Source organism: Macaca mulatta, chromosome 1 (genome assembly GCF_049350105.2).
Source record: "Macaca mulatta isolate MMU2019108-1 chromosome 1, T2T-MMU8v2.0, whole genome shotgun sequence".
NCBI classification, from domain to species: Eukaryota; Metazoa; Chordata; class Mammalia; order Primates; family Cercopithecidae; genus Macaca; species Macaca mulatta.
In genome coordinates, this window is record NC_133406.1 from 135705086 (window position 1) to 135849264 (window position 144179).

Consider the following 144179-nt stretch of genomic DNA (forward strand, 5'->3'; position numbering starts at 1 on the left):
CAGGTTTATTACATATGTATACTTGTACCATGTTGGTGTGCTGCACCCATCAACTCATCAGCACACATCAACTCTTCATTTACATCAGGTATAACTCCCAATGCCATCCCTCCCCCCTCCCCCCTACCCATAATAGGCCCCGGTGTGTGATGTTCCCCTTCCCGAGTCCAAGTATTCTCATTGTTTAATTCCCACCTATGAGTGAGAACGTGCGGTGTTAGGTTTTCTGTTCTTGCTATAGTTTGCTGAGAATGATGGTTTCCAGCTGCATCCATGTCCCTACAAAGGACACAAACTCATCCTTTTTTTATGGCTACATAGTATTCCATGGTGTATATGTGCCACATTTTCTTAATCCAGTCTGTCACTGATGGACATTTGGGTTGATTCCAAGTCTTTGCTATTGTGAATAGTGCCACAATAAACATATGTGTGCATGTGTTTTTATAGCAGTATGATTTATAATCTTTTGGTGTAAGGAAGGGATCCAGTTTCAGCTTTCTACATATGGCTAGTCAGTTTTCCCAGCACCATTTATTAAATAGGGAATCCTTTCCCCATTGCTTGTTTTTGTCAGGTTTGTCAAAGATTAGATGGTTGTAGATGTGTGGTGTTATTTCTGAGGACTCTGTTCTGTTCCATTGTTCTATATCTCTGTTTTGGTACCAGTACAATGCTGTTTTGGTTACTGTAGACTTGTAGTATAGTTTGAAGTCAGGTAGCATGATGCCTCCAGCTTTGTTCTTTTGACTTAGGATTGTCTTGGCAATGCGGGCTCTTTTTTGGTTCCATATGAACTTTAAAGCAGTTTTTTCCAATTCTGTGAAGAAACTCATTGGTAGCTTGATGGGGATGCCATTGAATCTATAAATAACCTTGGGCAGTATGGTCATTTTCACGATATTGATTCTTCCTATCCATGAGCATGGTATGTTCTTCCATTTGTTTGTGTCCTCTTATATTTCACTGAGCAGTGGTTTGTAGTTCTCCTTGAAGAGGTCCTTTACATCCCTTGTAAGTTGGATTCCTAGGTATTTGATTCTCTTTGAAGCAATTGTGAATGGAAGTTCATTCCTGATTTGGCTCTCTGTTTGTCTGTTACTGGTGTATAAGAATGCTTGTGATTTTTGCACATTAATTTTGTATCCTGAGACTTTGCTGAAGTTGCTTATCAGCTTAAGGAGATTTTGGGCTGAGACAATGGGGTTTTCTAAATATACAATCATGTCATCTGCAAACAGGGGCAATTTGACTTCCTCCTTTCCTAAATGAGTACCCTTTATTTCTTTATCTTGCCTGATTGCCCTGGCTAGAACTTCCAACACTATGTTGAATAGGAGAGGTGAGAGAGGGCATCCCTGTCTTGTGCTGGTTTTCAAAGGGAATGCTTCCAGTTTTTGCTTGTTCAGTATGATATTCGCTGTAGGTTTGTCATAATTAGCTGTTATTATTTTGAGATATGTTCAATCAATACCTAGTTTATTGAGAGTTTTCAGCATGAAGAGCTGTTGAATTTTGTCAAAGGCCTTTTCTGCATCTGTTGAGATAATCATGTGGTTTTTGTCTTTGATTCTGTTCATGTGATGTATTATGTTTGTTGATTTGTGTATGTTGAACCAGCCTTGCATCCCAGGGATGAATCTGACCTGATCATGGTAGATAAGCTTTTTGATGTGCTGCTAGATTCAGTTTGCCAGTATTTTATAGAGGATTTTTGCATCAATGTTCATCAGCGATATTTATCTAAAATTTTCCCTCTCTTTCTTTTTTTTTTTTTTTTGTTGTGTATTTGCCAGGATTTGGTACCAAGATGATGTTAGCCTCATAAAATGATTTAGGTAGGATTCCCTCTTTTTCTATTGATTGAAATAGTTTCCGAAGGAATGGTACCAGCTCCTCTTTGTAGCTCTAGTAGAATTTGACTGTGAATCTGTCTGGTCCTGTACTTTCTTTGATTGGTAGGCTATTAATTATTTCTTCAATTTCAGAGGCTGTTGTTGGTCTATTCAGAGATTGAACTTCTACTTGGTTTAGTTTGGGAGGGTGTATGTGTCCTGGAATTTTTCCATTTCTTCTAGGTTTTCTAGCTTACTTGCATAGATGTGTTTATAGTGTTCTCTGATGGTAGTTTGTATTTCTGTGGTATCAGTGGTGATATCCCCTTTATCATTTTTTATTGTGTTTATTTGATTCTTCTCTCTTTTCTTGTTTATTAGTCTTGCTGATAGTCTATCAATTTTGTTGATCTTTTCAAAACACCAGCCCCTGGATTCATTGATTTTTTTAAGGGTTTTTTGTGTCTCTATCTATTTCAGTTTTGTTCTTATCTTAGTTATTTCTTGCATTCTGCTAGCTTTTGAATTTATTTGCTCTTGCTTCTGTAGTTCTTTTAACTGAGATGTGAGAGTGTCAATTTTAGATCTTTCCTGCTTTCTCTTGTGGGCATTTAATGCTATAAACTTCCCTCTACATACTGCGTTAAATGTGTCCCAGAGGTTCTGGTACGTTGTGTCTTTGTTCTTATTGGTTTCAAAGAACATTTTTATTTCTGCTTTCATTTCGTTATTTACCCAGTAGTCATTCAGGAGCAAGTTGTTCAGTTTCCATGTACTTGTGCAGTTTTGAGTGGATTTCTTAATCCTGAATTCTCATTTGATTGCACTGTGGTCTGATAGACAATTTGTTGTGATTTCCGTTCTTTTACATTTGCTGAGGAGTGCTTTGCTTTCAACTATGTGGTCAGTTTTCGAATAAGTGTATGCGGTGCTGAGAAGAATGTATGTTCTGTTGATTTGGGGTGGAGAGTTCTGTAGATGTCTATTAGGTCTGCTTGGTGCAGAACTGAGTTCAAGTCCTGGATATCCTTGTTAACCTTCCCTCTTATTGATCTAATATTGGCAGTGGGGTGTTAAAGTTTCCCACTACTATTGTGTTGGAATCTAAGTCTCTTTGTAGATCTCAAAGGACTTGCTTTCTGAATCTGGGTGCTCCTATATTGGGTGCATATATATTTAGGATAGTTAGTTCTTCTTGTTGAATTGATCTCTTTACCATTATGTAACGGCCTTTTTGTCTCTTTTGATCTTTGTTGGTTTAAAGAGATTAAGAGACTGAGATTGCAGAGATTGCAAACCCTGCTTTTTTTTTTTTTTTGGTTTTCATTTGCTTGGTACATCTTCCTCCATCTTTGCACATGAGATGGGTGTCCTGAGTACAACACACTGATGGGTGTTGACTCTATCCAATTTGCCAGTTTTGTCTTTAAATTGGTGCATTTAGCCCATTTACACTTAAGGTTAATATTGTTATGCGTGAATTTGTTCCTGTCATTGTGATGTTAGCTGGTTATTTTGCCTGTTAATTGATACTGTTTCTTCATAGCATTGATGGTCTTTACAATTTGGCATGTTTTTGCAGTGGCCGGTACCAGTTGTTCCTTTCCATGTTTAGTGCTTGCTTCAGGAGCTCTTTTAAGGCAGGCCTGGTGGTGACAAAATCTCTCAGCATTTGTTTGGCTGTAAAGAATTTTATTTCTCCTTCACTTATGAAGCTTAGTTGGGCTGGATATGAAAATCTGAATTGAAAATTCTTTTCTTTAAGAATGTTGAATATAGGCCCCCGCTCTCTTCTGGCTTGTAGGGTTTCTGCCAAGAGATCTGCTGTTAGTCTGATGGGCTTCCCTTTGTGAGTAACCCGACCTTTCTCTCTGGCTGCCATTAACAGTTTTTCCTTCATTTCAACCTTGGTGGATCTGACAATTATGTGTCTTGGGGTTGCTCTTCTCGAGGAGTATCTTTGTGGTGTTCTCTGTATTTCCTGGAGTTGAATGTTGGCCTGCCTTACTAGGTTGGGGAAGTTCTCCTGGATAATATTCTGAAGAATGTTTTCCAACTTGGTTCTATTCTCCTCATCACTTTCAGGTACACCAGTCAAACATAGATTTGGTCTTTTCACATAGTCCTATATTTATTGGAGACTTTGTTTGTTTCTTTTTATTCTCTTTCCTCTAAATTTCTCTCTCATTTTATTTCATTAATTTGATCTTCAATCACTGATACCCTTTCTTCCACTTGATCAAATCTGCTACTGAAGCTTGTGCATGCATCACAAAATTCTCATGCCATCGTTTTCAGCTCCATCAGTTAATTTAAAGTCTTCTCTACACTGTTTATTCTAGTTAGCCATTCGTCTAATCTTTTTTCAAAGTGTTTAGCTTCCTTGCGATGGGTTCGAATATGCTCCTTTAGCTCAGAGAAGTTTATTATTACCCACCTTCTGAAGCCTCCTTCTGTCAACTCTTCCAAGTCATTCCCCATGCAGCTTTGTTCCATTGCAGGCATGGAGCTGTGATCCCTTGGAGGAGAAGAGGTGCTCTGGTTTTTAGAATTTTCAGCTTTTCTGCTCTGGTTTTTCCCCATCTTTGTGGTTTTATCTACCTTTGGTCTTTGATGTTGGTGACCTACAGTTGGAGTTTTGGTGTGGATGCCCTTTTTGTTGATGTTAATGCTATTCCTTTCTGTTTGTTAGTTTTCCGTCTAACAGTCAGGTCCCTCAGCTACAGGTCTGTTGGAGTTTGCTGGAGGTCCACTCCAGACCGTGTTTACCTGGGTATCACCAACGGAGGCTGCAGAACAGCAAATATTACAGAACAGCAAGTATTGCTGCCTGATCCTTCCTCTGGAAGCTTTGCAGAGGGGCACGTGTGTATATGAGGTGTCTGTTGGCCCCTACTGGGAGGTGTCTCCCAGTTAGGCTACTGGGGGGTCAGGGACCAACTTGAGGAGGCAGTCTGTCCATTCTCAGAGCTCAAACGCCATGTTGGGAGAACCACTGCTCTCTTCAGAGTTCAGCTGGAAATGCAGAAATCATGCATCTTCTGTGTTGATCATGCTGGGAGCTGCAGATCAGAGCTGTTCCTATTCAGCCATCTTGAAATGGATCTCAAGTTTCATATCTTGAAATCTTTCATCCCTTAACTTTTTTGACATATCAGCAATGTTTTCCATAGTTTCCATTTTTGACTCTATCATAAATCCTGTGAAGTTATCGATGATATCTAGACACAGTTTTCCATAGTAGGAATTTATTGTTATGGGTTTGATGGCTTTCACAGCCTTTTCTGTAACAATGATGGCATCATCAATAGTGTAACCTCTCCAGACTTTCATGATGTTCTCTATTGGAGTTTTCTTTCATAATATTGACATAGAATAGACCACTGTGAATAATATGCCTTAAATATTCTTTCCAATACTGTGAATAATATCCCTTAAACATTCTTATTACCCCCTTATCTAGAGGCTGATTTTGAGACATTGTGTTTGGGTGTGAGGAGACCACTTTAATGTTTTGGTGTTAAAATCATGGGATACTGGGATGCCAGGGGCATTGTCTAATATAAAAATAATTTTAAATTTAATTCCTTACTGATAAGGTAATTTCTGACTTCAGGGACTAAGCATCAATTTAAACAATCTAGAAAAACAGTTCTCATTGTTCAAGACTTCTTGTAGTATAATCAAAAGATTGGTGACTGGTATTTTTCATTTTCCTTCACGGCTCCAGGGTTAACAATTTTATAGATAAAGTCAGTTCTGATCATAAACCTGTTTGTATTTGCAGAAAACAGTAGAGTTAGTTAGCATGTCCTTTCTTGCCTTAAATTTTAGTGCTTGCTTTTCTTCCTTACTAATAAGTGCTTTGATGGCATTATTTTACAGAACAATATATTTCTGTCTGCATTAAAACTTATTTAGGCAGTTATTAGTTATCTTTTCTTCTCAATGCTTTTTCAAGTGGCATCTAGGAACTCATCTGCTTTTTTTTTTTTTTTTTTTTTTCCCTCACCAGCTGCTTCTCTTGTTATCATGACATTTTTTTAGGTCAAACTTCTTTCCAAAATTATCAAACCATTCTTTACTGGCATTAAATTCACCAATCAGATCCTTAGACTTCCTCTTGCTTTAAGTTGTCATGTAATAATTTTGCTTTTTTTGAGTCATATTATCATCTATAAGTATGCCTTTCTTATAGGAATCATGCACCCACATAAAGGTACATATTTAATACAAGTTAAAAAGTTATTTAGCAAAAAGTGCAAGATTTTCATGCATGCAGTTGTAGCTGCAGCAATGGTTTCACAAACTTTCTTTCATTTTTTTACAATGGTCCTTGTGCTGGATTCATTTATCATGAAATATTGCCCAACCACAGATAGAAACCTCAACCAACTTTTATTGCTTGGTACATACCAAGCAATTCAACTTTTATTGTGATGTTGTGACTTTTCTTGCTTCCTGGACACACTTCTAGCATCACTAGTGACAGTTCCTATGGGTCTGATGGTGTTATTCAAGACCCACAGTATTGCATGAAATGTGATGAAAACATGAGAATGGTGAAAAACCCTTTTGTTTACTGCAATATGCAATTTACTGGAGAGAAGAACTGCTTATGTGGTAATAATTAGCATGACTTGGCATTTTAAGTGGATAGTCTCAACACTTGAGCTCATTGCAATAGCAACAGGAGGTGATTATGAAATTAATATCATAGTATAGTACGTATTACAATTCATTTTATGCTGTTATGATTTAATCCATCCTCACTAAATTTCTTTATATTTGTTTTAATTGTGAATGGGCCATGTAAGACCTGTAAATATTTGTGTGAATACGTTTTTATAAATTTTAACTTTTTAAAATAGGTTAGTATACATTTGGATTAGTGAATAACATTGACTAGTGTCTACATATACTAAAATATTTTATGCATAGACAACATACCTAAATTTTTAATCATTATTTTCAATATTTATAGGCTACATGGTTTCTCTGAAAGTGGTTTTCAAATTATTGCAAATCTTTGAAAAATATTCCAACTATTTATTGAAAAAAAAAAATTATGTGTTAGTAGGTCCATGCAGTTCAAGGGTCAATTGTGTGTTTACAGACACACATATATGTGTGTGTATATATAATAGCTAATATCTAATACATGGTTTTTTAAAGTTCTGCCACTTATGCCATAATTTAAGACATTTGAGGAAAAATATGAATTTATATAATATATACATATAAAGATATATGTAACATATAAAAATGTTATATTTTCTCAAATATCTTAATTAAATAATGGCATAAGTGGCAGAACTACCAAGGTGAAATTATATCCAGGCATCACTAACTATATCATCTAAAAGATTTATGAGACAATTTTACTCTCATATTTATTAATGAAGAAAATGAAAATGAATCCCTCATATACTTTAAACATGATTGACATTATTAATCAAAGAGTGAGTTTGCTTCACAACTACTTTTGAAATGTTCAGGAAGCAAAGTAGTCATTTATTTGAAATATATAGATTCAGTCACATTCAAATAATCTAAACTATGATTTATAAAACCTTCTGCTGTTTTGGAGGAAATAAAATTTTTATCAGAATTTGATAACCTGTAAACTTCTGTTTGTTTTTCATTTATAACACGTTTTCTTAATCATTATACTGTATAAGAAAAAAGTCTATATCTAGGTGTGTATGGTTGTACATTCAATATATTAGGGTACATTAAGACAAATGATACATGAAGTAATTTTAAGAAGTTGAAGCTAGAATTGTACCCATGGTGATAGAAATGGAACCCACTGAATAGTCAGTAGACTCAAATGGTCACAATACAAACAATCAAACACCTGCTAAATCGGGATTGCAAAGAATTTTGAGTACATGACATTTAGTGTAGAATTCAGTGTATTTATTGACTTAGTGATGTCAATTAGTTTTTCACTTCACCATAGACAGATATTTCCTACCCTCTTCAACTGTGAACAAATATTTTGCAAGATAGAAAAAGTTGAGGATGACATATAATAAAAAATAAAATATACGCTAACACAAAACAGTGGTTTAATCTTTTAATTTGTTCATTAAATAATCACTGATAAATTATTCAGGAATTATCTTTAAAATGTTTTGAAATTAGACTTTAATTACCAATTTTAATGTAGTAAAGAATTTTGCTTTGATAGATCAAAATTCATTGTTAAAAAATTACTGTAATGTCCATTTTTATTATACCACTATTAGAATTAAAATTTTGAATTTATAGTTAAATCAAAGTTTAGTAAGAATAACTTAAGGCCAAACATAGTTTTCTCTAGCTGGTCAAATAAAGCAAGTAAGCTCTCTTATGTGCACATAATTTTATTAGCATATCATTTGTTAACAGTTAATATACTTCCTATAATAGTATGTTGATGCTGTGTGCATTACTCAGATCAGGCTGCCATAACAAGACACCGCAGAATGGCTTAAGTAACAGACATTTTTTTTCTCACAGTTCTAGAGGCTATTCAAGATCACGTTGCCAGCTTGGTCAGGTTCAGATGAGGGCTGGTAGATGACTGTTTTCTTCTTGTGTGCTCATAAGGCAGAGAGAGGGCAAGAGCAATATCTCTGGTGCCTCTTCTTTTAAGACCACTAATCTCATCCTAAATTCCCCACCCTCATCTAAACCTGATTACCTACCAAAAACCCCATCTGCAAATGTTATTATATTTGAAGTTAGGGATTCAGCATAGGAATTGAGGTGAGGGGAACAATTCAGTCTATAGCACTGTGTATACAGTTTATATGTAAGACTACAATAAATGTGTCCTCCAAGTTAGAATACTTTTTTGAGCAAGAAATGCATGCTATTAATAATCATAATAGGGAGAGTTGCAAACCTGAATATTTCCAGGCAAATAGCTGTGATTATCCTTGTATATGTTATTACACTATAGTTAAGAACAGTTATATGATTTGGCTGTGTTCCCACTCAAATCTAATCTTGAATTGTAGTTCCCATAATTCCCACGAGTTGTGGGAGAGTCCTGGTGGGAAGTAATTTAATCATGGGGGTGGTTTTTCCTGTGTTGTTGTCATGATAGTAAATAAGTCTCACAAGAACTGGTGGTTTTATAAAAAAGCAGTTCCCCTGCACAAGCTCTCTTGCCTGACATCGTGTAAGACGTGTCTTTGCTCCTCCTTCACCTTCTCCCATGATTGTAAGGCCTCCGCAGCCATATGGAACTGTGAGTCCGTTAAACATCTTTTTTCTTTATAAATTACCCAGTCTCGGGTATTAGCAGTGTAAGAACAGATTAATACAAACAAAGATCATATTTTTCAGTTTGATATTTCTACTAAGATTTCTGTTTGACCGTCCAGAGTACCTGGTACTATAAACTTGAGTCCCTCCGAACAGAAAGCAGATACTATTTTTGCATACAGTAGGATAAGATAACGGTAAAAGGGGGACTAGTTGAGTGTTTATGCTAGATGTTGTGTTTGATGTTTTATAAACATCATGAATTAGAGAGATAGCTCATGTCTAAGCACTCTCTGTTTCTACTTATGAGGTAATACAGAAAAATATAACATACTGCTTAAAATTATGGATCATGGAAATGGACTTCTTGGGTTTAAATCATAGCTGTACTTCTACTACTACTAGTGACGTTATTGGATTGAAATCATAGCTCTACCTCTATTACTACCATGTGACATTATTCAAAATACTGTAACCTTGATAAAGTGCCTTAATTTTTATTTGCTTCAGTTTCATCATTTCCAACATATGGGTAGTAATAGCACCTGTACCACAAGATTAAATCAATTAAGTGTGTTTGCCGAGGGGGGATGCATTTAAAAGAGGGCCTCACAAATGCAATAGGTGTTTCCTATGAATATTACTTTTGTTTTCTATTAATGTAAGCATACCTGTACATACTTATCCTTGGTTTTATTTTGTTTCACCTCATAGTACCTCATGCCAGAGCTGATTTTGGGGTCTTTATCCATTATTTGTTCTGGCTTGAAAATAAAAACTGGGTTAATTCATTTTACAGTATGCTGAATAAGAAAACACCTAAGGATTGTTGTAGAATAAAGGATATCTAACAGTATGTTACTTATTGTAGCATGTGTAAACGTCATTGTGATAGAGTTACTTGACACAGAAATCAGATATCTCTATGTGGAAATTATATATGAGAACTAACTAAAAAATACGTTAACTTGAGTGAAATTATCATTGTAACTCGTATGGTCTAAGTCTGTATTTAGATTCACATACAGCTGAGTGAGATTTTTCCAGTTTCACAACATATTAATATTGTTTTTAAAACTTTCACAGTGTAGAGAACTTATATATAGAAGACTTGCAGATGTAGACACATTGTTTCAAAATGTAAATTGACTTAATTTTATGACCTCACATTCATCAAATGAAACAGGAGGAAGTAATCACATATTAGTTTTAAAATATTAATGTTTCCAAAGCCTTGGACAGTGAAATTCCATATGTGCTGATGTGTGATATTTACATAATATGATGTAGAATCTGGGAAAAATATAGTATGTTGGAAAAAATATTTAAGCTTAGTAAAAGGAGATTTAAACTAGTAAAAGCAAAACATATGTAAAATTAGGGAACAATTTTGTCTATCTATTAATTTATTTAAACTACTTACTAAATGTGTATTAGATGCCAGTTATTGATTGACTGTGTTTGTTGAGAGCCTCATCATATGTACTAAGAACATACTCTTGGGCATAGAGTATGTTAGTAATACTCCTTGTAAACTGGGGGTAACTCAGAGATACTAGGTAATACAAGTATGTTTTAAATCACATATCATTTTTAAATAGTTCAAAAAATAAGATATAAATATCAAAAATATAAATTGTTCTACCATAAAGACACATGCCTGCATATATTCATTGTGGTACTGTGTTCATTGCAGCACTATTCACAATAGCAAAGACATGGAGTCAACATAGATACCCATTAACGATGGACTGGATAAAGAAGGTGTGGTACATATACACTATAGAATACTGTGTAGCCATACAAAAAAACAAAATCATGTCTGTTACAGCAACATGGATGCAGCCGGAGACCATTATCATAAGCTAATTAATGTGGGAACAGAAAACTAAATACCTCATTTTCTCACTTACAAGTGGGAGCTAAACACTGAATACACATGAACACAAAAAATAAAGCAATAAACATAAGGGCCTACTTGAGGGCAGAGAGTGGGAGGAGGGTGAGTATAAAAAGATTACCTATCAGGTACTGTGCTTATTAATGGGATGATAAAATAATATGTATGCCAAACCCCTGTGACATGCAATTTACCCGTGTAACAAACCTGCACATGCACCCCCGAACCTAAATTTGGAAAGAAAAATAAATAAAAAATAAATATTAAAACTAAAAGATGTAGATTATTACGATGTATATTACCGGAAAATTGTACCCAGGGTAGAGTAATAAGAAAAAAAAAATAAGTAAATTGCAATCAGTTATCTTTCCTATCAAGAAAACTTGAGAAAAACAATAGATGATATTATATTCAGATAGTCACAGGACTTCTTAAAATACATTCAAAATTAAACTTAGTAAGGACTCTCTCCAGAAGCAGAATAATAAAAAGTTAACTATGAATTATTTTAATGAATAAAGTGTATAATATAACAAGTGCCAGGATGGGAATTGTAAAAATGACCATCCTCTATGAATTAATTTATAGACTTAATTCAATTAGGTGAAAAGCCAGTGGGATTTTCTTATAAAAAGATAAAATAACCTCAAAGAATATCTGAAATAATGAAGATGTAAAACTGTCCAGAAAAAACTAATTTTAAATAGTTTTTATTTAAATATAATACAGTGAAAAGTACACATATTATGTGTGTCCCACATTTATCTCACACACGTCTATTTTTACATTTTTTTTTTCTGTAGTTTCCCAGGATTTCTTTCTTTTTTTTTTTTTAATCACTCTTCCTTTCATGTAACTAATCTTAGCTGCTTCTTTGGCCACCATGTTGTGAAACAAATCTATTGGCTGCAGAGTTTCAAATGCAATGTTTATTTTTTAAGGTCTTCAATTTCTAGCATGATAATTGATTATTTCAAAAGTGAACATTCTAATAGTTTCTTCTATTTTGTCACTTTTTAAAGTTTCCTGGAACATATGTGTCATAGTAATTTTAAAGTCTTAGTGTGGTAACTCCAGACAAGGTCTCTAAAATTACTAAAATTACTTATTTTGGTCTGAGCTCAGTGGCTTGTGCCTGTAATCCCAGGACTTTGGGAGGCTGAGGTGAGCAAATCACCTGAGGTCGGGAGTTTGAGACCAGACTGACCAACACGGAGAAACCCCGTCTCAACTGAAAATACAAAATTAGATGGGCGTGGTGGTGCATGCCTGTAATCCTAGCTACTCGGGAGGCTGAGGCAGGAGAATCACTTGAACCCGGGAGGTGGAGGTTGCAGTGAACCGAGATTGTGCCACTGCACACCAGCCTGGGCAACAAGAGTGAAATTCCATCTCAAGAAAAAAAGAAAAAAAAAAACTTACTTTGTCATTTTTTCCCTTGGTTACTGGTCACCTAGTTTGTCCTCTTGTATGTACAATAATTGTTTAATTGTATGCCAGCTGTATAAAATGTATGTATAAAATGTGGTATGGAGGCAAAATTCTCAACACTAAAAAGGGCAGAGCTGCATCAGGGCAGAGCTGAATCAGGGCTGAGTTGAAGTTTCATTGTTTCTAATTTATTTCTTGTTTCTGGGGTTTCCGCTCTGAGCTCATTGCTTAGATTATGGGAGATTTAATTCTACCCCTCACCAGTGATCCTATGCAGCTTCAAATTTTGACAAATGCCTTACAATGGAGAATGCCGTGTTTTTGGGAAAGCCTCCGCCTTCACAGATCTTTGTTTCCAATTGACACTAGGTTGTAGACGATTTTACTGTGTGTAGCTTTTCGAAGCTTTTGGCCTAGCTCCTCTGTCTTCCAAATAGGCCCTGAACTCAGAAAATGTTCTTTTGAAAGAACTGGCAAATATCCATTACGAAAACAAGCAAGAAAAACAAACAGAAAACCAATCGGCTACACATTATCAGCTTACATCAAAACAGTTCTTCCCCCTCCAGAAGCTTTCATCATGTTTCCCATTGTTTATGCAATGCTCCCTGATGCCTTTCATAATATATTTTTTGTAACTAATCTGTCTTTCTTTTTTCTAGTTGTGACATCAGAAGTTTCAGGCTGCCATGATACACTGTATTTTATCAAGAAAGGGCACTCACTCCCTTAATAACCAAATGCAGTAGTCACTGATTCCATGGTAATTTATGATGAGAAGGCTTTTATTCTATTACTTCTTTTCCTGAGGTCTTTTTTCTCATTAAGAAATGATTACATGTTCGAGAAGTTTATCTTGTATTGGTTTGCTTGTTATTTAGTTCTTTCCTCAACATTAAACGTTTCTGCAGGATACTCCTCTGCCCTTTAGAAAAACCGCTCCTTATGTGTTGTATTTCCATCAGACCCTAGGCTGATGTCACCCATTTCTATAGACTTGTGGCCCATTTGGCACATAGGCCCTTCTCAATCTTCCAAATATAATTAAAGTTTTAAGGGTTAAAAACTTTTAATGACGATTTAAGATTTGAGTATAACAGAAAACATGACAAAGCATAAATAAAATATAAACCACATCTAGATGTAACTGTTTCCGGAGTGCATACAGTAATCTTTTACATGGTATTTCTCACCAAATATTATTGATATTTTTCCTGTCTCTGCTATTTTTATTGTTATATTGTTTTGTTTTTAATATGTTCTGTTTGATTATATCTAACTTTCCTAGAGCCCAATACCTACTCCAGTGTTTTAGGCTCATTGAGAGGTTTTCTTTCTTTTTTACCCCCTTCTCATTAAATATTGAAGCCTATTTTCTAGTCAACATATTTTCCTTGAGGTATTTCTTTAGCCAAAACAATTTACATTATCAGGCATGAAAGATATATTTGCCCTGTCTTGACACTCTAGAACATCTAGCATTCTAGAACAGTGTTTCCTTTTTACTGTGGTGTAATCAAATTTCCAATTTAAATATTGTTGCATAAAATAAATTGTTTTACAATTAAATCAAAAGTTTTACATCAGTTTTAGAAAGTGGAAGATTCCTTCAGTTCCCCAAAATCTTAAGGATTCAGTCACATATCCTCAATTCTAGCCACTCCTTGTACATAATACTTTGTTGAATTATCTATTAGTTTGTGTTTCCCAAGGTAGAATTAGAATTGAAAACTAAAGCTGTTTTATTTTCAATAAAAATCAGTACAATCATATTCTCCAAATTCTTCTGTGAAAATTTACATTTACATTTTCACAGAAGAATATGAGGGTGCCAATCCAACACAGAATGCCAAAGTTGAGTATAATAATCCTTAACTTCATTTGAAAATTATACTTGCTATTTTTTATTATTTTATTTTATTCACAGTTGGATTAAATGTATTAATATATTTTTCAGTCACTTGTCATTCCTCTATGATTTTGTGGGCATTGCATTGCCCGTTTTATTGAGTTTATAGTTTTATGATACGTTTGTGAGATACTTAGATATAAAGATTCTAATTTATTCTGTAACTTCTGAAATGCGTATTTAACTATTTATTGTTTGTATATGTATTTCAGTATTATAAAATAAAGTTTCTTGTGTTATTGTGTGTGCATGCATTTGTATTTAAAATAAAATAACTCTATTATAGAAAATTTAAATTTTCTTTAGAAATTGTCTGGAGGAGAAGTGAGAATCAAATTGCATATATATGTATATACATACATATATAAATTGTATATAATTTATATACTTTATCTTGTGTCCATATGTACACATAAAAATTATGTATTTATATATATAAATGTGTGTGTATATATAACTTAAGTGTCCGATTTTGCTAGTGTCAAGTATTGAATAATATTCTCTTTCGTAAGTGATTATTATACCACCTTTTCCCAATACTATGTTATTATTGTGTATAACTGAATCTGGACTGTTCTGTACCATTGAGTTGTCTCTGCTTTCAATGGTAACACTCTTTTTTATTTTAATTATAAAATACTTAATATACAACAGAAGATAGTAAAAATGTATCAGAAAATAAATATGGATTATAACACATCATAATTATTCATTTATATTGAGAAGGTAATATACTCTCAGTTGTCTTTTCCAAAAGTGTGTTGGCTTTTATCTTCTTCTTATTTATTTTTGGGTCACTTTCTTTTCATTTCTAAGAAAATACTATACTGGATTTTCTATTGAACATAAAGAAACCAGAAATACTCTCCATATTTTTTATAATCAGTGTTGACTATAATAAATAAGTAATGAGCTGAGATGTACATTTTTTCAATTGTTGACTTCTACTGCCTTGACCTACAGGTTTGAGTGGGTTTAAATTCTCTCATCATCTAGGTATCAGATCATTGCTATTTCAAAGAATTCAAATCCAGGCGATGAATTGATAGGTGTAGGAAACCACCACAGCACATGTTTACCTATGTAACAAACCTGCACGTTCTGTACATGTATCCCAGAACTTTAAATTATGACGAGTTAATGGGTGCAGCACACCAACATGGCACATGTATACATATGTAACAAACCTGCACGTTGTGCACATGTACCTTAGAACTTAAAGTATAATAAAATAAATAAATAAATAAATAAATAAATAAATAAATAAAAGAATTCAAATCTAATTTCCAGCCACTATCCTAGGAAACTTATTCCCACTATTTATATTCACACGGTAAAGGTCACTCATAGAACTTGGTGGCAACTGGAATGTACAAACATCTAGTTTATGTCATATTTGGACATGTTGGGGGAGGTTTGGGGGTTTTGCATTAGACAACTTGTTTCAGAGCATGGAGACCTAATAAAATTAATCTTATGTACAACTCTAAATCAATCTCTCAAGGTCTCTTTTCTTTGTACTATGAAATTCCTTTCAAAGAATGAACCAGTTAATCTTGCCAGTTATTACTGTTTACTTTAGTTGTAATAAATGTGGGAAGTTATCCTTCTTCAAAGGATATTTGAAAACTGGGAATGACATTCCAAAACTGGGAATGACATGTGACTTCTGATCTTTTTTGAGATTTTTTTCCCACATCTGTTCTTACTTTATTTCATTCTTGTTTTAATAAAAAAAGACCTGTTTGTTCATACAAATTGATTATGATTATTATTATATATCTGTAACCAACCCCCAACTTCTTGTTCTATCTCTCTGACTGACTTATACATATTTTACTGAATTCATGGTCTTATCTTGTTTGGTTTTTACGGAAAAAAAATAATAAAATACTCCCCCGATACAGTAGATTTGCCTTATGCGTAATATCACACAAAGGAATAATTATAACTTGATGTAAGAATGTATGCTTGTTTCCGCAAAATGTAGACCTACGTTCTTATTAACTAGGAAGACAGTGTTCAGATAAGTTATTTACTCAGGATGTACTAGCTGACGATATAGAACCACAATTTGAACTGGAAGACAAGATTTTTATTTCCAATTCTTTGTTCTTACTAGAATACTTTTAAGTGTAAAAACATAATTAACTAGGAAGACAGTGTTCAGATAAGTTATTTACTCAGGATGTACTAGCTGACAATATAGAACCACAATTTGAACTTGAAGACAAGATTTTTATTTCCAATTCTTTGTTCTTACTAGCATACTTTTAAATGTAAAAACATAATTTAAAAAGAAGAGGCTCCTTGATGTTACACATACAAAAATTAAGATCAATTGTTTTCTCATCATATAATATTCCACGGCTTTCTGTTCAAACGCCTGTTATGAGTTACCAAAGTAAGTATTATTTAGTTGTGATATTTATATAATAACATCCTATTATTTTCATTCCAATGACTTTTAAAAAGTTATTTTAACTGACGAGTTAAAATTGCATACATTTTTGGTGTACAACATGAGAGTTCCATATATGTATACATTGTAGAATGGGTAAATCAAGTTTTAACATACGTATTGCCTCATATATATATATATAAATCACCATTTTACCCTATTTCTATTGCATCTGCTTTTTTATATTTCACTCATAAGTGAGATTATGCAGTATTTTTTATGTCTGACATTTCATTTAACACAATGCCCTCCAGGTTTAGGCGTGTTGTGGTTAATGACAGGATTTTCTTATATTTTAAGGCTGTTATTCCATTGTGTATATGTATCATGTTTTCCTTATTAATTGACCCAATGATGATACAGGTTGAATCTCGTATCTTGGATATTATGAATAATGCTGCAATGAACATGGAAATGCAGATATCTCTTCTACAACTCATCTTATGTCCTTTCAGTGTATACACAGTAGTGGAATTGCTGGATCATATGATAGTTTCTTATTCAATATTTTGAGGACCTCCATATTGTTTTCTATATGGGCAGTACTAATTTACATTACCACCAATAGTGTATAAGGGTTCCCTTTTCTCCACATCCTCTCCAACATTTGCTGTCTCATCTTTTTGATAACAGCCATTTTAAGATGTGTAAGATGATAACTCATTGTGGTTTTAATTTTGATTTCCCTGATGCTTAGTGATCTTGATCATATTTTCAGATACCTGTTATTTACTTGTATTACTCTTTTTTAGAAATGTCTGTTTGGTCCTTGTCTTCATTTTAAAATCAGGTAACTATTTTCTTACTATTGAGTTGTATAATTTTCTTATATATTTTGAAAATTAACCTCTTATCAAATGTATAATTTGCAAATATTTTCTCAAATTCTATAGATTTCATTTTCACTCCATTGATTGTTTTCTATGCTGTGCAGAAGCATTTTTGTTTTATGTAATCCCACTTGTCTACTTCTGCTTTTGCTGAAGGCGCTTTTGGGGTCATATTTAAAATTATTTCCCAGGACCAGTGTCATAGAGTTTCCCCCTATGGTTTCATCTAGTCTTTCTACATTTGAGACTTTTTCCATTTTTAGTTGATTTTTATATACGGTGTGAGATGAGGGCATAATTGTATTCTTACGCATGTGGATATACAGTTTCCTCACAGTGTAATTTTGGCATTTTTGTTGAAAAACAATTGATAGTAAATGTGAAGATTTATTTCTGGGCTCTTGATTCTGTTCTGTTGGTTTATGTGTGAATGTCATGTTTTTATGCCAGTACCATGCTGTTTAGATTACCATAGCTTTGTAGTAGATTTCAAGGCCAGGTAATGTAATGCCTCTGCCTTTGTTTATTTTGCTCATGCTTGCTTAACTCTTTAGGGTTTTTGTGTGTGTGTGTGTGTGATTCCATCAAAATTTTAGAAAATGTTCATAGATAATTTATCTAATTACAATTTGATCAAAATAGTGTCACTAATATCTATATCCCTTTCACCATTTAAAATGAGTTTATGTATATTTACAATTTTACTCTCAGTAATCCTCTCTACCAAGAATTTTATAAATATTTTGTAGAGAGACAAATGAGGCTTTAAGAATTTAGGTCTCTTGCTCATCATTATATTAACAGAATTTAAATAAAAATTTTCCCATGTTTAGTGTTTCTTCAACTAAAGCAGCCATATAATAAAAATTTAAAAATAAAATTTTTGCTCTGAAAAAAAGCTCATTGTGACATGTAATAATAGTTTCTGTCAATAAGTCCTTTTTTAAACTTAGGGCAGTGTTTATATAAATACAAATATAACTGAGATAAAACTAAATTTAGAAAGTAAAGAATCTAACATTTCATGGATATTCCCTATATGATATTTTTAAAAGTTCACAACACTTTCTATTATATTTTGCTCCTATCATATCATATTTAAATGTATGTATATATTATAATTTATATTGTGAATAACTGTTTTTTTAAAATAATTGTTTTAACAGAATTAATTTGTCATTCCAGCTACAAAGACTTGAGTAATATAGCTGAAATTGGCATTGAGTGTGTGAATTAAAAACTTTATTTAGGCACTGAGATACAAACAAGATGATAATAGAAAATAATTACTTTCCTTTCCTTTTTCTCAGTAATATTTACCTCTGATAAATTTTGAATGCAAGGGGTAATTTACTTTTAGAATATTTTGGTACTTTAAGTGCCTTGCATCTCAAAGAAAAACAAATAGAAATAATTGTATAAAAGTACAGAAGGTAAGAAAAAAATATAAAATTGATTTCAAATTTCTGGCATTATTTACTCTTAGTTTTTATTTATAATCAATAAAATATTAAGCAGTTACTTTGACATTGGTATTTAGGGATTTATGTAAGGGAAATGGGAAGGGGAAAGTATGGTTCTACCTTGCTAAGATTATTAGATAGTATAAGATGGTCTAAATTATTATGAATCCCTTATGTTGCATGCATTTGCAAGGCAATTTGAAATCATGACCCATTTAAATATCTTTACTGAATTCAGAGTTGTTTGCTGTTTCTTGTATATATTCAATAGCAGTGTGCATTAGAGAAATGTATTCTAATTATTATTTACTTTTCCCTGCATATTTTTGAATCCTAGAAGAACTTCATCAGCCATGCTTGTATCAGTCTAATTTTGAAAGTGCTCTTGTGTAATTGTTTCTTATTCATTTTCTGTTTTCTGTATTTACTGGAATAAATTTTAATTACAGCCAATCCCCTACTAACTCTTCATACCAGAGTATTACAAAAGGCAAAGGGAACTTTATGCCATTGTCTTGGAATTTCAGGAAACTACTGTCTGTGGAGTTAAAAAATAATTTTGAAAACAACCAAAAGTTGTCTGTTTATTGTTATTACCATACATTGACATTTCCAGACAATAGCGGTAATAACATTGTGGCAGAGAGATGCCAGTATTCTTCCCTTGTTTGTGAAACAGTGTCATACCACTGCCAGATTAATATTCTTGTAGTATATATCTAGTCTTAACATTCCAATACTTATAAAACTTTTGTAGACTTTTTTACTCTTTCTATAGCATTTTCTTCAAATTTTAGTACCAATTATTATTTTTTTTAAATCTCATATTCGATATCCTACACTCAAATTAAGAACAAACATAAAACCACATATTTAAAGAATTGTGTATCATTTCTAACTATCCATTTTTTTTATACTGGTCTTCTTATTTTTCCTATATAAAGAGAATGTTCTCATTGTACTTAAATAAATTTAAGACCAATATAAAATTATCAGCCATCTCCCTAATTGATAATAATAAGATGAATAGTGACAATGGTAGTATGCACATGTATTGAGAAATTAAGAGGCAAAAGCATTGTGCAAAAATCAGTATATAAATTGTCTCATTTAATCTTCACAGAAAATTTAGGGGGGTGGACATTACAGTTGAGAAAACAAACTCATAAATTTAATAACATGCTCACAGTAAAACTAAATATAAAAACTGGCTAGTAATATATATATAAACTGGCTAGTAAATATAAAAACTGGAATTCAAACATAGATATGCCTAACTCTGTATTTGAGAGTTCATGCCCCCTATAAAGAAGTTTTATGTATTACCTATTTGTAGCAAAACATTATGTTCTTGATCATGGTAAAATGTAGAGATGAATCTGTTGGGGTACTTATTACAATGTGCCTTACGCTATAATCTGTGTCTATGTTTCTCCCATATATTGTACAGGAAGCAACTGGAGGACAAGACTTTGTTATCGGTTTTGTGTATCTCTAACATTGGTTCAATTTCTTATATTCATTGATGGTTTAATGGATGAATGGATTAACATCTGTAGAACACCTCTGATACTTAGATTGCTTGTTCAATAGGAATAAACATAGAGACAGATTTAAAATTAATTATAAGACAGGGAGCCAGGAGGGGTAGATAGTTTCAATAATCACTACCAACAGAGGTAAAACTCTGCAGAGGAAAAGTGGAAGAGAAAGTAAGACAGACTAAGACTGTAACTGAGACAATTATAAAAACTGAACTTTTACTCATTTCTACAAGTCCACATGAAAAATCAGGTGTTCTAAAAGTAAATGTAGTACAATTTTAGCCTTTTAAAAATGAATCAAGAATAGATTCTATTTTAAAACTGGAAGAAATTGCCATAAAAATATTTAATTATGATTGGTTTCACAATTCTCCAAAACTTCTGTCTCACTGAAGGAACAGATCAAACATATGGCAGTCATAGATAAATGATGAGCTGGTTCAGAAAGAATCTGCTCTTTTTAATGTAAAAGTTTTAAAAAGGAACATGCATAACTTTCATTATTAGTATTGTTACCTTAACAACACATTTTATTAGCATAGATAATTACAATCCTTGGAAATTTGTTGCTATTACTATTTATTGTGAATATTTGTTACTACCAATAGTTATCTGTGTATATCTAACCAACTAGCTAAGATTCATAATATGGTGCTTTGCACTGGAACTTTTTGTTGAAACACAGAAGAGGGACATAGCTTGCCTCTGAGGCAACCGGCTGGTGAATCCACATGGTCAAAATTTTTGAATTTTGTTAATGATATTAGCAAATAGTTAGTATTTATTTGTACATACAATGTCATTCTTTACATGCCTTATATTGCAAGCTTATTTTGAAGACAACATTTTACGAATATAAAAGCAGGGGTTGAAGTAAAAACAACTTTATTTTCTAAATAATGTAAAAGAAAAGAGGATTAGAATTGATTGAGAATTGTTTATTCAAGTGATAACAGTTTATTTTAAAATAAAATATTTTTTATATATTTCCCTACATTTTAAAACAAATTATCTAGGCAAAGTAATACTGAATAAATATTAATAAAAGAGCTTGAAAACTAAAAAAAATTCTACAGAATAAAGTTGCTTATATATTACTAGCCATTTTTAGTTTAATAGTTAATTTTCATATGAATTTTTTCTCTAAAATACTAGTCCATATGAGACAGTACATAAAAGTTCAGTACCCTTCTGTTAAAATCAAGTGACATTTTCTATTTTTCCTTTTTTGAGTGATAAGAAGTCAAGTGTTCTTGTGGTTTCAAAGAGGTGGAACAGCAATTTCCACTCATTTAAAACTTTCCATAGTGTAAAGGAATATGGTAACTAAAAAAAAAAAAAAAAGGAAAAAAGTTTGTTTCCAAATAAAATGGAAATCAAAATCAAAATCTATAGCTATCATGCAAGTTATACATAGCAAAAGTCATTTAAAAATAAAATTTTCAGATTTAGTCATGTAGCCAACATATTTCATGTATTTCATTATAGTAGAGGAGTCTCGCTCTGTTTCTCTGTCGCCCAGGCTGGAGTGCAGTGGCACCATCTCGGCTCACTGCAAGCTCCACCTCCCGGGTTCACACCATTCTCCTGCCTCAGCCGCCCAAGTAGCTGGGACTACAGACTCCCACCACCATGTCTGGCTACTTTGTGTGTGTGTGTGTATTTTTAGTAGGGATGGGGTTTCACCGTGTTAGTGTTAGCCAGGATGGTCTTGATCTCCTGACCTCGTGATCCGCCCACCTTGGCCTACCAAAGTGCTGGGATTACAGGCGTGAGCCACTGCACAACCTAAAAAAACTTTTGTCTATTATTTCTTACTACCACCACCGAACCACCACCAGTATTACGAGCAAGGCAAGATAATGGAGAGGGAACTGATACTGGACTGATTCATATATATATTTGAGATGGAGTCTTGCTCTGTTGCCCAGGCTGGAGTGCAGTGGCATGATCTCGGCTCACTGTAACCTCCGCCTCCCGGGTTTAAGAGAGTCTCCTGCCTCAGCCTTTGGAGTAGCCTGGATTACAGGCGTGCACTACCATGCCCAGCTAATTTAGGTATTTTTAATAGAGACCGGATTTTACCATGTTGGCCAGGCTGGTCATGAACTCCTGACCTCAGGTAATTCATCTGCTTTGTCTCCCAAAGTGCTGGGATTATGAGCGTGAGCCACCATGCCCGGACGCGATTCCTATATTTGGAATTACCATCACTTCTAATGAACTACCACCACCATTAGGAGCAAGGTGGGATAATAGGTGAGATACTGGACTGATTCCTTTGCATTTAATAGATGTGTAACATTAATCACTTATACTCATTGCTTTTGTCCTACTTTGTCTTTTATTAGGTGAGCATAAAATAACACCTGTTCAGTTGACGTCCTAAAAAAGTTGATAAAGTCTGTAACTAGTTTGGACAATAAAATTTTTAAGACCGAATGAATATGTCAATTTAGGGTTAAATATACTATTTTCGGACAGCTATAATGGGCCATATATAAGCAATACAGAGTAAAAGTGTACGTAGAATGAAAAAGAAAAAAGATACCACATTAAGCCAAAGAGATATAAGGTAAATTCTGACCCAATTGAAGCCAGCCACACTTAAATCTCTCTTGGACTTTAGTTTTTAAACTCAGAATGCTTAAAACCATTTCTTTTTATTTTAACAAAAAATTATCTCAATAAATAAATACTAGTAAGGATCCATAAATAATTGAAATTTATTTCCAGACTTGAATTTGGGAGAAAATTACATCTGATAAACTAAAGCATTAAAAGTATTTTCTCCAATAATACTAATTTGAATATATATCTTGAACAGAAGCTGGTTTTATGTTGATGTTGTCCCCAAGTAAAATGAGTAGTTTTATTCACCATTAAGCTACTATTTATTAAACATAACTTTTTCAAAAATTCTTCTCCTATTATCTCAGGTAGTCAATTATATTCCTAATTATTCCATTCATTATTCTTTTTTAAAATGAGGAAAAGTACACTCAGAAAGGCCAAGGAACTGGTCTAAGATCACACAGCTAGTAATGAAAAGATGGCCCAGATCTTTCTGAATCCCTAATGCATATACTCTTTCAAATACAGTTAGCTTTCATTTAGTCAATTTTGGTATACAAAATAATGACCTAAGATAATCCTGATTTATCTAGAAAAAAATAACATTCTTCAATAAGCTGTACTTACCAAGATTTCACATTTTATTGAAACTATTAAGATTTGTAGCAGCAAGATGTTTTCTAAAATAGTTTTCTAGACAAAGTTTATGTATAGAAAATCCAAACAAAATTACTCATTATTTTAACATGCTACTTAGTTAACGAAATGGGTGCTTTTAAATATTGGTTAAATTCTGTATATTAAATACTCCTTAATAAAAATGCACAGTCATACGACTATGACCAACTTTATAATTAGAATTCAGAAAATCCTGGGTGGGATGCTGTCATTTAAATTATTTTTAAAGGTCCACAAATGATTCTCAGTTGCAAAAATTGAGGACCATTGGATTCTGTTGTTTAAGAAAAGGGGAAAGTTCATAAGACAATTGTACACACATGAGGTGAACTATGTGTGTTCATTTTGTTACTTTATTTTTGTTTATTTAACACCCTTGAATTATCTCATTATTTCACTGTGAAAAGGACCCTTGGAGATATTGTCTTGGTCTGTTTGGGCTGCTGCAACAAAATACTATAAACTGGGTAGCTTCTAAACAACAGAAATTTATTTCCAATGGTTCTGTTAGCTGAGAAGTTCAAGATCAAGGTACAAGCTAATTTAGTGCCTGCTGAAGGTTCACTTTCCCGTAGATAGCAGCTTCTATGTCCTCAAATGATAGGGCCAAGTAAGCTCTTAGAGAAACAAATCTCATTCGTAAGGGCACTAGCTTCATGACCTCGTCATTTCCCAACCGACCTCACGGCCTAATATCATCCCATTCAGAATTAGGTCTGTCACATAAATTCTGTGCTACACAAACATTCAGACCATAGCAGATACACACTAATATTATTTTATTCCCATTTTATAGAATAGAAAATTAGTTTGAAGAGGTTATGACCTTGCCCAAAATTACTCAGCTAGAAAGCTAGAGTGTAGCTTTGAACCAGGCAGTCTTATTCCAGATTGCACATTCTTAATCAATATAATAAATGGCACCCCTCACTTCCATTGCCCTCACATACATAAGAAATAAGGGATTCATAAATGAAAATTTCCTAAGTTTCTAATAAATTTCCCAAGTTGCCTCCTGGGATATGTTTCTCTAGAATATCTTCTAGGAGAAAATGTTCTGATTTCTAGATAACTAGAATTTTCTATTTTGACATAAATGTGCTGTAGGGGGCATTTCTCTATTAAGAAATTGACAATTTCCATAATTATAAAGAATTTTTTTTTAATAGAAAATTCTCATTTAGTTTTTATCTTTTCAAATGTATTGCCACTGACATAGTTCTTTTTTTTCTGGAATTAAATTCAAAATTTTGTCCTGTAAGTTAATTTCTAAGTCATAATTCTCATGTTGTGTAAAATAATAAAGTAGATAATGACTTCAGTCATGCTGGTAAAATAAAGAATTTTTGAACAGTTAGAACTTTTTATCCTTGAGGTAAAAACTTAATGCCTACTGAATACCTTTTCTTCATGACACCACCCTAGCAGTTAAGTGATTTGCCCAAGACAGGAAGCTAGGTAGTGATGGAGCTGGATTTGAATCTCAGGCTGTTTAGTGTCAGAGCTGGTACTACTAGATTGTGACCTATTTGGCACAGCTTCCATCGTAACCCCAGGGCACAAAGAGTCATTCTTTAGTATCTTAATGAGTGTTGTTCCTCTGTATCCAGACATATTTCCATGAGTTTCTAGAATTAATGTACAGACAAAAGCCAAGCGCCAGAATTCAGGCAAATGTGCCTAGGGATTGACATTCTAGGTACTTTATCCAAACCACCCTGTCAAGCAGCAGTCAGTCTCACGTGGCGAATGTTGATCAGCTTCAGTCAGTTCTGCCTAAAGAGCAGATCTAGTGGTGGCATGGTGATTGTGCTGTTGCTCTCTTTGCAGCAGTGTCATGTTCACGAGGCCGTGCTTCTCAACAGACACGCCGTATTTCCTGCTTCCTGCTCTGTGATCCTGTGGAACGCACGTCGTTCTTGCTATGACTAGGCCTAACCACTGTGAGATCCAAAATCCTTCCAATAAATTCCTTTTGTAGGTTAGTCTGGGTTGCTTTCTGTTTTCTGCAATCAATACTTCTAAAGTGATAGACTCTGCTTGCCCTCAACAACAACTTGGAATGTTATGACGGCGATGTGTCTCACATAAAGGGCCTGATTTACAGGGTCGTAAAGAGGCTAAACACAATCTGTAACAGATTTCTTACAGGCTTCTGGCTAGGTGCCCAAGTTACTAAAGCAGGCTTGATGAAGCAGAGGGAGATAAGATAATGGGTCTAGATTACTTGCTGAATTCTTACTTATCTACTTATTGGAAAGAGTACATAGTGAGACTGATAAGATATTTTTACAAACACTGGAACAGTCTCTGGGTGTTACATGCATTTGGCCTCACAGGGCTTCAGGATACTTACCACCTTAGCTGAATGAGAAATATTAATAACTATTCTAGAGTAGAACGTTGCTGAAATAGGCATCCAAACAACTAGACTATTACAGTTGATACCTATGTGTTTGCTTCAATAAGTCTTTATAAATATCTGTATTTTGAGATGCTAACAAAATTAATTGCTAAATTGGAACTGTCTGAAGCTAAGAAAAAAACTGATTAAATCACATTTAAAGATATGGTAGCCATTTCTGTATGTCTAGTGTTTCTAGACTGTTAGGTCTTTGAAAGCAAAGCAGTCATCCTACCACTACAATTCAGCTCTGGCACATAGGAGATATTCAATAATGTATTGCTCAATGGATTCTGGAGAAGCTTGAATGATAGAGTCCTGTTCAGTCTGTTCAGTCTATTAACTTTTTTTTGTTTGTTTTTTTTTGAGACGGAGTCTCACTCTGTTGCCCAGGCTGGAGTACAGTGGCGTGATCTCAGCTCACTGAAACCATCATCCCGGGTTCAAGTGATTATCCTGCCTCAGCCTCCTCAGTAGCTGGGATTACAGGCACCTTCCACCGCAGCTGGCTAATTTTTGTATTTTTAGTAGAGATGGGGTTTCAACATCTTGGCCAGGCTGGTCTTGAACTCCTTACCTTGTGATCCACTTGCCTTGGTCTCCCAAAGTGCTGGGATTCCTGGTATGAGCCACCAAGGCTGGCCTACCATAACGTATTTTATGTGGCTCATAAATATATCTCAAATCCATGCACTGCTCCGGTTTTAACAAAATCATCTTTATCCTAGGTGAACTTCTAAAATATTTTCTAAATTTCTAAAATTTATCTACCTGCAACCATGTTTGCTTTTCTACAGTCTGTTATTTTTACTACAGCCATAATAATAATTTAAAAATATAAATGTGATTATAATACCTCCTTAACTAAAAGGCTTTGAAACTTTAAAATTAAAAAAAAAATAAAGATGAAGTCTAAAAAAGCTGTTCATCCACCTGTACGTCCTCTTGAAGCTTCACCTCTTACCACATTTGACATTACTCTCTACCCACTGTTCCTACCAGCCTTTTGAGGAACCTTGGAGTGCTCTTGCCTGCCTCTACCCCATCACATAGGCTGTTCTGTACTTCTCATTCTCTTTAGACAACATTTTTTTTCTTTATTCTGATATCAGTGCAAACATTATTTCCTCATAATCATCTTGTACCTATAAAATTATGACATCTCTGTAATTGTTTCTTCACAGTACTTTTTAGGGTTGAAAATAAGATGATAATTTGTATGAATAGTTGTTGATAGCTATCTTTTATCACTAGAATTCAGGTGCAATAAGGTCGTGAATCATATCCATTTTTGTTCCTCATTGTATACCTAGATTCTAGTACAGTATTTTGTATATATAAATAACTTTTGTCTGAAAAAAATTGAATGAACAGCCTTCTTACATGTTTCAACTGAACTAAGCATTCTAAATAGACATCTCAAAAAATGTCTTTTTATTTGAACAAAGAGGCAAACAGCGTTAACTTTCTAAATCCACTATTCTTTCATGTCTGGCCCGAGTATGAATGTTATGAACAAGTTTTTCCTTTATATGGGACAGGTATGCCTTAAAGTAGATGAACTATTAATGGCTCCTCAATGAGAACAACTTACCTGACCTTATGTCTTTTTTTTTTTTTCTTTTTCCTCTCAGAAATACTGGAGGAGTAGTAATGAGTTTTAGAAGATTAATCTAACCAGTATGAATTTAGCATCAATTATATGAGCCTACATCTGTGATTAGAATTTAATACTTTTGTAGTACTCTCTTCAAGAGTGTTAAAATCTTCTAATAAAAAAAAAAAAAAAAAAAAAAAGAAGGATGAGGACTGGACATGGTGGCTCATGCCTGTAATCCCTGCACCTTGTTAGGTCATTGTGAAAGGATCATTTGAAGTCAGGAGTTTGAGACTAGCCTGGACAATATAGTGAGAACCCCCACCTCACCTCTACCAAATAAATAAATAAATAAATAAATAAATAAATAAATAAATAAAAATTAGCTGGGCATGGTGGTGTGAAACTGTAGTCCTAGGTATTCTGAAGGCTAAGACAGGAGGATTGCTTGAGTCCAGGAATTTGAAGTTACAGTGAGCTATGATCATGACACTGCATTCTAGCCTAGGTGACAGAGTACTACCCTGTTTTTAAAAAATAATAATAGTGTTAAACACTATTATGCACTGAAGGAGGCCAAAATTTAAACACACGATGCAACAATTGTATGGTGAATTAAACAACAAATTACATAATATGTATGAAATATACTCAAAGATGTTTTGGAGGAAAACTATATTTAATAAACATACATATGTTGTGGAATAGATTGCAAAGTGGCATGATTAATGTATCCTTTTAGACTTTTTTACTTTTTCTGCAAAATATGTCTTTAGCTAAGTTTAGGAATGGGAAAATATTCTACAATATATCTGGTTTATACTCTTCTAAAGATCAAAGTCAAGAAAGACAAAGGCCAAATAATCATTTCAGAATAAAGGAGACTACCAGGAAGTAATAACTAAATGTGTGGCTTTGGATTAGATTATATGGAAGAAAACAGTGTAAAGGACATTACTGAGCAGTTGATAAACTGTTAGTATGAAGTATGAATTAAAATACAATATTAGATTAATAGTAAATTTTCTTATTTTAACTAGTGTGTTATCAGGTAAGAGAAAATTCCATTTTTATATTGATAAGCATTTAAGTATAAAAGAGTTAAGGGGCATGATATCTCCACGTTTCAGTATCTATAAATTGATAAACAGAGACAAACAGAGAGAAGAGATCAAGCGACAAGATGGAAGGGAAGAAAGAGAAGGGACAGGACAGAAGAAGAAAGTAAATAAGGCAAAATATAAGTAGTTGGTGAATCTGGATCAATGATATAATTGTATATATTTTGCAAACTTTCTTTAAATTTAAAATTATATATAATCAACAAGTTACGAAAAATGCATAGCAGACTACCAGTCCTATGATATGCATATAATAAAGAAAGCTCTCAATAAGTAGGTTTGTTATGTGCCGCCTATATTTTCTGTACTTTTAATTAACAAAAAAACTGAATCATCACGTGAAACTTTCCATTCATCAAGTTTGTTCATTAATCTCAAAGTACTATTAAATATGAACCTACATATTTATGACTATAATTACTTCTGCTTCTGTCTTTCTGTGTTTGAATACTTATTTTAGGCACTGTTATATTGAAACACAGCTATATACAATTACATAAAATATTCTTATTTAAATGAGATTTATAGATAACTAATAGCATGTATTTTACTATATTAAAAATATGACTATTGGCCGGGCGCAGTGGCTCACGTCTGTAATCCCAGCACTTTGGGAGGCTGAGGCGGGTGGATCACAAGGTCAGGAGATCGAGACCATCCTGGCTAAAACGGTGAAACCCCGTCTCTACTAAAAATACAAAAAATTAGCCGGGCGCGGAGGCGGGCGCCTGTGGTCCCAGCTACTCGGGAGGCTGAGGCAGAAGAATGGCGTCGGCCCGGGAGGCGGAGCTTGCAGTGAGCCGAGATCGCGCCACTGCACTCCAGCCTGGGCGACAGATCGAGACTCCGTCTCAAAAAAAATAAAAATAAAAAAATAAAAAAAATAAAAATATGACTATTATAATTACTTATTTAATTATAGATCAAATCATTTATTTTTATTGTAATTAGGTTCAAAAATATATTAAAGAATAATGGGCAATGATCTTTCTCCTAACTTTAGGAATTTTTAAGTAATTTCTGATGAACTTCCATGTATAATAATCAATCAAACTTAGCAGTCTATAAGAAATAGGTGTCTTTACACATACAAATACACAAAATTCACCATAATTACTTTGATAAAGAAATAAAAAGTATTTACATTAAGTAAATGATTACTTCTTTTTAATTCATGATTAAGGCATAAGTATTTAAAAAATATATATACTTGTCAACGTATAAGATACAATTTCTTCCATGACTTGACTATTTCTGTTCCTCTCATTTTATGTGCTTCATTTGTTCTTCACAATGAATTTGAGATTTAAGGTGGTTTTCAAATATGTTCTAGAGTATTTCAGCCCTATTACTGAGGTCAGCCCTATAATACTGCTATTTACGTTAAGGTTAATGTTCTATTTTTCCTTCTACCTGAAGGTTATTTCATCCATCGTTATCTTTGAACTTTTCTTTCTTAAAGAAGCATGAATTTTAATGCTTGAAATATTCCTTGGGCAGATCGTGAATATTAGGACATATCTGATATATTGACTATTTTAAATAAAATTTAATTAGTCCTTTAACCTTGAACTTCAGTGCCTTTCTTATATAAGGCAGTTGACAAAATGAGGTTTAATAACCATATTATTTAGGACAAAACCATTTATACAACAAATAATAATTGCTATCCCTTTTACTATTAGCTCCCAAGTTAGAAAACAGTATATCTTATGTAATTTATAGCAACTATAACCAGGAAAAGTAAATATGTGACCCATATTTTAATTTTTAAGTTATTCAAGTAGCAGTTTAATAATAATTATTATATCGAAGTGGGTGGATCACTTGAGGTCAATAGTTTGAGACCAACCTGTCCAATGTGGTGAAACACTATTTCTACTAAAAATACAAAATTTATCGAATTGGGAGGCTGAGGCAGGAGAATCACTTGAACCTGGGAGGCAGAGGTTGCAGTGAGTCGAGATAGCACCACTTCACTCCAGCCTGGGTGACAGAGCGAGACACTGTCTTAAAAATAAATAAATAAATTAATTAATTAATTAAATAAATAATTTTCCTTTATATTTTTTCAATAAAATATTTGAGGCTAAGCCTAAATAAGTATAAATAATCTGACTCATTTTTATTATAACAGATACTAAAATGTCAGTCTTATTACAAATAGATGAAATAAATTAGTGTATATACACATATTTATACATTTTCATCTATAGTACTCTATGTATAAGTATATATTTGAAAAATAACAAAGAGGCAATTAGATGATACAGTATTTTATAGACAAACAGGAAATTTATAACATAACTGTAACACAGCTTCTTATAAAAAATATTTAGAGTGAAATTATTATGCTTTTTGAAAAAAACACTCTTCTTAAACCAAATTTTTAGAGGAAGTAGTTTTCCTGAACATTTATTTTATTACATATGGGACTCATTGAAATAGTGCTCAATATTAAAAATAATACTTTGGCTCTTGCTCATGATTGGATGGCTATTCACATAATATTCTTTGGCCACTCAGCCTTCAGAATTGTGGCCCATCTGTGGGACAGATTTTATCGGAGTCTGTAAATCTCATATTAAATCATGAAAATCACATTAGTAATATGTTTGCTTTTCTGAGGTCAATCACGGTTGATTAGAGAAACAGTTTCAAGGTAGATTTGGGCATAATGCAATTCTCTTCTGGTTATAATTAACAAAAATGGTTGGTTGTAGTTTATACTAGTTTAGGAAGAAGAGAGGTCTACCTTGTGTCCACATTTAGAGTGAGGCATTAATCCATAACACATGACCATGGGCCATTATGGACAGGCATGATGGGCAACAGTGAAAAATGCATCATATAAAACTGATTCCCCAAAGATTTTTAGGATAGAGTCCTTTAGGTAGTGGTCATTTGAGATCATACATGTGGCTAAATTAGAGTTGATCCTACCAGAAGAGTGATTGGAATTGTAAAATTGTATTATATATCAGTGTAAGTACAAGATAATGTAAAGTTATATTTAAGGGAGACAGCAAATGAATACTTTTGTTTTTCTCAATTCCTAGGCTACTTCTTTTTCTACTGTGCAATATAGGTCTTTATAAGTTTTGCTTTGCATAACTTATGCTCAACATTATGAACTTAATAAAATGCAGGAGAAAAAATGATTTTTAAGGGTCAGTTATTCAAGCAGCAAAAATTTAAAATCTAGAGTGAGTGGAACAATAATAGTACTTTTAAAGGACAATTTTGTTTCCAGACATGAAGAACTAATTGCTACAGAACTAACTCTACTGCCTAAAACAACTAGAAAACATGGCAAATTATATGAAAGCTCTTTTCCGTCATTGTGAAACAGACATTTTAATACTGAGACACATCAGAAAATGAGCCCTAAAATGCTCTCAGATTTCTTTCTGGAGAGAATTTCATATACATATATAAACACATTTTTTGGGGGGCGGGGGGTAGCGGGGATGGAGTCTTGTTCTGTCACCCGGGCTGGAGTGCAGTGGTGCGATCTCCACTCACTGCAAGCTCCGCCCCCCCCCCCCCCCCCGGGTTCACGCCAATCTCCTGCCTCAGCCTCCGGAGTAGCTGGGACTGCAGGCACCCGCCAACAGGCCCAGCTAGTGTGTGTGTGTGTGTGTGTGTGTGTGTGTGTGTGTGTGTGTGGTTTTAGTAGAGATGGGGTTTCACCATGTTAGCCAGGATGGTCTCGATCTCCTGACCTCGTGATCTGCCCGCCTCGGCCTCCCAAGTTCTGGGATTACAGGCGTGAGCCATCGTGCCTGGCCACCAAACCATATTTTAAGTAGGAAAAATACACATGTGCCAAGTGGTCTTTCTATGTTGCAGATAATGTTCTTGGATTCTAGGGATGTCAACATGTCTAAAATGTTAGGGATAGTGTACAGAGGGAAGGAAATGCCACAGAGAAAGAGCTATAGAATTAGTCAAAGGGGTGCTGGAGTCTTTGAATATCAGTATGACAATGGATAACATAAAATTCCATAAGGTCAAACATAGAAAAGCTACTAGAGAAAGAAATATCATCGGATAGTTATAAGCTGCAATTTATTTTTCAGTTCACACAGGACTAGGAATCATTTGGGTTTCTGTGAGCCAGAGTGAAAAGAGCTCACTGAATATACAGAGTATTAAGTAGATTTCTTAACAGCCTTAAGATATTTTGGTTGAGCTAAAGAAGCACTAGTATCAAGGGTACTCCAGACTCAGTCTAATAAAACTTCTCACAAAACCTTCAAAGTGTTCTTCAGGCGATTGTGTGATGAACAAAGTTCAATAATTTAAAAAGGAATATAACAAGACCTTTCACTCAAAAACGTAAAATTCACTATGCCAAAGATCCAATAATATTAGGTATGAAAAGAAGTGGAAAATGTGACCAGTAATACAGGAAAAAGACAAGTCAAAATACAGTCAGAATTTTTTTAAAAAAGATAATGAAATTAGAAGACAAGGGTGTTAAGTATGCTCATTATGAATACTTTAAAGGTTGACCATAATTAAAAAATGAATGGAATGTTTGCAAACATACCTAAGAGCAATAATAAAGATGAAACAGAGATTATTCGTAGTGAATATTTTCTGTAAGTAAAAAACAGCAAACAGCAGATTGGATGATATGGAAGAAAACATTAGTCAGTCTGAAGACAGGCAATCAAAACTGTGAAAAACAAAAGACAATAAGATAAAAAGAGTGAAATAATAAATGTTTTTAAAAACAAGTAATTTCTATGTAGCCTAATATATGTGAAATTATAATGTTAGAAAGAAGGAGGGGCAAAATATTTAAAAAGAAATAGCAGAAATATTTTCCAACTGTTATAACCTAAAAACCTATAAATACAATGAACTCTAAGCAGGAAAGAAATTCAAAGAAAACTGCATCAAGACAGATGACAATTATCTTGATGAAAACCAATAATAAAATTAAAAATTAAATACAAATAGAAAAAAAGCCATATCTCCTGCAAAGGAACAAATATAAGTGAGTGCAGAATTTCTAATATAAATGTATAAGGCTAAAAGACAATGAAATAACATCTTTATAATACTGGGAGGAAAAGCTCACCTAAAATTCCATATTAAGTGAAAATATATTTCACTTACTTCTTTAGAAAACTGAGGGGAAAAGTTAACCTACATTCAATACTAAGTGAAAATATATTTCAGGATGAGGAAAAAGGTCTATTTTTCATACATACAAAAGCTGAGAGAATCTATTTCTAACAAACCTGCAGTACAAAAAAAAGTTTAAGAAATTCTTCAGGTGGAAGAAAATACTATATGATGAAAATTGAATATATACACATAATTAAATAAATATAATAATCATCTCAGAAATAAAAGTTTTACATACAATTCAGAAACAGTCAAGGGAATTCCCTATATTAAAAGAATAAGAGCAAAACATTTTTATTAAATAATTAGGAACAATTCAAAATTTTTTTAAGATTAAAAAGTAAGAAAATATATTAGGAGTGGAGCAAGATAAAGGAATTAAAATCTTTGATTGCTCCCCCTGCAGAGTGCCTGCAAGGACAAAAAGTTAACAACTATCTACCCAGAAAAACTACCTTCATAAGAAACAAAAATTAGTTGAGCCCTCATATTGACTGGTTTTAACTTCAAATGACTTAAAGAGTCACTGAAGTGATTAAAATAAAAAAACGTTATTAATCACCTGTGCCACCCATCCTTTACCCTCAGTGGCAGGGGTGCACTGTGGAGTGTCTGTGGGCACTGGGGGTGGGAGAACACAGCAACTGTGAGGCATTAAACTAAGTACTGTCCTATTAGAGCAGAAATAAAAACTGAACCAAACTCAGCTGATACCAGCCCACACAGGGAGCACTTAAACAAGCCCTACCCAGAGGGAAATCTTCAATCCCAGAGGTCAGAACTTGAGTGCCCATATACCTCACCACTGAGGGCCAAGGTGCTGTCAGTCTATAAGTAAACTTGAAAGGTAGCCTTAGCCATAAGGACTACAACTCTTAGGTGAGCCCTAAGGCTTAAGTACACCCAGAGACATTGCACTGGGGAGGGCACAGGACATACTGAGAAACCAGCTGGGGCAGCCAGAGGAGTGCTGGCCTCACTCATTCCTTAACCCCAGGTGCACAGGTCATGGCCCCAAAAGAGACCCCTTTCTTCAGATTGAGGAGAGGAGAAGAAAAACTAGGGAGGACTTTGTCTTGCATCATACATACCACCTCAGCCATAGCAGGATAGGGCACCAGTCAGAGTCATGAGACCCTTGTCCCAGGTCCTTAGTCCCAGATAACATTTCTGGACACACTCTAGGTCAGAAGAGAACTCACTGCCTTGAAGGAAAGGAGTCAGTCCTACCAGCAATAATCAACTGCTAACTGAAGAGCCCTGGGACCTAAATAACCAGCAGCAATACCCAGGTACTACATCGAGGGCCTTGGGGGAGCCTCTGAGACTTGTTGGCTTCAGGCAGGGCTCAGCATATTATCAACTGTGGTGGCTCTGGGGCAAAACTCCTGCTTGAAAAAAGCAGAGGGAAAGGAGACTTTGCCTTGTACCTTTGGTACCAGCATAGCCACAGGGGGCAGAACACCAAGCAGGCTCTTGGGGCCTCCAATTCCAGAAACTGACTCTTGGATAGGATTTCTGGACCCGCCCCTGGCCAAAGAGGAGACCACTGCCCTGAAGGGTGAGTCTCAGACGACCCAACATTTACAAAAAGCTGATTTAAGAGATCTTGAGCCTTAAGGAAATATCACCAGTAGTGTGGCAGTACTCCTCATAGCCAGGGGTGGCAGTGCCTATGGGGTGAAGCTCTTCTGCCTTTGGAAAGAAGAGTAAAGAATGGTAAGAACTGCATCTTGTGGTTCCAGTGCCAGCTAAGCTGCAACACAATGGAACTCCAAGTAGACTTCTAAGGTTTGTCTCTCTAGTCCCTGACTTCCAGATAACATGTCTGGACCCTCTCAAGGCTTGTGGGCTCTTGTCACCCTGAAGGGAAGGACACAGGACTGGCTGGCTCTGCACGAGGTGATTGTAGAACCCCAGGGCCTGAGCAAACATAGGCAGTAGCCAGAAAGTGGTTACAGCAAGTTTTGGGTGAGACCCAGCACTGTGCTTGCTTCAGATCTGACTCAGCATTGTCATAGTGGTAGTGGCAACAGGAGTGCTTGTGTCAGTCAACCCATGGCTTCATGTAGCTCACAACAGACAAACTCTGTGTGTTTGCAAGAAAGTAAAGGGAGAAAACAGAAGTCTCTGGCTTTATGTAGCTCACAACATGACAAACTCTGTGTGTTTGGGAGAAAGCAAAGGGAGAAAACAGAGAATTCTCTGGTAATTCAGAGAATTCTTGAGGATCTTGTACAAGATTATCAAGGTAGTATCTCTATGAATCTGCAAGAATCACATTATGGGCTTGGGTGGCCCCTAAGGCAGACACAGCTTAGATCACAACATCCAAGTTCTTTCAAATATCTGGAAAGTGTTTCCAAAAAGGATGGCTACAGATAAGTTTAGAAAGTGAAGACTACAATAAACACCTAAATATTCAATGCCCAAACACTGAAGAACATCTACTAACATCAACACCATCCAGGGAAACATGACCTCACTAAAGGAAGTAAATAAGGCACTAAGGACCAATCCTGGAGAAATAGGGATATGTGACTTTTCCAACAGAGAATTCAAAGTAGCTGTGTTGAAGAAACTCAAAGAAATACAAGATAACACAGAGAAGGAATTCAGAATTCTATCATAAAAATTTAACAAACAGATTAAAATAAGAAGAATCAAGCAGAAATTCTGGAGTTGAAAAATGCAATTGGCGTACTAAAGAATACATCAGGACTCTTTAATAACAGAATTGATCAAGCAGAAGAAAGAATTATTGAGCTTGAAGAGAAGCTATTTGAAAATACAGTCAGAGTAGACAAAAGAAAAAAGAATAATAAACAATGAAGCAAACCTACAGGATCTGGAAAATTGCCTCAAATCTAAGAGTTAACTGGCTTTAAATAGAAGGTAGAAAAAGATAGGAGTTGAAATGTTATTGAAAGGAATAATAACAAAGAACTTCTCAAACCTAAATAAATATATTAATATCCAATTACAAGAAGGGTATAGAACAACATACAGATTTAACCCAGAGAAGACTACCTCAAGCATTTAATAATCAAACTTACAAAAGTCAAGGATAAATAGCAAAATATTCTAATAGAGCTCCAATACATCTGGCAGCAGACTTTTCAGTGGAACTGTTATTAGGCCAGGAGAGAGTTGCATGACATGTTTAAAGTGCTGAAGAAAAAAAAAGAAAAAACAACTTTTATTCTAGAATAGTATATCTCACGAAAATATCCTTCATACACAAAGGAGAAACAAAGACTTTCCCAGACAAACAAGAGTTGAGGGATTTCGTTAATACCAGACTCATCTAACAAAATATGCTAATGGGAGTACTTAAATCAGAGAGAAAAGGACATTAATGAGCAATAAATAATAACTTGAAAGTACAAAACTCACTGGTAGTAGTAAGTGTGCAGAAAAATAGAATATTGTCACACTGTAACTGTGGCATGTAAACTATTCTTATCCCAAATAGAAAGACTAAATGATGAACCAATAAATAATAATAACTACAATTTTCAAGACATAGACAATACAACAATAAGATATAAATGAAATAATTAAAAACTTAAAAACAGGGGAGGGAACAAAAGAAATAGAGGTTTTCTTAGATTTCTTTTTGCTGCTTTGTTCATTGAAATACTGTTAAGCTGTAATAGGTTAAAGTAATGAGTTATAAGATAGCATTTGCAAGTCTCATGGTAACCTCAAACCAAAAAACAATAACGGATACACAAAAAAATAAAAAACAGAGAGCTAAATCATATTTAGTTTTTTCGAAAAATCACCTTTACTAGAAAAAGACATGAAGGAAAGAAAGAAGGATGAGAAGACAAAAACACAAACAACAACAACAACAAAATGGCAGGAGTATGTCCTTACTTATCAATAATAACCTTGATGTAAATGGACTAAACTTTTTATTCAATCAAAAGACACGGATTGGTTGAATGGATGAAAAAAGAAGACTTATTGATCAGTAGCTTATAAGAAACACACTTCACCTATGAAGACACACATAGACTGAAAATAAAGAAACAGAAAAAAATAATCCATGCCAGTGAAAACATTTTATCCAAGAGCTACAGAATACACATTCTTTTCTTCAGAGCATGTTTTATTGCAAGGATAGATCACATATTACATCACAAAACAAGTCTTAAAACGTTAAAAAAGTTGAAATAATGTCAAGCATTTTCTCTGATCACGAATGAATAAAACTAGCAATTAATAACAAGAGGAATTTTGGAAACTGTACAGATATGGAAATTAAACCATATGCTCCTGAAGGTTCAGTGAGTTAATGAAAAAATTAAGAAAGAAATTCGTAAATATGGGATATAGCAAAAGAAATACTAAGAGAGAAGTTTGTAGTTATGTGTGCCTACATCAAAAAAGAAGAAAATTTTTCAATAAACAATCTAATGATGAAACTCAAACAACCAGAAAATAAAAAGCAAACCAAACCAAAAATTAGTAGCAGTAAGTAAATAATGCACAGAAATAAAGGAAACTGAAACAAAAAGAATAATATCAATGAAACAAAAAGTTGATTTTTCTAAAAGTTAAACAAAATTGACCAATCTTTAGTCAGAATAACTAAGAAAGAGAGAAGATCTAAATACAAAAAAATCAAAAATGAAATGATATTACATACATTCAAAGGATCAATAGTGGCTACTATCAGCGACTATTTGCCAATAAGTTGGAAAATATAGAAGAAATGGACAAATTCCTAGATCCACAGAACCTGCCAAGATTGAACCAGGAAGAAATCCAAAACCTAAACAGACAAAAACAAATAACAAGATTAAAACATCTCCTGTACCCCATAAATATATAAACTCAGTATGTACCCACAAATATTTAAAACATAATTTAAAATATAAAAAAATAAGAAAAGTGGAACAGAAGAAAAATTGCTTAATGAAATAAAGTACATCAGTGAAAAAATTTGAAGCCAACATCTTATATACTGCTGAATGATACAATGCTTTCTCTCTAAAATTATGCCCATTTCTATTCAGCACTATACTAGACATCCTAGCCAGTACAATATGGTAAGAAAAAGAAAAAAAAAAGAGACTTATAGATTGGAAATGAGGATGTTAAATTGCCTTTTATTCACAGACAACATGATGATATTTGCAGAAAATTTGAATGTTCCAAAAGGTTACTTGAATGAATAATCTTCTTTAGCAATGTCTTGGAAAATAATTTCTTTTTTTTTTTTTTTTTTTTTTTTTTTTTTTGAGACGGAGTCTTGCTGTGTTGCCCAGGCTGCAGTGCAGTGGCCGGATCTCAGCTCATTGCAAGCTCCGCCTCCTGGGATTTTTTTACGCCATTCTCCTGCCTCAGCCTCCCGAGTAGCTGGGACTACAGGCGCCCACCACCTCGCCCGGCTAGTTTTTTGTATTTTTTAGTAGAGACGGGGTTTCACCGTGTTAGCCAGGATGGTCTCGAACTCCTGACGTCGTGATCCGCCCGTCTTGGCCTCCCAAAGTGCTGGGATTACAGGCTTGAGCCACCGCGCCCGGCCGGAAAATAATTTCTAATTAAACAAAATTTTAATTTTATATGTTAGCATTCAACAATCAGTGGGTTAAACTTTAGAGAATGTAGAATATCATATAATAAATACTTAGGTAGAAAGGTAAAAATATATTTCTAAGAACCTTATATGAAGAAGTACAAAGCATTATAATAGGTAAAAAGGTATATGATGTACGTAGATCAGAAGGGTTAATCTTAAGATATCAATTCTTTACCAATTAATTTTCTTGTTCATTGCTATCTCAATCAAAATGCCAGCACATATTTTCACAAAATTGACAAAACAATTCTAACGATTTTAGAGAAATGTAAATAACCTGGAATAGCAAAAACCATTTTGAAATATATATATAAAAAAAAAATAAGCTGGAAGTCTGTTTTCAATACTTATCACTACTATAAAGACATAGTCAACAATTAAGTCTGGTATTGGCATAAGGATAGATTTACAAATAGAATAGCATAATAAAGAAACCTGAATTATGCCATATGTAAAAGCCAATTGATTTTTCAACAGCAATAATAAGGTAATTCAAAGGATAAAGTCCTTACAACAAATTATGTTGTTAACAACTGCCGATTTTATATATATTTCAACAGTTAATTCAAATCATGCTTAAAAAAAACAAAACTTGAAATGTAACATACACCTAAAAGTAAGAGTTAAACATTTGAAAATTCTAGAAGTTCAGAAAATTTCAAAAAAAAAAAAAAAAAAAGCCTAATATATGATTCAACTTGAATGAAACCCTATGAAAAATAAAAGTAGTCTATAATGGTAGAAAGAAAATAATTGTTTTTCTGGGACCAGATATTTGGTGATTAACTGCAGAAGGGCAATGGAATCTTTTTGGAAGAAATATGTAAGTATTGTGATTTTGTTTTTATATATTCTCATTTGTTATATGAATGCATAGTTTTAAAAATTCATCAAATTGCACACCAAGAATATATTTTATTTTATGCAAAATGTATCCCTGTAAAGACAGTAAAAAAAAAAGTAGAAATATTATTTATGAAATTCCTACAGAAAAATGGCAACATCTAGCGCAATGGGGTTTTAAAAGGAGGTCATTTATATTGATTATGGTCAATATGCAGTATTACTATATGTACTATTTCTATAGGTATTCTGTATTTATTTTCATTATGCAGTATTTCTATATGCAGTTTCTGTATGCAGTAGTTTGAAGCTTAGTAAGTGGAAGAGACCAATTAGAGGGAAAGATGGATGCAGGTGAAGTTGTCCTTCTTTTTATATGCAAACTTCTAACAGGGGATGCTTTTTGCTAAATATTGCATCATAGAGAAAAATGCAAGGGGCAAAGGAATGACAAAATAAGTGCAGAAACAAGAAGAATCTTACTAACGTGGTTCTTTTTATGGGAAGTTCAAATTAGAAAGTAGTACATGAAAATACAAAGACGTATTTAGAGAAATATGTGTAATTTGGAAACACAGAAATGTAATTTATTATACAGAAGGAAGCAAGTGATTTAATTTTAGCCACAGGAAAATAAAAGAACTTAACATATTTTGGATAATTTTTTTTTTAGCCCCACCAGGTTTTCCTGGGAAAGAGACTAAACAAAATTAGAAAGAAAGACAAAGTTGGAAAATTTTACGTGTGTAAAATTAGCCAAAACCAAACAGGAAGCACAATCAAGGGTAAGTAAAAACTGCTTAAAAGGAAATTCAAAAACTGCTGCTTAAAAGGAAATTCAAAAACTAGGACAACACTACAGAAATGTGAATACACATTTCTTGTTGCCCTGTTAAATGGTTCAATGAATTAATGTCAATAGGTTTTTATTATAATATAATCAATAGGTTCTTATTATGATATAATCACTCCAGATAATTACAGGGAGGAAACAGAATGCAGGCAAAATAAAAAGGCCAACAGAAGACGTTGTGGCAACTTAAGAAACAGAAGCAAGCTTCCACTATGCCTTGGTTTAGAGAGTAACAGGAAAAAATGGTGTTACTGGACCTCAAGACTTGTGGTCACTCAGTCAGAACTGTAGAAATGACGAAGTGCTTCCTGGTTGGAGCTGGATCTGTACAGGAGAGAGTCGTCTTGTGAGCAGTGGAACCCCAAAGGAGACTCAACCTCTGCTGGAAATTTTGCCCAAAACAAGGGGACAGAGGATAGTGTTTACTAAATATCCACGTGTATAAAGTGATAAAGGCTGTGCCTGAGCTCAACTGCGTGAACTTCAGTTCTCCAAGATTGACCTGGCTACCACTATTGGTGAGATCCCAGGCTGTCAATAGCACCTATCAGTCTTCAGTCGAAGAATGGCTTTATTTCCCTGGAAGATCAGGCTTACACCTCATGGCTGGTTAATTGCAACAAACCAGTTCCATCAAGGAGGTATCCATGATTGGTTATCATTGAAAAAGTCACTTCATCTGAATATGGATTTGCCTTCCCTGCAGCATCATCTATAGATACCATCCTGATGTTGTACAATATGTTGATTTTGATGAGAAACTCAGATCACAGACTAGTAAGTGCAGCTTCGTGTTTCTTCTCATGAGAATCTAGTCTCCGTGGTAGATTGATGCAATAGCTTATTGAAGACTCATTTACATTACTAACTAGTCAAGTAAATTTCCCAGATATGGTGATGTTCTCCTTCAGCATGTGGGCCATTCTTTGAACCAGAGCTCAATAGGTGTGTTTGTGTTGTTCTGTTCTGTTTTTACCCTTTCTCTCTAATATTTATGCTGCACTTACTCAGCTGCCAGCCAGCAACTTGTTTAAAAGTGCTTTTGTTTCCTATCTCCAGAAGAGTTAAAAGAGAAACCCTTGAGAGTTCCCCGAGAGGAGACCAAACAATACTTGAAGTGGCAAAAATAGGAGAAAAGAATTCTGACAATTAGAGGACCATTTTAGGAAGACTAATATTTGAATAACAGGGAAATATCAAAGCAAGGCAATAACCAAGGAAACACATTTTTCTTTCACACATTTTTACAACTGAAGGATAGGAGTTTCCAATTTGAAATTGCCTGCTGAGTCATATCACAATTCATGAAAATAGAGTAATGTATTATCATGAAATTAAAAATTAAATTAAGACTAGAGGCAATGATAAGCCATTAATAAGTTTCAGAAAGTGGAAAATATTAGGTCTCATGAAAGACCATTAATCAGAATGACTTTGGAATACTTGGCACCTTAAGGTATACAATAATACCGATGTATTTTTTTCTCTCTCCCCTACAGGTGCACGTGCACACACACACACACACACATACACACTCACATACAATTTTCTGATTATTCAATTTGGTTCCATTGTAAAATCGACTTTTGCCATAAAAATGAAAGCGGAGAAACCCTTCATATATTTGAATCATGTAGATATACCAGAATAAGAGAGAGAGCAAGGGGGCGGGGGGCGGGCACAGAAACTAGGTCATAACTAGGTCTTAGTAACATTATTTGTCTTGGTAACATTATTTGTACCTCTGAATCAATTAGAAGTCAGAATCAATACCTACTCTTTTCTTTTATATACATTTAGTCAAATGAGACGATGAAAACGATGAAACTGATATTCTTTGAGCCATTTTGCTTTCCTGTTAATTGAAATAAAATAGTCCTAAATTATGTAAGAATTTTGTTTACAGCAGGTCAACCTGAGTTAATGTCATGATGCATATCCAAGAACAATAATAAAATGTAAAATTAATTACTAAAATGTGAGGGATAATAATTCCATATCTGAGACACTACAACCAGGTTTAATCACAATGTGGTAAGACATAGAGTAATGAAATGTGTTGTACTCTTAGAAGTTAGCATATAAAGTGATGAGTAGGGCAAAATAATATAAATTCATGGCATATTTAATATATGCAAGGCACTAAGATAAAGCTTTTTCATGAGTAACGTGTTAATAATTTCTCAAATGAAACTATAATGTAGGTAATAATAAACATGTCAGTACCAGGTGATATTGCTATAACTGGAAATCTATTGCAATAAAATGATTGCTGTTATAACATATTGAAGTATTTTGATGTGAAAAATGTATTTTGTATATCTACTAAGTCCATATCTGGGGCAACATTGAAGTAGCAAATGGAAAGCATGTTGTAAGTCAGCGTTACTAGGATAAGTATAGCTGATCAAAAATAGAAAGCTGTTTTGTGAGGTAGTGAACTAGAAATGCTCTAGTAGTATATCACTTCCATTTTTATAAGATATTTAAGTATGTAAACTAGCAATTAATTCTACATTAGGTAGGACAATATAATAAATAACCTTAGGACATCTTCCAGCTGCATAATTTGTTGTTAATATTTTATTGGAATGACTAGGCTGTGGCACGTGTGATCATTATCAGTGGCCTCCTGGGGAAATTCAAGTTACTTAGAATGAGAACCAAAAAGTCTTTTGAGATTCTGAAAGTTCCAAGTGCTTTACAATTTCTTTAGTTAATTGTAAATTACTTTATTTAACCAATTTAATTGTTCTAAGATATTGTTGTTTTCTTATTTCTAGATTTATAAAAAGCTGTATATAAGAGAAGTTATGTAGTTTAAGCCCACATACTTAATAATTTATAGAACTGGTATTTGAACCCAGGAATTCTCTGATTTTATTAGTTTCATTCATAGTTTTGTCCAAAAGAGGTGTGACCAATCCCATTAATATGATAAATTATTTACCGAAAGAAGAATTTTGCCTGAAGAATAATGATAGATGCTTATGTATTCACTATATGACAAACTATTATGTGTTTCATTCACTATATGACAACTAATATGTGTTTTATACCCAAACTAAGAATAATTTGTTATTTTCTTCTTACAGAGTATACCATGTATGTAAGCATGTGGTACACACACACGCACCATATCTCTCTATATATACATTCCAGATATTCTGCCTTAGTTCCAGACATTTATTTTTAAAATTATTTGTTTGCTTCATAAATATCTCATATCAGTAACATTTCAAAAAGGTTGCACTCTAAAATATTATGAATGCTTTGAGTAATTAAATGTAGTAAATTAATAGGCGTTGTCCATTCTTAATTGATCAAATTCTGGTTTCATAAAAGAAAAAAAAAGTCATTCAAAAATTCAAGCTTAATTTTCTCACTGTCTTCCGGATACCCTATATATCTTCTAAGAGAAACAAATGGCATGAATCATCAGCCTAATTACAGTAATGTCAGAGCTTGGTTTAGCTTACAGCAACATTTATTTTCTGTGCCTGGCTACATCTCTGTAATAATTACAGAGATTTGGCAATGCTGCTTATATAACCATTGACCATAAATTATAGTTAGACCAAACAGCTTTGGAAACTGATGGCAGAGCAGCTGACATTTCTAATTTACTGATCCTGTTGTCATTAGTATAAAGTAGGTGGTGAGGTGAAAAGAGGGTCAGGGCTAAATCCTTCACATGTTGAAATTCTGCCCACCACCATAGGGGACGATTACCCTTCAGAAAAGATTACTCAGACAGTCTTTTAACAAGAGTGACATCTGCTGGCCCACATACGCAATTCAAGCTATTCCATTTTTATAATTCTTTGCAATAGCCTAGCTTCATTTCCACAGATGGCAAATTAGCTGAGTTTATAATTACAAAGGACAATATTTAGCACAATGGAGTCTTATTTAGTTATTTTAAATGTGTGGTTTAAACAAGATGACTTTAAATTTGTTTGCTTTTCATTTTGACGTTTTATTTGCAATATTATTTTTCATGTGTTTTTTTCTTCTTGCAAATGCTAGTTTTTTTCAAGTTTGAATGTAAGATACTTACGGTCTAGATATTTTCTGGAATTTATTTTTAAGACGTTTACTGTAATAATCCAAGACAATATTTTAAATTGAATGAAACAATTACATTGCAAAAATGTCATGTTTTTTTGTTTGTTGTGTGTTATAAATTTTTTTCTTTTTTAAAAAAATGTGTATTATATTTTCATCTACCATACTTTAAGAACAATTATGCAGTATTATCCTGATTAGTTGTTCTCTCTCGAGTGAATGTGGGTGAGCATAGTAGAAAATGATATTTTTGCATTAGAGTTAGTATGCAAATATTGTGTTATTTTTTGTGAATAGTTGTATTCCTTATATCTCTATAAACTGGTTGCTTTTATTTCTAGTAATCATGATCAAAAGATTTTTTTGTTGAAATACACAAGCAAATATTTATGGGAATGCATTTTACACTTACGATGATTATTATGGAATTGTATTTTTAATTGACAAAAGTGTCTTTTAATTTCTAAATACAAAATTCTTAAGTCAGGCAAATATATGAGCAAGTATTTAAAAAACTAAAATAGTTGTTATAGGGATATTTAATTCTGGAATGTATTCTTATGTAAAATTATAGAAGTGGAAATATATTAGAATTTTTAGTTTTACATGAAAATAATCAAATTATAATGTTCTGTAACATTTTTAAACCAATTAAGACTATATCAGATTAATAAGCATTAATATTATTTTTTGTGATCCATATCTTAAGAAGCTGTATAAAACAATGGAGCTATCTTTTAAGTACAATATGTACAAAGGCATACACACTAAAAGCATCCAGACATTTATAATGACTATGTTCTTATGCCTCTCTACTTAAAATTAAATATGGCATCTCAAAAAGTCTTAACTTCCACATTTCACATTCTTGATTTTCTGTTTATATGTTACTTTATTTCTATTAGTCTAAACGATTATGTTGGAAACATAATTGAACAAAGAACTAAAAATTTGTATAATACCCTTAGGTCTATTATTAATTATCTGAGTCACTCAAACTTTTTCGTCTCTATTTTCCTACCTGTAAAGCTCATAATATCTACTGCAGAAGATTCATGTAAGGATCAAATTTTAATATACTATATAGAAAAGTGTTCTTTATACCATTAAGCACTTCTAGAAGTTGGTAGTAATTATTAATTGATCTCATGGCTAAGTACATTTCCTCATTTATTCTCCAAAATAATATTATGACATAAGTAAATCTATTGTTACAGGTATTAAAAAAATCAAAACCTATATGACACACTCAGATTTAAAATTCAAATGATGGAACTAAGAGTCAAATCCAAGTAATTTTGTCTCTAAAGCCAGAAAGCCATGTGGTCAAATAATTTTAATATAAACTTACTCAGAAACATGTAAATAATAACAAAAAAATCAAATCAAGCAACATTTAAAAATATTCTAAGTAAATTAAATGTGTAGTATACACCAAAATTACTATATTATAAATAATTCAGTTTAAAATATGCTTTCAGTATCATAAAGTGTCTAAACACTTTGTCTTTTTCTATTAAAAAATACTAAAAAAACTGCACATTTACTTGCAGGTATATCTCAAATATATTGTGGATTCAGTTCCAGATCATTGCAATAAAGGGAATATTGCAATAAAGTGAGTCGCACAAACTATTTGATATATTGTCCATGTAAAAGTCATGTTTACATTATAGAATAAATAGAGTGTAGTCTATTAAGTGAGCAGCAGCACACATCTAATAAAACAATGAACATACCTTAATATAAAAACACTTGATTGCTTAAAAACGCTAACAGTCATCTAAGTCTTCAGTCAGTTGTCGTCTTTTGCTAGTGCAGACTGATCAGGCTGGTGGTTGCTGAAGAGTGTGGTGGTTATGGCAATTTATTAAAATAAGACGACAATGATGAAGTTTGACACATTGATTGGCTCTTCCTTTTTTTTTTTTTTGAGACAGTGTCTCACTTTGTCACCCAGGCTGGAGTGCAGTGGCACGATCTCAGCTCACTGCAACCTCTGCCACACAGGTTCAAACGATTGCCCTGCCTCAGCCTCTCGATTAGCTGGGATCACATGCAACTGCCACCACGCCTGGCTAATTTTTGTATTTTGTATTTTTAGTAGAAATGGGGTTTCACCGTATTGGTTAGGCTAGTCTTGAACTCCTGATCCACCTGACCTCGTGATCCACCCACCTTGGCCTCCCAAAGTGCTGGGATAACAGGCGTGAGCCACTGCGCCTGGCCTGCTCTTCCTTTTACACGCGCACACACACACACACACACACACACACACACAGCATGTGATGCTGTTTGATAACATTTTATCCACAGTAGAATGTCTCCAAAATTGGAATAATCTCAAAAACTGCTGCTGCTTTATCCACTAAGTTTATGGAATATTCAAAACTCTTGGTTTTCATTTTTTAAATGTCACAGCACCATCACCAGAAGCACCATCAAGGAAACACTTTCTGAGATCATCCAACAGGCAACTTCTCATCCATTAAAGTTTGATCACAAGATTTTAGAAATTCAGTCACATCATCAGACTCCGCTTCTAACTTCTAGTTCTCTTGCTGTTTCCACCACATCATCAGTTACTTCATTCACTGACATTTGGAGGCACTGAAAGTCAATCCTGAGTGTTGGAATTAAACTCTCCTAAACTGTTAATATTAATATCTCGACCTCCTTAAATGAATCACAAATATTCTCAATGGTATCTAGAATAGTGAATCCATTCCTGAATGTTTTCAATTTATTTTGCCCACATCAATCAGAGCAATGACTATCAATGGCAGCTATGACCTTATGAAGTGTATTTCTTACATAATAAGAGTTAGAAATAAAAATTAGTTTTTGATCCATGGGCTATGGAATTGATGTTGTTAGGAGGCATGAAAACAACATGAATTCTCATGTACATCAGCATGAGAGCTCTTTCTTGGGTGATTATGTGCGCTGTTATTGAATAGGAATATTTTGAATGAATACTTTTTCTGAGCAGCAGGTATAAATAGTGGCCTTAAAATATTCAGTAAACCATGCTGTGAACAGATGTGCTATCACCCAGGCCTTGTTTCTTCTCTAAAGAACAGGCAGAGGAGATGCAACTTAATTCTTAAGGACCCTCAGATTTTCACAAGTGTAAATGAACACTGGCTTCAACTTAAAATCACTAGCTTCATTAGTGAAGCTGTCGTTTGAAGCTTTGAACAAACGTTGACTTCTCATCTGTTGCTATGAAAGTCACAGATGACATCTCCTTCTAATAGAAATTTAATATATGTTGAAAATCTATTGTTTAGTATTGCCACCTTCATCAGTAGTCTTACCTACATCTTCTGGATAACTTGCTGCAGCTGCTACATCAGCACTTGCTGCTTTACCTTGCGCTTTTATGATATGAAGGTGGCTTCTTTCCTTAAACCTTATAAACCAGCCTCTGCTAGCTTCAAACTTTTCTTCTTTAGCTTTCTCACTGCTCTCAGCCTTCATAGAATTGAAGAGACTTGGGCGCTTGCTCTGAATTAGGCTTTGGCTTACGGGAATATTATAACTGATTTAACTTTGTATTTATGCCATACAAACTTTCTCCCTGTCAGCAATAGTTCTATTTTGCTTTCTTATCATCCATGTGCTCCCTGCAGTAGCACTTTAATTTCCTTCAGTTTGGCTAACTTTGGTGCAGGAGGCCTGGATTTTGACCGATCTTGACTTTTGACATTCCTTCTTCACTAAGCCTAATCGTTTCCAGCTTTTACTTTAAAGCGAGAGAGACGTTTAACTCTTTTTTTCACTTGCACACTTAGAAGTTATATGTAGGGTTATAAATTGGCCTAATTTCAATGCTGCTGTTTCTCAGGGCATCGGGAGGCCCAAGGACAGACTGAGACAGAGGGAAAGAGTGAGACACAGGGAGGAGCCAGTTGGTGGGTAGAGCAGTGAGGACAAAAACATTTATTGATTACATTTGCTGTGTTATAGAAGCACAATTTGTGGCACTTCAGAACCATTACAATAGCAACATCAAAGATCACTGATCACAGATTACAATGGCAGATATGATAATTATAAAAAACTTTGAATTGTTGTTAGAATTACCAAAATGTGAAATAGGAACGTGAAATGAGCATATGCTGATGGTAAAATGAAGCCATAGACTTAATAGAAGCAAAGCTGACATAAGCCTTTAATATTTTTTTAAAAAATCTATCTAAAACACAATAAAGTAAAGTTCAATAAAACGAGGTGTGCCTATATTTGCACACATTAGCTTGAATTAAAAATGTTAAACTTTTCATATGAAAAACAAATATCGGGCCGGGCGCGGTGGCTCACGCCTGTAATCCCAGTACTTTGGGAGGCCGAGACCATCCTGGCTAACACGGTGAAACCCCGTCTCTACTAAAAATACAAAACAATTAGCCGGGCGTGGTGGTGGGCACCTGTAGTCCCAGCTACTTGGGAGGCTGAGGCACGAGAATGGCGTGAACCCGGAAGGCGGAGCTTGCAGTGAGCAGAGATCACGCCACTGCACTCCAGCCTGGGCGACAGAGTGAGACTCTGTCTCAAAAAAAACAAAAAAAAAAAAACAAACAAAAAAAGAAAAACATATATCATAATAGGAACAAAAATAATATGACTTAGATTCTCCATGCTAGTTGCTGTCAAATTTGTTTTCTTTGTAGTTAAGTGGAGAAATATCTAACAATTGAAGAAGCTGTAATCAATAAACTGACTTAGTTTCTTTGAGGATATTTCAGATTAATTTTGGGTGCATTTAGCTTAAAAATGTTTGTTATTTTCTTCACATTATATCATCAAGGATGATTTAGACAAACTACCTACCATTTACAGCATTGTATCTAAGAGGAAAAAAAAAAAAAAATGTTGTGGTGTGTGACAAGCATTAAATGTGGTCCTGTCCTTGAACTTTTGTGTAACCCTAGCCACAGATTTCTTCCAGGAATGAAAGACAATACCTTGTGAAATGTCTCACTTCACTTGGCTTTGGGCATTTCTATGAAACAATTTCTGAAATAAATTTTCAATTTACTTTAATGATTTTAATTATTTATTTAATAATTCTATTTTGTTTTGGTTTATGAAATAGATAATCTATTTTTCTGACAGTTTAGTATAACTAGGATAATATTTTATAAGCATTTAATAATCTAACATTTTCAACAATATTATAGGTTTACACCTAATATTCTAGATCAATGCCAAGTTTTGTGATGCATATAATATAAAGATTTAAAACATATACAGTGGCACATTGACTTGAAATTATTGAGATGTTTTGAAAATATCGAAAAACATATTAGAGTACAGTTATTCTTGTTTCTTACTTCTCCCACAGATGATTGGCTGGAAAACATTCAGGTTGTACAACCTTATTTGAAGTGATGGCATATAGCACACATATAACCATCTTCACTTTCTAAATCTAATTTTAAACCATTCTTTTTGGGATTTTTGTACTATTTTCTATCAAACTCTTTCCTTATATTCTGTTCTTGGATTTTAATGACATCTGGTTAGTGGTATACGTTTACTCACTTCAATACGTAAAAATGATTCTATTTTAAACATACTTTCAGTTACATAGAAGTGTTATATATTGACCCAGCAACTCAAGTACTGTTTTACATGATATTTTATTACGTTATATATATAACTATATTCTATTATTAGCATTCAAACTCAGTTCATACACACTAGCCTAGAAACTTTGATATCAATACTCTTCTAATTAAATGCATTAATTATATAATCGATAACATATTTGCACATGGAAAAACAAAACGAAAGAATATTATATTTCAGAATGGTCTTAGGCTTGGTTAATTCACTAATGCAAGTGAAAACATCTGATTTCATTCTTTTTTTTTTTTTTTTTTTGGAAACGGAGTCTCGCTCTGTCACCCAGCCTGGAGTGCAGGGGCGCGATCTTGGCTCACTCCAAACTCCGCCTCCCACGTTCACATCGTTCTCCTGCCTCTGCCTCCTGAGTAGCTGAGATGACAGGTGCCCACCACCACGCCTGCCTATTTTTTTGTGTGTATTTTTAGTAGAGACGGGGTTTCACCGTGTTAACCAGGATGTCTCTATCTCCTGACCTCCTTATCCGCCCACCTTGGCCTCCCAAAGTTTACAGGTGTGTTAACTTACAGGGATTACTGGCGTGAGTCACCACACCCAGCCCTGATTTCATTCTTAAACTTCACAGGAGTCATTAAATTATATAGATTTGTGAGATATATGCTCTTAAATAGGTGACCATTTACAGGAGAAGAGAAATCAAAGAAGACAGTTGATATAGTCTTTCGTCTTACCAAAACGTTCAACTTACTTGTTTGGTCTTAAAATCAAGGACCTTTTCATAAAGGAGTCTGTATTTTCACAAAAGGGTCAGTTCTCATTAAATGTCACTATAATGACCCATTATGTCCATCACAACACAACTTAACTATCTAGGATTTCATGAGGATTTTGTGTTCTGATGTCCACTTACTCTCATCTGAGATAAGTAGGTTAAAGTGATTAGATACGTGTTAGTGCCAGATACCAATCAGAGTTTAGTTAAAAGCAAAAAAAAAAAAAAAAAAAAAAAAAAAAAATTCTCTGTGTGATTTTACTATAAAAGAAAATTATTAATTTACTAACAGGGTATTGGATAGCTTATTGAATCACCCAAAAAGTTGTTGAACAGGCATGGCAACAAGGAAAGCTGTCCAGATTCTAATTAAAAACTGTTCCAGACAGCAATCTGCCATGGCCCTTCCAAGTACTAGCTACTACTGTGGAAACACTCAACACTGTTAGTAGGGAAGCCTGAATGTTGCAACTAGTACCTCTGCCATCATTGCCTGTGGACTAGACTCTATCTTGTTGCAATTAGAACCATTCCCAGAAATATTTGCATTCCTGATTCCCTGATTCAATAGTCAAGTGCAAATGAGTCTGATGACTATTGGATCCAAGGTCAAATGTTTATGCATTACTGTTAAGAAAGTCTACAAAAATGAGTATTTATCGTTTTGTAATTTACAGTGGAAAATAACTCTGTCTCTCACAAATACTCAAAAACAGGGACGTTCTCAACCAAGTGGTAGCTTTATATGTTGGAAACTAAGTACAATGACATATGTTTACTACAAGCCACAAAATAAGATGGCATGCCATTCCAGATAAGAATACCCCGAACCATTCACTGGATAAGAGCTGCCAAGGAGAGCAACCTGATTCAAGTAAGACTTTGATATAAATGAAAAATCAACTTCTATTTGGTTATGTCACTGAGATTTTGATAATTGTTAATGGAGCATTTCTTAGTGCATTATAGTTTAGAATATGATGATTAATAGAGTATTGAATATATTGTAACAAGAATACAAAATATATGAGAATCATTTAGTGGTTAGGTAATGAGTAATGAGAATACACATATAACAGTCTGAATAACCTTAGATCCATGATAGGCAGTAGCACAATATTTAGCAGAAATTTTGCCTGCTGCATTTTAGACAACAGATCATGTGTCTCTTCATCCTACAGGCTGAGATTGGAAAGGCAGAGTTTCTCAAAACAAGTTTCACAAAACACTAGTCTTATAAAATTATTTGATAGGAAATCACATATATTTCATTAATGAATTAAACATGTTGCCAAGTTCTTTGTACTGTATCTCCCTCTTATAGATCCACAATGCCTACTTAATAATTGAAAGCTCTGAATTACTCAGTGTTACAACATCAAAAACAAGCATTTAACCAGGTGTTTCCCAGTATTTAAAATATAATGTAAATTGATAGCTCAACTAACTAATTTTGAGCTGAATACACCTTAGAATATCCTGTATTTGTGAGAAATGTTCAATGTATAAGGGAGAGAACGTGGGTTGCTGCTTGCACCAATGTGCTGTTGCATCATTAAGATTTCTGGACCTTGAAATCTTCTGTATCCATTCCCCCAGAAAAAAGATTAAAAAGAAAGTTAAATGGAGTATGTGGTTGAATTGCATGAAATAAATGATGTAAACTCTCTAATCTCTATCCTCTTTTAAGTAAAATCTTCTTTGCTGAATAATATATTTGGTAGAGCCTTTCTGAGGCCTGCAAAGAGGAGTCCCATATACATATTGGTGGTCTCGTGAATAACTGCTCAGAAGCAGCAAGATTCTAAATTAAACACAGAGAATAAATGACATAAAATACATCAGGGTATTAATTGCCCTGCTCTCTGTGTGGTGAAATTATTGCTATTTTACTTTTCTTATTTATGCTTTTCTAAACATTTCACAATAAAACTGAATTTCTCTTCTAACATTAAGAACACAATATATGTTATAGAGAGCAAGGAAGGTATGCATATGATTTGGGTTTGGAAGGATTACATGGCTATATGCAGAGACAGAATAAATAATTTTGTCATGTAATTCTGATTTAGAATGAGTTTATTATTTCTACACTCTTTAGATACTCAAATGTCGTGGTCATTCTGGTAATCACTACCTCCTAAATTTAGAATCAAATTGTACAAAATTATCTACCTAGAGATTAAGAACATAGACATAAATCCAACAATTACCACATTCTAGTTTACCTGAAATGTAGATTTTTTTTACTGTTTGGTTTGATTAGAAGTAATTATTATTAGATTCTTTGTTACCATTCTACCATCTGATGACCACACACAGTATTTTTGGTTCATGTGAAAAGGATCTCAGTTTAAGACTTCAGCTCAAACATTAAAGCACCTTATGGAAATATATTTTTCCCATCATGATTAAAAAAATGTGACCACTAGAGCTGAGAGAAAGTTTTAGAATAAGTCAAACTTAAATTTTCTAATGGGAAATAGTATCACAGAATTAATTTAAAATAAGGCTGAGCTCTTTTCTCCTAGGGGCAAGAAAAATAGGAATACTGGCTTTAAAGCTATTTTCCATTTCCAATTTCAAAGTTCCAAGTTTTACACACAAAAAGTAAGTTTTTGGTTAACTATTCTGTCTTCATTCTACATTTTAAAAATATTAAAATGTTATTCATGTAACCTCCTGAAATTGCTAAGATACTTGCTAGCTTTTTACCCCAGTGATTTCTAAAAGGAAATTTAAATATCTACTCAGGCAAAAAAAAGAAACATTTAGGGAACTGTGCAGACAGTTGATTGATTACAGAGGCCTGAGATAAGATTTCTAAACTAAGAGATACACTTGTGTTCAGCCATTCATCTCAACAACAAGAAAAATCTACAGAAAAGAAAACATTCAACAAAATGGTCATGGGTAATTAAACCAATAATTTTAAAGTACAATATTGGAACATGTAGTTGCTTTCTCTTAAGATTAGAGGAACTCAATTGCTCTGCAAAGTATTCTTAAAATCTGAGGATTTTAAACTTTTTAAAAATAAGTTTACTTTCATTTAGCAGTTTGAATCAACAGAACCTTGTTATTATGTACTAGTGGATATTAATAGAGAAGGAGGAGTTATGTACTAATGGATATTACAGATTGTGTACTAATGGATATTAATAGAGACAGTGAGGTAAATTATTAGGTGATCTGAAATAATTCTTTTTTTTTTTTTGAGACAGTCTCTCTCTGTTGCCCAGGCTGGAGTGCAGTGGCGTGATCGCGACTCACTGCAAGCTCCGCTTCCCGGATTCATGCCATTCTCCTTCCTCAGCCTCCCAAGTAACTGGGACTACAGGCGCCAGCCACTATGCCCAGCTAATTTTGTTTTGTGTTTTTAGTAGAGACGGGGTTTCACTGTGTTAGTCAGGATGGTGTCGATCTCCTGGCCCCATGATCCGCCCGCCTCGGCCTCCCAAAGTGCTGGGATTGCAGGCGTGAGCCACGGCGCCCAGCCTCATTTCTTTATTCAAATACGTGCTACTGTAGAATCATGATAAAAAGCCTTTTTGGAAAGATTACATTTGAGGTGAGATCTGAATGACAAGAAAGAGTCACCGAGACAGAAAAGGGGGAAGAGCATGACCAGCAGAGACAACAGTCATTTCAAGAACCTTTTTTGGGGCGTGCTTTGACTTTTGAAGAAATAGGAAGATCAGGTTGGATACAAGGTAGTGGGAAAAAAATAAATAAATAAATAACCAGAATGAGGTTAGGGAGTTAGGACAAGATCAAATACTATTGCATACAAACCAAGGTGTATGATTTGATTCTAATAAAAGCCATTTAAGGAAGCAGAGGAATGCTATGATCTGATGTGGATCTTCAAAAGACTGCTGTGGTTTTTGTTTTGGAAAATGGCTTGTTGAGTGGCCTGGATAAATGCAAAACACCAGTATGGAATTTTTTTCTGTGATATTCAAGTGGCCTACACTGTGTAAGACATTGTGCTAAGCGCTTCAAAAGCCCTTCTGGGATACTTGCAAGATAGATATTATTTAATAAGTACATAGGTGAGTCAGGGAAGTTATATAATATGCAGTAAGTCACAGAGATCATACTTAGTGGCCCATTAAATCCTGGTTGAATATGGTTTCAGATTTGCATAGCTCTGCTGTGTTGTCAGAGTGCAGCCCCTTTACTTTATGCTGTGACTTATTTATCAAACATTCACAAAATGTATTTGGTTGGTATAATATAAGGTGTGAAGACTGTCCAGATATGCAACTGCAATTTGTGATTCCAGACAATATCTAATTAAGAACGGGATTTTTCTTTCTCTTTGCCATCTTTAACCTCTGTGATGGTGACTTTTCTGTGTCTACTTTACTAGGCCATGGAGTGCTCAGATATTTGGATCAAAAATTATTCTGGGTGTTTCTGTAAGGGTATTTTTGGATGAAGTCAACAGTTAAATTAGCAGACTGAATAAAGCAGATTTCACTCCCTAATGTGGGTGAGCCTCATCCAATCAGTTGAAGGCATGAATAAAACAAAGGACTAATCTCACCCCCTGTTAAGAGAGGACTCTTCCTGCTGGACAGTCTTCTGAGATATCCATTCTTTCTCATTCCACAGCACTTTCTGGTCTTTGGGCTTGAACTGGGGCATTGAGTCTATAGATTTTGAACTTGGCAATTTTCATAATCCTATAGGCCAATTCCTAATAATAAGCCTATTTATTCATATTATATCCATATTACCTACTGATTTTGTTTCCCTGGAGAACCCTGACTTCTACATCCTGTGCAGAAGCAAGCATACAGTTGTGTCTGATCAATTAAGTCTGTTAGATAAAAGGAGTACTGAAGAGCAGAGTTTTACAAATGGACACATGAACTTTCTCCAGACAGTCTGATGAGGTCATTATAGAAGTAGTTTCACAGTTCATGCAATCACACAGACCAACTAGGGATGACCTGACAAAATGTACTTTTAGTCATTTAGGCAGATAACTGTAGTTATGCCATTTATTTTCCACCTTCTGAGCGAGGCTGAAATACAGTTTGAAATTTTTGTCCCTGAAAGCAAGAAAGGCCTTTGATTCTTCAGAACCATTTATGTTTCCATTTGAAAGGAAAAATGTATGTTCATCTGACACGTTATATGTTTTCCTGGATTCCAGAACAGACTAAAATAAAATTGTGGGAACCAAAATTGCTTCTTCTGAAAGGTCAATAAAATTAATAAAAGTCCAGTTTTATCAATCATGTAAAAGTAGAAGGAAACCAAAATATCACTATTAGGAATGCAAATGGAGACATCACCATATTTACTAAAGATCTCGGAAGAATAAAAAGAAATATAAAAATTTTATACCAATATATTCTACAATTTAGAAGAAATGGACAAATAATATGAAACTTACAAGTTATCAAAACAGAAACAAGAAGAAATTTAAAAATCTGAATAGGTTTATGGGAATTAATAAATTGAATTATGGATGATATTTTTTTCTACAAGAAAAACACTGGGCACAGATGGCTTCACTGGATAATTCCATCAAATATTTAAAGAAGAAATAGTACCGATGTTATACAAATTCTTTCAGAAAAGAAAAGGGTACACTTCCCAATTCATTTCATAAGGTCAGGATTATCCAGATACCAAAACTAAACAAAGCTGTTACAAGAAAATTGTGCACTAATATATTTCATGAATTAGTTAAAAACATTCTCAAAAACATTTTAACTAATTGAATCCAGCAATAGATAGCAAAGACAATCACTACAATGACAATGGATTTATTTGTCCAGTTGGTTTAACATTAAAATAATATAAATCACCTTATTAGCAAACTAAAAAAAGTAAATTATATGCTTATATAAATAGATGCATAAAAAGCATTTTTAAAAACAAAATTCAACATGCATGCTTAGTAAAAGTTCTCAGGAAAGTAACAGGAGGGATTTCCTCCACAATCTAAATAGTATCCCTGAACAATCTTCCGTTCATATTGTAACTTAATGGTGAAAGACTGAAAGAATAACCTCCCAAAACAGAACAACTGCGAGGATATATATTCTTATCACTTCCATTCTATTCTCTACTGGGAGTCCTAGCCAGCACAAGAAAGCTAGAAAAAGAAAGTTTGGAGCAGAATTAGAGTAATTTTCTTCCCTTTATTTTAGACAATATGATCATGTAAATAACATATTGTGAGTATTTTATGAAAAATTGAAATTAACTTAGCAATTTTGTAAAAACTAAGGTTAAGATTTTAAAAAGGTACAATTTCTAGGCATTAGCAGTGAATCATTATAAAATAAAATTCTAATATGCATTAGCTTTTACAATAATAGGAAAATATACCTATGGATAAATTATAAATTTCATAAAATATTTGTGAGACATATGCTGAAAGTTACAAAATATTGCTGAAAAGAATATTAAAATCCAAACAGATACATTATGTAAATAGGTTGAGAGTCTCAATATTGTTAAGACCAGAGTTTTCCCAAGATGATCTATAGATCAATGAAATAGCAATGAAAATCCCATCTCATATTTTGTAAAAAATTATTATACTAGTTCTAAATGTTGTCTCATAATGCAAAAGGGCCAGAATAGTCAGAGCAATTTTCAAGATGAAGAAGAAAGCTATCTGGTTTCATGTTTTGCTATAAAGGCACAGCAATCAAGAGAGTGTACATTGACATGAGAATTTTCATATAAATCAGTGGAAAAGAATAGAAAGTACATAAAATGACCCACAGATGTAGTTTCAAAGACACACTCTGTTGCCCAGACCGGAGTGCAGTGGCGCAATCTCTGCTCACAGCAGCTCCGCCTCCCAGGTTCAAGGGATTCCCCTGCCTCAGCCTCCTGAGTATCTGGGATCACAGGCGCCCGCCACCATGCCTGGCTAATTTTTGCATTTTTAGTAGAGACGGGGTTTCACCATGTTGGTCAGGCTGGTCTCTAACTCTTGACCTCGTGATCCGCCCACCTTGGCCTCCCAAAGTGCTGGGATTACAGGCTTGAGCCACCACGCCCGGCCTGGTTCAAATAATTTTTAACAAAGATGTCAAGGTCATTCAGTAAAAAAAAAAAAAAAAAAAAATCGATTAATTGAAAGCCTACCTCAAACCATGCACAAAACCAAATAAAAGTAGATTAGAGATATGAATATTAAGACAAAATTACAAAATTTCTAGAGGAAAAATAAAAGAAAATGTTGATGATCTTGGAACAGGTAATAAAAAACAGCAGTTATAAAATAAAAAGTTCAAGAACAGGAATTAACCAAAATTAAAATTAAATCTTCAATGACATTGTCAAAAATGAGAAGGCAAGCAACAGGCTGGTAGAGCACTATGTGTGTGTGTGTGTGTGTGTGTGTGTGTATGTGTAGCTATAACAAATATATAAAACTCTTACAAATAATTAATAATAATTCAGCAGACAACCCAATAGAAATGGACAAACTATATGAATACAAAAATTATAAAAATTTATAGTTGCCCAGTAAATATATAAATGGATGCTCAATATCTTTAATCATCATGGGAATTCAAACTGAAATCATGACACACCATTTGATACACTGCAGAATTACTAAAACTAAAATGTCTTATAATATGAAGTGTTCACAAAGATGTGAAGATAAAAAGTCTGTCGCATTTTACTAGTGAGACTTTAAAACTTTGTAACCACTTTGAAAAACATTTGATGGTCTCTTGCAAATTAAATATATACTTAACATAATGACCCAGCAATTAAGCTCCTCAATAATGATCCAAGAAAAATACCAAAAATACATTCATAAAAATCTCTTAAACACATTTTCTTATGAATAATGTTTATAATACAATAATAATGAAAAAAATAAATATTTACAAACTATTGAATGGATAAACAAATTTTGAAATGTTGAGAAAGGAAATAATTTTCAGTGAAATGAGAAAACCCTACTAATATACACAACGACATAAAGGCATTAAGATAAGTCAAAATAGACATAAAAATCATACGTTCTCTATGATTCTGTTTGTATAAAGTACTAGAGTTGTGAAATCTAATCTAGAGTGCTAATAGTCAAATCTAGTGGTTGCCTGGAGTAGTAATGTTTGAAGAGATTTTTCTGCTAAATATTATGAAGAAAGTTTTTGCAGGGAATAGCTGAAATGAAACTTAACTTACTGGATTTTATATATTTGTCAAAACTCAATGAACTTTATACTTTTAGTAAGTGCATTTTGTCAGTTTTACTCAGTGAAGAGACTTCATTGAAAATGATCATAGAAATAATTCATCACCTGCCACATATAAGGAAAATATTTTCCAAGGTGATTATTATTTAATTCAAATTTGCTTTTTTCTCTACTATTGTTACTTCTTTTTGTTGTTCAAAACCAAATCTGTATGAATCAATCTCTATTACAGAAAGAGAAAATAAAAGAAACAATTGCAAAATGCTACAGCACTCTGAGTAAATCGTTTTTGTATACAAGAGATAGCGTGTTTCCATGGCCTAAAAAAAGAAGCATGCTTATGGAGAACTGAATATATCTGTTGAATATATGATGAGATGAAGAGCCATGGAAGCCTCTTTTTACTATTTCTTTACAACATCCAACTCAGAGATATAAATGATCACAGTCAATATATTTTTTGTGACTTCTTGTGTAGATATAATTCCTATCACTTTAATATCTCTTAAGGCTTTTATAATTCATGACTGTTTCATAGACATTAATTTATAAACTCCTTGGTTTGGATTCATTACTTCAGTGATATAATTTGGATATTTGTCCTCTCCAAGTCTCATATTGAAATTTTATTCCCACCCAATGCTGAAGCTAGGCCCTGGCAAGAGGTGGTTGTACCATAGAGGCAAATCCCTCATGAATGACTTAGTGCTGTCCTCCCAGTAGTGACTGAGTTCTCACTTGTAGTTTCCATGAGATCTGGCTGTGAAAAAGAGTTTGGCGCCTTCTCTCTTCCTCCCTCTCTGGCCATGTGATCTGTCCGCACGGGCTCCCCTTCGCCTTCCCTTGGAAGCTTCCTGAGGTCTTCAACCAGAAGGAGATGTTGACACCATGTTTCTTGTACAACTTGCAAAACGGTGAGTGAAATAAGCCTCTTTTCATTATAAACTGCCCAGACTCAGGTGTTCCTCTGTAGTAACACAAGTGGACTAAGACATTCAGGAAAAGCAAATTAATGATTACATTTTATTTCTCTGATTATTATCTCAATTCTTTTTTAAAAACAAGTTCTATGTAAAAAAATAAAAAGAGTCATACATTTCTAGATTGTTCTGTATAAAAAGCCTAAGAAATAGCTAAAGTTGCATGGCTGTGTCAATATCTTTGTATGTAAGCAGAGAAAAGCTTTAGATACCGAATAGATTATAATGCCAATCAGTTACCTGAGACTGGAATAGTTATGGCCATCATGTTCACTGAACTGTATCCAGTTGGCAGAAGTTAATCTAGGGGGAGAAAGTCTAAATATCAACAAAATGTGTTTCTGGTTAGATAATAAAACTGTAGTGGTGCTGATTAGAGGGCAGTCTTCCAATTCTGAGTCTGTCTCACACCTGCTTCATCTACTTGTTTTATGTGGTGTCTGGTTTACACACTGTCATATTTAGGAAAAGCACTCCATTCCAGTAATCGAAATGCCAATGCTGATTTCTTGATTTAGTTCAAGACATTCCAGGAAGTAATGCCAAACATTCTTATATAAAGTGCGATCTTTTGCCAGGACATGCGGGGCAATTCGGAATTGCCAATTTTTCAACCAAAGGGTCCTTCCTACAAAAACTTATAGACATTTTTTCTACTATGGGCTAAGCCTGATTTATTGGGTCTTATGTTCAACTCAGCAGGTTTGAGATATCAAAGGAAACAAAAATATTTGGGTTTATATTTGATCTTTTTGTGTGTGATTTATGTGTATTTTAAAGAATGTAAAGTAATAGTCTAAAATCAACAGAGGAGGCCCTTAGTAATTTATTATTTCAACTAATTTATTTATGATTAATATAAATCAAAATTAATGGACAAATTGTATGTAGCTGCAAACCTCAAATCATCATAACACTTCATCATTAAATACCATAATTTTATGGATTTGCAACAGTTGTGTCTATATTATGTTATGACACCAAATTTAAAAACATTTTATTTATGGAAGTGACTCATTATTTCATCACTGAGTATGAGTTCTGTAATTGTTATCTGGAAGAAAATGTGTGCGGTAAATATTCTTTAAGAAACATAAATGATTGCTTATTGTGCCTTGTTTATCCTGAATAACAAATAAGTGAATGTAAGACACTGACTGAAAGATTAAAAATAAATACAAATAAAATAAATAATATAGTTCAAAATATTTTGTCACAATGGTTCACGACAACTCATTTTATCTTTTTTCTTAAATTGAATGGTGGTATTGAACTCTACAGAGCAATCAGAGCAAAACAACAGTGAAGTGTTTAAACAATATCCAGTGTGTTCCTTAATATAGACCTGGTCTTCGTCTTAATATTAATGTGAATACTTTTCTTTCTTAGAATAGCAGTAAAATTAATGTAAAATTATTTTTCAAAAATTTTTCTAGAAGGAAAAGAGGAAATATAAGCTTAAAGTTGATTCAACCACTGCTTACGTCTTTTACTCTGGCTCTATTTCCAATCCTAGGATAATTGTTTATTTAACATTAAGGAGTACCTGCAGTGTACTAGATTTTATTGTTGAAGTCTAGAGACAAAAATATAAATAGGACATGGTAAGTGTGACTTTAAGATATTCCAGATTCAGTTGAAGAGTGACACATTAGTGGAAAATTTCAGTGTTATCTGGTAAATGAAGTAAAAATGGATTCCCCTGGGGTGTTACAATAGCGTGGAGGTGGTGAGTATTTTCCAGAGGAGAATTCAGCACTGCAAAACGACATTGTTTCCCAAGGAAAATTTAAATAATGAGATGGAAAGATATACCATGCAGATGATAGAAACAGCATGAGCCATGTATAAATGTTTGGAATGGCAAAGAAGGGTACAAGGAAATGTTAGCAGTGTAGCACTTTAGGTTTTTATTTTTAGACTATACTGTGTTCTTTATGTGTGATTGACACAACGTGTAGGAAGTATCTCTGCCTATTTTATATCTCACGATCAAATATTTAAGAGGGTTGACCAAAACTTTTCATCTAATAAATTGGAGATACAGAATGCAAAGCTATTCTATTTCAACAAATATATTAAACTACATCTACTTTTATAGCTAACCAAATTGAACAGTGATTTGTTTATACAGATTTTAAAATGAGCTTATACATCTACCAAAGTGATAGGTATATATTGGGATTTTGTAATTTTTTTTGAAATATCTTACACACACATTACACAATTACATCATTAAGGAGGATATACTGGAAATTTCTATTTTTACTGCTAGAAATTTTTTGCAAAATAGTAGCAATGTGAAATTCTCTGAATATTAATAATCACATCACATCCATTCTTCAAGTAGTCCTAACCTAAGTTGAGCTATTTGTCTTCATTTTATCTTTAATTGTGTAATCTCGATCTACTCTCCTATCACAGAAGAAATTCCTTCTCCTCCACTATTAAACAATAATGTCTAGAACAATTTAAAAGTCAAGGTGATTTCTATGTTAAAAATGAAATGGATTCACTGTTTCCTACTGCATTTCTAATTACTTATTCAGCTGATTGTACATCCATTTGGGAAGATTTAGCATTTCTGATCCAACATTTAGCTTTGTTCTAAATGACTGCATTTGAGTTTAGAGAATGAGAGAAATTGGAAATTACCTTTCTGTGTGATACTATTTGAACTGCAACTAACTGACCACTGAAAGAAAAGGGAAGTAGTTGTCAAAAAGATTTAAAGTTACTGTCAAGTTTACACAAATACACTGAAAAGGTTGTAGGAGGAACATGATTTTCTTGAAATCAAGTACCAACAACTACTGGACCATGGAAATGCACACTGGTTGTTATTAATGTCTGACATCTGCATCTTTTTGGAGATGTCCACGTTGTTTTTCTTGTTAGAAACAAAGTGCTCTACATTGTGATCTTCATCAATTTTCTTTAAAATTTATGATACAGTCCAGGCGTGGGGGCTCATGCCTGTAATCCCAGCAACTTTGAGAGACCGAGGCAGGTAAATCACGAGGTGAAGATATAGAGACCTTCCTGGCCAACATGGAGAAACCCTCTCTCTAAGAAAAATACAAAAATTAGTTTGACGTGGTGGCGGAAGCCTATAGTCCCAGCTACTCGGAAGGCTAAGGAAGGAGAATTGCTTGAACCTGGGAGATTGAGGTTGCAGTGAGCCGAGATCGCACCACTGCACTCCAGCCTGGCGATGGAGTGAGACTCTGTCTTAAAAAAAAAAAAAAAAAAGAAAAAAGAAAAAGAAAAGAAAAATTAGGGTACACATTGTGTCTGTGAACCTAGTATTCAACAAGAGTACATTTCTTTCTTTGTTAACTATTTAGCATATGGGAAATCACAGAGTAGCCTGCTGAGTAATAAAATACTTGTGCTTTCTTGCAATATGAAATTATTTGGCCTAAATTGGCGATATAAATTTAAAAATTAAATACACACCCCCCACACACACACACGACTATATATACATGTGTTTACTATATATGTGTATATATATATATGTAGAGAGAGAGAGCGCTACCTCTAAGCAATCTTCATGTATTTGATAATTTTGTTCTTCTTCTTGGTATTACAGCTATGTATATGAAAGGTGCTAGAAGGCTGGTCAAATTATGAAGAATTAAAAAGAAACTGAAACTTCACATTTCTATAAATCAGTAAGTGCTTATTAAATTCTTAAAATATGTCACCAAATTCTAGATTTGGAGGTGAAAAAGATAAATATTTTGTGTCTCCTAACGTAAAAGAGTTTACAGCTTAACAGTTGTAAGAGGATTGTTTTACTTTTTTTTGATAGCAGTTGACATGGATTGTACAAAAACAGACTATTTACCTAGTTTTTATATGTGAAACAGAATATTCAAGTTCTGAAGTAACTGCATCATAAACTGATTGCTAAGGTAAGCAGATTAGATTTTCACTATAGTTCTTTTTATTTTACAAATTTGGCCTGTAATCTATATTTTTTTAAATACAAAGCTATAGATCTATTTCTAATTTGTTCAATGGCTTTAGTATCAATTTTTTAATCTTGTCCTTCTTGGTAGGACTTAGCACTGCTCCCTAGTTTCTCTAATTAGATAATAACCACTATTTTATATCTCCAATATATAAATTATTGGGGGGTATGTGTGTGTGTTTACATATCTGGCTTGCTTTTTCAATGTCAGCTTCCCAAATGACAACTATAGGACATTGGATTAGTATCAGTATGAATGTATCTTTAATCTGAACATTGTTCACAGCTTCATTTTTACCACCTGTATACCAGCCACAATATCTCATGCCTGAAGCACTGTTACAAGCTTTACAAAAACAACATTACTATGTAAGAAAACATGAACACAATACTTTTGCCCACATATCTTGGACAATATCCAGCATGTAGTAGGTACTCAAGTACTTGACAGAATGAAATAATAATAAAAGATTATTCTGCATCTCTACCCATCAACAGTGTTTCAGAGCCCTAGAATATCAAAAACTGAAAAAGTTTTGGCTCTTCTAAAAAAAATAATAAGAGATCATAGATAATGTTAGAGTAGTCTGATTATGTTAACCAATTAACTTCTATCTCTATTTTGATACATACAGTAGTCTTTAAAGTGTGAAAATCCAAAGACAAATAAAAGAGAAATGATGCAGATTGGCTCATCAAATATCTGTAAAGTGCTTAGGTGGTACTAATAGATAACTTTATATACAAGATGCATATATAACTTATGAAAAGATGTCACTGCCAGCAGTTAATGAGTATGGACATTCCTCTTATAAAACCAATTTTTATATAACTGATGCAAGAGTTTTAAAGATTAAGATTTTGATATGTGAAATTTGGAGTTTCAAGTTTGGAAAAACAGGGCAGAAGCTCAACTCCAACCGTTTAAAAGACTTCACTAGAAACATAATTACCTGTATTCCTTGATGAACAACATATATCCCCTTGAGTGTTACCCATCTAGCCCTAACGTACTGCCTATCTTGCAAACTGATCAGAACACAGCCTTTGTATGTTTTATAGCAACATAAGAGAGATTAGTGTCCTTATGGGTAGTTACCAAGTAGTCAAAGTATTGCCAGCAAAGCATACTGTCTGACATTAATCTCTGAAAACTTGCTTCTATAGATAATATGGTTAAGAGTGGAAGCACTAAACTTGGATGAAAACTGTTTATTTTGTTTTATAGGTTAAAAGCCAAATACAAGCTATCAAATAGAGAAAAGTAGCAAATAATATGGTTTGATATTATATAGTTCAGTGGTGCTTGACTCTATAGTGGCTACATTTTTAGAATGACTATATCCACAAGAATGGCTATAATAAGAAAGGACAGACAATAACAAATCTGAGTGAGAATGAGAAGAAACTGAAACCATCATATATTGTTGCTGGGAGTCTAAAATGGTGCACCCACTTTGGAAAACAGTTTGGCAATTTTTTAACACGTTAAACAGAGTTTTGTCATAATACCTAGGAATTGCATTTCTAGGTATTTCCCTAAAAGAAAAAAAAAAATGTATCTCCTACAAAGACTGAGATGTGAATGTTCATAACAATGTTATTTATAATGGCCAAAAGTTTAAACAAATGGATACCAATTTTATGATTTATCCATACAATGGATTAATATTTGAAAATAAAATGGGAGAAATTACTAGTACATATAAAAATAGATAAATTTTTAAAAATATTATGTGAAGATAAAGAAAACAGTTGCAAAAGATTACATATTGCATACATACAAAGTACTGAGAAAAGATAAATATATACTACAGAAAGTGGACTGGCAATGGCCTGGGCAGTGTTGAGAATAAGGGCTGACTGACAATGGACACCATATTTTTTTGAGTGGTATGGAAATAATGTAAATTTAGATTATGAGCATTGCAGTAAAACTCATTAAATTTACTGAAAGTCATTAAACTGTATATAATTAAAATGGGTTTATTTTATGGTTTGCAACTTACACGTCAGTGAAGCTGTAAAAATCATTACAGTTGCTCTTTCCCCCTCAATTTCCTACTAGTACTTAATTATTTTGGTAGCATCATAGTCGATTCACTTCAATAATAGCTTGCTTTCTTCTATGACTATCTTTTTTTGTTTGTATGTATTCGCTCATGTGTTTTAGGTTATGTTTAAAATGTACTTTTATACACATATTTCTGTTTTGTGATATTACAGAGAATATTGGTAGAGGTTAAGTACACAGAATTTCTAAGATTTTAATAGACCACTTTATTATCTTAATAGAAAGTTTATAGAAAATAATAAGGAAATTGAATGCTGTATGAAAGAAATTACAAAATTAATATGTTAAAAGTTCTAAAAAGCCAATAAAAACTTATTTTATAACACTTTTCACTACTGCTTTTAGTTTTTTAGTGTATTGCGGTCTAATTTAAAATGTCGCTTAGTCTTCTACAAAACTCAAATATGATCCCTGTTTATATTTGTCTATGAAGACAGCATTACGGAATGAAATTGTAACTGTTCAAGGCATTATCTCTCTAAAATAATGAGTTTTCTTTAATGACACAAGATATACAAAAAATATTATCTTCTGGAATTCTCTATGTTAAATAGTATCATAATAAAACAGATACAAGTAGTACCTTAGTCATAAATGGGTTACTATGTTTGTTCAAGTCATAATTACCATTTTACAGTAAGTACTGCAAAAGTATCACAAATACAATGAGATTACTGGAGACTTGTCCCCACTTATCCACAGAAGATACGTTCCAAGACTCCCAGTTGAAACTATGTATAGTATCAAACTCCATTGTTATCAACTGGAACACGTTTCTGTTCATGTCTTCTACCCACAGATTTGATGTCTTTTCCATCTTAACTAAGCACTTTTCCTGCACTGTGATACCAGCTGTATCACATCTCAAACTGCACTGTGATATGACGACAGTAGACCTGATAAAAACGAGCAGCCTACTAAGTTACTAATAGGTAGGTAATGTAGACAGTGTGGACACACTGGAGAAAGGGAGGATTCACTTCCTGGGTAGGATAGAGAGGAACAGTGTGAGATTTCATCACGTTACTCAGAACAGTACATGAATCAAAATGAATGAATTGTTTATTTCCAGAATGTTTCATTACATTATTTGTAGACCATAACTGATATCGGATAACTGAAACCATGGAAAGTGAAATTGCACGTGGTCATTAATCTTGAGAATGAACAAAGTTCTGTGGGAACTTAATACAATCTCCACATAAGAATCAGTTATTCTTATGGTTTTGATTATTCTTCATTCCTGTTTTTTTTTTTTTGTTTGTTTGTTTGTTTTTTTAGTTTTCGTTACATGTGTACTATATTACATCAATCCATCTATGTGTTTTAATGACATTTTAGTTGAATTTCTACTGTAAACTAGAAAAACATAGTATATGTTTTGATAAGTAGTGATCATGGTATCAAGGGGTTATTAAATCAGACCTTGGGAACTTCATAAGAAAGAGAATTCAAATTACATTGAAAATCACAAATGTTCATAGAATTCCTACTGTGTGCCAAGCATTGTCTTATACAGAAATGTGAGGTCTCTTTTTATAAATCACACTCAACCACAAAATAAAAGTAATTTTATTTCTATTAAATATCATACTGATATAATATGATGAACCTGATTTTCTTGCAGCTGAAAGGTTTTATTCATTCCACAATGATAGCAAATAATTGAGAATTGTTCATCTCAATTGAGATAAAATCTGTGAGAAATACTCTGTGAGAATGTGTAAAAAATATGAGCAACTTTTGTCATTCAGTTAAATTTAAAATAAAAACAATACAATGCTCATTTTCATATTTATGTTATTGTGCAATACAAATTTAAGAACTTCATGTATTTTTCTTGATTGTATTGTTTTTCATAGCCACTTTGCAACTCTTCCTTTTTAAGCTTCCTTCTCATGTTAACATTCCTTTTACATGATCACAGTACACAAATTCAGCAATTTCACCTTCCAGTTTCTACTTTCTCATAATCCCACACTTGATTCTTACTTCCCTTTCTTCTGTTTAATGATTATGTGATATTTTCCCCACCCTTTTCCTGTCAATCCTTCTTTTGCTGCATGTTAAAAGCATGTTTAGCACAAACAATATGCAGTTAAATATATTGTATTATAAATAAAAGTCCTGCTTTTTTATGCTGTTTAATAATATCTAGCTTTTAAGTGCAGCGTTTACTCCACTTATGTTTAATAATAGTTATTGTTTAGCTGTGTTACATACAGGTCTTGCTATCTGTTCTCCTCATTCTTCATCTGCTTTTTCACCCTTACCTTCCTGTCTTGCTTTGGGTAAAGTAATTTTTAGTTTTTTAGTTACTGAAATTCTATTTCATCCTATCTATTTCCTGCCTTTCTCTACATCTTCTTTTGCTGAATACTTGAAAGATTGTATGTAGACTTAAATAATCACAATATACCTTTAAATAATAATCTATTCCACAATGTAAAAACAAATAACAATCCAATTCTATTTATCTCTAACAAAGTTTACATTCTTATTATTTTACTTTTATGTCTGCCCTGAAACCAAAGGTTTATTATTATTCCTTTAAAAAAGTAAACTTTAATTACATATATATGTAATGTATGCCTACATAGATATTATAAAGATGGTAAAATGTATTTTAATATTTACTCATGTACTAACACTTTTTTTGTGTTCTTTCCTTCTTGCTTGACCCTGTTTTGATCCAGGATGTTACTCTTTAACTCAAGAACTGTTAGATGTTTTTGTATTGTAGCTATGCTGGAAATGATTACTTTCAACTTTGATTTTGCAGAAAATGTCTTTATTTTGTTCTTCATACATAGTATTTTTGCTGGCATAGAATTTTAGTTGGGCATTTCTATTTTAGATTATTTTCTTCTTTTCTTCATTTTCTGGAATAGATTTTACACAGTTGATATTAATTCGTGTTAAAATATTTTGAAGAAGCCTCTGGATCTGAAGATTTTGTTTGGGAGATTTTATGTTGTTCATAAGATGGATACTTTTACACAGTATATAGTTGCAACCTATTTTTTTAATCCAATCTGAATCTATGCTTTCTAGTTGTTATTTTAGGCCATTTCTACTAAAGGTAGTTATTTATCTATTAGTGATTAATTCTGCATTGTATTATTTTCTCTTTTCCTCTGTTTTATCTTGCCCTTCTCTGCATTATGTATACATTTTTTAGAGTTTTTTATTTATTTATTTGTAATGTATTTAGATGTATTACTTTTGATACTTTTCTTAATGGTGGCTCTAAATGTTTCCATATATATATGATTATCAAAGTATTAAAATCAAAATTTACAACTTCAAGTAAAATTAGAAAGCCTTACTTCTATTCATCTTTCTTTATCTTCCTTACTTTTAAATATTATTGTCACATCAGATGGTGTTACATCTCTTTGTCTCTAGATAAGGTAAGAAAAAGTTTATTTTATTTACTCACATGTGTATTATTATTTTTATTTTTTCTAATACTTTAAGATTGCTTCATTTTTCTTTTCTTGTTTTGAAGAACGTTATTTAGACATTTCTTAATGATAGTTACATATTCTTTCATGTGATAATGTCTATTTTCTCATCATTCCTGAAAAATAGTTTTGCTAAATAAAAATTTATAGCAGATCTTTTTTATTCAACACTTGTAAAATATTATGTCAATTCCTTTGGCCTCCATAGTTTCAGATAAGAAATTCACTGGCATTCAAATAGATTTTTCTCTCTGTTGGCTTTCATCATATCCTCTTTGCCTGTAGCCTTCAGAAGTTAATTATTATGTGTCTTAAAATATGTATTTCTTTAACTTTATTCTATTGGGTTTAGCTCAGCTTCTTTAATATGTAGATTTATTTTTTTGCCAAATTTGGCAAGTCTTAAGCCATTATTTTCTTGAATATTCTTTCAGTCCCATTGTCTTTTTTCTTGCCTTCTTAAACTCTGATATCAAGGTTTGATTTTTGGCTGCTGTTCCTGTTCTGCAGGTCTCTGAGGCTCTGTTGCTTTTTTTTTCCCAGTTCATTTTCTCTTTGTTGTTCAGATTTGGTAAACTCTATTGGTCTTTCTTCATGTTTACTGATTTCGTCTTTTTATTTCCTCCACTTTACTCCTAAGTCCACCCATCAAATGTCTTTATTAAAAATGTTTTGGCACTGTAGTCTTTTTCAATTGTATACTTTCACTTTCTTTGTTATAACTTCTATTACTTTGCTAAATTTTTCTAACTTTTGTTTTTGTGAAAGGAATATATTTTGAACCCCCGAAATCACTAAGCTAAAGGGAAATGTCAAGCTGGGAACTGTTTAGGTGAAACCTGCCTCCCAGCCTACTCAAAATTAGCCCTCTGCTCACTGAGATAAATCCATATCTGGTTGCCTCCTTTGGAGAAGCTAACTAGAAATTCGAAAATGTACCAGCCATTGCAAAAACATGCCAAAATGTAAAGACCATTGAGGCTAGGAAGAAACTGCATCAACTAATGGGCAAAATAACCAGTTAATATCATAGTGGCAGGATCAAGTTCACACATAACAATCTTAACCTTAAATGTAAATGGATTAAATGCTCCAATTAAAAGACACAGACTGGCAAACTGGATAAAGAGTCAAGACCCATCAGTCTGCTGTATTCAGGAGACCCATCTCACACGCAGAGACATACATAGGCTCAAAATAAAGGGATGGAGGAAGATTTACCAAGCAAATGGAGAACAAAAAAAAGTGGGGGTTGCAATACTAGTCTCTGATAAAACAGACTTTAAACCATCAAAGATCAAAAGAGACAAAGAAGGCCATTACATAATGGTAAAGGGATCAATTCAACAGGAAGAGCTAACTATCCTAAATATATATGCACCCAATACAGGAGCACCCAGATTCATCAAGCAAGTCCTTAGAGACTTACAAAGAGACTTAGACTTCCATACAACAATAATGGGAGACTTCAAAACTCCACTGTCAACATTAGACAGATCAACGAGACAGAAAGTTAACAAGGATATCCAGGAATTGAACTCATCTCTGCAGCAAGCAGACCTAATAGACATCTATAGAACTCTCCACCCCAAATCAACAGAATATACATTCTTCTCAGCACCACATCGTACTTACTCCAAAATCGACCACATAATTGGAAGTAAAGCACTCCTCAGCAAATGTACAAGAACAGAAATTATAACAAACTGTCTCTCAGACCACAGTGCAATCAAACTAGAACTCAGGACTAAGAAACTCAATCAAAACCGCTCAACTACATGGAAACTGAACAACCTGCTCCTGAATGACTACTGGGTACATCACAAAATGAAGGCAGAAATAAAGATGTTCTTTGAAACCAATGAGAACAAAGATACAACATACCAGAATCTCTGGGACACATTTAAAGCAGTGTGTAGAGGGAAATTTATAGCACTAAATGCCCACAAGAGAAAGCAGGAAAGATCTAAAATTGACACTCTAACATCGCAATTAAAAGAACTAGAGAAGCAAGAGCAAACACATTCGAAAGCTAGCAGAAGGCAAGAAATAACTAAGATCAGAGCAGAACTGAAGGAGACAGAGACACAAAATACCCTCCAAAAAATCAATGAATCCAGGAGTTGGTTTTTTGAAAAGATCAACAAAATTGACAGACCGCTAGCAAGACTAATAAAGAAGAAAAGAGAGAAGAATCAAATCGAAGCAATTAAAAATGATAAAGGGGATATCGCCACCGACCCCACAGAAATACAAACTACCATCAGAGAATACTATAAACACCTCTACGCAAATAAACTGGAAAATCTAGAAGAAATGGATAATTTCCTGGACACTTTCACTCTTCCAAGACTAAACCAGGAAGAAGTTGAATCCCTGAATAGACCAATAGCAGGCTCTGAAATTGAGGCAATAATTAATAGCCTATCAACCAAAAAAAGACCAGGACCAGATGGATTCACAGCTGAATTCTACCAGAGATACAAGGAGGAGTTGGTACCATTCCTTCTGAAACTATTCCAATCAATAGAAAAAGAGGGAATCCTCCCTAACTCATTTTATGAGGCCAACATCATCCTGATACCAAAGCCTGGCAGAGACACAACAAAAAAAGAGAATTTTAGACCAATATCCCTGATGAACATCGATGCAAAAATCCTCAATAAAATACTGGCAAACCGGATTCAGCAACACATCAAAAAGCTTATCCACCATGATCAAGTGGGCTTCATCCCTGGGATGCAAGGCTGGTTCAACATTCGCAAATCAATAAACCTAATCCAGCATATAAACAGAACCAAAGACAAGAACCACATGATTATCTCAATAGATGCAGAAAAGGCTTTTGACAAAATTCAACAGCCCTTCATGCTAAAAACGCTCAATAAATTCGGTATTGAGGGAACGTACCTCAAAATCATAAGAGCTATTTATGACAAACCCACAGCCAATATCATACTGAATGGGCAAAAACTGGAAAAATTCCCTTTGAAAACTGACACAAGACAGGGATGCCCTCTCTCACCACTCCTATTCAACATAGTGTTGGAAGTTCTGGCTAGGGCAATTAGGAAAGAGAAAGAAATCAAGGGTATTCAGTTAGGAAAAGAAGAAGTCAAACTGTACCTGTTTGCAGATGACATGATTGTATATTTAGAAAACCCCATTGTCTCAGCCCAAAATCTCCTTAAGCTGATAAGCAACTTCAGCAAAGTCTCAGGATACAAAATTAATGTGCAAAAATCACAAGCATTCTTATACACCAGTAACAGACAAACAGAGAGCCAAATCAGGAATGAACTTCCATTCACAATTGCTTCAAAGAGAATCAAATACCTAGGAATCCAACTGACAAGGGATGTAAAGGACCTCTTCAAGGAGAACTACAAACCACTGCTCAGTGAAATAAAAGAGGACACGAACCAATGGAAGAACATACCATGCTCATGGATAGGAAGAATCAATATCGTGAAAATGGCCATACTGCCCAAGGTAATTTATAGATTCAATGCCATCCCCATCAAGCTACCAATGAGTTTCTTCACAGAATTGGAAAAAACTGCTTTAAAGTTCATATGGAACCAAAAAAGAGCCCGCATCTCCAAGACAATCCTAAGTCAAAAGAACAAAGCTGGAGGCATCACGCTACCTGACTTCAAACTATACTACAAGGCTACAGTAACCAAAACAGCATGGTACTGGTACCAAAACAGAGATATAGACCAATGGAACAGAACAGAGTCCTCAGAAATAATACCACACATCTACAGCCATCTGATCTTTGACAAACCTGAGAGAAACAAGAAATGGGGAAAGGATTCCCTATTGAATAAATGGTGCTGGGAAAATTGGCTAGCCATAAGTAGAAAGCTGAAACTGGATCCTTTCCTTACTCCTTATACGAAAATTAATTCAAGATGGATTAGAGACTTAAATGTTAGACCTAATACCATAAAAATCCTAGAGGAAAACCTAGGTAGTACCATTCAGGACATAGGCATGGGCAAAGACTTCATGTCTAAAACACCAAAAGCAACGGCAGCAAAAGCCAAAATTGACAAATGGGATCTCATTAAACTAAAGAGCTTCTGCACAGCAAAAGAAACTACCATCAGAGTGAACAGGCAACCTACAGAATGGGAGAAAATTTTTGCAATCTACTCATCTGACAAAGGGCTAATATCCAGAACCTACAAAGAACTCAAACAAATTTACAAGAAAAAAGCAAACAACCCCATCAAAAAGTGGGCAAAGGATATGAACAGACATTTCTCAAAAGAAGACATTCATACAGCCAACAGACACATGAAAAAATGCTCATCATCACTGGCCATCAAAGAAATGCAAATCAAAACCACAATGAGATACCATCTCACACCAGTTAGAATGGCCATCATTAAAAAGTCAGGAAACAACAGGTGCTGGAGAGGATGTGGAGAAATAGGAACACTTTTACACTGTTGGTGGGATTGTAAACTAGTTCAACCATTATGGAAAACAGTACGGCGATTCCTCAGGGATCTAGAACTAGATGTACCATATGACCCAGCCATCCCATTACTGGGTATATACCCAAAGGATTATAAATTATGCTGCTATAAAGACACATGCACACGTATGTTTATTGCAGCACTATTCACAATAGCAAAGACTTGGAATCAACCCAAATGTTCATCAGTGACAGATTGGATTAAGAAAATGTGGCACATATACACCATGGAATACTATGCAGCCATCAAAAAGGATGAGTTTGCGTCCTTTGTAGGGACATGGATGCAGCTGGAAACCATCATTCTTAGCACACTATCACAAGAACAGAAAACCAAACACCGCATGTTCTCACTCATTGGTGTGAACTGAACAATGAGATCACTTGGACTCAGGAAGGGGAACATCACACACCGGGGCCTATCATGGGGAGGGGGCAGGGGGGAGGGATTGCATTGGGAGTTATACCTGATGTAAATGACGAGTTGATGGGTGCAGCACAGCAACATGGCACAAGTATACATATGTAATAAACCTGCACGTTATGCACATGTACCCTACAACTTAAAGTATAATAATAATAAATAAATTAAAAAAAATAAAAAAGAAATTCGAAAGCATGCAACCGTTTGTCTCTTATCTACCTATGACCTTGACCTTGAGTTGTCTGGTTTTTTATTTGAGTCATCCTGCCTTTCCAGAGGGAGTCAATGTTCATCTTACATATGTTAATTGATGTTTAATGTCTCCCAAAAATGTATAAAACCAAGCTGTGCTCTAACTACCTTGAGCACATGTTATCAGGACCTTCCGATGCTGTGTCATGGGCGAGTGGGCATTCTCAACTTCGATTAAATATATAAATTAACTGAGGCCTGTCTCAGATTTTCAGGGTTCACAGTTTCAAGAGAATGTGTAATTGTCTATTGAATTGTGTTTATGATGGCTGCTTTAAAATCTTCATCCAAAAATTCAAGCATTTTATTGATCTTGGTGTTAGCATGAGTTGATTGCTTTTGTTCATTCAGTTTTGATTTTTCCTAATTCTTATCAAAATGGGTGACATTTTTATTTGTATGGTATATATGTAATCTATTATAGGAGACTTTTGGTTCTACTTAAAGCTTTAGCAGGAAGTCGCCCTGTTTAGGTTTATTGCATGTACGTCTTGGCTTTATCTTATGCGTTGTTTCTACCAATGCCAATGTCATTTTCAATCTTTGAAGTACTATTTTATCTGCTTTCTTTATCTCATGCTGGTAGAGCTCCCAGTTTCCTGTTAGTGCTACTTGAGGGACAGAAGAATCTTCATTTGGCTAGGCTGTCTGTTGCTACTAGGTGAGAGAAGTCAATCTCTAACCCATGGAAACAAAGAGCACTTCCCTGGCAATGTATAGTTGTACCAGAGTCACTCTTGTGGATGCTTCTGAGCTTTGCTTGATCTTTGGTTGAGAAAGGAAAGCATCAAACCCAATGGGAAATGAGAATATTTCTCCTAGTGGCTTTATTTTATTTTATTTTATTTTAGACAGGGTCTAGCTCTGTCACCCAGGTTGGAGTGCAGTAGTGGGATGTTGTCTTACTGCTACCCCCACAGTCCAGGCTTAAGTGATACTCTTACCTCAGCCTCCTGAGTAGTTGGGTTTACAAGAACTTGCCGCCACACCTGGCTAAATTTTGTATTTTTTGTACAGACAAGGTCTTGCCATATTGCCCAGCTGGTCTCAAGCCCCTGAAGTCACACGATCCACCAGTTTCAGCCTCCCAAAGTGTTGAGATTATAGGCGTGAGCCACTGCTAGTGGTCTTTTATTAGGAGGTATTCCAATTGATTACTTTTTGACAGTTCTGCCTTGCTTGCCTGGTGTTGGCAACTGAATTCCTTCCTGTTTGACCTTGAGTGGGGTTGGAGGTGTAGGGTAGGGAGAAAGAAATGAGCCTACTTGGTCTACTTTCTTTTGCTAGTTTGGGAGTGAGGAAAGCTGAACCTGGTCAGTTCTTCTCTTGGGTAGAGACTTGTAAGAAACTTATACTGTGTTTTTTGTTGTTAGTTTTCTTGTTTGTTTGTTTATTTCTTATCCTGAGATCCCTAACCAATATACCTTCCTTTTTAAACCTTTCTGAGTTCATCTTTGGTTGTCTATGGCCCAGGAAAAAACATGTCTGTGACATGTTATTTGGATCAGAAGTCTCTATTATTTATTGGTAAGTCCATATTTTGTGTCAAACACTGGGCTAGGCCTATCTCAGCAATATAAGAATGAATGAAACACTTTTCCAAGGTCTTGTGGCATTTAAAATTTAATAGGAAACAAATACTAATACATGATTATAATAAAGTGTGAAATATTCTGTGATAATGGTAGTATGAGGTATTGTCAAGATACATAGCATGAACAACACATCTTTTCACCTGGGATAATTGAAGATATTCTAGGATAAATGGCATTAAAAGCAAGAACTAAAGTCAGAAAGTTAGTCAGATAAAATAGGGATTGAAAGAATGTTCCAAGTAGAGGAATGATCATGTGAAAAATTTTGGATGCAATAGATCAAAATAGGTTAAAAATGCAAATAGTAGATTCAAATCACTGAAGTTTATAGCAAGAAAAAAATAGTAGTGGGAGCAGACACTGGATGTCCTTAAAGAACTATGAAGCTAAAACTAAATAATTATTTTAAGAAAGAGAATGATATGTATTTTTCTTTTTCTCTTTCTTTTTTTTCCCCATTCTTTAGCTTTCTTTCTTTTTTCTTTTTTTCTTTTTGTTTTTGAGAAAGGGTCTCACTCTGTCACCTAGGCTGGGATGCACTGGCATGATCACAGCTCACTGCAGGCAATCTCTACATCTGAGGCTTAGGTGATCCTCCCACCTCAGCCTCCCAGGTAGCAGGGACTACAGCACATGCCACCACACCTGGCTGGCTATATATATCTATGACACAAGGTTTGAGTGTGTGTGTGTATATATGTATATATGACACACACATATATATATATGTGTATATGACACATATATATATATATTTCTTCTCTAAATTGCCAAGTCCTAGGTATGCCTTTATCAGCATCATGAAAACAAACTAATACAGTAAATTGGTACCAGGAGTAGGGTTTTGCTAAAAAGATACCTGAAAATGTGAAAATATATGATATATATATATAAGATATTTTTGATCATATGATATATATGAGGTTTCACCGTATTGCCCAAGCTGGTCTCAAACCTCTGGGCTCAAGTGATCTGCCTGCCACAAGCTCCCAAAATGCTGGGATTACAGGCATTAGCCACCACACCTGGTGATAAGTATTTTTCTATATCATTTTGAATGTCCTATCTACTATTGTGATGGGGGGTTGGACAGGTACAGATGATAATAGTGTTCCATTTTTTGTTTGTTTGTTTTTAATCAGGAAACATAGGTCCTAACAGATAGTAGGAATTATTTAGTTACTTTGTAATACATTTCATCAAAAAACTTTATCATGAAAGACTGCTTTTACTGAGCCAGAACTTATTCCATACCTTCTTGTAGAAGGTCCATATCATTAACATTTTTAAGCACCATTCATTGTCTATTTTCAAAAAAAAAAAAACTCCATTTTTCAACATGATTGATAATCCAGAACTGGCATTAGAATTAATGACATGGAGTCACCATAAACACTTAAAAATAACACCATTATAAACACATATAACTAAATATCTAATTTAAATTTAATGATCTTTTTATGTTATAATTATTAATAGGCCTGAAGGAAGCATTTTGCTAAGTAAAAATGTTAAATTCAGTAAAACAATACTAAGAATATAAAATTCAATTTTTCAAAAGACTAACCATTTACTAGCAATACTCCTTTTTATTTATATGGTCAACGACTAGATTTTTAAGCTTTTGGTCAAGGAAGTGTTTTTATGCCCATCTGGAATTAATTGGCCATTAAAGATCTTACAGACACATCAGTTTCTGTTGAAGCAGGGTAGAGCTAAACAAATCTATATTTGTTTAATGGACAGTATACTTGTCACACCACTTGATTTTCCAACTATGTAAAGGATGAAATCTACAATTTACTACTTTTTTTTTTTTGAAAGATGACAAGAAAAAAGAGGGGCAGAAAGAGGGAAAAAATGATGTTAGGAAACTAGCATTTGTGAGCAGTCATTTCTAATAGTATATTAGGTAATTTATTTATGATATTAAAACTAATCCTTATATAAAAATTACTCCTAATTTATAGATAAGGAAATATGTCCAGATCACAAGATTTGAACCTACAGTTTAATTAGTTCTAACCTTCTCTTTTTTACTAAAACATATCCTCCCAAAAATACATGTTCATATTTTAAAGAAGAGGGGTGTAATTTCATTATTTTTTTATAATGCATCTCTAAAAGCTGATTAGAATTATATTTCTTCTTGTAGAATAAATGGGATAAGAAGAAAGGTATTAAATAAAAACTTGCTTTTTATATTTATTATTTCTTTCTCCCTTGTATTTTTTAAGCTTACATAATGGGAATATTTATTACTGTGAATGAAATTATAAGGTAGATGAATTGATTGATATGTACTGCAGATTGAGTTCTGAAACTATGGTTGCCAGCTATTCCAGACAGACCGTTCTGTAAATAGAGGATGTAAATCTATGGCATTCATGAATACAATACAGTACTGTAAATGTACGGTTTGGTTTGACTTTGTGTAACCACCTAAATTTCATCTTAATTTGTAATTCCATATGTTGAGAGAGGGAACTGGTGGGAGGTAAATGGATAATGGGAACAGACCTCCCCCTGGCTGTTCTCATGACAGTGAGTTCTCATAATATCTGATAGTTTAAAAGTGTGCCACATCCCCCTAATATGGTTTGCCGGTGTCCCCACCCAAATCTCATCTTGAATTCCCACATGTTGTAGGAGGGACCAAGTGGGAGGTAATTGAATCATGGGGGTAAGTCTTTCCCATGCTGTTCTAGTGATAGTAAGTCTCACAAAATCTGATGGTTATTATAAGGATGAGATTTCCTGCCCAAGCTCTCATTGTTTGCTGCTATCCATGTAAGATTTGACTTACTCTTTCTTGCATTCTGTCATGATTCTGAGGCTCCCCTACCCACATGGGGCTGTAAGTCCAATTAAACCTCTTACTTCTGTAAATTGCCAGGTCTTAGGTTTGCCTTTATCAGCATTGTGAAAGCAAACTAATACAGTAAATTGGTACCAGGAGTAGGGTGTTGCTAAAAAGATACCTGAAAATGTGAAAATGACTTTGGAGCTGGGTAACAGACAGAAGTTGGAACAGTTTGGAGAACTCAGAAAGAGATAGGAAAATGTGGGAAAGTTTGGAACTTTCTAAAGAATTTTTGAATGCCTTTACAAAAATTCTGATAGTCACATGAACAATAAGGTCCAGGCTGAGGTGGTCTCAGATGGAGATGAAAAATTTGTTGAGAACTGGAGCAAAAGTGATTCTTGTTATGTTTTAACAAAGAGACTGTTAGCGTTTTGCCCCTGTCATAGAGATTTTTGGAACTTTGAACTTGAGAGAGATGATTTAGAGTATCTGGTGGAAGAAATGTCTAGGCAGCAAAGCATTTAAGATGTGACTTCAGTGCTGTTTTAAAGGCATTCAGTTTTATAAGGGAAGCAGAATGGAAAAGTTCAGGAAATTTGCAGCTGGACAATGCAATAGAAAGGAAAATCTCATTTTCTGAGGAGAAATTCAAGCTAGCTGTAGAAATTTGCATAAGTAATGAGGAGACATATGTCAATCCTCAAGACAATGAGGAAAATGTCTCCAGGGCATGTCAGAGGTATTTACTGCAGCACATCCCTTCACAACCCTGGAGGTCTAGGTGAAAAAAGTGGTTATGTGGTCCAGACCCAGGGTCCTCATGCTGTGTGCAGCCTAGGGACTTGGTGCCCTGTATCCCAGCTGTTCCAGCCATGGCTGAAAGGGGCCAATGTAGAGCTCAATCCATCACTTCAGAGGGTGCAAGCCCCAAGCCTTCCATGTGGTGTTGAGCTTGCAAGTGCATAGGAGTCAATAATTGAGATTTGGGAACTTCCACCTAGATTTCAGAGGATGTATAGAAATGGTTGGTTGTCCAGGCAGAAGTTTCCTGCAGGGGAGGGTCCCTCATGGAGAACCTCTGCTAGGGCAGTGCAGAAGGGAGATGTGGGGCCCAAGCCCCCACACAGAGTCCCTACTGGGTCACTGCCTAGAGGAACTGTGAGAAGGGCCACCATCCTCCAGATCCCAGAGTGACAGATACATCAACAGCTTGCACTATGTGGCTGGAAAAGCTGCAGCTACTTAACACCATCCCTTGAAAGGAGCTCGCAGGGATACCCACCACAGGAGTGGAGCTGCCCAAGACCACGGAAACCCATCTCTTGCATAAGCATGCCCTGGATGCTAGACATCGAGTCAAAGATCATTTCCAAGCTTTAAGATTTGACTGCCCTGCTGGACTTTGGACTTGCAAGGGGCCTGTAGTCCTTTTGTTTTGGCCAATTTCTCCCATTTGGAATGACTTTAATTATCTAATGTCTGTACCCCCATTGTATCTGGAAAGTAACTAACGTGCTTTTGATTTTAAAGGCTTATAGGCTGAAGGGACTTGCCTTGTCTCTGATGAGACTTTGAAATGTGAACTTTTGAGTTAATGCTGAAATGAATTAAGACTTTGGAGGACTGTTGGGAAGGCATTTTTTGTTTTAAAATGTGAGGATGTGAGATTTGGGAGAGGACATGGGTGGAATAATATGGTTTGTCTGTGACTCCACCATAATTTCATCTTTAATTCCTATGTGTTGTGGGAGGCACCTGTCAGGAAGTAATTGAATCATGAAGGCAGGTCTTTCCTGTGCTGTTCTTGAGACAGTGAGTAAGTCTCACGAGATCTGATGGATATTATGAGGGGGAGTTTTCCTGCACAAGCTCTCATTGCTTGCTTCCATCCATCTAAGACGTGACTTGCTTCTCCTTGCTTTCCGCCATGATTGTGAGGCTTCCCCAGCCATGTAGAGCTTTAATTCCAATTAAACCTCTTTCTCTTGTAAACTGCCCAATCTTGGGTATGTGTTTATCAGTGGCATGAAAACAGACTAATACATCTCCCCACTTACTACTACCATGTAAGACCTGCTTGCATCCCCTTCATCTTCCACCCTGATTGTAAGTTTCCTGAGGGTTCCTAGCCATGCTTTCTGATAAGACTGAGGAACTGTTGTGAGTCAGTTAAACCTCTTTATAGATTATCCAGTCTCTGGTAATTCTTTATAGCAGTGTGAAAATGGACTAATACAATGTATTTTCTCTTTCTTTGATTTTCTTAACATTTTCTTTTGTCTAAGTTACCTTATGGTAATAATACAACATATGGTTAATTGACTTTTTTATGTGATTGCTAAGGCTTCAAGGTAAACAATGAATTATTAGTAAGGTTTTTGGAAGTCAAGAGTTATACATGGATTTTCAGCTTCATGGGGAGTCATTACATCTCACCTTCACATTGTTCAAGAGTCAACTATGCGTCTTAGGTCTTCTCTAGATACTTAGCCCAGTGTCTGTGGACCTATCTTAATAGCTCTCTCAAATACTGACTTACAGAATTGAAATATTTCTGTATCATTTAACTCTTCTTTTTCTACTCACCCCATTTTCCCTTCCTGTCAGAATTTATAAAATGCCACCCTCTTTTCTATTCCACTTTACAATAATAATTATTCCCTAGTAACTTCAGGCATATCTCAAGATAATTTCACCTGCATGTATGGACATCATTCAGTACCCACAGCATATAATACAAGATAGAATTAAATTTACCTTTAACAACTTTAATTTTCACAGGAAAATTGTAAGTTAAGTATGAGAATTGTTATTTTCCAGATGAAGAAACAGATTCAAAGATGAGGCAGAATCATAATTTAAATCTAATTTTGTCTCCATAATCTGGGCTCATTCCACTTCACAACACTTTCTTGCAGTTATAGATGAGTCTGTCATTTGCCACATCCCAGTACTTGACCCATTTCAGTGGAACAATATAGTACTTTTATCTGTGAGGTTTTCCAGTCATCCTATAGATGAATAGTCATTCAGAAAATTACTGTAGTCAAAATGCTTTTATAAGAAAGAGAGTTAATATCCAAGTGAAGCCAATGATGACATTTTTCTGGTAATATCATGTAGAATAGACAAAATTACTGAAGTTGGTTTGTACCAGCTAACTCATTCAATATCCAGTGACCTATGAGTATGTAAGTTCCTCTTACAAGTATAATCCTTATGAGAAAAATATCAATTGAATTATTCTATGTTCACAAGTCAGTTTAGGCTATAAACAATGTATGCTTGGGTGGTGGAACAGCAGTGCCCTTAGACCAGGCAAGAGAGGCTGTGATCAGAGTCTCAAAAAGGGCCACACATTTTATAATTACATGCAAAATAATATGTATATTAAAGTGTATAGCATATTTCTGTCATTGGATAGCCAAGACTTAGTTTATCCCAGAAAAGTGCATAATCATAAATATCTTTTCTTCTGGCTAATACCTTAATGCTGGAAAACATTTTTCTATATGTTGTACCTTATATCATCAAAATGGGAAGATTTGTGAATTGCACTGCTGCCAATATGAGAGATAGAAACTGCTTTGGAGCGAGGGAAAGATAAAAGGCAATTGATACAGCTAATTTAATTAAATTATGAAACATCTCCTGTAAGATAGCATGAATCCAGCAAATCCTTGCACCAAAGAAAGGTATCATTTCTAAGTACTGCCAAACATTTTTCTTACTTTCTTTGTGATCCAACTACATGTTAAACATAGAGATTTACATGTATATATTAGTTTTGTTTCTATAGGATATATTTATTTAGGTAAGGGTCTAGATAAGTCATATTTAATCGTTATTAGCTTTATTCATATGTTTTGATTTTTAGATACATTTTTATCTAATCCTGAGCTCCCCAAATTACAGGGGCAGATATTTGTGGCAATAGAGAGTGGAGGGTTAGGTGTATTTCTAGTAAATACTGTTGTTCTTATTTAAAAGAAAGGCATTAGCCAGAAGGTTATTATTGATTCAAATCATCTCTCTAGAGCAATATGGGAAGTATTGCTCCATTCCACACTGCTTTCACATTACAGGAAAAGAATCCTAGTTTCAAGACGTTTCACTGTTTTATTTATTTCCAACTCTTTTATCTCAGTCTTCTATGTTTGCATTTGATTTGTGCAGTAAATACTTATGCAGACTTTTCCTTTCCCGTGTGTGTGTGTGTGTGTGTGTGTGTAACTATACTAGTATCACGGTTTCCTTCTTCCTTTGGATGTATCTCCTCTTCTAATCTTGTTAAAATGTAATCTTACTTTTTCAGATGTATTGGGGTATAATTAGGAAATATTATGTGTATTTAAGGTGAACAACCTGGTGTTTTTGGTGTGTATGTGTGTGTATATATATATATACACACACACACAATTATAAAATAATAATCACAACAATGTTAATTATCATATCTGTTATTTAACATAATTACCACTTTTCTCTCTCTCTCTCTCTCTCTTTCTCTCTCTCTCTGTGTGTGTGTCTGTGTGTTGAGAATGTTTAAGGTCTACCATCTAAGCAAATATCAAGTTTACAATATAAACACATTATTACAAACTATACTCACAATGCTGTATGTTAGGTTTCCAGAACATACTCATTTTATATCTGAAAATTTATACCTTTTTATTATTATACATTAAGTTCTGGGGTACATGTGCAGAATGTACAGGTTTGATGCATAGTTATGCATGTACCACAGTGGTTTGCTGAATCCAACAACCTGTCATCTATGTCAGGTATTTCTCCTAATGATATCACTCCCCTAGACCCCAGTCCCTGACAAGCCACATTGTGTGATGTTTCCCTCACTGTGTCCATGCGTTCTCATTGTTCAACTCCCACGTATGAATGAGAACATGCAGTGTTCGTTTTTCTGTTCTTGTGTTAGTTTTCTGAGAATGATGGTTTCCAGCTTCATCCATGTTCCTGCAAAGGACATGAATTCATCCTTTTTATGGCTGCATAGTATTCCGTGGTGTATATGTGCCACATTTTCTTTATCCAGTCTATCAATGATGGATATTTGGGTTGGTTCCAGGTCATTGCCATTGTGAATAGTGTGACCATAAGCATAAGTATGCATGTGTCTTTTTAGTAGAGTGATTTATAATTCTTTGGACAAATACCCAGTAATGGGAAAACTAGGTCAAATGGTATTTCTGTTTCTAGATCCTTGAGGAATTGTCACACTGTCTTCCACATTAATTGGACTAATTTATACTTTCACCAACAGCATAAAAGCATTCCTATTTGTCCACATCCTCTCCAGCATCTGTTGTTTCCTGACTTTTTAATGATTGCCATTCTAAGTGGCGTGAAATGGTATCTCATTGTGGTTTTTATTTGCATTTCCTTAATGACCAGTGATGATGAACTTTTTTTCGTATGTTTGTTGGCTGCATAAAAGTCTTCTTTTGAGAAGTGTCTGTTAATATCCTTCACCCACTTTTTGATAGGGTTGTTTGTGTTTTTCTTGTAAATTTGTTTAAGTTCTTTTCAGATTCTGGATGTTAGCTCTTTGTCAGATGGATAGATTGCAAAAATTTTCTCCCATCCTATAAGTTGCCTGTTCACTCTGATGATAGTTTCATTTGCTGTGCAGAAGCTCTTTAGTTTAATTAGACCTCATTCATCAATTTTGGCTTTTGTTGCCATTGCTTTTGGTGTTTTAGTCAGGAAGTCTTTGCCAATGCCTATCTACTAAATTGTATTGCCTACATTTTCTTCTAGGGTTTTTATGGTTTAGGTTTTACATTTAAGTCTTTAATCCATCTTAATTTTCATATGAAGTGTAAGTAAGAGGTACAGTTTCAGTTTTCTGCATATGGCTAGTTTTCCCAACACTATTTATTAAATATGAAATATTTTCCCCTTTGCTTGTTTGTGTCAAGTTTGTCAAAGTTCTTAAGGTTGTAGATGTGGGGTGTTATTTCTGAGGCCTCTGTTCTGTTCCATTGATCTATATATCTGTTTTGATACCAACACCATGCTGTTTTTCTTATTGTAGCCTTATAGTATAGTTTGAAGTCAGGTTGCGCGATGTCTCCAGCTTTTTTCTTTTTCTTAGGATTGTCGTGGCTATGCATGCTTGTTTTTTGTTCAATTTGAAATTTAAGGTATGTTTTTTTTTTTTTTTTTTTTTTCTAATTCTGTGAAGAAAGTCCATGGTAGCTGGAAGGGGATAGTATTGAATCTGTAAATTACTTTGGGAAGTATGGTCATTTTCACAATATTGATTCTTCCTGTCCATGAGCATGGAATATTTTTCCATATGTTTCTTCTCTTATTTCCTTGAGTAGTGGTTTGTACTTCTCCTTGAAGAGGTCCTTCACATCCCTTGTAAGTTGTATTACTAGGTATTTTATTCTCTTTGTAGCAATTGTGAATGGGAGGTCACTCATTATTTGGCTCTCTGTTTGTCTGTTATTGGTGTATAGAAATGCTTGTTATTTTTGCATGTTGATTTTGTATCCTGAGACATTGATTATCAGGAGAACCCACTCCCGATATTTAACATGGGTTCATTTCTATTTCCTAAGTGTCTCGGCTGGGTTGAGAAATAAAGGGAAAGAGCACAAGAGAGAGAAATTTAAAGCTGGAGGTCTGGGGGAGACATCACATGTCAGCAGGATCCGTGATGTTCCCCAAGCTGTAAAACCAGCAAGTTTTTATTAGCGATTTTCAAAAGGGGAGGGAGTGCACAAATTGGGTGTGGGTCACAGAGATAACATACTTCACAAGGTAATAAAATATCACAAAGCAAATGGAGGCAGGGCGAGATCACAGGACCACTGGATGAGGTGAAATTAAAATTGCTAATGAAGTTTCAGGCATGCATTGTCATTGATAACATCTTATCAGGAAACAGCATTTGAGAGCAGATAACCTGTCTGACCACAATTTATTAGGTGGGAATTTTCTCATCCTAATAAGCCTGGGAGCATTATAGGAGACCAGGGCTTATTTCATCCCTTTGGCTTTGACCATAAAAGATGGGACGCCTCAAAAAGGAGCCATCTATAGTCCTACCTTCAGGGTGCATTCTCTTTCTCAGTGATGTTCCTTGCTGAGTAAAAGAATACAGTGATGTTTCTCCTATTTGCCTATGAAAGAGGAGAAATATAGCTCTGTTCTGTCCAGCTCACCGGCAGCCAGTTCAAAGTTACCTCTGTTGTTCCCTGAACATTGCTGTTATCCTGTTCTTTTTTTTTAAGATACCCAGATTTCATATTGTTCAAACACACTTGCTCTACAAAAAATTTTTGCAGTTGATACAATCACAGGGTCCCGAGGTGACATTCATCCTCCTCAGCTTGCAAAGAAGATGATGGGATTAAGAGATTAAAGACAGGCATAGGAAATCACAAGGATATTCATTCGGGAAGTGATAAATGCCCATGAAATCTTCACAATTTATGTTCAGAGATTACAGTAAAGACAGGCATAAAAAAATATAAAAGTATTAATTTGGAGAATTAATAAATGTCCATGAAATCTTCACAATTTATGTTCTTCTGCCGAGACTTCAGCCGGTCCCTCCGTTCAGGGTCCCTGACTTCCCGCAACAATTGCTGAAGTTGCTTATCAACTTAACGAGACTTGGGACTGAGAGGATAGAGTGTTCTAAATATATAGTCATATCATCTGCAAAAAGAGACAATTTGACAATTTTCTATTTGGATACGCTTTATTTCTTTCACTTGCCTGATTTCCCTGGCCAGAACTTACAATACTATGTTGAATAGAAGTGATGAAAGAGGGCATCCTTGTCTTGTGCCGGTTTTCAAAGTGAATGCCTCCAGTTTTTGCCTGGTCAATATAATATTGGCTGAGGGTTTGTCATAAATAGCTCTTATTATTTTGAGATATGTTCTATCAATACCTACTTTATTGAGAATTTTTAGCATGAAGGAGTGTTGAATTTTTTCTAAGGCCTTTTCTGCATCTGTTGAGATAATCATGTCATTTTTGTCATTGATTGTGTTTATGTGATGGATGGATGTATGTGGAGCCAGGCTTGCATCTCAGGGATGAGGCTGACTTGATCGTGGTGGATAAGCTTTTTGATGTGCTGCTGGATTCGGTTTGCCAGCATTTTATTGAGGATTATTGCAAGGATGTTCATCGGGGATATTGGACTCAAGTGTTCTTTTTTTGTTGTGTCTCTGCCAGGTTTTAGCATCAGAATGATGCTGACCTCATTAAATGAGTTAGGGAGGATTCCCTCTTTTTCTATTGTTTGGAATAGTTTCAGAAGGAATGGTACCAGCTCTTCTTTGTACCTCTGGTGGAATTCAGCTGTGAATCCATCCGGTCCTGGGCTTTTTTTCGGTTAGTAGTATATTAATTACTGCCTCAATTCGTAACTTGTTATTGGTCTATTCAGGGGTTCGACTTCTTCCTGATTTAGACTTGGGAGGGTATATGTGTCCAAGAATTTGTGCATTTATTCTTGATTTTCTAGCTTATTTGAGTAAAGTTGTTTATAGTATTCTCTGATAGTAGTCTGTATTTCTGTGGAATCAGTGGTGATATCCTGTGTATCATTTTTTTATTACATCTATTTGATTCTTCTCTCTTTTCTTCTTTATTAGTATGGCTAGTGGTCTCTCTATTTTGTTCACCTTTTCAAAAAATTCGCTCTGGGATTCATTGATTTTTTAAGATTTTTTGTGTCTCTATCTCCTTTAGTTCTAGTCTGATCTTAGTTATTTTTTGTCTTCTGCTAGCTTTTGAATTGCTATTGCTTCTCTGGTTCTTTTAATTGTGGTGTTAAGAGTGGCAATTTTATATCTTTCCTGCTTTCCCTTGGGGACATTTAGCACTATAAATTTCCCTCTAAACACTGCTTTAAATATGTCCCAGAGATTCTGCTATGTTGTGTCTTTGCTCTCATTGGTTTCAAAGAACATCTTTGTTTCTGCCTTAATTTAGTAATTTAATCAGCCGTCATTCAGAACAGTTTGCTCAGTTTCCATGTAGTTGTGTGGTTTTGAGTGAGTTTTTTAATCCTGAGTTCTAATTTGATTGCACTGTGGTCTGAGAGACTGTTATGATTAATGTTATTTTCCATTTGCTGAGGAGTGTTTAACTTCCAATTATGTAGTCAATTTTACAATAAGTGTGATGTGGTGCTGAGAAGAATGTATTTTCTGTTTATTTGGGGTGGAGAGTTCTGTAGATGTCTATTAGGTTTGCTTGGTCCATAGCTGAGTTCAAGTTATAAATATCCTTGTAAATTTTCTGTCTTATTGATCTGTGTAGTATTGACAGTTGGGTGTTAAAGTCTCCCACTATTATTGTGTGGGAGTCTAAATCTCTTTGTAGGTCTCTAAGCACTTGCTTTATGAATCTGGGTGCTCCTGTACTGGGTGCATATGTATTTAGTACAGTTAGCTCTTCTTGTTTCATTGATTCCTTTACTGTTATGTAATGACCTTCCTTGTCACTTTTTATCTTTGTTGGTTTAAAGTCTGTTTTCTCAGAGACTAGGATTGCAACCCCTGCTTTTTTTTTTTTTTTGGGGGGGGGGGCTTTCCAGTAGCTTGCACCCACTGTCCAACCAGTCTCAATGACGTGAGTCAGGTACCTCATTTGGAAATGCAGAAATCACCCCCTTCTGTGTCGATCTCATTGGGAGCTGCAGACAGGAGCTCTTTCTTTTCTGCCATCTTGACAGCAATTCAAGCAGTTTATACCTTTTAACCAAAATCTCCCTATTTCCTCCAACCACCAGCCCATAGCAATCATAATCCTACTCTCTGTTTTTATGATTTCCATTTTACAGATTCCACATATAAGTGAGATCATGTAGTATCTGTCTTTCTACATCTGGCTGATTTCACTCAGGATAAAATCCACCAGGTTGACCCATGCTGTTGCACATAATAGGATTTTCTTCTTCTTTTTTTTGTTTTTTTTTTAACTTATCAATATTCTACTCATCTCTAGATGAACATTAGATTGTTTACTTATCTCGGCTCTATGAATAATGCTGCAGTGAATATGAGAGTGCAGATATTTCTTTGACATTCTGCTTTCATATTCTTTGATTATATGCTAAGAAATGTAATTTCTGAATTACATGATAATTCAATTTTTTAGAAAAATTCTTGAGTAAACTCCATAATGTTTTTCATAATAGCTATACCAACTTACATTCCCACCAACAATGTTTAAGGAAGAAAACCCTTTCCTCCACATCCTTGCCAACACTTGTTTTCTTTTGGCTTTTTGATAAAAGACATCTTAACAGGTGTGTGGTGTTATTGTAATTTTGATTTGTGTTTCCTTGATGATTAGTGATGTTGAGCACATTTTCATATGCATGTTGGCACTGATGTGTCTTCTTAGAAAAAAATAAAAAGCTTTTCAGGTATTTGCCCATTTTTTAATTATGTTGCTATTATCATCATCATCGTCACTACCACCACAACCACCACTGAGTTGTATGTTTTTAATAGTTTTGGATATCATCTCCTTATCAGACATACTGCTTACAAATATGTTGTCTCTTCACTTTGTTTATTATTTCCTTCATTGTGGTAGTTGTCGATGTGATTTAGTCTTACTTGTTTGTTTTTGCTTTTGTTGTCTGTGATTTTAGTGTCATATCCAAAAATTATTGCAATGAACAATGTCATGGATCTTTTCCCCTATGTTTACTTTTAAATGTTTTATGGTTTCATATTCTGTGTTTTAGTCTTTAACACATTTTGAGATGGTTTTTGTTTATGGTGTAAGATACAAATATAGATTTTTTTAGTTTGATTTTGCTTTCTTTTTTACCTATGTGGATATCCATTTCTTTTCTTTTTTTTTTTCCACAGCAATTATTAAAGATACTAGCTTTTCCCCATGGTGCATTCTACATTGCTTTGTTTCTGTGCTTTCTCTTCTATTCATTGATCTATGTGTCTGTTTATACAGCTGTACCATACTGCTTCGATTGCTGTAGCTTTGTAATATAATTTAAAAATCAAGAACTGTAATTTTTCCAACTTTGCTCCTCTTGATCAATATTACTTTAGCTGTTCTTGGTTTTTGGTAGTTTCAATTATGGAATTGCTTTTTCAATTTCTGTGAACAATATCATGAAGATTTTGATAAGAATTTAATTGAATCTTATTTTAGGAAATGTAGACAATTTGATAATATTAATCTCTCCAATCCATGTACGTGGGGAATATTTTCATTTTTTGTCTTTATTTTGTTTAATTAATGTTTTTTCATGTTAATTATACAGAATATTCACCATTTTTGTTAAATTTATTACTAGTATTTTACCCTTTTTGATAATATTGTGAATGGAAGCGATATTCCATTGAGTCTAATGTTAGCTGTGGACTTGTCATACATATAAGGCCTTTATTTCATTGAGGTATGTTTTCTGTATTTAATTTGTTGAGAGTTATTAATTATGAATAAAATGCTGAATTATGTCAAATGACTTTTTCTGTATTTTTGAGATTATCATATGGTTTGATCTTTCATTCTGTTAATGGGGAGAATCACGTTTATTGATTTAATATGCTGAACCATTCTTGCATCATGGGAATAAACATCACTTGATCATGATGTAGGATCCTGTTAATGTGCTGTTTAATTAGGTTTATTACAATTTCTTGAAGCTTTTTGCATCTATGATTATCAGGAAAAAAAAAAAAAAACAGGTTTGTAGTTTTTTTTTGTTTGTTTGTTTGTTTTTTTTTTCTTGTGGCCTTGTCTGCCTTTGGTATCAGTGTAATGCTAGCCTCATAAAATGAGTTTGGAAGAGTCACCTCCTATACAAGTTTTTGCAAAAGTTTGAAAAGCATTGGCATTAATTGTTTTTTAAATATTTGGTACAATTTACTAGCAAAGCCATCAAATCGTGTGCTTTTATTTGGTGGAAATTTTTTATTATTGCTCTAGTGCCCATTATTGGACTGTTCGAATTTTTTATTTCTTTCCAATTCAATCTTGGTAGTTTGAATGTTTCTAAGAATTTATATTTTTTCTAAGATTATCCAATTTATTAACATATAATTGACGATAGTAATTTACTTTGTATTTGTGTATTACCAGTTGGAATGTATCCCATTTTATATCTGATTTTTAAAATTGTCTTCTTTCTCTTTTTTTAGTCTACTTAAAAATTTGTCAATTTTGTTTATCTTTTCAAAAAAACAGTTCAGTTTTGTTTATCTTTTTTGTTGTTTTTCTAGTATCCATTTCATTTATTTATGCTCTGATTATTATTGTTTTCATTTTTCTACCAACAATGACTTTAGTTTGTTAATTTTCTTTCTAGTTTCTTCAGATGCAGAGTAAGTATTTTTTACTTAAGATTTATTTTTCTTTTTGTAAGTATTTATTGCTATAAACATCTCTCTCAGACCTGCTTTTGCTGTATTTTATAAGTTTTGGTATATTGTGTTTCCATTTTTATTTGTCCAGAGATACATTTTGATTTACTTTTCTGATTTCCTCTTTGACCCATTTGTTATTTCAGAGCATGTTGTTTAATTTCCATGTATTTCCAAAGTGTCCAGGTTTCCTCATTAGTGATTTTTAGTTTCATACCATTACGGTGAGAGAATATGCTTCATATTATTTCATCCTTCTAAAGTCTGCTAAGATTTGTTTTGTGGCCTAACATATGATCTATTCTAAAGAATGTTCCATGTGCCCCACAGAAAAAAAGTGTATTCTGCTGCTGTTCAGTGTGCTATCTGCATATGTCTGTTCGGTCCATTTGTTCTAAAGTGTAGTTCATATCCAATGTTTCCTGGTTGATCTTCTGTCTGGAAGACACATCTATTGTTGAAAGTTGGATATTGAAGTCTCTAACTATCTGTTTCTTCCTTCAGATCTGTTAACATTGATTTTATTATTTAGGTGCTCTGAGATATACATAATTTTTAGAGCTCCTAAATTTTTTTATATTTTTATATTTAGGTGCTATGAGATATATAGATAGATAGGGAGTTATAGATATATCTATATGTGTATTACATGTGTCTGTATGTGCGTGTGTGTATAGATAGATAGATAAATATACCTCAGAGCACCTAAATATAGATATCTATCTATATACATACATATATGTCTGATACATATATTTATGTATAGATACAGATAGATATATAGAGAGAATTAAACATAGATATATAGATTTATCTTTCTCTTTCTCCTTCTCTCTATCTATCTGTCTCTCTATCGGTCTATCGATATCCCATTTCATTTCTGATCTTTTAAATTTGAGTCTTCTCTCCCTTTACCTTAGTCTACTTAAAGGTTAGTCAATTTTCTTTATCTTTTTAAAAGAGAAGCAATTTAGTTTTGTTAATCTTTTTGCTGTTTTTATGTATATTATATATCAATATTATATACACATTTATATATAAATGAATTATGCTGACACATAATATATTATATTTTTATATGCATGTATACATATAAAATGATATATATGTGGATATATATATATATATATATATATATATATATATAGAAAGAGTGAAGAGGGAGGAAGAGAGGGAGGCAGAGAAGGAGAATTTTTAAATCCTCTTGATGATTTACTCTCTAGTCACTACATAATGACTTCGTTCATCTCTTTTCAGTTTTAGACTAAAGTTTATTTTTCTGATGTAAGCATAGTAACCCGTGCTGTCTTCGTTAAATTATGCATGAAATGTCTATTTCTAGTCCTTCTCTTTCAATCTATATGAGTTTTTAAAGATGACATAAATCTCTTGTTTGCAGCATATAATGGGAGCTTGTTTTCCTCTGTTTGTTCTCCATCTATCCACTCTGTCTTTTTATTGGAGACATTAGTCTATTTATATTTATAAAAATTATTGTTAGGTAAGGATTAACTCTTGTCACTTTGTTTCTTAACTATTTTGTAGACTCTTTGTTCCTTTCTTCCTGTCATCATATGTGATTTGATGATTTTATATAACGTTATGTTTTGAGTCTTTCCTCTTTATCCTTTATGTAGCTACTATAAGTTTTTGCTTTTTATATACTCTGAGGTTTACAAAAATATTTTTTAGTTTATAAGGCTCTGTTAAGTTGACAACAAATTAAATTAGCTTGCATATAAAAATTCTATACTTTAGCTTCGTCTACATATTTGATATTTTTAATGTTACAATTTATATTTTTTAATTGTGTAACTCTTAAAATTATTGTAGTTATCGTTATTTTAATATTTTCTATTTTAAGCTCTATACTTAACTTATAAGTGATTTACACACCACCATGGTAGTTTTGGAATATTGTGAATTCGGTTATTAATTTATCTTTACAAGTATTTTTTATGTTACTAGTGTCCTTTTGTTTTGTCTTGAATAAATCCTTTTTTTACTATTTGAAAGGCAGGCCTAGTCATGAGCAATTCCCTCAACCTTTGTTTGTCTGGATAAGTCTAATCTCTTCTATTTCTAAAGGAAACATTTTTTGCCTAAAATATTATTGGGTGATGGTTTTTGTTTTGGAGAGGATTTGCTCAGCACTTAGAATATATTATCCTACCCTGTTCTGGACAGGAAGGTGTTTTGCTAAGAAATCTTATAAGAATACCTTTGTGTATTATTTTCTCTGCTGCTTTAAAATTTTTTCTGTCTTTGATTTTTGAAAGTTTGTAATGTGTCTTGGTAAAGTCTTCTTTGAGTTAAGCCTGTTCATAGTTACTTGAGCTTCATTAAGAGGGTTGTACCCATCTCCAGATTTGGGAAGTTTTCAGCCATCATTTATTTAAATAAAACTTTCTTCCTCCCACCCACTTCTCCTTCTGAAATTTCCAAAGTGTAAAAATTAGTTCCCTTGATGGTATCTCACAAATCCCATACTTATTCCTTATTTATTTTTTATTCTTTATTTTTTTTGATTTTTGACTGAGTAGTTTTGAATGATCTGTAACAGATTTCACAGATTTTTTTTGGTTGTTTACCAAGTCCATTGCTTATATGCTTTATAGCATTTTTAATTTTTTTTTCTTATTCTTCAGCTTCAGAATTTGCTTGGATTTTTTCTTAAATATAATTTATATCTCTTTATGGAATCTCTCCTTCTGTTTATATATTGTTTTTCTGTTTTTTAAAAAATTGTTTTTCTGTTTTTTGTCTGTTTTCTTTTCTGTAATTCACTGAGCTTCCTTAACATAATTGTTTTAATTTTTCCCCAGATAATTTTTAGGTATCTATTTATTTGGGAGACATTACTGGAATGTTATTGAGTTTTTCTGGTGGCATCATGCTGCCTTGATTTTTTTGCTTTCCTTGAAATCTTACACTGCTGTCTTCACATTTGAAGAAGCAGTTTTTACTGACCGGCTATTGGAAAGAAACATCACCAATTAGCACAGTTGATGATTCTGAGGCTCTCTCAGACTTTCTCTGTTTCCTCTTGTATTAGTCTGTTCTTACAATGCTATGAGTAACTATCTGAGAATGGGTAATTTATGAACAAAAAAGATTTAATTGACTGACAGTTGTGCAGGCTGTATGTCATGCACATCCATGTGAAGAGACCACCACACAGGCTATGTGTGAGCAATAAAGCTTTTTAATCACCTAAGTGCAGGTGGGCTGAGTCTGAAAAGAGAGTCAGTGAAGGGAGATAGAGGTGAGGCCATTTTATAGGATTTGGATAGGTATTGGAAAATTACAGTCAAAGGGGGTTGTTCTCTGGCCAGCAGGGGCAAGGGTCACATGGTGCTCAGTGGGAGAGCTTCTGAGCCAGAAGAAGGAATTCCACAAGGTAATGCCATCAATTAAGGCAGGAACTGACCATTTTCACTTCTTTGTGATTCTTCACTTGCTTCAGGCCATCTGGATGTGTACATGCAGGCTTCAGCTCACAGGCCTGACATTCCTGTCTTCTTATATTAATAAGAAAAATAACATAAAATAGTATTGAAGTGTTGAGGCAGCAAAAAATTTTGGGGGGGTGGTATGGAGAGATAATGGGTGACGTTTCTCAGGGCTGCTTCAAGTGGGATTAGGGGCCGCATGGGAACCTAGAGTGGGAGAGAGTAAGTTGAAGGAAGATTTTATGGCAAGGGGTGATATTGTGGGGTTGTTAGAAGAAATACGTGTCATATAGAATGATTGCTGATGGTCTGGATACTTTTTTTATGAATTGAGAAACTAAATGGAAGACAGAAGGTCTGAATAAGAGGAGAAAAATGGGTATTAAAAGACAGAATTGGGAGGACCCAGGACATCCAATTAGAGAGTGCCTAAGGGGATTCAGCATAATTACGCATAATTACTTGCTTGGTTGGCAAGTTTTTAGGCTCTGTCTTTGAAGGTTTTTGTCTGTTTGTTTTATTTGTTTGTTTGTTTATGTTGTTATATACCAGACCAGATTGATTTAGGTATAAACAATATTTTTCATTTAAAAATATACAGAGTCCTCTTTTTTTTAGCAGTGAGTAAGTCAAGGCCTTAGTGATTTTGGAGGAAAGAGAAATGCAAAGCCAGCAATTGTTTGTTTAAGAAGGATTAGAAACGGCTAGCAGACAGTGAGTGAGACTGATAGTGTGGTGGACCTTGCTGAGGAGAGGTAGAGGGTGGTATAAGAACAGGAACGAGAGTAAGAGTGAATATAAAAGTAAAGAATGGGACTTCATCAGGGTGAAAGTGTTGGAGTGTACACTGTCAGTAAAGATCATCTATCCAGTCTAAGAGGGAGTTAAGAGTGGTGGTTTGGGGATAGCACCAGGAGATGTTAGCTGTGATGGCTTGGAGAAACAATGTAAACTGGTAGAGTAAACAAGAGCAGGACATTTATGAGTAGTTGAGAACAATGAATAGGAGTATGACTAGACAGAAGATAGTAGGGATTACAAGTTTTGGGGGCACAGTTCAAGTTGGACTGGTGTCTGGAATGAGACTGGGGCCTAATAAAAAGGAACATCCACACAGGAGCTCAAATGGGCTGTACCCTGTAGCATCCCAAGAACAGGCCCAAATTCTGAGAAGGGCAAGTGGTAAAAGTATTGTCCAGTCCTTTTTAAGTTGGAGGCTGAGCTTAGTGAGGTGTGTTTTTAAAAGACCATTAGTCCGTTCTACCTTTTCTGAAGACGATAAGGGGTATGAAGGTTTCACTGAATACCAAGAGCCTGAGAGACTGCTTGGGTGATTTGACTAGTAAAGGTCAGTCTGTTATCAGACTATATAGAGTTGGAAAGGCCAAAGCAAGGAATTATGTCTGACAGAAGGGAAGAAATGACCATGGTCGCCTTCTCAGACCCTGTGGGAAAGGCCTCTGCCTATCCAGTGAAGTGTCTACCCAGAACAAGAGGTATTTTAGTTTCCTGACTTGGGGCATGTAAGTAAAGTTAATTTGCCAGTCCTGGGCAGGGATAAATCCCCAAGCTTGATGTGTAGGGAAGGGAAGGGGCCTGAACAATCCTTCAGGAGTAGTAGAATAGCAGATGGAACACTGAGAAGTGATTTCCTTGAGAACAGATTTCCACAATGTAAAGGATATGAGAGGTACTAAGAGATGGGCTAGTGGCTTGTAACCTACATGGAAGAAGTTATGAAATGACAACAGAATAGAATGGGCCTGTGAGGTTGGAAGGAGATATTTTCCTCGGTTCAAGAACCATTTGCCTTGTATGGGAAGAGATTGATGGTGGAAGTTTCAGTGGGGGAGTAGATGGGAGTGACTGATGAGAAGGAGAAAAACTGGCCATGAATGACAGAAGGTGGAACACTAACTGCTTTTTTAGCTACCCTATCAGCATAAATGTTGCCCTGAGCAATGGGATCTGATGCCTTTTGATGGCCTTTTCAGTGAATGACTCCAACTTCCTTTGGAAGTAAAGCAGCCTTGAGAAGAGTTTTTATTAAAGAGGCATTAATGAAGGAGGACCCTTGCATAATGAGGAAACCTCTTTCAGCCTGTATAACAGCATGGTGCTGCAGGATACGGAAAGCATATTTAGAGTTAGTATAGTCAGTATAAATATTGATGCATAGTCCCTTTGCAAGAGTAGGGCTTGCGCTAAGGCAATAAGTTCAGCTTGCTGAGAGGTAGTGGAGTGGGGCAGAGCAGTAGCCTCAATGATAGATGTGGAAGATACTATAGCATAGACTGCCTTTGCTGGTGAGTAGCAATTAGGCCTGGTGGAACTGCCATTGATAAACCAAGTGTGATCAGGGTGAGGAACACGAAAGAAGGAAATATAGGGAAATGGAGTGAATGCCAGGTCTATCAGAGAGATGCAGTCGTGGGGGTCAGGTGTGGTATCTGGAATAATGTGGGAGGCTGGATTGAAGTCTGGGCCAGGAACAATTATAACTGTGGGAGACTCAACAAAGAGTGAATATAGCTGAAGGAACTGGGGAGCAGAAAGTATATGCATCAGATGTGAGGAAAAAAATAGATTTTGGAAGTTATGAGAACTGCAGAGAGTGAGTTGAACATAGTTTGTGATTTTGAGGGCCTCTAAAATTGTTAGGGCAGCAGCAGCCACCACACAGAGACATGATGGCCAGCCTAAAATAGTAAAGTCAAGTTGTTTGGACAAAAAGGCTACAGGGTGCGGTCTCATTCCTTGTGTAAGAATTCCAACTGCACAGCCCTGCACTTCAGCGGTATGTAATGAAAAGGGTTGGATGAGTCAGGGAGAGCTAGTGTGGGAGCAGTCTCTAAAGCTGTCTTCAAGGAATGGACAGGAGAGTGGGGAAAGGATTTAGGATCTATGGGGTCAACTAGGTTTCCTTTTGTGAGTTTATATAATGGTTTTATTAGGATGGCAAAACCAGGTATCCAAAGGTGAAAGTATTCAACCATGTCTACGAAGGAAAGGAGTTATTTTGTAGAAGGGGTTGGGGTTTGGGAAATTAGCCAAAACTCGATCAGTGGGTAAAGCACGTGTGTTTTCATGAAAAATTATTCTGAGATAGGCAATGGATAAGGAAGAAATTTGGGCTTGACTTAAGTAATGGGGCCTGTCTATGAAACCTTGAAGCACTACAGCCCAGGTAATTTGCTAAGCCTGTCAGGGTCAGTCCAAGTGAAAACAAAGAGATACTGGGATGAAGGGTGCAAAGGAATAGTAAAGAAAACATGTTTGAGATACAGGACAGAATAATGGGTTGTGGAGGGAGGTATTGAGGATAGGAGAGTATATGGGTTTGGCACCACAGGGCGGATAGGCAAAACAATTTGATCGATAAGGTGCATATCCTAAACTAACTTGTAAGACTTGTTCAGTTTTTGGACAGGTAAAATGGGGAATTGTAAGGAGAGTTTATAGGAATAAAAGGCCAAGCTATAACAGATGAGAGATAATGGGTTTTAATCCTTTTAAAGTGTGCTGTGGGATGGGATATTGGCATTGAGCAGGGTAAGGGTGATTAGGTTTTAATGGGATGCTAAGGGGTGCATGATAGGTCACCAAGGAGGGAGTAGGGCTGTCCCACACCTGTGGATTAAGGTGGGGAGGTACAAGGGGAGGATGTGAAGGAGGCTTTGAACTTTGGAAAAGGGTGGCAATGAGGTGTGGTTGTAGCCTAGGAATAGTCAGGGAAACAGAAAATTTAGTTAAAATGTCTCAACCTAATAAGGGATCTTGGCAGGTGAGGATAGCTAAAAAGGAGTGCATAAAAGAATGTTGCCCAAGTTGGAATCAGAATTGGGGAGTTTTAAGAGGTTTAGAAGACTGGCCGTCAATACCTACAACAGTTATAGAGGAAAAGGAAACAGACCCTTGAAGAGAAGGTAATGTGAAGTCAGTAGCCTCCGTATTGATTAAGAAGGGGACGAATTTACCCTCCACTGTAAGAGTTACTGAAAACATCTGTCATGGTCCAGGAGGCTTCCGAGGTGATCAGGCAGCATCAATCTCCAGCTGCTAAACCTAGAAGATCTGGGAAGGAGTCAGTCAGAGAACCTTGGGTCAGAGTTCCAGGGGCTCTGGGAGTGGCTGCCGGGCAAGTTTGGACAGTCTGATTTCCAGTGGGGTCCCATACAGATTGGACATGGTTTAGGAGGAATCCAGGGCTGTGGGCATTCTTTGGCCCAGTGGCCAGATTTCTGGCACTTGAAGCAAGGTCCTGATGGAGGAGGTCCTGTAGGAATGCTTGAACACTCTGGCTTAGGCATGTATGGCTTAGGCATTTTGAAGTTCTTGTGTGCTGGAGATGTGGCTGGGGTTTCTCTCACAGCAGAGGCAAGTAATTGTAACTTTTCTCTATTATCATACACCTTGAAGGCAAGGTTAATTAAGTCTTGTTGTGGGGTTTGAGGGCTGGAATTTAATTTTTGGAGTTTTATTTAATGTTGGGAGCAGTTTGGGTAAGAAAATGCACATTGAGAATAAGACAGCCTTCTGATCTTTTAGGGTCTAGGTCTGTAAAATTTCTAAGGATTGTTGCAAAACAAACCATGAACTGGGCTGGGTTTTTATATTTGATGAAAAAGAGTCTAAATGCTAACTGATTTGGGAAAGGTCAGATAAAGAAAGAAGAGCATTAATCATGACGATGCCTTTAGCTCTAGCCACCTAATTAAGAGCAAATTGTTGGGCAAGTCGGAGAGCTAGTCACGGAACAAAACTGTAAACCAGACCGGGTGTGAGAAGGGGAGGTGATAGAAGGATTATAGGGTGGGGAAGAGAAGGCTGAGGAAGAATTGGGGCCTGATTCAGCCTGGTGGAGAGTGACCTGAGGAGCAGTCTGGGGAGGAGGGGAGAGGTCAGATGGGTCGGTAGAAAAAGAAGATTGAAAAGACTCAGCGATGCTTCAGGTTGGGACTGAGAGGACGTGCAGGAGGGAAAGAAGGAAGATTTGGGATGAGTCGTATTGGGAACAGAGACTAGGGAAGTACTGATGTGTAAAAGAATGCCTGGGCATCAGGCACCTCAGACCATTTGCCCATTTTGCGACAAGAATTATATAGATATTGTAGGATGGAGAAATTGAAAGGGCCATTTTTTGGCTATTTGGAACCATTATTGAGTTTGTATTGGGGTCAAGCAGTATTGCAGAAGAAAATAAGGCTTTAGGTTTTATGTCAGGTGTGAGCTGAAGAGGTTTTAAGTTCTTGAGAACACAGGCTAAGGGAGAAGAAGGAGGAATGGAGGATGGAAGGTTGTCTATAGTGAAGGAGGCAAGCCCAGAGAAAAGAGAGGGTAGAGACATGGAGACAAGGGGTGGGGGGTGCTTGCACCCTAGGAAAGTGGTGCTTGCCACTAAGGGTGAAGGCTCAAAGCAGGTGTCCCCACAGTGATCAGACACCTCTGAAATGTGGGCGAATAATCAAACAGGCATCCCCACAGTGATTAAACACCAAGGGAAATGTGTCTTCCCAAGTCCATGACCTGCACCGGAGTTCTGGGTTCATGGATAAAACGTGTCTCCTCTATCTCTACCAGAAAAGGAAAGGAAATGAAATTAAGAGAAGGGAGAGATTGAAGGATAGCACCAAGATTGAAAGGAGAAAAAGTTTTAGGGATATTGAGAGAGGTTGGAGAAGAGAGTAAAAAGAGGCCACCTACCCGATTTAAAATTGGTAAGATGTTCCTTGGGCTGGTTGGTCTGAGAAGCAGAGGTCGTAGGTGGACCTTCCTCACAGAGCAAAGAGCAGGAAGACAGGGGATTGATCTCCCAAGGGAAGTCCTCCAATCCAAGTCACAACACCAAATGCCACATGCATCCATTTGAAGAGACCACCGAATAGACTTTGTGTGAGCAATAAAGCTTTTTAATCACCTGGTTGCAGGTGGGCTGAGTCCGAAAAGAGAGTCAGCAAAGGGAGATAGGGGAGGGGCCATTTCATAGGATTTGGGTAGATAGTGGAAAATTACAGTCAAATTTTCCAGCAGGGGCAGGGGTCACAAGGTGCTCAGTGGGGGAGCTTCTGAGCCAGGAGAAGGAATTTCACAAGATAATGTCATCAGTTAAGGCAGAGACTGACCATTTTCACTTATTTTGTGATTCTTCACTTGCTTAAGACTATCTGGATATATACCTGCAGGCTTGGACTCAGAGGCCTGACACTGTATAGTAAGCATGGCTGGGGAGGCCTCAGGAAACTTACAAGCATGGTGAAAGGCAGAGGGAAAGCAGGCACATCTTCACATAGTGAAGCAAGAGAGATAGAGAGCAAAGGGAGAAAGTGCTATACACTTTTAAACAATCAGATCTCATCAAAACTCACTCACTACCATGAGAACAGCAAAGGGGATGCCTGGCTCATGATTCAATCACCTGTCACCAGGCCCCTCCCCCAACTTTAAGGATTACAATTCTAAATGAGATTTAGGTGGGGACACAAAGTCAAACCATATTATTCTACCCCTGGCCCCTCCCAAATCTCATGTTCTTCTCACATTTCAAAACACAATCAGGCCTTCTCAACAGCTCCTAAAAGTTTTAACTCGTTTCAGCTTAACTCAAAAGTCCAACTTCAAGGTCTCATCTGAGACAAGGTAAGTCCCTTATGCTTACTTGCCTGTAAAATAAAAAACAAGCTAATTGCCTCCAAGATAAAATGGGGTTACAAGAGTTGGGTAAATTGGCTAAAAACGGAGGCCACATTTCCCATACTAGTCCAAAGCCCAGCAGCGCAGTCATTAAATCTTAAAGCTCTAAAATAATTTTCTTTTACTCCATGTCTCACATACAGGCCACACTGATGTAATAGGTGGGCTTCCAAGGTATTGGGCATCTCCACCCCTGTGACTCTGCAGGGTACGGCCCCCACAGCTGCTTTCAAGGGCTGGTATTGAGTGCCTGCAGCTTTTCCATGCACAAGGTGAAAGATGTCAATGGACCAACCATTCTGGGGCCAGAAGGATGGTTGCTGTTTTCTCACAGTTCCATTAGGCAGTGCCCTAGTGGAGACTCTGTGTGGGGACTCCAACCCCACATTTCCCTTCTGCACGGAATTAATAAAGATCCTCTAGGTGGGCTCTGTTCCTGCAGCAGACATTTGCCTGGACATCCAGGATTTCCATACATCCTTTTTAAACATAAATAGAGGCTCCCAAGCCTCACTTCTCACAATCTGCACACCCACAGGCTTTACACATGGAATCTGTCAAGGCTAATGATTTGTATCCTCTGAAGCAACAGGTCAAGCTATACTTTGGGCCCTTTTAGCAGTGGCTGGAGCTTGAGCAGTTGCAATGCAGGATGACATGTCCTGAGGTTGCACAAAGTAGTGGGACCTTGGGTCTGGCCCACAAAACCATTCTTCCCTCCTAGACCTCCTGCCATGTAATGGGAGAGGCTTCTGAGAAGGTCTCTGAAATACTTTGAAGGCATTTAAATCCTTTTTCTTTGCTATCAACATTTGGCTCCTCTTTACATACGCAAATTTCTACAGCTAACTTGAATTTCTCCCTAGAAAATGGGTTTTTCTTTTCTACCACCTGCTTAGGCTGCAAATTTTCCAAACTGTTACACTCTGCCACCCTTTTACATATAAGTTTCAGTTTCAGATCATCTCTTTGCTCATGATAACAAAAGTGACCTTAGCTCCAGTTCTTAATAAATTCCTCATCTCCATCTGAGACCACGTCAGCCTGGACTTCATTGTTTGTATCACTATCAGCAATTTAGTAAAAAGCATTCAACCACTCTCTAGGAAGCTCCAAACTTTCTCTCATCTTTCTTTTTCTGAATCCTGCACCATCTGACAACCTCTGCCTGTTATGCAATTACAAAGTTGCTGTCAACATTTTCAATTATCTTTATAGCAATGCCCCATTTCTATAGTAACAATTTTCTGTTGGTCTGTCTTATGGCTTTAAAAAGCTATCAGAGACTGGGTAATTTATGAAGAAAAAAGTTAACTAACAGTTCCACCGGATATAAAAGAAGTATGGCTGAGAGACCTCAGGAAACTTACAATTATGACGGAAAGTGAAGTGGAAGCAGGCACATCGTGACATGCAGAGCAGGAGAGATAGAGCTAATGGGAAAGTGCTATACACTTTTAAACAGCCAGATCTTGTGAGAACTCACTCACTGTCATGAGAAGAGCAAGAGGGTAGTCTGCCCCATGATCCAATCATCTCTTACCATGCCTCTCCTCCAACATTAAAGACTACGATTTGACATGCAATTTGAGTGGGGACACAGATCCAAACCATACCACCTGGAAATACATCTCTTTCTCTTGTTCCCACAAAACAAGGCCAGGTGGCAAGAGCTTTCTTTTTGTTTACCCTAGGGTGAAGTACTGAAATGCTCAAGTTTTGTCCCTTCTTTTAGTCTTATAGAATTGGGCTGGATATATAAGACACTTGCATTTCCTGTTGAGGAAGATGTGCTCAGAGAGCTGACTTGGGGAAAGAGGACTGTCAAAGAGGACTTGGGGAAAGGTTCACAGAGCATTTGGGGTGCTCATGGGTGAGTTGGGGGTAGTCCACAGGTGAGGAGTTCAAAGTGGCTTGTGTGTGTGATTCCTGATTGAGTTCATGAAACAATAGAGTCTGTGGCTTTTCTTTCTTGCTCACAGCCGCTCTCAACTACTTAGCAATGTTGATCACCTAAATATCCTGGATGAGGTTAGAAGAAAGTAGGTTTCTTTGCAGCATTAAACAGAGCTGGATGGAGAAGTTTCTACAAACTGTTAAAGCAAAAAAAAAAAAAAAAAAAAAAAAAAAAAAGTAAGAATAGATGCATTGAAGATGGTGGGAATAGTTTTATTTTACTCATGTACCCATGCAGCACAGGTCAGTACCAAGAGATAACCTTACAGCACAGGACCTCCAGAGGGAAAGTGAAAGTTAAGTGAGTGAACACTGTGATGATTTAACTCTTTTGATTCAAAATATATTTTATCAAAAACAGCAAGTTCTACCTTACCCTAGAGCATTTATCTGAATATCAAAACATCTTCATGTTCTTTAAATTACCTTAATGAGTAATAATATTTATTTACTTAATTCGTTTATGTATTTATTCAGCAAATATTTCCAGAGAACCTACTTCATGTCAGCTACTTTCCGGGCAGTAAATTATATTTTTCCTACATAGAACTAAGGATTTAATGACTATTCTCACAAATATTTCTCCACCAGACAAAGCTTTCCTGATAATAGAAGTATATGAGTAATATACATTTGTAGCATCATATACTTTTTATTTAATTCATCGCTATTACAATTTAATAACTACTTGCTTCATCTTTGATTCCGTAGTGTCATTTCATCTTTATATTCCCAGGCACTAATATTGTTACTTGTGCAGAGTAAAAGCTCAAAAATGTTTGTTGAATGAATTAATAATGTAATTTATATTTTTAAATATCTCTGTAACAAATGATTGCTCACATGTGACGTGAAGAATTTGTGTTTTTGAGAGTATAAGTTCAAAGTTGTACATGATTTCAAGGTATGTGCTCTCATACACTATACACTATTGACAATAACAGTTGTTAGTTCTGTCAGTGTAATGTATTTTCATCTACAAGTTTAAAGTACATCATTCTTAATTTTAGAAGGATTGTAGTCTTGTTGAACATATATAAATAAGTACATTATCAAAAAAAAGAGGTGAAAAGTGATAACACAAGGATACAATAGATATTTCAATGTAGTATAAGATTAATTACAGAAATAGATGAAATATATAAATTAAAAATTTTACATTAATGAGTATTCTAGGGTGTCTAAATATTCTCGTGCATTATATCTTTAAGTAAATAATAACGGTATGTTTGCTAAGTAGAAGAAATTTGTTTTTATTTTGTATGCTTATTTTAACAATTTCAACTCAAGGCTATGTTAATACATAGTTATATAACCTAAGAAGATATAAGAAATTAGTGCAACATCAAGTATTCTAATGTATTTTAAATTCATTTTAGAAGTTTTATGTTAATACATATGTGTGTGTGTGTGTATGTGTGTGTGTGTGCATGTCTATATATAATCTGAATTTGGAAAAGGTTAAACAACTTTTTAAAAAAATATATACTTTAAGTTCTGGGATACATGTACAGAATGAGCACGTTTGTTACATAGGTATACACGTGCCATGGTGGTTTGCTGCAACCATCAACGTGTCACCTACCTTAGATATTTCTCCTAACGTTATTTCTCCCTTCAGTCCCTACCTCCCAACAGGCCCCAGTGTGTGAGGTTCCCCTCCTTGTGTCCATATGTTCTCACTGTTGAGCTCACACTTATGAATGATAACATGCAGTGTTTGGTTTTCTGTTCCTGTGTTAGTTTGCTGAGAATGATGGTTTCCAGCTTCATCCATGTCCCTTCAAAGGACAGGAACTCATCCTTTTTTATGGCTGCATAGTATTCCATGGTGTATATGTGCCACATTTTTTTTATCCAGTCTATCATTGATGGACATTTGGGTTGGTTCCAAGTGTTTGCTATTGTGAATGCTGCTTCAGTAAACATATGTGTGCATGAGTCTTTATAGCAGAATGATTTATAATCTTTTGAATATATACCCAGTAATGTGGTTGCTGGGTCAAATGGTATTTCTGGTTCTAGATCCTCGAGGAATTACCACACTGTCTTCCACAACAGCTGAACTAATTTACACTCCCACCAACAGTGTGAAAGCATTCCTATTTCTCTACATCCTCTCCAGCATCTGTTGTTTCCCGACTTTTTAATGATCGCCATTCTAACTGCTGTGAGATAGTATCTCATTGTGGTTTTGATTTGCATTTCTCTAATGACCAGTGATGATAAGCTTTTATTTCATATGTTTGTTGACTGCATAAATGTCTTATTTTGAGAAGTGTCTGTTCATATCCTTTGCCGATTTTTGATGGAGTATTTTGTTTATTGTAGTAAATTTGTTCAAGTTCCTTGTATATTCTGGATATTAGCCCTTTGTCAGGTGGATAGATTGCAAAATTTTTCTCCCATTCTATAGGTTGCCTGTTCACTCATGATAGCTTATTTTGCTGTGCAAAAGGTCTTTAGTTTAATTAGATTGCATTTGTCAATTTTGGCTTTTGTTGCCTTTGCTCGTGGTGTTTTAGTCATCAAACCTTTGCCCATGCCTGCGTCCTGAATGCTAATGCCTAGGTTTTCTTCTAAGGTTTTTATGGTTTGGGTCTTACATTTAAGTCTTTAATCCATGTCAATTTTTGTATAAGATGTAAGGAAGGTGTGCAGTTTTAGTTTTCTGGATATGGCTAGCCAGTTTTTCCAACATCATTTATTAAATAGGGAATCCTTTTCCCATTGCGTGTTTTTGTCTAGTTTGTTAAAGATCAGATAGTTGTAAATGTGTGGTGCTATTTCTGAGGCCTCTGTTTTATTCCATTGGTCTGCATATCAGTTTTGGTAACAGTACCATGCTGTTTTGGTTACTGTAGCCTTGTAGTACAGTTTGAATTCAGGTAGCATGATGCCTCCAGCTTTATTCTTTTTGCTTAGGATTGTCTTGGCTATACAGGCTTGCTTTTGGTTTCATATGAAATTTAAAGTAGATTTTTTCTAATTCTGTGAAGAAAGTCCATGGTAGCTTGATATTGATAGAACTGGATCTATAAATTACTTTGGGCAGTATGGCCCTTTTCATCATATTGATTCTTCCTGTCCATGAGCATGAAATATTTTTCCATGTGTTTGTGTCCTCTCTTACTTCCTTGAGCAGTGGATTGTAGTTCTCCTTGAAAAGGTCCTTCACATCGTTTGTAAGTTGTATTCCTAGGTATTTTATTCTCTTTGTAGCAATTGTGAATGGGAGGTCACTCATGATTTGGCTCTCTGTTTGTCTATTATTGCTGTATAGGAATGCTTGTGATGTTTGCTCATTAATTTTGTATCCTGATACATTGCTGAAGTTGCTTATCAGCTTATGGAAACTTGGGGCTGAGGTGACGGAGTGTTCTAAATATGCATTCGTGTTATCTGCAAACAGAGACAATTTGACTTCCTCTCTTTCTACTTGATAACCTTTATTTCTTTCTCTTGCCTGATTGCCCTGGCCAGAACTTCCAATGTTATATTGAAAAGGAGTGGTGAGAGAGGGCATCCTTGTCTTATGCTGGTTTTCATAGGGAATGTTTCCAGTTTTTGCCCAATCAGTATAATATTAGCTGGGGGTTTGGCACAAACAGTTCTTACTATTTTGAGATATATTTCATCAATACCTAGTTTATTGAGAGTTTTCAGCATGAAGGGGTGAATTTTATCAAAGGTCTTTTCTGCATCTATTGAGATACTCATGTGGCTTTTGTCACTGGTGCTGTTTTTGTGATGGATTCCATTTATTGATTTGTGTATGTTGAACGAGAGTTGCATCCCAGGGATGAAGCCGACTTGATTGTGGTGGATAAACTTTTTGGTATACTGCTGGATTTGGTTTGCAAGTGTTTTACTGAGGAGTTTTGCAAATATGTTCATCACGAATATTGGCTTGAAATTTTCTTTCTCCATCGTGTCTCTGCCAGCTTTTTGTATCAGGATGATGCTGGCTTCATAAAATGAGTTAGGGAGGAGTCTCTCTTTTTTTATTGTTTGGAATAGTTTCAGAAGGAATGGTGCCAGTTCCTCTTTGTACCTCTGGTAGAATTCAGTGGTGAATCTATCTGGTCCAAAAAAGATCTCAATTTCAGAACTTGCTGAGGGATTCAAATTCTTCCTGGTTTAGTCTTGGGAGGATGTATGTTTCCAAGAATTTATCTATTTCTTCTAGATTTTCTAGTGTATTCGTGTAGTGGTGTTTATAGTATTCTCTCATGGTAGTTTGTATTTCTCTGGGATCAGTGGTGATATACCCTTTATTATTTTTTCTTGTGTGTATTTGATTGTTCTCTCTTTTCTTCTTTATTAGTCTGACTAGTTGTCTATCTATTTTGTTCATCTTTTCAAAAAAACCAGCTCCTGGATTCAGTGATTTTTGAAGGGTTTTTCTTGTATTTATCCCCTTCAGTTCTGCTCTGATCTTAGTTGTTTCTTGTCTCATGCTAGATTTTGAATTTGTTTGCCCTTACTTCTCTAATTATTTTAATTTTGATGTCATATTGTCAGTTTTAGATCTTTCCTGCTTTCTCCTGTGGGCATTTAGTGCTATAAATTTCCCTGTAAACACTGCTTTAAATGTGTCCCAGAGATTCTGGTACGTTGTGTCTTTTTTACAATTAGTTTCATAGAACTGATTTATCTCTGCCTTAATTTTGTTATTTACCCAGTAGTCATTCAGGAGCAGGTTGTTCAGTTGTCATATAATTGTTCAGATTTGAGCGCATTTCTTAATTCTGAGTTCCTATTTGATTACACTGTGGTCTGGGAGGCTGTTTGTTATAATTTCCATTCTTTTGCATTTGCTAAGGAGTGTTTTATCTCCAATTTTGTAGTCAATTTTAGATTAAGGGTGATGTGCTGAGAAGAATGTATATTCTGTTGATTTGGGGTGGAAACTTCTGTAGATGTCTATTAGGTTCGCTTGGTACAGAACTGAGTTCAAGTCCTGAATATCCTTGTTAATTTTCTGTCTCATTGATCTGTCTAATATTGACAGTGGGGAGTTAAAACCTCCCACTATTATTCGTCGGAGTCCAAGTCTCTTTGTAGGTCTCTAATAACTTGCTTTATGAATCTTGGTGCTCCTGTATTGGGTGCATATATATTTAGGATCATTAGCTCTTCGTGTTGCATTCATCCCTTTACCATTATGTAATGCTCCTCTTGGTATTTGTTGACTTTGTTGGTTTAAAGTCTGTTTTATCAGAGACTAGGATTGCAATCCCTGCTTTTTTTCCTTTCCATTTCCTTGACAAATATTTCTCCATCCATTTATTTTGAGCCTATGTGTGTCTTTGCATGTGAGATGGGTCTCCTGTATAGAGCACAACATTGGGTCTTGACTCTTTATCCAATTTGCCAGTCTGTCTTTTAATTGGGGCATTTATCCCATTTACATTTAAGATTAATATTTTTATGTGTGAATTTGATCCTGTCATTATAATGCTAGCTGGTTATTTTGCACATTAGTTGATGCAGTTTCTTTATAGCATCTATAGTTTTTACAATCGGGTATGGTTTTGCAGTGGCTGGTACCGGTTTTTCCTTTCCAGATTTAGTGCTTCCTACAGGAGCTCTTTTAAAGTAGGCCTGGTGGTGATAAAATCTCTCAGCATTTGCTTGTCTTTAAAAGATTTTATTTCTCCTTCACTTATGAAGCTTACTTTTGCTGAATATAAAATTCTGGGTTGAAAATTCTTGTTTCGTTTTGTTTTGTTTTTAAGAATGTTGAATATTGGCCCCCACTGTCTTCTGGCTTGTAGGGTTTCTGCAGATAGATCCACTATTTGTCTGATGAGGTTCCCTTTGTAGGTAGCCCAACCTTTCTCTCTGGCTGCCCTAAACATTTTTTCCTCATTTCAACCTTGGTCAATCTGATGATTATGTGTCTTGGGGGGGTTGCTCCTCTTGAGGAGTATCTTAGTGGTGTTCTCTGTACTTCCTGAATTTAAATGTTAGCCTGGGTTGCTCAGTTGGGGAAGTCTTCCTGGATAATATCCTGAAGAGTATTTTCCAACTTGGTTCCATTCTCTCTGTCACTTTCAGGTACACTCATCAAACCTATGTTTGGTCTATTAACAGAGTCGCATATTGCTTGGAGGCTTTGTTTCTTCCTTTTCATTATTTTTTCTCTAACCTTGTCTTCATGCTTTATTTCATTAAGTTCATCTTCAATCTCTGGTATCTTTTCTTCTGGTTGATCGACTTGGCTATTGATAATTGTGTATGCTGTGTTTTTTGGCTCCATCAGGTCATTTATGTTCTCTATACTGGTTATTCTAGTTAGCAATTCCTCTAATCATTTTTCAAGTTTCTTAGCTTCCTTGCATTGGGTTAGAACATGCTCCTTTAGCTAGGATAAGTTTGTTATTACCCATCTTTTGAAGCCTACTTCTGTCAATTCATCAAACTCATTCTTCATCCAGTTTTGTTCCTTGATGGCAAGGAGTTGTGATCCTTTGGAGGAGAAGAGATGTTCTGGTTTTTGGAATTTTCAGCCTTTTTGCACTGTTTTCTCCTCATCTTCATGGATTTATCCACCTTTGGTCTTTGATATTGGTGACCTTTGGATGGGGTTTTTGAGTGGACCTCCTTTTTTTGATGTTGATGCTATTCTTTTCTCTTTGTTAATTTTCCTTCTAACAGTCAGGCTTCTCTGCTACAGGTCGGCTGGAGTTTTCTAGAGGTCCACACCAGACTCTGTTTGCCTGGGTATTACCAGCGGAGGCTGAAGAACAGCAAAGATTTCTGCCTGTTCCTTCCTGTGGAAGTTTCATTCCAGAGGAGCACCCACCAGACTCCAACCAGAGCTCTCCTGTATGAGGTGTTTGTCGACCTCTGCAGGGAGGAGTCTCCCAGTCAGAAGGCCAGGAGATCAGGGACCCACTTGAGGAGGCAGTCTGTCTCTTAGCAGAGCTCAAGTGCTATGCTGGGAGATTTATTGCTTTCTTCAGAGCTGGCAGGCAGGAATGTTTAAGTCTGCTGAAGCTGTGCCCATAGCCACCCCTACCTGCAGGTACTCAGTCCCAGGGTGATGGGAGTTTAATTTACAAGCCCCTGAGTGGGGCTGCTACCTTTCTTCCAGAGATGCCCTGCCCTGGGAAGAGGAATCTAGAGAGGCAGTCTTGCTCCAGTGGCTTTGCAGAGCTGCAGTGGGCTCTGCCCAGTTCAAACTTCCTTGTGGCTTTGTTTACACTGTGAGGGGAAAACAGCCTACTCAAGTCTCTGTAATGGTGGATGTCCCTCACCCCACCAAGCTCAAACATCCCAGGTTGACTTCAGACTGTTGTGCTGGCAGTGAGAATTTCAAGCCAGTGGATCTCAGCTTGCTGGGCTCTATGGGAGTAGGATCCAATGAATAAGACCACTTGGCTCCCTGGTGTCAGCCCCCTTTACAGGGAAGTGAAAGGTTCTATCTCACTGGCATTCCTGGCACCATTGGGGTATGAAAAAAAAATACTCCCACAGCTAGCTCAGTGCCTGCCCAAATGGATGCCCAGTTTTGTGCTTGAAACCCAGGGCCCTGGTGGTGTAAGTGCCTAAGGGAATCTCCTGGTCTGCAGTTTGCGAATACTGTGGCAAAAGCATAGTATCTGGACCGGAATACACTGTTCCTGATGGCACAGTCCCTCATTGTTTCCCTTGGCTAGTGGAGGGAGGTCTCTGACCCCTTGTGCTTCGTGGGTGAGGCAATGCCCCACCCTGCTTCTGCTCTGCCTCTGTTGGCTGCGCACACTGTCTAACCAGTCCCAATGAGATGAGCTAAGTACCTCAGCTGGAAACACAGAAATCACCCATCTTCGGCATTGATCTCTCTGGGAGCTGAAGACTGGAGCTAATCCTTTTTGGCCATCTTGCCAGTCACCACTAAACAAATTTTTTTTAATTCTTTTTTATTCTTTATTTAAAATAGCATCTAAGAGGAAAATAGTCTCTTGAATAAATGGAATGGAGAAAATTGGATATTCATATGAAAAAGAATGAAATGATTCTTATCACTCAACATATAAAACATCAACTCAAAAAGGATGAAAGAAAAATCTAAGCCCTGAATCTATGGAAACATTGGGGAAATGCTTTAGGACATTGGTCTGGGCAAAGACATTTTGGGTAGGACTTCAAAAGCACAGGTAACTAAAGCAAACATATTTATATAGGATTGCATTAAGCTAAGAAAATTCTGCACTTTACAGGAAATAGTCAATAAAGAGACATTCTGTAGAATAAGTGAAAATATTTGCAAACTCACCATCTGACAAGGGATTTGTAACCAGAATATTACAAGAACTCAAACAACTCAATAGCAATAAAAACAAATGATCTGATTTTAAAAATGGGCAAAAGATCTCAAGATATTTATCAAAATAAGACATACAGATGTCCAACAGACACATAAAAAATGTTTAACATCACTAATAATCAGGGAAATGCAAATCAAAACCACAATAAGATAATATCTTACCTCAGTTAAATTGACTATTACCGAAAGTCAAAAAATAATAAGTGCTGGCAAGGATTCAGAGAAAGAAAAATACTTGTACACTGCAGATGAAAATGCAAATTAGTAAAGTCACTATAAGAAACAGTATGTGGGTTCCTCAAGAAAACTAAAAATAGACCTATCATATGATTCAATAATCCCACTGCTGTGTAAATATCCAAAATAAAGACAATCAGTGTGTTAAAATGATATCTGCTGATATGGTTTCTCTCTGAGTCTCCATCCAAATCTCATCTCAACCTGTAATCATGTGATCGCGGGGGTGTGGAGAACCTATAGGAGGTGACTGGATCATGGGGGCAGTTTTCCTTATGATGTTCTCGTAATAGTGAGGGAGTTCTCATAAGATGTGGTGGTTTAAAAGTTTTGGCAGGCCTGGGTACAGAGGCATATGCCTGTAATTCCAGCACTTTGATTGGCTGAGGTAAGTGTAACACTTGAAGTAGGCAGTTTGAGACCAGACTGGTCAACTTGGTGAAACCCTGTCTCTAATAAAAATACAAAAAGTAGCCAGGTATGGTGGCAGGCACCTGTAATCCCAGCTACTACAGGGGTTGACTGAGCTGATATTGCACCACTGCACTTTAGTCTGAGCAGCATGGTGAGACTCCACCTCAAAAATTAAATAAAAATAAAATAAATAAAATTAAAATAAAATAAAATAGAAGGTTTGGCATTTTCTCTCTTGCTGTCTTTCCCCTGTCACCATGTAGTACATGCCTTCCTTGTTTCTCTTTTGTCTTTCACCATGATTGTAAGTTTCCTGAGGCTTTCCCAGTCAGGAAGAACTGGGAATCAATTAAAACTCCTCACTTTATAAATTACCCAGTCTTAGGTAGTTATTTATAGTAGTGTAAAAATAGACTAGTACAGAAAATTGAGAGAAGTCAGTGTTACAATAAAGATAGTTGAAAATGTGGAAGCAACTTTGAAACTGGGTAATGTACAGTAGTTGGAACAGTTTGGAGGGCTCAGAAGAAGGAAAGAAGGTGACTAAAAGTTTGTAAATTCCTAGAGACTTGTTTAATGATTTTGAGCAAAATGCTGATAATGATATGGACAATGAAATCTGGGCTGAATTGGTCTCAAATGGAGATGAAGAACTTATTGGGAACTAGAGTAATGGTTACTCTTGCTATGCTTTAGTAAAGAGACTGGTGGCATTTTGCCCCAGATTTAAACATCTGTGGAACTTTGAACTTGAAAGAGATGATTTAGAATATCTGGCACAATAAATTTCCAAGCAGCAAAGTGTTCAAGATGCGATTTGGCTGCTCCTAAGAGGATAAAGTCATACGTATTCACAAAGAGGTGATATGAAATTGGAACTTATGTTTAAAAGGGAAGCAGAGTAGAAAAGTTTAGAAAACTTGCAGCCTGACCATGTGGTAGAAAAGAAAAAACAAAGATTGTTTTTTCTTAAGATTGTGTGGAAATGTTGGAAAGGCATGATTTTGTTTTGAGATGTAAAAATAATAGAGATTTGAGAAGGGCCAGGGGCAGAATATGTTTTGTCTCTGTGTCCTCACCCAAATCTCTTCTCAAATTGTAGTCTCCATAGTAGTAGTACCAGGAATGGTTCTAGAACAACAGAATATTAAGGATGGAGTTTTTGTGTTAGTTTTGGAGTTTCCAGAGTTGGTTGTTTAATATAATTAGACCCAAAGATGGTATGGACTTTACTTCTAACAGTATGGAAAACAATGATAGTTCTTTGAATGAACTGTTTAGAGAGTTAGCAAAATAAATGCATTTGACACTCCTGATTCACCACTCATGAGAGGCAAGCAGTTGAATGACTCTATACATAATACTTTTGACCATATGTGGAGAACCAAGAAACATAATGAAGCTGGTTGGTTGCTCCTAAGTTCAGTGGTCAAAATGATGAAAGGAAATTACAAACTCAGGAAATCTAACTCCCAGCTTCGAAGCAGATACTGAGCTTCAAATCTGCTGAGATTGCCCTGAGTGAGAGTCTTATCTCTTGTAGAGAAAGAGCTGAAATTGTGGGAAAACACACACAAGCACACAACCTCTTTTCTTGTTTTTGAGATGGAGTCTCACCCTGTTGTCCAGACTGGAGTGCAGTGGCATGATCTTGGCTCACTGCAACTCCATCTCTTGGGTTCAAGCTATTCTTCTGCCTCAGCCTCCTGAGATTCTGGGAGTACAGGCACACACTACCACATCCAGCTAATTTTTGCATTTTTAGTAGAGGTGGGGTTTCTCTATATTGGCCAGGCTGGTCTCTAATTCCTGTCGTCATTATCCACCCACCTCGGCCTCCCAAAGTACTGGGATTACAGGCGTGAGCCACCGTGCCTGGCCCAGACACACGCTCTTATCATGCACGTGGCTGACCTGCAATGAAAAGTGCATGCCCAGCCTCACCAGGTATCCACTGCTAAAGTGAGGGCATTGATTTCAAATGAATGGGACCCTACTGCTTGAGATGGCCGTGCGTGAAAGGACCCTGATGAAGCTGGGGACATTGAGTTTGTAAATTCTTGTGAAAGTTTTTTTTTTTTTTTTTTCCCCACCAGAAGAAACAGCTTCCCCATCCCCGGTAGTGGCAACATCTTCTCCCCGACCCATGGTGCTATCAGCCTTTCCTTCTTTGTCTGAGCAGATAAACTCTGTGCTACCTGAGGCAATGTGATGGCCTCCCTTGAGGCAGCTGCCAGGCAAAATAATGTTGATTCTCCTCAGGAGCTACTCCCAACACCCCTATTTGCTTCTAGACCTATAACTAAAGTCCTAGCAGATCCCTAGAGGTGAGTTTGATAGTGTGATCCATCAGGAGGCACACTACACTCAAAAATAACCACTTGAGTTTTCTAATTTATATAAACAGAAATCTGGAGAACAGACATGAGAATGGATATTAAGGGTGTGGGATAATGGTGGAAGAAACACAGAATTGGACCAGGCTCAATTTATTGATTTGGGCCCTCTAAGTAGGGACTCTACACTTCATGTTGCAGCTTGGGGAGTTAAAAAATGTTCTAATAGTTTATTTTCTTGGTTAGCTGAAATACTGATTAAACGATGGTCCACTGTATGCAAGCTGGAAATGCCTGATCTCCCTTGGCTTAATGAAGATGAAAGGTCCAAAGGCTTAGGAGGATTGGGATAATGCAGTGAATTAGTCATTTTAGACCTACTCATTCCAGCTGGGTGGGTGCAGAAGCTATACCCTTTACCAATGCCTTGTGTAATAGATTTGTGAGGGCAGCACCTGCATTTTTGAAGAGCCCTGTAATTGCTCTTCTCTGTATGTCAGATCTAACAGCGGGAACCACTGTCACTCAACTACAAAATTGAAATACAATAGAAATAATTGAATCCTATGGTGGTAGGGGCCCAGTGGCAGCACTTAACCATCTAAAGCATGGTAGGTGTAGCTACTCTAATGGAAAGCAGAGACAAAGAAGCAATCAGAATAGTCTGACTCATGTAGAGCTCTAGCATTGATTAATTAATCATGGAGTTCTTAGAAGTGAAATTGATAGAAAACCTGCTGCATTCTTATTTAATTTATATGAGTAGGAAATTTTAGAGCAAATGGACCATAGACTAATTGAATTTTAAGAACAGAGAATCATGGCCTCTCAATTTCCAGACTTGAACCAATTTACAGACTCAGAACCTCTTGAATAAAGGGAAAGCCAGGTCCCCTTGAGGAAGGACAGAAGGACCCCACTATGTTACCGACAATTTTTTCAATGAATCTTTCTCCCATCCTTCCCTCAAAAGACCTCCAGCCTTTTCCCAGGGTAACTGTGCATTGGTGAAAAGAAAATGATCAGACATTTCAGGGAGTACTGGACACTGGCTCTGAGCTGACGTTGATTCCAGGAGACCCAAAACGTCATTGTGGTCTTACAGTTAAAGTAGGTGCTTATGGAGGTCAGGTAATTAATAGTGTTTTAGCTCAGGTCTCACTTACAGTGGGTCCAGTGTTTCCCCTGACTCATCCTATGTTCACTTCCCCCTTGCCAGAATGCATAATTGGCTTAGATATACATAGCATCTGGCAGAACCCCCACAGTGACTCCCTGACTGGTAAGGTTAGGGCTATTATGGTGGGAAATGCAAAATAGAAGCTACTAGAGCTGTGCCTACCTAGAAAAAAATAGAATATCAAAAACAATATCACATTTCTGGAGGGATTGCAGAGGTTATTGCCACCATCAAGGACTTGAAAGATGCATGGGTGATGATTTCCACCACATCCTCTTTTAATGCTCCTATTTGGCCTGTTGAGAAGACAGATGAATCTTGGGGAATGACAACAGATTATTGTAAGCTTAACCAAGTGGTGATTCCAATTGCAGCTGCTGTACCAAATGTGATTTTATTTCTTGAGCAAATAAACACATTTCCTGGTACCTGGTATGCATCCATTGATTTGCCAAATACCCTTTTCTCCATTCCTGTCCATAAGGCCCCAAAGAAGTAATTTGTCTTCATCTGGCAAGGCCAGCAGTATACCTTTACTGTCCAATCTCAGGGATATATAACTCTCTGGCTTTGTACCACAATTTGATTTTGAGAGATCTGGATCACTTTTCGCTTCCTCAAGATGTCACGCTGCTCCATTACATTGATGATAGTATACTGATTGGATCCAGTGAGCAAGAAGCAGCAAACACACTGGATTATTGGTGAGACATTTGCATGCCAAAGGTTGGGAAATAAATCCAACTAAACTTCAGGGACCTTCTACCTCAGTATAATTTCTAGGGGTCCAGTGGTGTGGGGCCTGTTGAGATATTCCTTCTAAGGTGAAGGATAAGTTGCCGCATTTGGTCCCTCCTACAACCAAGAAAGAGGCACAACACCTAGTGGGCCTATTTGGATTTTGGAAGCAACTCATTCCTCATTTGTGTGTGTTACTCCAGTAGATTTATTAAGTCACCCAAAAGTCTCCCAGTTTTGTGTGGGGTCCAGAATAGGAGAAGGCTCTGAAACAGGTCCAGGGTGCTGTGCAAGCTGCTCTGCCATCTGGGTCATGTGACCCAGCAGATCAAATGGTGCTTGAAGGTAAGTGGAAGATAGGGATGCTGCTTAGAGCCTTTGGCAGGTCCTCATAGGTGAATCACAGCGGAGGCCTCTAGGATTTTTGTGCAATGTCCTGCCATATTTTGCAGATAACTACCCTCTTTTTGAGAGAAAACTTTTGGCCTGTTACTGGGCTTTGGTGGAAACTGAATGTTTTACTATGGGTCATCAAGTCAGCACATGACCTGAACTGCCTATCATGAACTGGATGCTATCTGACCCATCTCACCATAAAGTGGGTCATGCACAGCAGCATTCTATCATCAAATGGAAGTGGTATATACACGATTGCACTCGAGAAGATCCTGAAGACACAAGTAAGTTACAAGAGGAAGTGGTTCAAATGCCCATGGTCTCCACTCCTGCCACCTTGCCTTCCCTCCCCCAGCCTGCACCGACAGCCTCATGAGAAGTTCCCTATAATCAGTTGACAGAAGAAGAGAAAACTAGGTCCTGGTTTACAGATGGTTCTTCACCATGTGCAGGCACCACCCAAAAGTGGACAGCTGCAGCACTACAGACCCTTTCTAGGACACCCCTGAAGAACAGCAGTGAAGGGAAATCCTCCCACTGGACAGAACTTCAAGCAGTGCAGCTGGTTATGCACTTTGCATGGAAGGAGAAGTGGCTGGATGTGCAATTAGATACTGATTTATGGGCTGTAGCCAATGGTTTGGCTGGACAATCTGAGACTTGGAAGAAGCATCATTGGAAAATTGGTGACAAAAATTTTGGGAAAAAGTATGTGGATGGACCTCTCTGAGTGGTCAAAGCTGTGAAGATGGCTGGATGCGGTGGCTCATGCCTGTAATAACAGGACTTTGGGAAGCTGACGCGGGTGGATCATGAGGGCAGGAAATTGAGACCATCCTGACTAACACGGTGAAATCCTGTCTCTACTAAAAATACAAAAAAATTAGCCAGGCATGGTGGCGGGTGCCTGTAGTCCCAGCTATTCGGGAGGTTGAGGCAGGAGAATGGCGTGAACCCAGGAGGCGGAGCTTGCAGTGAGCCGAGATCGCACGACTGCACACAAAGCCTGGGCAACAGAGCCAGACTCTGTCTCAAAAAACAAATAAACAAAAAAAAAGAGCCGTGAACATATTTGTATTCCATGTGAGTGCTCACCAACGAGTGACCTCAGCAGAGGAGGAGTATAATAATCAAGTGGATAAGATGACCCTTTCTTTGGACACCACTCAGTCTTTTTCCCCAGGCACCCGTCATTGCCCAATGGGCCAATGAACAAACTAGCCACGGTAGCAGTGATGAAGGTTACACATGGTCTCAGTAACATGGAGTTTTACTCAGTAAGTCTAACCTGGCTATGGCCACTGCTGAGTGCCCAATTTGCCAGCAGTAGAGGCCAACACTGAGACCTTGGTATGAGACTAATCCTTGGAGTGATTAGCCAGCTACTTGGTGGCAGGTTGATTATATTAGACCTCTTCCATCGTGGAAAGGACAGAGGTTTGTCCTCACTGGAACAGACAGTAACTCCGGGTATGGGTTTGCCTATCTTGCACACGATGCTTCTGCCAAGACTGCCATCCTTGGATGGAATGTATGGAATACAGTAGATCCATGTATGAAATACAGTATGCATGGAATACACGAGATCCATTAGGGTGTCTCAGTATTGCCTTGCCCTATGATTAAGGTCAATGGAAAACTACAATGGCCCAATCCAGGCAGGACTAATGGCCCAGAGCCTTCAGGAATGAAGGTTCGGGTCACTCCACCAGGAAAAGAAACCACGACCTGCTGAGGTGCTTGCTGAAGGCAAAGGGAGTACAGAATGGTTAGTAGAAGAAGGTAGTCATCAATACCAGCTATGAGCATGTGACCAGCTGCAGAAATAAAGACTGCAATTGTCATATTTTCTCTTTTTTTAATTAAAAGAATATTTGTGCGTGTATACACTTGTACTAAGAATATATCTTCATTCTTGTCTTTTTTCTTTATCATGTGACATAAGATTTATTGACTGCATATCAGCATTTAGGTATTATTAACTTTATGTAATAGTATTTGGGTTGGGTATTGGTGTGTTTCTGGTTGTATGAAGGATAGTTGTATTATGTTAGGCTTAATCATGACCTTATTATTTTCTTTATTCAAAGATTATCTATGATCTCAGGATATGTGTATGGTTTCTAGTAGAAAAAAGGTAGAGTTGTGATAGTTAATACTGAGTGTCAACTTGATTGGATTGAAGGATGCAAAGTACTGATCCGGAGTGTGTCTGTGAAGGTGTTGCCAAAAGAGACTAACATTTGAGTTAGTGGGCTGGGGAAGGCAGACCAACCCTTAATCTGGGTAGGCACCATCTAATTAGCTGCCAGTATGGCTAGAATATAAAGCAGGCAGAAAAACATGAAAGATTAGACTGGCCTAGCCTCCCAGACTACATCTGTCTTCCATGCAGTATGCTTCCTGCCTTCAAACATCAGACTCCAATTCTTCAGTTTTGGGACTCAGACTGGCTCACCTTTTACCTAAGCTTACAGATGGCAGATGGCCTATTGTGGGACCTTGTGATCTAGTCAGTTAATACTTAATAAACTCCTCTTGATGTATCTGTCCTATTAGCTCTATCCCTCTAGAAAACTCTATTACATTGTGAATATCCAAATTACCCTAATTTGATTATTACATATTGTATTAATGTATCAAAATATCACATGTATCCCATAAGGATGTACAATTATTTTGTATCAATATCTTTTTTTCTTTTAAAAAAGACATAATGAAAGAAGAAAAAAAAGAAGCAAAAATACCCAAAAAAAACAAAACCAAACAAAAAAAAAAAACAAGAAAAAAACAAGAAAGAAGCAAAAAGACACAAACAGTCAAATTGCCTGGATATTATCTTGGATATTATCTTTTATTATGCAAGGTATATGCCAGAAGAAACTTTAATATAAAAACTGAAAATTTCAAAGAAAGAATGTGTAAAATAGTATTAATCATTTGATTTATGTAAACTTTTCCAAATTTCTGTTCTGATATATATATAAAAGTTACATCTGTAACCATCTTTAATATTTATAATAATCTATATTTTGGTCTATGAATCTCCCAAATTATTAAGACTCAGCCCAATAGGGGTAAAATAAAACAAGTCTAGCTAAGAATTGCTTAAGTGTTCATATAACCATACCATTGCTTAACATTCTGGGACACCTAGTCTTCTTTTTCATTTGGCACCTGGGACAACAATCCTGTTCATTTGAAAAACATGATATGTTTTAGTCACCCTTCCAGTATTCCTGACCTGAATGTATTATTTGTATGTGAAATTATCAACATTTCCTTTTCTCTTTAAGGTCCTTATCTCTGGCCTGAAGTCAATAATCAGAGGCAGTGCCATACATAAGAATTAAAGTTTTAGAAACAAAATAAAAGCTCATTGAATTAACTCAATAGCAGAATGGACATGACAGAAGAGTCAGTAAACTTGAAGAGAGATCTATATAAATTACCTAATCTAAAAATAATTAGAAACAAAATAAAAATTAATACCTATATACATCTATGGAACATTAACAATAGGTCTAAATTTGTGTCCTAAGATTTCAAGGAGGAGTGGGGAAAAAAAAGCTGAAATAGTGACAAATTAAAAAAGAAATGGAAGACTTACCAAGTTGGCTGAAAAACAAACCCACAAAATCAAAAAGCTCAGCTAATCCAAATAGAATAGTAAAAGAAATTTCCAGTCAAGCTGTCACAAATTAAAAACAAAGTCTTGAATGTAGACAGAGAAAAATGATATATTAAATAAAAAAGAAAAATAATTCTATTAATCCCGAATTCTGCATTAAGCAAAACTGTCCTTAATGGATAAAGTTGAAATAAAGACATTCTCAGCTGATAGAAAACAGAGAGAACTATTATATGTATGAGATGGGTAAATGACCTATATTTTGGGTAAATATCTCATATTTTATAAACCCCACAATTCATTGTTACTGTGTTTGTTCTAAACAGTCAATTATATTTTATATAGGTGGGCCATTTGTTATTATAGTTATATATGTATTTCCATTTTCAGTACTCATGATTTCTTTATCCTTTTGAGTAGTTTCAAATTTCCTTTAGATATAGTTTTTCTTACATTAAAAGAACTTGCTTTAACATTTCTCATAGTGAAGGTCTCCTGGTTATGGCTTCTTTCAACAATTTATATATATATTATATATATATATTTTATATATATATATAATACACACACACACACACACACACACACATACACATACTTGTTTTTTGTTGCCTATGAGAAATATGTTTGTTTCTCTGTACCTAATGTGTCATTTGTTTAAAAAGGCCTGCTTTTAAGACTTTGCCTTTATCACTAATATTGAGCAATTTAATTATGATATGCCTAGGTACAGTTTTCTTACAATTCTAGTACCTGATGTCAGTTTAGTGTTTTTATCAAATTAGTTAATGCTAACTTATATTTATTCACATATTTGTCTGCCCCATGTCCTGCCTCTTTTTCAGGGAGGCTCCAATTACTTGTACATTAGACCACCAGAAATTGTGCCAAATCGCACTCATGCTTTACTCATTTGGTTTTCAGGCTTAGTCTTCCCATATTTCATTTTGGACAGGACTAATTGCTGTGTGTTAAAAGTCACTTTCTTTCTGAAGTATCTCTTTTGCTATTAATTCTATCCCTCACTTTTTCCATACACAGACATCATAGACTTTAGTTGTTTGGGGTATTTTTACATCTTCAATGTATCTACTTACACATGTTCAATCTTTCTGATATCCTCTTGACCATATAAAATACACTTATCATAATTTTAAGGACCTTGTCTAATAGATCCCTCATTTGTGCCATTTGTTAATTGCTATTGATTATCTTTTTTCCTCTTTATTTGTCCTAGTGCTCTCCCTCTTTCTCCCTCTCTCTCTCTGGCAGGTAGAAACAGGAACTCTTCGTTGCTGTGTGTTAATCTTGAGAACTGTAACTTCTTATCCTTTTGACTGGTTGTTTTCCCAGCCTCAGGTAGTTTGCTCAAGTCACACACTGATTATTAGCACAAATATTAAGAAAACCTTTTGCAGGTCTATCAAGGTCTACTTCTGTATAGTTTATTTCTCACAATCTGCCCTGTGAATTCTCCCTGCCTTCATTTACTTTGTCTCCCACGCCCATCTCCACAACCAAAAAGGTCCATTCAACTCTGTTTGGTACCTTCTCCTATACATGGTAATCTAGAATTTCTCCAGGCAGTAAGCTGAGGAAATCTTGTACTCACCTCCCTTGTTTCTTATCTTTCAGTGTCATTGTTCTTTGATGACTGATGTTTAATGTTTTGAAAACCATTACTTCATGTATTTTGTCTAGAGTTTCAGTTTTATATGAAATGACAAATGTCATCTCTGTTACTCTATTCTGGCCTGTGCATGACTTTTTTTCTCCATTTTTTATGACCTTATTATATCTTTCAATTTGTTTTAAAATTACCTCAACATACATGTTTCATGCATTTTAAAGATTTATTATTGGGTTCATTTTAGTTTTTTTTTCTTTTTTCTCATTCTTAGAAATACACACAATCACATGCACACGTGTAATATATAATTACATATTTTAAATAGTCATGATCATTATTAAAATATTTCAAAAGGTATCCTATTCAGCAGCTTTGTGAATTTTTGATCAATGATTTTTAACAATAGACTGTATATAAACTTGGCTTTGAAATAAAGACAAACCTTATAATTTGCAAATACTATCATATTGCCTTTTGGATTTTAATTCACATTTTCATAATTATTTTACTTCTTGTTAGAGATTTTCTGCTTCATTTATATTTTTTATCCAGTCTCTCTCTCTCTCTTTCTTTGTCCCTCTTTTTTTCACTCCTTTGAAAAACCACTCTAACATTTACACAATTGCTTCCACTTGGATCCTAGACCCTCAATACAGAACTAGGGTATATAAAGGTATTTCAGAACAACTGTGATATACTAGGCATCTAATCACCAAAAGTGCAGAAAACTTTGTTTCATTTCAAATTATGTTTCACAAATTGTGTATGTATAATTTTCCATTTTCTTAATAAAATTAACCTGGTCAAAATTCAACAGCTAGGCTTATTTCAAGTTCCTTTCATTAATAGAGAGAAGATCTATCGCTTCCTCTGTCTTAAATGGAAGAAATGTAATTGGCATTACTGAAACCATTAGTCTCTTGGCTGCTGCTGTCTCATTTAGGACTTGAATTCACAAATATATGAGATTTCAATTTGCTTTAGTTTTATATTTCTGGTTCACATAAATAGGGCTTCCTTTTGTTATAAGCAAAACTGCCTTTTGACACATTATATCAATTATTGATCGGTGTTTGAATAAGTAGCAAAACGTGAATGGACATAACTCTTTTGAATGACATTCATGGTTCATCACACATTTTTGACTGTGAAGAGCACATTTAAGTGTGTGAATGTGGGTCAAATCTATAAAACAGAAAGCAAATATTTATAATGAAGACAAGTATGGTGGAGTCTGGGAGTAACATTGATTTTATATCAGCTAACATGTGAAGTCATTTCATCTGCCATTTTTTTTCCATTTTTTTATTATTTCTATACAATTTGATTTCCGTTGTGCAGTTTAGAATGTAGTATACCCAAATTGCAATTAATAGAATTCTCAAGAAATATTTGCTAAAATGATTGATCATACTTAAATAGTGTACTTCATTTCTAATGCACCACATATAGTGCTAAATGTTTTCTTTGCAAACAAGTAATGACCTATGTAAGGATTCATCACATATCTAAAGCTGACTCTGGATATTTTTCCTATACTACTCTCAGATTGCAAAGTCTCCAGTGCTTTCTTGCTGACTTTCACATTACATTATACAAATGCCTCTATTACCCTTACCAAGTGAAACTGTTATATTTACTTCACAGGCTAGGTTTTTTTTTGTTTTTTTTTTTTTGTTTTTTTTTGTTGTTGTTGTTTGTTTGTTTTTGGTCACAGTTTAAGCACACTAAAATGAAAGATATAAATGAAATTAAAGGATCTTAAATACGTGTTTACTGGGCAAGTTAGTTTTATAGGAATCAGAAAGTTTATACTTGCATTTCTTATCCCAGAGAAACTCATTTAACTCATTTAACAAAAATAAACATATTTTATATATTGTTTTTCCATTGATTACTGTTTATTATTAAGTAACTCAGTGGAACGTATCCCATTTATAAGGGTTATCTGAGCATTAATGTGACTGTTGAAATGTGCTGAATTATCACTGACACAGCATTTTCCACAAGCTATAAAATAAAGGACACAGAAAAACTGATTAGTCACCATGACAGAATGAACACTTGAGAATGACTTTTCTTTGCATATCATTAAAAAAATCAATTAGACAAATGCAGAGAGATCAATATTATTTAGTGTAGAAAAACAAATGAAAAGAACAAAACTCTGCCATCACTGCCTTCTAAATTTTTCGCTTTAGGCTGGCAATCTTGAGCGAAGGCACTTAGAAAAAGATGTAGTAAAGGTCACCTTTAGCTGCAAGAATTACCATTGCCCTTTTGCTTCTTTTCAGAAGTATGATGTTATCAACTTCAATACACAATGAAAAGGTGCAGCATTGACTACTGTGATATTTTATAAATAAAATTTGAAGATTGCTCTTTGACAATAATCAAAAAAAGGAGTATTTTCTTGTGTCCTTTTTTCTCTTACCTACAATTTATTACTGAGTTGTCTTTTTGGGTTTTTTGTTTTTCTAGTTTTGTGGTTGCTTGTAAAATGTCAAACCCAGCATTTGGAATTTTTTGAGACCCATAAGTGCCAAATAGTAAGATATTGAATCTGTATTTAAAAACATCTAATACAAATTAATTGTATAATTTTAAACGTTATTGAGGAGCCAAAGAGAACATTTTTTACTTTTATTATAAGGCATAGTTTTATAAAACTTTAAACAGGAATTAAGTTTATACCATTTCGATAAATAGTAGTATTATCAGAAATTATATAGAAAGAGCTCACTTAGTGTTTTGAGTAAAGTTTAGTATTCAAAATTTAAATGTTCCTGACAATTGAGTTTGAAGTTGATTTTGGAGTGGTGTGTTCTTTTGATCAAAGATACTATAAATTATTTTTAAATAACAACAACAAAAAAATTCAGACATTAATCAAAGAAACAAAAACACCACTATCTTAACAGTATTATGCTATAACAAGCTGTCAAAGTCTTGTATTAAATTCTTTGTTAGTAATTTAAATATTCTACTAACAACCCATTTTATGTTATATAGTTTCCATTAAAAAAATAAGGATAATGAGATTTAAAGAGGTTCAATTAATTATCCAAGTTGGAACTTATATATGGTTAAATTGAGATTTGATTTAATTTTTTGTTTGATTTTGAAATCTAAACTCTTTCACCTAGAATAATTTAAGAAAAAATTATTTAAACCAGAGTCAATTTAAATAGAAAAATTAACTTTTTTTCACCAAATATTATTATCAGTATTTAAATCACTACACATCATGGATTTATGACAAACTGCCATAGGAAAGGGTTATGATATAATAAATAATTTAGAGAAATAAGATTTTAAAAGTGTGTATTTATATAACATTAAAATTTAATTTAAAACAAAAATAAAAAAAAAATAAAACACTAAAATCCCTACTCAGGGCTTTTTAAAAAGAAACACTAATTTCTGAGATCCAACTCCAAGATTCAGTAGGAGGCTGGTAGGGCCCTGGAATCTATATGTTTATCATAAGTTCCAGCTGATACTGATAACTAGTTCATAGACAATATTTTGAGAACCATTATTCTATAATACAAATACTATGAAATAAGAACTTCCTTTACTAAACATATGCAAGTATTAGAAAAAGAAATAGTTGCATTGTTCTGTTACTGATAATCTGATTATCAGAATGCTTGCAGAGTTGAAGTCAGACTTCACACAAAGAATTAAAAAAAAAAAAAAAAAAAAAATGAAAGGGGGCAGTCACTGAAACTGTGTGTCATACTTTATTCTGCCAGATTCTGACTAGAATTTGACAGACATACTTATCTATCTAGGACTTTGAAAGGAGCACAGGTATTTATCTCCACAAAACTTCAATAACAGAAACAGATTGTAACCTTTGTGAGCTGCCTTGGGAGACATGGACATATAAGATTTCCCTTTCTCTCATTGCTCAATAAGTAAAAATGTAGTTTGGAAAATTTCTCCCTTACTGACATAAAATAGAGCTTTTGAACCATTTCAGAGTATGTCACTGCATAAATAGAACTGCAGAAACAAAAGGATTATTTGTATAAGCACTGCCTACCATAGTAATGGAGTGTTTTCAATTATATGTATAAAAATATGTAACATGATTATATATATCAACTGATTCATGTGCGGTGAATAGATATAAGTAAATGTTGCTTTTAAAAAATTTTGGCATAATTTGAAATTAATTATTTATAAATTACTTTTTGATGTTTGTTTTCTCCCAACCATTAATATATATGTTATTTCATCAATTATCAATTATCATAAACAGCAAAATTGGTACATCATCTTTGGTATACATCTTTCTTTTTCAGTTTTTTATTATTCATAGTTATAAGTTTGTTACACTTTCTATTCCATTATCTCTACCTATGATTATAAACTAGCATGTGTGTTGAATACCTAAACCAAATGTACAAATGTTATATTTATATTACAATCTGTAATGTGAGTTAGATTGTGAAATTAGAGTTCCCATGTAAATGCACTGAGTGTTTTCATCGAGTGTTAAGTGTGATCTATATAATCAAATTACTAATGTAGTTTAGAAATACAAATCTATCACTTTACCCATGAATAGTAACATGCAAGTATATACTGCAAAAGACATGCAAAGTTTATATATTTTATGTGTGGTCCATTGAATATAGGTGTATAAACACTTTTATATTATTTGATATATGTTCATAAGACAAAATTTTGCCTTAAAGGTAACATATTTTAAAAGTATTTTAATGTTTGAAATATTTTGTGTGTGGAATCCTTATGACATCCTTACTTAAAACGGGATCCCAGAATATGAAATATCTGATATATGTCAAAGAAGTGATGATGTCTATTAATAATTTTGAGTATGGGATTCAGCTGTTTCTATTGTTGTTTTTAATATCCTTCGTTATCTCTTAAGGTTATTTCAATGTTTTGTCTTATGTTTATCTGTATAAAAGTGTTAATAATATACATTTTTAGTGAAGCAATTAATAAGCCAGCAATTAAGAGGAAAAGCCACTAATTGCCTGATTAATATAAATTGGTATTGGGGAGTGACTAACCTACAGTGCAACATGAATAGAAAGGGAAGAGGTGACAAGAGTTAAAAAAAAAAAAGAACACTAAAAAAGAAGAAAATGATAAGAATAAATATTTCAAAAGTAAGAGAAAACCAAATGATAGCAGGGGGAGGTGGGGGGAAAAGTAATACATAACAACAATGAGGTATATTGACAGTGCTGATAATGTATACATCTGACCAGAACAGCCTTAACATGACTTTCAGTCTGACTAAGTTTTAGGCCTGTAGGTTTCTGACTACCGGACTCTGACTTCCCCCTTAGAGCATTTACATTTGAAACTGTGAATTTTTTCTGCCCTTTGAGATGTAAATCTCTTCCCAGCCTCTTTCCAGTTACAACCCAACAACCTATTTATCAAGGACCTAGGAGAACCATGCCTTTGACATGTAATTCATCAAGAGAAAGAGATTGCCCCTTCTCCCAATCTCTATAGGAGGGTAGGAATTGAACTTCCATAAACATCAATTAGCAAACACAGAGTGGCATAATCACATTGAGCAACACCTCCCCTAATGTCTGCCAATATTTTCCACCATCTTCCACTTTTCATTTCACAGGATTTTGATATCTCTTCCCTATTGGAGTACTCCTGACCTCTATTTTAATATTCTTGAAGATCTTCTTTGCCTGTTTAACTTTTCTACTGCAAGTTTTCTTTGACAATTATTACCAAATACATCATACTCTGATGTAAAAAATAAAATAAAATACAGGGGGAGTTTTGTTATTTTCTTTCTCCTTTTGTTTTTCTCTTTCTCCTGTATATCCTTCCTCATTTTTTCCCTTTTTAATTTTTTTAATATTTGTGAGTACATAGTAGTTGTATATATTTACAGGGTACCTGAAACAATTTGATAGAGTCATACAATGTATAATAATCAGAATAGGGTCTCGATCACCTGAAACATACATCCCTTTTTTGTGTTACAAACAATCCAATCATAGATTAGTTTAAGATGTGCAATAAATTATTGTGACTCTAGTTACGCTGTTGTGCTATCAAATGCTAGATCTTACTCATTCTATCTAACTATATTTTTGTACCCATTGACATCCCCACTCCCACTCCACGCTACCGTTTCTAGCATCTGGTTGCCAACATTCTATTCTTTATCTTCTTGATCAATTGTTTTAATGTTTTAAATTTGTTTTAATGTTCAGCTGCCCAAAATAAGTGAGAACATGCAAAATTTATTTCTGGACTTGGCTTGTTTAAGTTAACATAATGTTCTCCAGTTGCATTGATGTTGCTGCAAATGACAAAATATCTTATTTTTAATGGCTGAAGAGTACTCTATTGTTTATATACCACATTTTGTTTATCCATTCTTGGCTATTGTAAGTAGTACTGCAATAAACATGGAAATGCAGATATCTCTTCAATATTCTAATTCCCTTTCTTTTAGGTATCATACCTAGCAGTGAGATTGCTGAATTATAAAGTAGTTATATTTTTAGGTTTTTAAGCAACCTCCATACTGTTCTCCATATTGGCTGTACTAATTTACATTTCCACTAACATGTATAATGGTTCCCTTTTCTCCACATCATCTCCAGAATTTGTTACTGCCTGTCTTCTAGATAAGAGCAATTTTAACTGGGGAAAGATGATATCTCACTGTAGTTTTGATAAGCATTTCTCTGATTGTCAATGATATTGAGCACCTTTTCATATACCTGGTTGTCAATTGTGTGTCTTCTTTGGAGAATTGTCTATTGAGATTTTTTTTTGCCTATTTTTTAATCAGATTTTTATTCCATTGTGGTCAGAAAAGATTACTGATATTAGTTCATTTTTTTGGAATGTTTTAAGACTTATATTATAAGCTAACACACAATTTATCCTTGAGAGTGATATATGTGCTGAGGAGAAGAATGCGTGTTCTGCAGTCATTATATGAAATATTCTGTAAATATCTGTTAGGCCTATTTGATCTATACTGCAGATTAAGAAACAACATTTCTTCGGTGATTTTCTGTCTGGATGATGTATTTTCTGTCTGGATGATTTGTCTAATGTAGAAAATAAAGTGTTAAACTCTTAAACGATTCTTCTTTTGGAGTCTCTCTCTTTAGTTCTAATACTATTTGCATTATATATCTCAGTACTCCAGTGTTGGGTGTATATATTGTTATAGCCTCTTGCTGAATTGATCCCTTTATCATTATATGATGACCTTATTTGTCTCTTTTCATAACGTTTGTCTTGCAATCTATTTTGTCTGATATTAGAATAGGTACTCCTACTTATTTTGTTTTCCACCTGCATGAAATAGGTATTTTCATCCATTTATTTTCAGTCTGTGTATTCATAGACTAAGTGTGTTTCTTGCAGGCAGATTGTTGGGTCTTGTGATCTAAGTTTTTGGCCACTGCAGCCATATCTGCATTAGGAGTCACTCCAAGCACAGTGACACTGTGGTTCTTGCAGACTCATAGTGATACCATATTGGAGGTCTTATAGAAGACCCAGAAAAATTATCTGGATTACCAGGCAGCAATTGTTGTTCTCTTCTCTTACTTTCTTCCAAACAAATAGAATCTCTCTCTGTGCTGAACTGCCTGGAGCTTGGGGAGGGGTGACACAAGCACCCCTGTTGCCATCCCCACTGGGACTTTGCTGAATCAGACCTGAAACCAGCACAGCATTGGGTCTCATCCAAGGCTACTGGTAACCACTGTCTACCTGCCATATTTTTACTCAGGGCTCTAGGGCTCTACAATCAGCAGGTGTTGAAGCCAGCCAGGTTTATGTCCTTCCCTTCAGAGCAGTGAGTTTCCCATGGTTTGGGGCAGGTCTACATATGCTGTCTGAAAGTCAGAACCTAGTATCCCAAAACTTATTAATCTACCTTGTGCTCTATTCTACTATGACTGAGTGGGCACCTGAGCCACCAGACAAAGTCCTTATCTCTCTTCCCTCCCCTTTCCAGAAAGAAAGAAACCTCTCCCTGTGGTCACCACTACCCCAGGTCCATCATGTGTATTGCCTGGCTACCACTGATGTTCATTCAAAGCCTAAGGGCTCTTCTGTCAGCTAATGGCGAATAGGTTTGGGAAAACACCCTTAAGGGCCATGGCCTCTCCTCTGACCCAGGGCAGGTTCAGAAATGCCATCTAAGAGCCAAGGCCTGGAATTGGGAAACCCAAAAGCCCACTTGGTTCCATACCCCACTGTGGCAGAGCTGATATTAAGCTGATTTGGGGGTCTTATGATGGCAATTTTTTTGTGTGGATAGTTGTTCAATTTGGTGTTCCTGTGGGGAGCACATCTGGTGCAAACTTCTATTCAACCATATTGCTACTACACCTCCACCCTCTCCACTCTTCTTTTTAAATTTATATTTAGTATACCTGTTGAAAAGTCAGTATCTGGTAAAAAAAAAAGAAAAAATAAAAAAAAAGGTTGACTCAGCTATGCCAAGTAACTGTTGAAAATGAGAGCTGGACTTTCAGAATTATCGTTTTTAAATCTCAAGTTCTAGCTCAGGTGAAAAAGTCTTTTCTTGGCAAACAGTCTATGATATCATAGAAGTAATAGAAATTTTGAATAAAGTCTCAATATTAGCCTATATGTTATATAAGTAAGTAATACTTTATGTACTTGAAAGTGATTTTTAAAGAAATTTATTCCTTATTAATTCTATAGTCTAGATAACCTTACTGGGACTAATTGCAATGTCTTTAGATTATTTTGAAACAAAGTGTTTTTCCTTACTATTTGTTTATAGTTTATCTTCCTAATCTATTTCTTTCAATGCTGATTTTTCTATATTTCTCAGCGTTTGTCTGAGTCAATGTTTCTTAAGATCAAATTATATAATCCCAGGGAAAATCAGCACTCCCCAAAGTTTAATTTTCATTCTGATTAGCTGTATCAAGACTCAAACTGTGATCTTTGTTGAAGCCCAGCACTCCATGGTGAGTTCAGCTCAGAAACTATTTGTTAGCTAAGTTAAAATGCTGTAGTAGATTTTCTGTATTACATGTCTATTAAATATGTGTGATTCCTTGAAAAATAATTATAGAAAGTAAAAATTATATGCATTTACATATTCTAATTAATTATCATGATCAGTTCTTTCCTTTCCTTTAGAACCAATGACTGATTAATATAAGTATGCTAAAGTTTTCTGAGGTTTTTGAATAAAATAAATGTTAGAAAACATTAAAATATATGTTAGAAAACTTTAAAATATGTCAAAGTTTTACCTTTCAACATTGAAAAATAAATATTCCAGTCTAGCTTAATTTTTAGTGCCTTAAAGAGATCAGATATTTAAAAATTAACACTTTTTTATTATGCTCAATTTATTTTTCAGTTATATTGTCCCTTGTTAAAGGAAACTTTATGCAAATTAAACTTAATACCATTTAATTGAGCAAAGAACAGCTTGTGAATTCTGTGGGCCCCAGAACTAGAACAGGCTCAGAGGTACTCCGGGGCTGCCATATAGTTAAAGAATTTGTTTGAACAGAAAAAGCAAAATAATATACAAAAAAGAAAGTGAGGTACAGAAACAGTTAGTTGGCTACTTGGCTACAGTTATTGGCTGAGAATCAGCTAGTTTTTACAAAAATAAATTCCTGAATTAAGTTTTCAGTTTGTTTACCTACTGAGTTAGGTTGTAGTTTATTACATAGAACTCATATGGAGGAGTCTAATACCCACATTTAGTTTAATTTTGGGACTCTTTATCAACCTGCACTAACATCTTAATCAACCATATAATTAAATCTATTTTATTCAGTCTTCTTTTTATATGATTTAAACTTTATTCTGATGACCATTGTTTTCATTTTTGAAAATTTATTCAATTAACTTTTTCCTATTTCTTTAATTTTCCATCGTATGCTATGAAATGCTATAGCTTAACATAGACAAATATTTTTGAACTTTTTACATGGTTGATCTATTTGTTTTAGGCATTGCTTTTATTGTTAATAACTTTTATTGTTAATAAATTGTATTTTATTACATTTTAAAATTTTGCCCAGATTCTATGCAATTATTCCTTAACATGAAGTCAAAGTTGTCATATAGAATTTATGCAATTATTTAAAACACATTGTCATTAATTTTATATTACTCCAGCTCCATTGTCAAAACATTACTTGTGAATTTGCATTCTTTGTGAGCAATAGCTTTAGAAAAATAATCATCATTCATAATTTTAAAATGTAAAAACTAAGCTGTCTATAACAACAATAGAAGAAACTTCAGACATTCTGGAAACTTTACTGAAATATTTATACAAAATAATAAAAAGGTTGATGTAATGATAATAGTTATAATGATGAATCACAGTCTAATGATCAATATGTGCTGAGGGCTTTCATATTTCAAGTCATTCAATCCTCTAAATAACACTATACATTACTATCCTCATTATAAGAATATGAGACCTAAGATAATTCTATGGTTTGAATGTTTGCCCCCTTCCAAACTCCAAAACTCATGTGAAAACTTAATCCTCAATGTGGCAGTATTGAGAACTGGGGCCATTAAAAGGTCATTGAGTCGTGAGAACTTTGCTCTTATGAATGAATTAACTTATATAATGGGTAAATGAATTAATGAGTTATTATGTGAGTGGAACTAGTTGCTTTATAAGAAGAGGAGGAGAGAGATGGATAGCATACTCAGCTCCCTTGCCACGTGGTGCCTGTGCCAAGAATAACCATCAGCAAGAAGACTCTCACCAGATGTGGCCACTTATTGATGGAATTCTTAGCCTCCAAACTATAAGAGTTGAATTCCTTTTCATTATAGTTACTCAGTTTCAGGTATTCTGTTATAAGCAACAGAAAATAAACTAAGACATGTCATGAGAGATAACTTTATGCAGTATAAACATGAGAATAATTATTGTAAAAAACTTATAGGTGATCCTAATACATGCCACTTTTGATATATGTACATGTATATGTTTTAACATGTTATTTGCAATATACTTAATGATTTTTATTAAGCTGAATGATTCTATTAATTGTACCTGGAATTAAAAACATAATTTTTCTGTATTTTTCATTGTTACCATATTTTAAAAAAAGTTTCAAGCAAAGCCATTAGCTAGGCTTTAGTTGCCTCTGATAACACAAGGTGGCATAACAGTATGACAGAATGTATTATGTGATAGCACTGTTCAACCACCAGAATAACTCCTATATTATTTTCTTTATTTTGTTTCGCAGACTTTACACCTTTACAAATTGAAAATTCATGACCATCCTGCCTTGAGCAAATATATTAGCACTTTTTCCAACAGCATGTGCCACTTCATTTCTCTGTGTCACAATTAGGGATCCTTTATGCTATTATTGTAATTATTTGGGGGCATCACATCACAAGCTATGCCCATATAAGGCTGCAGACTTAATCGATAAATATGTTGTCTGTTTTGACTGCTTTACTGGCTGGTCATTCACTTGTCTCTCTCCTGCTCAGCCTCCCTGTTCTGTAAAAACAAAAAAATAAAATAAAATGAAGCCAATTAATAACCCTACAATGGCCACTAAGTGTTCAAGTGAAGGGAAAAGTTGTATATTTCTCATTTGCAATCAAAAACTTCAATTTATTGAGCTTAGTGAGAAAGACTTGTTGAAAGTCAAGATAGGCTGAAAGCTAGGACTCATGCCAATCAGTTAGCCAAGTTGTGAATATAAAAGAAAAGTTTTTGAAGAAAATTAAAAGTTCTTTTTCAGTGAACACACAAATAATAAGAAAATTTAAAAAACCTTACTGCCGATGTGGTGAAAGTTTGAGTGGTCTGGATAGAAGATAAAACCAGCCACAGTACTCCCTAAACCAAAGTTTAATCCATAGCCAGGCTCTAAGTGCCTTCAATTCTTGAAAGCTAAGAGAAGTAAGGAAGTTGAACAAGAAAAGTTGGAATCAGACAGAGGTTTAAGAAAATATGTAATCTTCATGACACAGAAGTGCAAGGTAAAACAACAAGTACTGATGTAGGAACTATAGCAAGTTATCCAGAAAATGAAGCTAAGGTAATTAGGGAAGGTAGCTATACTAAACAATAGATTTTCAATGTAACTGAAATTTTTGTTGGAGGAAGACGCCATCTAGGGCTTGCATAGCTAGAGAGGAGAAATCAATGCCTGCCTGGAAAGTTTCAAAGGGACTCTCTTGTTGGAAACAAATGTAGTTGGTAACATTAAGTTAAGGTCAATGCTTATTTGCCATCCTGAAAATCTCAGGGTCAGTAAAAACTATACTAAATGTATTCTGCCTGCCCTTTAGAAATTAAGCAACAAAGCATGTTTGACAACACATCTATTTACGGCATGGTTCACTGAATATTTTAAGCCTATTGGTGAGACCTACCATTTAGAAAGAAACAATTTTTTTTTCAGAATATTACTTCTCATTGACAATGTACCTAGTCACTCAAGAAATCTGATGGAGATGTATGAAGAGATTAATGTTGTTTTCATCCATGCTAACATATTATCCATACTGCAGCCCATGGATCAAGGAGCAATTTTGACTTTCAAGTTATATCATTTAAGAAAATATTTTGTAAGACTATAGCTACCATAATGATTCTTTTGATGGATCTGGGCAAAGTAAATTAAAACTTTTCTGGAAATAATTCATAAATTATAGATGCCATTAAAAACATTCATGATTTTGAGGGAAGTTCAAGGTATCAACCTTAAAAGGAATTTGGAAAACGTTGATGCTAAGCCTTATTGATGGTGTTGAGAGGTTCAAGATGTCAGAAAAGAAAGTAACTACAGATGTTGTGGAAATAGCAAGATAGCTAGAATTAGAAGTGGAACCTGAAGGTGTGACCAAATTGCTGCAATCTCAGGATAAAACTTTAAAGTATGCAGTTGCCTCTTATGAATGAGCAAATAATGTGATTACTTTAGTTAGCTTCTATTCCTAGTGAAAATTGTTGAAATGACAACAAAAAATGTAAAATATTTCACAAATTTTGATGATAAAGAAAGCATAGAGTTAGACAGGATTGACTCCAACTGTGTGTAAAATGCTGTCAAACAGCGTTAAATGCTACAGAGACATTTGTTTATGATAGAGTCAATTGGTGAAGCAAATTTTGTCTTCTTTTAAGAAATTGCTATGGCCACTAAAACCTTCAGCAACTACTACCCTAATCAGTCAGTACTCATCAACCTTGAGGCAAAGTCCTCCACCAGTAATGAAATTATGACCCACTGGAAGCTCAAGTGGTTGTTAGTAACTCATAGCAATAAAGTATTTTTTTTAATTAAGGCATGTAAAATTTTCAGACATAATGCTATTGCATACTTAATAAACTACTGTATAGTGTAAACATAACTTTTATAATGCACTGAGAAACCAAAAAGTTTACATGACATCATTTATTGAAATATTTATTTTATTGCAGCAATCTGGAACAAACTCCATGATATCTCCTGGTATGCCAGTATGAAACCACTGCTTACTAATTCATCAATGGCTTATACTATACATATTATGAAAATCTTGTACATTATTAATTTTTCTCCTGCTAAATAAAGTTCTTAGAACTCTGTGGGTGTTTTTAATTTTATATAAATAAATTTTATGAAAATCTACTAACATAAACTATATTCCTTATAAAAGATTAACTATCTTACACCCTCCCTCCCTAGCTGGAATATTAAAAGCTTTCACATAAACAGATGTTTTCATTCCTTCAGCTTATTCCACGCCCTGAGAAATTCCTTAGTATCATGGTCTTTCCTTTTGTTTTAACTTTTTTTTAAGTTCAGGGGTATATGTGCAGATTTGTTATATAAGTAAACTTGTGTCATGGGGATTTGTTGTACAGATTATTTCATCACCCATGAACTAATCCCAGTACTCAATAGTTATCTTTCCTGCTCTTCTCCTTCCTCCCATCCTTCACCCTCAAATGGACTCCAGTATGTGTTGTTCAATTCTTTGGGCTCATTAGTTCTCATCATTTAGCTCCCACTTATAAGTGAGAACATGTGGTATTTGGTTTCCTGTTTCTGCCTTAGTTAACTAAAGATTATAGCCTCCAGCTACATTCATGTACCTGCAAAAAACATGATCTCATTCTTTTCTTTATGACTGCATAGTTTTCTTTGGTATATATGTACCACATTTTCTTTATCCAATCTGTCACTGATGGACATTTAGGTTGATTCCATGTCTTTGCTGTTGTGAAGAGTACTTCAGTGAACATCCACATGCATGACTCTTTATGGTAGAATGATTTATAATTCTCTGGGTATATGCCAAGTAATGGGATTGCTGGGTCAAGTAGTATTCCTGCTTTTAGCTTTTTGGAAAATTGTCATGCCACTTTCCACGATAGTTGAACTAATTTACACACCCACCAAGAATGTATAAGTATTCCCTTTTCTCCCTAACCTCACCAGCATCTGTTATTGTTTGACTTTTTGTTAATAGCCATTTTGACTGATGTGAGATCACTGGAGTTTTGATTTGCATTTCCCTAATGATCAGTGATATTAAGCTTTTTGTCATAGGCTTGTTGGCCACATGCATTTCTTCTTTTGAAAAGTGTCTGGTCATGTTCTTTGCCTACTTTTTGTGGGATTGTTTGTTTTTCTCTAGTACATTTATTTAAATTTGTTATGATTGCTGGGTATTAGACTTTTTTCACATGAACAATGTATTAGGGTATAAACATATATATGTATACTATGTAGTATATATACTATTTAGTGTATATATATACACTGTTAGTATATTATTCTATATCAGGATATATTATATATACTATTAGTGTGTATGTGTATAAATATATATATATATGTTTGTGTGTGTGTGAGTATATATATGTAAAGGACAGTTTATAAAGTATTAGCTCACACAATCACAAGGTCTCACAATAGACCATCTACAGGCTGAGGAGAAAGGAGAGCAAGTCCGAGTCCCAAAATTTGAGAATTTGGAGTCCGATGTTTGAGGGCAGGAAGCATCCAGCATGAGAGAAAGATGTAGGCCTGGAGACAAGGCCAGTCTCTCCTTTGACATTTTTCTGCCTGCTTATATTCTAGCTGTGCTGGCAGTTGTTTAGATTGTAACCACCTGGATTAAAGGTGGGTCTGCCTTTCCCAGCCCATTGACTCAAATGTTAATCTCTTTTGGCAACATCCTCACAGACACACCCAGCATCAATACTTTGTATCCTTCAATTCAATCAAGTTGCCACTCAGTATTAACCATCACAAGTCCACCCCTTGTCAACTTGAACCCATACACATCTACTGAGATCATACATAGTCTTTAAGTAAAGAAAATAGTAAGGTCCTAATTACACCTAACGTAATACAACTATCCTTCATGTAACCAGAAATGCACCAATTCCCAACCCAAATACTATTACAGAAAGTTAGCAACACTTAAATGATGTGAAGTCAATAAATCTTATGTCACATGATAAAAATAAAATAAAATGAATATATTTTCTTAGTACAAGTGTATACATGAACAAACATGTTTTTAACAAAAGAAGGAGAAAAACTCATGACTATTACAATCCTCATGGCTGTAGCTGGTCATGTGGTCTTAGCTGGTATTGCTGACTACCTTCTACTAGACATTCTGTATTCCCTTTGCTTTCAGCAAGCACCTCAGCAGATCATATGTTTTGTTTTGTTTTGTTTTGTTTTTTTCCTGGTAGACCTAAATCTTCATTCCTGAAGGGTTTGGGTCACTTGTAGTCCTGCCTGGATTGGGCTGTTATAGTTTCCCATTGACCTAAATCACAGAGCATGGTAATACTAAGAGATGCTCTAATGGGTCTCCTGTATTCCATGCATACTCTTCCTTACCTCCGTTGTTAGTCTTGATAGTCCAGGTCAATCACTACAGCCAACACTGTAACTCCCTTCTTAGTCTGTTGACTTAAAGGTAGGAGGAGCCCAAAGTGCTCAGGTGGCAATCTTAACTTCCATTTCAATGGAATTGTTGTTGTGCCTCCTGGTGGCAGTATTCCTGTCTCTGGGACTAAGACCTCTTGGACAGCAGAACTTAATGCTGCAGGAATAAGAAGGAAAAATTTTGCTAGTGGATCACTAGGGGTGATGGTGAGTGGTGCCACTTCCACTCCTTGATTTCTGGACCCATGAATCCTGGCTATGGGAGAAACAGTACCATATATTGGATGCTGAGTCACAGCATACATGCCTTCTGGAGAACTTTGCCCCAGCCCTGCAAAGTATTGTCACCTAGTTGGCATTGCAATTGTGACTTCAAAAGGCCATTACACCATTCTACCAGTCCCACTGTTTCAGGATGTTGAGGAACATGGTAAGACCAGTGAATTTTATGAGCATGAGCCCACTGCCACACTTCTTTAGCCACAAAGTGTGTGTACATGCACCACATTTTCTTTAGCCAGTCTATCATTGATAGTCATTTGGGTTGGTTCTATGTCTTTGCTATTGTAAGTAGTACTGCAGTAAACATACATGTGCATGCGTCTTTATAGCAGAATGATTTATATTTTTTGGGGGGTATATACCCAGTAATGACCCATTACTGGGTCAAATGGTATTTCTTACTATAGATCTTTGAGGAATCATCATACTGCCTTCCACATGGTTGAACTAATTTACATTCCAACCAACAGAGTAAAAGCATTCCTATTTCTCCACAGCCTCTCCAGCATCTATTATTTCTTGACTTTTTAATAATTGCCATTCTGACTGATGTGAGATGGTATCTCATTGTGGTTTTGATTTGCATTTTGTTAATAATCAGTGATCTTGAGCTTTTCTTCATATGTTTGTTGGCCATGTAAATGTCCTCTATTGAGAAGTTTCTGTTCATATCCTTTTCCCACTTTTTGATGTGGCTTTTTTTTTTTTTCCTTGAAAATTTGTTTAAGTTTCTTGTGAATACTGAGTATTAGACCTTTGTCAGATGGGTAGATTGCAAAAATTTTCTCCCATTCTGTAGGTTGCCTCTTCACTCTAATGGTAGTTTCTTTTGCTGTGCAGAAGCTCTTTAGTTTAATTAGATCCCAATTGTCAATTTATTTTTTGTTGTAATTGCTTTTGGTGTTTTTGTCATGAAGTCTTTGCCTATGCCTATGTCCTGAATGGTATATTGAATACATTTTATTCTACAGTTTTTATGGTTTGGAGCTTTACATTTAAGTCTTTAATCAATCTTGAGTTAATTTCTTTATAAGGTGTAAGGAAGTGGTCCAGTTTCAGTTTTCTTCATATGGCTAGCTAGTTTTCCTAACGTCATTTATTTAATAGGAGATTCTTTCCCCATTACTTGTTCTTGTCAGGTTTATCGAAGATCAGTTGGCTGTAGATATATGGTGTTATATTTACGAGGTCTCTCTTCTGTTTTATATATCAATGCCAGGAACATAACACTATCCATTACTCACAGAGATAAAGCAACTACAAGATCCACATTTGGAACTTTCTCAGGCTCTTCCATATAAGCCTCTTTCTTTGACTGACTAAATTTGAAGTTTTAGCTGTAATAAAACTTAACCATGAGTATAGCAGTTTTCAGTGTGTTCTGCAAGATTTTCTAAGTATATATATATATATCTGTTTTGGTACCAGTACCATTCTGTTTTGGTTAATGTAGCCTTGTAGTATAGTTTTAAGTCAGGTAGTGTGATAACTCCAGCTTTGTTCTTTTTGCTGAGAAGTGTCTTGGCTATACTGGTCTTCTTTTATTCCATATGACATTTAAAGTAGGTTTTTTTTTTTTTTTTTTTTTTTTTCCTAATTCTGTGAAGAATGTCAATGGTAGTTTGATAGGAATAGCATTAAATCTATAAATTACTTTGGGCAGTATGGCCATTTTCATGATACTGATTATTCCTATCCATGTGAATGTAATGTGTTTCCATTTGTTTGGGTCTTCTCTTATTTCTTTGAGCAGTGGTTTGGAGTTCTCCTTGAAGAGGTCCTTCACATCCTTTGTTAGCTGTATTTCTAGGTATTTTATTCTCTTCATAGCAATTGCAAATGGAAGTTTATTCATGATTTGGTCTCTGTCTACTGTTGGTGTAAAGGAATGCTTGTGATTTTTGTACAATGATTTTGTATCCTAAGACTTTGCTGAAGTTGCTTATCAAAGTAAAGACTTTTGAAGCTGAGATGATTTTTTGTTGTTGTTGTTTTGTTTTGTTTTTGTGTAGAATGTCATCTGAAAACAGAGACAATTTGACTTCCTGTCTTCCTATTTAAATACACTTTATTTCTTTCTCTTACCTGATTGCCTTGGCCAGAATTTCCTGGCCATCTCTAGTCAGCCATTTGCCCTCTCTCCTGGTCTTCTCTCTTGCTATTATTTTGAGGGGCATATCATATATTTGAATGGTCAGAGTTGATGTTAAATAAACCACTTATTTTTTTTACCATAATTAATGTAAAATCTATTGGTGAGTACAAGTGCTTAGGTAAAACACAAGTAATACCTAGATTGAAGTGTGCATATATGACTGAATACATGAATTTGTGACATTGTCTACTTAAAGGAAAGCTTGAAATAAACTAGAAAAAGAAATCTTGTATGTCAGAAATATTTTGAAACAGAGCTGAAATGCCATAGAGAATTCCTTTCTTTCTAAAATCACAGCTCTGAGTATATGTGTGTAGAAAAAAAAATTAACCTTGTAAAAAAATGTTCAGGCTTTTACCCTTGGGTTCAAGGAGGTAATCTCTAAGATTTTGAAGAATCATGCTAGTTGGGGTGTGTTTGCTTGCCTAAGAGCCTGTATTGTTTGGATATTCTAACGATGTGGTTTTGAGTGGGGTTGGCTACAGCAGATAATCTAACAACATGATTTAGGGTGGGCTTGTTTGGTTATCAGCTTGACCTCCAGAGAAACTGAAGGCTGAGGTCATCTTGAGAATCTACCATGTATATGTGATGAAACCCCAATAAAGTCTCCAAATCCCGAGAATCAGATAAACTACATAGTTTGATGATACTTCATGAAATTGCATATTATCACCCATCAATGCCAGGAACATAACAGTATCCATTACTCACAGAGATAAAACAACTAAAAGATCCAGATTTGGAGTTTTCTCAGGCTCTTCCCCATAAGCCTCTCTCTTTGACTGACTTTAAATTTGAAAATTTAGCTGTAATAAAACTTAACCACGAGTATAGCAGTTTTCAGTGTGTTCTGCAAGATTTTCTAGAGAATTATTAAACCTAAGGTTTGTCTGGGGTATGGCCAAACTTGCAATTGGTGTCAGAAGTAGGAGCACTCTTTGGACTGTTCTCTAACTTTGAAATATGTCAATTTATATTTTTTTAAACTTGGTAGGAAACAGCCACCAAGATAATTCAAATTTTATGTTCTATGGTATAAATGGGTAAGATATTCAACAATCCCACTTTCTTCACAGCATCAATGTTACATAATTCTCAGCCTGCCTGAAAAATAAAAAAGAAAAGCTCTTTAATGTCCTTCTCATTTTATACCCAGCTGTCAGCTGGATGCCACCAAGGCAGCCTTAACAATGCATATGAAAGATTCTGTCTGCTACATGTGGCAGCATGAAAGCTGCATGCTCTCTGGGCCACAGCAACCTAACAAGCAATGGCTTTGGCATAAGTAAAAAATATGCCTCAATTTTGTTAAATAAGAAATTGGTGTCTATTTGCTACCCAGTATAATGTAGCCTAACCTAATATATGAGCATTTATTCTCAGTCAATACAGCAAAAAATGTCAAAAACTTCACACACATACATATACATATACATATACGTGTGTGTGTGTGTGTGTATATATACGTATGTATGTGACTTTGGTCACCTATGTGTTAATTGTTGCCTATCTTACCTTCATTGATTGTTTTCAATTGCATCTATGTAGGAGAAGTTAATTTTAATCAAAAGTAAAAGCCATGATTGATCCAATCAGCCTGCTCAGCCTGTATGAGGCATTTTAGATCAAAGTGAGGCTTTTAACTTTAATTAAATTCAGCAGTCCCGTAGACTTTCAATTTAGTATGTGCACAACACCCTACCCATGGTCTTGATTTTTCTCCCCTCAATATTGAACTTACTTGCTGTTTTCAGTTTTTCTAGCTAGAAGATTTAATCCTAAATAGACGTCAGACATTGCAGCATTTGTTAATGAGGTACAAAGTTTTATTAAAATAATAACAGAATAGGCTCTGAAAATTCTATAAAATGTTTAGAAATGTTTTATGCTTTCTCAAGAACTATTCACAAATGTAAAGCAAACTGTCTGCAAAATGTTAATGGATGTCAATAATGTATAAAGCTTATGAAAATAATTACAGAAATGTTTAGGCTGAAAATTGATCTTCTTATAAAAGTTCAATTCTATGCTAAATAGTCTCACAAGTGCTATCTCATTTAATTATCCCAAATTTGTAAAGTTGGTATTATTAGCTTAACTTTACCAATGAGGAAACTGAAGCTCAAAGAGATTGTATAACTTGACTATATTTTACACATTTAGTGAAAGTGTTTAGATGCAAAATCTTGTCATTTGAATATAAATGAAATGTTTTATATATTATGATTCTAAATAAACTTAAATGAACCTACAACTATTAGGTTTATGAGAAATTATTAAGATTGAGAGCTATAC